Consider the following 144,179-nt stretch of genomic DNA (forward strand, 5'->3'; position numbering starts at 1 on the left):
ATCTGACCACTTTTTTATAGACCGAGTCACTGGTGCTTCCTGCTTTAATTTTTGCTTGTAAGCAGGAATCAGGAAGATAGAGTTGTGGTCGGAAGTATGTCAGGCGTGACTTCCTGACTGTTATCCAGAAACACACACAGTAAGCCAAGACAAATGCTGATCGACAGCTGACTGTGTTATATCAGTTTCACTGACAGTTTCATTCGTGTGTGTAGGGATTTTCCTTTTTTGGTTTGTCTCATCATGAACTCAACAGATTTTTCCAAAACAACAACGATACTGCTTTCCACATTGCTTCTAAATATGAATACACATGTCCACACATCTCTATTATCATATAAATATAAGAACAAAATGTTTGGCCAGTATGGCCCTAACAACCTGGTAACTTTAATATTATGAAAACATTTGGTGACAGAAAGAAAGGAAACATTACAGAAAGGAGATATTACTGCACTGTTGGAGCTGCAACACAAGCATTTCACTACTCACTCACATACATCTGATAAATATGTGTACGTGACCAATAAAATGTAGTTTGATTTGTAAAGGATATCATAAAGGCTCAATGTAGGCTACATCTCAATCCATAGAAAAATGTTTAGTAAATGTATTGAAAATGAAATACAGAAATCAAATTTGCATAAGTATTTACACCCCTGAGTCTATACTTGTAGAAGCACCTTTGGCAGCGATTACAGATTTGCTTTGTCTTGGGTTTGTTTGTATCAGCTTTACACACTGGATTTTTTTTTCTCTCATTCTTCCTTTTCTCACGCTCTGTTCTGTTCTCAAGCTCTGTTAAATTAGATGGGGAGCAGCGAAAAACAGCAATCTTCAAGTCCTTCAATCCACAGATTTTCAATGGGTTCAAGTCTGGGCTTTGGCTGGGCCACTCAAGGACTTTCACATTCTTGTTCTTTAGTCATTCCAGTATTGCTTTGGCTGTATGTTTGGGGTCATTGTTCTGTTGGAACGTGAGTCTTTGCCTCAGTCTAAAGTTGTTTGCACTCTGAAGCAGGTCATCATCAAGGATTTGCCTGTATTTGGATCCATTCATTGTTTCTCTGTCCTTGCCAGTCTCCCAGTCCATGCCGCTGAAAAGTATCCCCATAGCATGATGCTGCCAACATGCTTCACTGTAGGGATGGTGTTAGACGGGTGATGAGCTGTGCCTGGTTTTCTCAACATGGTCTCAGAGCATATCGTATTATTTTGTGCGTATATAAACCAAAACACTCCATTTACTGTGGTATGGTATCTTATTTTGTGGATGTCCATTATCCATTTTGTTTGATATGTTATGAATTACAATTCATAATACAACATGTTTCGAATTTGTTAAATGTATGACATGTCACGAATTACAATTTGTTGTTGCTAACAGCTAGGTGTCTAACGCTAACTACCTCTAGGGGTTAAGGTTAGGGGAAGGGTTAGCGAAGTAGTTCCAACGTAGCTAAACATTTGTTTCAATGTTGCTAATTAGCTAAAATGCTAACGTTTTCCGTGATGAGATTCAAACACTCAACCTTGGGGTTGCTAGAAGTTCGTGTTATACACCCACATCCACCCCGACTAATCACCCTACTATTGTTTTTGCCTTAAGAAACTTAACCATTATAGAGGAAATTATTGAATTAACTACCATGTGTTTTAATTGAACATACTATGCTGTTTTTACTTGGATATTTATCCAGTGTTATATTTTAGTATAGGCTTGTCTTGTGTGACTTAGTCATGGGTCTGGGCCTACAGATAAGAGCCGTTTGGGTGCAACTGCAGTATGTGAGATCCTGTTTAACAATCTACAGGAACTTTGATGTGTGAAAACTGTAAGGGAAATATTACGTATTTACCTGCTTTGTTGAATATTGATTGTTGAATTATATGCTTAACAATAGTAAGAGATTTTCATAACTACAAATGCTGTGCTTCTGTAAAGGGATGGTTCCCCTCTAGCTCCCTGCAGCTGGTCTGTGGGTATAGTCAAGGACATGGTGTGAGCCGAGATAGAGAGAGCCTGAGAAACAAAACAAACCCCTATTTGTTTCTAATCATCTACGCCTCTGAGAAACTAAGCCAGGGTACAGGGAAACAACACCCGGTGAACATAACCACAACATGAACCCAAGGTAGCTTATGATGCCCCGAATCTGCATGGGAGGGGTGGAACCAGCCATGACTAAGCATTTTTAGGTCTGCTATATAGGACCTCTGTTTTTTCTGTACCGTTGAGCTCTCTGCCTTACACTCAAGAGTGTGAGGTCGACCAGCTTCATTATTGCAATTCTTATTAAATAAAGATGATCGTTTGAAGAAATTACAAAGTCTCTCTCACTTGGTTAGAATGTCCTGCTAAACATTCTGGTAACACACAGACACACACACTGCCACATGAACACAGACACACACACATTATTCAGCTGTTCACATTTGTCTTGATCGACAGGTTTTCAAGTTTGTTGTTGTTGTTGATGTTAAACATGTCCTCCAGTTATATTGGCTGAGTATCTACAGTGGGGCAAAACATTATTTAGTCAGCCACCAATTGTGCAAGTTCTCCCACTTACAAAGATGAGAGAGGCCTGTAATTTTCATCATAGGTACACTTCAACTATGACAGACAAAATGAGAAAAAAAATCCAGAAAATCACATTGTAGGATTTTTAATTAATTTATTTGCAAATTATGGTGGAAAATAAGTATTTGGCCACCTACAAACAAGCAAGATTTCTGGCTCTCACAGACCTGTAACTTCTTCTTTAAGAGGCTCCTCTGTCCTCCACTCGTTACCTATATTAATGGCACCTGTTTGAACTTGTTATCAGTATAAAATACACCTGTCCACAACCTCAAACAGTCACACTCCAAACTCCACTATGGCCAAGACCAAAGAGCTGGCAAAGGACACCAGAAACAAAATTGTAGACCTGCACCAGGCTGGGAAGACTGAATCTGCAGTAGGTAAGCAGCTTGGTTTGAAGAAATCAACTGTGGGAGCAATTATTAGGAAATGGAAGACATACAAGACCACTGATAATCTCCCTTGATCTGGGGCTCCACGCAAGATCTCACCCTGTGGGGTCAAAATGATCACAAGAACGGTGAGAAAAAATCCCAGAACCACACGGGGGGACCTAGTGAATGACCTGCAGAGAGCTGGGACCAAAGTAACAAAGCCTACCATCAGTAACACACTACGCCGCCAGGGACTCAAATCCTGCAGTGCCAGACGTGTCCCCCTGCTTAAGCCAGTACATGTCCAGGTCCATCTGAAGTTTGCTAGAGAGCATTTGGATTATCCAGAAGAAGAGAAGGGAGAATCCAGAAGGGAGAATGTCATATAGTCAGATTAAACCAAAATATAACTTTTTGGTAAAAACTCAACTCGTCGTGTTAGGAGGACAAAGAATGCTGAGTTGCATCCAAAGAACACCCTACCTACTGTGAAGCATGGGGATGGAAACATCATGCTTTGGGGCCGTTTTTCTGCAAAGGGACCAGGACGACTGATCCGTGTAAAGGAAAGAATGAATGGGGCCATGTATCATGAGATTTTGAGTGAAAACCTACTTCCATCAGCAAGGGCATTGAAGATGAAACGTGGCTGGGTCTTTCAGCATGACAATGATCCCAAACACACCGCCCGGGCAACGAAGGAGTGGCTTCGTAAGAAGCATTTCAAGGTCCTGGAGTGGCCTAGCCAGTCTCCAGATCTCAACCCCATAGAAAATCTTTGGAGGGAGTTGAAAGTCCGTGTTGCCCAGCAACAGCCCCATAACATCACTGCTCTAGAGGAGATCTGCATGGAGGAATGGGCCAAAATAGCAGCAACAGTGTGTGAAAACCTTGTGAAGACTTACAGAAAACGTTTGACCTCTGTCATTGCCAACAAAGGGTATATAACAAAGTATTGAGATAAACTTTTGTTATTGATCAAAATTATTGACTAAAAATCCTACAATGTGATTTTCTGGATTTTTTTTCTCATTTTGTCTATCATAGTTGAAGTGTACCTATGATGAAAATTACAGGCCTCTCTCATCTTTTTAAGTGGGAGAACTTGCACAATTGGTGGCTGACTAAATACTTTTTTGCCCCACTGTATACCAGCCTGTTGGTCAGAAAGCCAAGCTGAGAAATGGTAGTCATCTGATTTTGCTCTGAGTACCATTGTGAAACCCTGACCCTGACTACCCTGAACCAAACCAGGCCTATGCACATACAAACCTCGCCTACCCCGTACAAATCATTGCCTTCCTGAACCAAGACAAGCCTACTCTGATGACCAACACCAGGCCGACTACCACCGCTAACCAGGACCAGAGTGTTTCTGTATGACTGAAGACACTTTGGGCGCTAACATTGAATTGCTCAGTGGAGGCTGGTGGGAGGAGATATAGGAGGATAGGCTCATTGTAATGACTGGAATGGAATAATTGGAACAGAGTCAAACGTGGTTTCCATATGTTTGATACCATTCCATCAATTCCATTCCAGCCATTACAATGAGCCCGTCCTCCTGTAGCTCCTCCCACCAGCCGCCACTGGAATTGCTCAAATTCTAAAAGCTCAGTTCAGTGCTTTCAGAGGAAGACAGGTACAGACCAGGGTCAGGGAGTGTTCAGGTAGGTGAAGACAGGTACAGACCAGGGTCAGATGTAAGGATCAGGGAGGGTTCAGGTAGAGGAAGACAGGTACAGACCAGGGTCAGGGAGGGTTCAGGGAGGGTTCAGGTAGAGGAAGACAGGTAAAGATTCATGATAATGGATAGAGTTAATATACTGGATTATAGGTTTGATGTGAGGGGGTGAGGGTAAAGGGAGGGGGTTCGGGTAAAGGGAGGGGTTGAGGGTAAGGGGATGGGGTGAGGGTAAGGGGAGGGGGTGAGGGTTAGGGGATGGAGTGAGGGTAAGGGGAGGGGGTGAGGGTAAGGGGAGGGGGTGAGGGTGAGGGTATAAGGAGGGGTTGAGGGTAAGGGGATGGGGTGAGGGTAAAGGGAGGGAGGGGGGTGAGGGTTAGGGGATGGGGTGAGGGTAAGGGGAGGGGTGAGGGTAAAGGAATGTGGTGAGGGTGAGGGTATTGGGATGATGCGAAATGGTAGGGTCAGATGTTTTTACTTCAAAATGACTGTTTCCCCTTCTGATTCGTGATGGGTTGTGACTACTGTCGTAGTTAATGACTAACTGACCCACTCCACCACTCACACCCATTGGTCACTAGTCCTTCCATACAGACAGACAGAGAGGGGTATTTGACAGGTGTGTGTTCTCAAGGTTGGAAGACATGACAGTGTTCAGGAGCAGCGTTCCGGTACAGGTAGGAAACTCTTAACAGACACAGAAAAGAAGAGGAGGAAGGGAAGCTCTGCTGAGGTACACAATAGTAGACTTGGTAGACAGAAGATGCTCTTTGGTAAAAGGGGTAAATTGGTCATCAAAAAGAAAGGAGGACCAAGGTACTCTTCATACAATTAATTACAATGTCTTTATTTGTATGGCATGTTCAATGGAAACAAAGTTTAAAAAGCATTTCGGCTGCATGGCCTTCCTCAGAGAGTACAAAGAAATGATAATACAATGTTCTCTTTTCAACATATTTTTCCAATCAGCCCTGATTTGAAGAGGGAGTGGTTACAGCATTCATTGGACAACACCCAGTAAGCAATACAATACACATTAAAAAGTGAAATACTGTAGATATGCTACCAACAAATTTAACTCAAAGCTAGAAGCATCAGAATGCCTAGAAAGGTAGTTCTAAGCTTAAATATGACTGGGCAAAGTGCCAAGAATAGGAGAGCCATCTTTTTCCATAGTACATTAGAACAGTGCAAACGTGGACAATAACGGTCCAGACATAGATGAGGGCAATAGTGCAACATGTCCACTAGATGGCAGCAAATGGACCAATCACAACCCGACAGGAAAGGGGAGAAACCCATGACATGGGTTGTTGACTCAGAGAGAGAAAGACAATAGTTGAACAGTTTTGAACAAATGAATTCCTTCCAAAATGAAGTAGAAGCAAGAGAGAAATAGAGCAAGAGAGAGAGATTATTATTGTTATTATTATTATATATATTTTTTCAGTTTCATTTTTCTGGCAAGTTCAGCTGACTAGTTCAGCCAACAGAAACGCCCTGGTCAAACAGACTTTCCAAGACAACACTAGAACTCTTCTAAGTCAAGGTAAGATTTTGGTATTACTCATTTATTGCCACTGGGGCCCACTTGTGTAACTATTAACTGACTGTTACACTGACGTTACTACATGATTGTAGCAGGTTTACTAACGAGTTAGTTCTATTAACTATGCTGACGATGTATGCCGTTATTTTAGATAATATGGTAACAAAGATGTAGGTTGTTTGTAGAGGTTTGGCGTGGAAATGTTTTTTTGCCTGGTCACATGTGTTGTACATTGAAGTCCACAAGCAAAGGGAGAGAAGGAACGCAACGTGGCAGTTATGAGAGTGAACTGTATTTACGCTGATCAGGGGTGCATTCATTCCGCCGATTCTGTTGAAACATACACACACACAATAGTTTAGTGATTTAAAACAATCCCTCGTGTATTTTCCTCTCCTACTTGTCACATGCAGCTGTGTGTCAGTCAGCTGTGTGTCAGTCCGCTGTGTGTCAGTCCGCTGTGTGTCAGTCCGCTGTGTGCCAGTCCGCTGTGTGTCAGTCCGCTGTGTGTCAGTCATCTGTGTGTCAGTCCGCTGTGTGTCAGTGAGCTGCAGGGATGGCGCACCACGAGCAGAGCAAAGCCACTTTCCCAGAACACATCCGCAAGAAACGGAACGGTGAACAGCTGAGTGCTGGGGAGATCCGAGACTTCGTACAGGGTGTCAAGGACAAGACCATCCAAGAGAGCCAGATTGGTACACACACACACACACACACACACACACACACACACACAAGCAAACACACACACACACACACACACACATGCAGACACACACACACACACACACACCATCCAGCGACGTGCAGGTAGGTCTCAGAGTCACAGTGGGTGGGATGCCAGATAAGGCAAGTTATTATAGGTCTGCAGAGAAGAAGACCCCCACACACTTTAGACTGAGTATCAATAGTCAAGCTCAGGCCAAAACCTGCACTCTACTCTACAGTTGAAATTCTGATCTGATGTGTGTATGTGTGTGTGCGCGTGTGTGTGCGTGCGTGCGTGTGTGTGTGTGTGTGTCTGCATGTGTGTGTGTGTGTGTGTGTGTTTGCTTGTGTGTGTGTGTGTGTGTATAGGAGCCATGCTGATGGCAATCTGGCTGAAGGGAATGGTAGCAGAGGAGACTCTCGCACTGACGAAGGAGATGATGATGTCAGGGGAAGTGATGTCATGGCCGGCAGAGTGGGAGGGGCTAATGGTGGATAAACACTCGACAGGTGGAGTGGGGGACAAGATCAGCCTGGTGCTGGCTCCTGCTCTGGCTGCCTGCGGCTGCAAGGTACCTGCCTGGATCCACCTGTGTGTGTGTGTGTGTGTGTGTGTGTGTGTGTGTGTGTGTGTGTGTGTGTGTGTGTGTGTGTGTGTGTCTGTGTGTGTGTGTGTGTGTGTGTGTGTGTGTGTGTGTGTGTCTGACTATCAGAAGCTGTGTCCATAGGTACCCATGATAAGTGGCAGAGGTCTGGCACACACAGGCGGCACGCTCGACAAACTGGAGTCCATCCCTGGCTTTAACGTCTATCAGTCAGTACAACAGGTACTCTCTCTCCCTCTCTCTCTCTCTCTCCCTCTCTCCCTCTCCCTCTCTCTCTCTCCCTCTCCCTCTCTCTCTCTCTCTCTCTCTCTCTCTCGCTCCCTCCCTCTCCCTCTCCCTCTCTCTCTCTCTCTCTCTCTCTCTCTCTCTCTCGCTCTCTCTCCCTCCCTCTCCCTCTCTCTCTCTCTCTCTCTCTCTCTCTCTCTCTCTCTCCCTCTCTCCCTCTCCCTCTCTCTCTCTCTTTCTCTCTCCCTCTCCCTCTCCCTCTCCCTCTCTCGCTCTCTCTCTCTTTCTTCTGTCTGTCTGTCTCTCTCTCTCATTTACAAGTTATTAACGTGTGATATTGTGGCACCATCCTCAGCTGCATCAAATCCTGGAGGAGGTTGGCTGTTGCATTGTAGGACAGACAGATAACCTGGTGCCTGCTGACAAGGTCATGTACGCTCTGAGAGACGTTACGTCTACAGTCGACAGCCTCCCACTCATCACAGGTCTGCCAACAACAACAACAGCAAACTGGACAACCTTTTAAAGTAGAGAAATGAACATGTGAATAGTGTGTGTGTTCTCTCCAGGCTCTATCATCTCTAAGAAGGGTGCTGAGTCTCTGAGTGCCTTGGTTCTGGATGTGAAGTTTGGGAATGCAGCTCTCTACAAAGACCTGGGCAGTGCCAAGTCACTGGCCCAGTCCATGGTAACCCTAACACTGACACCTGACCTTTACCCCATTCTTGTTTTAATGTCTGGAGGGCCATGTTTTCACTCCTGCCTTGTACTTGATTGATCAAGTATAAGGTTGTTGATTTAGTTAGGAACTCAACTGGTTGTCAAGTCTGGAATAGAAAGGACATAACACAAAGCAGACCCCTGACACTTACCATGACCCCTGACCCTTACCAGACCCCTGACCCTTACCTTGACCCCATTCTCTCCTGCAGGTGACAGTTGGGAACAGTTTGGGGATCCGTACCGGGGCGGTGCTTAGTCGTATGAACTGTCCTATTGGTCGCTGTGTGGGGAACACTCTGGAAGTGATGGAGTCCCTGGAGTGTCTAAAGGGGAGGGGCCCAGACGACATACTGGAGCTGGTCACAAGTCTGGGTGAGGAATACACACACACACACACAAACACACACACTCAGTGAATTGGTTCCTTTGGACCAAAACCAAGCAGACCAAGACCTAGTTAGAATGTCAGTTCTGTTCGGGCTTAGCTACAGTCTAGACACAGAAGCTGTGGACGTTCATTACCTTCAAATTCAAGTCAATATTCTGTGTGTGTGTGTGCGTGTGCGTGTGTGTGTGTGTGTGTGTGTGTGTGTGTGTGTGTGTGTGTGTGTGTGTGTGTGTGTGTAGGTGGGCTGCTGTTGTGGATGATTGGCCGTGCAGGGAGCCTGGAGGAGGGTAAAAAGGTGATCTCTACAACCCTGCAGAATGGTGCAGCCCTGGAAAAGTTCCAGAACATGATGATTGGTCAGGGAGTAGCCAGTCAGATCGCTGCATCACTCTGTTCAACCAACGCAGACTACTACAGCATCCTGAGACGGGCACACTACCAGACAGAACTGGAGACACAGGGCCATGGTAACACACACAGGCACAGATTAACAAATGCAAATGCGCGCACACACACACACACACACACACACACACACACATACACACACACACACATACACACGCACACACGCACACACGCACACACGCACACACATACACACTGCATGACTTTGTCTTCTGGTGTCTGCAGGGACAGTACTGGACATAGACGGCATGGTCATTGCTCAGGTGCTGCACAGGTTGGGGGCGGGACGTTCGAAGGCCGGAGACCCTGTCAATCACAGTGTGGGGGCGGAGCTTCTGGTGTCTTTGGGACAGAAGGTGGAGAAAGGTGAGAACTCTCTGACCCTGTGTGTGTGTGTGTGTGTGTGTTAGGGTGTGAAGGGTGTAGGGTCGGTGTCACCCTGATCTGACTCGACCTTTGCCCTCTGACCGCAGGGCAGCCATGGCTGCGTGTCCACTACGAGACTCCGGCGCTGAGTGCAGAGCAGAGACTCGGTCTACAAGGGGCGCTGACACTGGGGCCCGTCGACCAGCTACACACACAGCCACTAGTGGCAGAAATCATACTGCCATAGTGACACAAATCTACTCTATGTTAAAGCTTGATTTGGAGATGACCTGCCTTTGGGAATCTCAGTGTTTTATTTTTAAAGAATGTATAGTTCAGAACTAAAGCCTCTGTGTCCTGCTCTTCACTCTCAAAGTCCTCTCTGATTCACCCATATAAAGTCATAAGATTCTGTGGAGACTGAATAGATTTTAACCGTTTCCAGTGAACTGCTATGAATCAGAGTATTGTTATCCAGGAAAACACACATTAAGTCAAGACAGATGTTGATTTACAGCTGAGTTTCATTAGTGTGTGTGCGTGTGTCTGTCTGTTTGTCTGTCTGTGTGGTGTGTGTGTCTGTCTGTCTGTCTGTCTGTGTGGTGTGTGTGTCTGTCTGTCTGTCTGTCTGTCTGTGTGGTGTGTGTGTGTCTGTCTGTCTGTCTGTCTGTCTGTCTGTGTGGTGTGTGTGTCTGTCTGTCTGTCTGTCTGTGTGGTGTGTGTGTCTGTCTGTCTGTCTGTCTGTCTGTGTGGTGTGTGTGTGTCTGTGTGTCTGTCTGTCTGTGTGGTGTGTGTGTGTGTGTCTGTCTGTCTGTCTGTGTGGTGTGTGTGTCTGTCTGTCTGTCTGTCTGTGTGGTGTGTGTGTGTCTGTGTGTCTGTCTGTCTGTCTGTCTGTGTGGTGTGTGTGTCTGTCTGTCTGTCTGTCTGAGTGGTGTGTGTAGGGATTTTCCTTTTTGGTTTGTCTCAGCATGAACTCAACAGATTCTTCCAAAACCACAACGATAATGCTTTCCACATTGCTTCTAAATATGAATACACATGTCCACACATCTCTATTATCATATAAATATAAGAACAAAATGTTTGGCCAGTATGGCCCTAATAACCTGGTAACTTTAATATTATGAAAACATTTGGTGACAGAAAGAAAGGAAACATTACAGAAAGGAGATATTACTGCACTGTTGGAACTGGAACACAAGCATTTCACTACTCACTCACATACATCTGATAAATATGTGTACGTGACCAATACAATGTAGTTTGATTTGTAAAGGATATCATAAAGGCCCAATGTAGGCTACATATCAATCCATAGAAAAATGTTTTGCAAATGTATTGAAAATTAAATACAGAAATCAAATTTGCATAAGTATTTACACCCCTGAGTCTATACTTGTAGAAGCACCTTGGGCAGCGATTACAGATTTGCTTTGTCTTGGGTTTGTTTGTATCAGCTTTGCACATCTGGATTTGTTTTTTCTCTCATTCTTCCTTTTCTCACGCTCTGTTCTGTTCTCAAGCTCTGTTAAATAAGATGGGGAGAGGTGAAAAACAGCAATCTTCAAGTCCTTCAATCCACAGATTTTCAATGGGTTCAAGTCTGGGCTTTGGCTGGGCCACTCAAGGACTTGTTCTTTAGTCATTCCAGTATTGCTTTAGCTGTATGCTTGGGGTCATTCATTGTCATTCATTGTTCCCTCTGTCCTTGCCAGTCTCCCAGTCCATGCCGCTGAAAAACATCCCCATAGCATGATTCTGTGCCTGGTTTTCTCAACATGGTCTCAGAGCATTTCGTATTGTTTTGTGCGTATATAATCCAAAACACTCCATTTACTATGATATGTATTGTATCTTTATTTGGGGATGTCCATTATCCATTTTGTATGATATATTATGAATAACAATTCACACGATATGTTTCGAATTTGTCAAACGTATCATATGTCACGAATTACAATTTGTTGTTGCTAACAGCTAAATGGATAACGCTAACTAGCTCTAGGGGTTAAGGTTAGGGGAAGGGTTAGCTAAAAGGGTTAGCTAAACGGGTTAGGGGAAGGATTAGCTAAAAGGGTTAGGGGAAGGGTTAGCTAAAAGGGTTAGGGGAAGGGTTAGCTAAAAGGGTTAGGGGAAGGGTTAGGGGAAGGGTTAGCTAAACGGGTTAGGGGAAGGATTAGCTAAAAGTGTTAGGGGAAGGGTTAGGGGAAGGGTTAGCTAAACGGGTTAGGGGAAGGGTTGGCTAAACGGGTTAGGGGAAGGGTTAGCTAAAAGGGTTAGGGGAAGGGTTAGGGGAAGGGTTAGGGGAAGGGTTAGCTAAACGGGTTAGGGGAAGGGTTAGCTAAACGGGTTAGGGGAAGGGTTAGCTAAACGGGTTAGGGGAAAGGTTAGCAAAAAGGGTTAGGGGAAGGGTTAGCTAAACGGGTTGGGGAAGGATTAGCTAAACGGGTTAGGGGAAAGGTTAGCTAAAAGGGTTAGGGGAAGGGTTAGCTAAAAGGGTTAGGGGAAGGGTTAGCTAAACGGATTAGGGGAAGGATTAGCTAAACGGGTTAGGGGAAAGGTTAGCTAAAAGGGTTAGGGGAAGGGTTAGCTAAACAGGTTAGGGGAAGGATTAGCTAAACAGGTTAGGGGAAAGGTTAGCTAAAAGGGTTAGGGGAAGGGTTAGCTAAAAGGGTTAGGGGAAGTTTTAGGGGAAGGGTTAGCTAAAAGGGTTAGGGGAAGGGTTAGCTAAAAGGGTTAGCTAAAAGGGTTAGGGGAAGGGTTAGGGGAAGGGTTAGCTTAAAGGGTTAGGGGAAGGGTTAGCTAAAAGGGTTAGCTAAAAGGGTTAGGGGAAGGGTTAGGGGAAGGGTTAGCTAAAATGGTTAGGGGAAGGGTTAGCTAAAAGGGTTTGGGGAAGGGTTAGCTAAAAGGGTTTGGGGACGGGTTAGCTAAAAGGGTTAGGGGAAGGGTTAGGGGAAGGGTTAGCTAAAAGGGTTAGGGGAAGGGTTAGCTAAAAGGGTTAGCTAAAAGGGTTAGGGGAAGGGTTAGGGGAAGGGTTAGCTAAAATGGTTAGGGGAAGGGTTAGCTAAAAGGGTTTGGGGAAGGGTTAGCTAAAAGGGTTTGGGGAAGGGTTAGCTAAAAGGGTTAGGGGAAGGGTTAGGGGAAGGGTTAGCTAAAAGGGTTAGGGGAAAGGTTATCTAAAAGGGTTAGCTACATGGGTTAGGGGAAGGGTTAGCTACACGGGTTAGGGGAAGGGTTAGCTAAACGGGTTAGGGGAAGGGTTAGCTAACTTGATAAGTAGTTGCAACGTAGCTAAAAAGTAATTGCAAAGTTGCTAAAGTTTTCTGTGATGAGATTCAAACACGCAACCTTGGGGTTGCTAGACGTTCATGTTATATGCCCACTTATCCACCCCGACCAACCACCCTACTTTAGATTTTGCCTTAAGAAACCTGTCTTATGTAACCATTATAGAGGAAATGATTGAATTAACTACCATGTTGTTTAATTGAAGATACTATGCTGTTTTTACTTGGAAAATTATCCATTGTTATATTTTAGTATAGGCTTGTCTTGTGTGACTTAGTCATGGGTCTGGACGTACAGATAAGAGCCGTTTGGGTGCAACTGCAGTATGTGAGATCCTGTTTAACAATCTACAGGAACTTTGATGTGTGAAAACTGTAAGGGAAATATTACGTATTTACCTGCTTTGTTGAATATTGATTGTTGAATTATATGCTTAACAATAGTAAGAGATTTTCATAACTACAAATGCTGTGCTTCTGTAAAGGGATGGTTCCCCTCTAGCTCCCTGCAGCTGGTCTGTGGGTATAGTCAAGGACATGGTGTGAGCCGAGATAGAGAGAGCCTGAGAAACAAAACAAACCCCTATTGTTTCTAATACTTTTTGTTTCTGAGAATCTAAGCCAGGGTACAGGCTAACAACACCCGGTGAACATAACCACAAGATGAACCCAAGTTAGCTTATGATGCCCCAAATCTGCATGGGAGGGGTGGAACCAGCCATGACTAAGCATTTTTAGGTCTGCTATATAGGACCTTTGTTTTTTCTGTACCGTTGAGCTCTCTGCCTTACACTCAAGTGTGTGGGGTCGACCAGCTTCATTATTGCAATTCTTATTAAATAAAGATGATCGTTTGAAGAAATGACAAAGTCTCTCTCACTTGGTTAGAATGTCCTGCTAAACATTCAGGTAACACACAGACACACACACACAGACACGCACACAAACACACCGACACATGCACACACACTTGCGCACACGCGCACACACAAACAAACACAAACACACACACACACACACACACACACACACACACACACACACACACACACACACACACTACTCAGCTGTTCACATTTGTCTTGATTGACATGTTTTTCAGTTAATTTGTTGTTGTTGTTGATGTTAAACAGGTCCTTCAGTTTATAGTGACTGTGTATCTATACCAGACTGTTGGTCCGAAAGTCAAGCTGAGATACGTTAGTCAACTGATTCTCTCTGAGGACCATTGCGAACCAAACTCTGACCACCTTGATGACCCTGACTACCCTGAGCAAAACCATGGCTATCCTGAACCAAACCAGGCCTACTCACATACAAACCTTGCCGAATTGATACAAAATATTGTGCAGTAATGTCATTTTTCACTGGATAAGTCTGAAACTTTGCACACAGACTGCTGCCATCTGGTGGCCAAAATCTAAAGTACAGCTAGACTGTATTATTTTTTACCATATCCAATGTGTTATATTCTCCTACATTAATTTCACATTTCCACAAATTTCCCAGTGTTTCCTTTCAAATGGTATCATGAATATGCATATCTTTGCTTCAGGTCCTGAGCTACAGGCAGTTAGATTTGGGTATGTCAATTTAGGCAAAAATTGAAAAAAAGGGTACGATCCTTAAGAGTGCTGCCTTTAAATATTTTATTGAGTTTGATAGTGCTATCATTGTGTGATGCCTGACATTGGTGATAAGTGATTGATTGTCTGTAAATTAGGCATTCTGAATTAGATGTATTGATTCTTCACAATGGCACCCTCTTCTGGTTATCTTGAGTGACACAGGTGGGTTTTATACATTCTGTTTGTGAGATATGTTATGGGTATAGGCCTGTGAAATGCTTTGATTAAGCTCCATTATGTGTCTTTCATATTTGATGGAAAACCACATCTGTTAAGGCATTAGGGAAGACAGGTCAGATGTTAGGTTGGGACTAGGGAGGGTATGGGTAGAGGAAGACAGGTCAGATGTTAGGTTGGGACTAGGGAGGGTATGGGTAGAGGAAGACAGGTCAGATGTTAGGTACGGACTAGGGAGGGTACGGGTAGAGGAAGACAGGTCAGATGTTAGGTTGGGACTAGGGAGGGTACGGGAAGACAGGTCAGATGTTAGGTTGGGACTAGGGAGGGTACAGGTAGAGGAAGACAGGTCAGATGTTAGGTTGGGACTAGGAAGGGTATGGGTAGAGGAAGACAGGTCAGATGTTAGGTTGGGACTAGGGAGGGTACGGGAAGACAGGTCAGATGTTAGGTTGGGACTAGGGAGGGTACAGGTAGAGGAAGACAGATCAGATGTTAGGTTGGGACTAGGGAGGGTACGGGTGGAGGAAGACAGGTCAGATGTTAGGTTGGGACTAGGGAGGGTACGGGAAGACAGGTCAGATTTTAGGTTGGGACTAGGGAGGGTACAGGTAGAGGAAGACAGATCAGATGTTAGGTTGGGACTAGGGAGGGTACAGGTAGAGGAAGACAGGTCAGATGTTAGGTACGGACTAGGGAGGGTACGGGTAGAGGAAGACAGGTCAGATGTTAGGTTCGGACTAGGGAGGGTACGGGTAGAGGAAGACAGGTCAGATGTTAGGTTCGGACTAGGGAGGGTACGGGTAGAGGAAGACAGGTCAGATGTTAGGTTCGGACTAGGGAGGGTACGGGTAGAGGAAGACAGGTCAGATGTTAGGTTGGGACTAGGGAGGGTACGGGTAGAGGAAGACAGGTCAGATGTTAGGTTGGGACTAGGGAGGGTACGGGTAGAGGAAGACAGTTCAGATGTTAGGTACGGACTAGGGAGGGTACGGGTAGAGGAAGACAGGTCAGATGTTAGGTTGGGACTAGGGAGGGTACAGGTAGAGGAAGACAGATCAGATGTTAGGTACGGACTAGGGAGGGTACGGGAAGACAGGTCAGATGTTAGGTTGGGACTAGGGAGGGTACAGGTAGAGGAAGACAGGTCAGATGTTAGGTTCGGACTAGGGAGGGTACGGGTAGAGGAAGACAGGTCAGATGTTAGGTTGGGACTAGGGAGGGTACGGGTAGAGGAAGACAGGTCAGATGTTAGGTACGGACTAGGGAGGGTACGGGTAGAGGATGACAGGTACAGACCAGGGTCAGGGAGGGTTCAGGTAGAGGAAGACAGGTACAGACCAGGGTCAGGGAGGGTTCAGGTAGAGGAAGACAGGTACAGACCAGGGTCAGGGATGGTTCAGGTAGAGGAAGGCAGGTACAGACCAGGGTCAGATGAAAGGATCAGGGAGGGTTCAGGTAGAGGAAGACAGGTACAGACCAGGGTCAGGGAGGGTTCAGGTAGCGGAAGACAGGTACAGACCAGGGTCAGGGAGGGTTCAGGTAGAGGAAGGCAGGTACAGACCAGGGTCAGATGAAAGGATCAGGGAGGGTTCAGGTAGAGGAAGACAGGTACAGACCAGGGTCAGGGAGGGTTCAGGTAGAGGAAGACAGGTACAGACCAGGGTCAGATGTAAGGATCAGGGAGGGTTCAGGTAGAGGAAGACAGGTACAGACCAGGGTCAGGGAGGGTTCAGGTAGAGGAAGACAGGTAAAGATTGATGATAATGGATAGAGTAAATACACTGGATTATAGGTTTGATGTGGGGGGGGGTGAGGTAAGGGGAGGGGTGAGGGTAAGAAGAAGGGTGAGGGTATTGGGATGAGGGGATGTGGTAGGGTCAGATTTATTTAGGTCAAAATGACTGTTTCCCCTTCTGATTCGTGATGGGTTGTGACTACTGTCGTAGTTAATGACTAACTGACCCGCTTCACCACTCACACCCATTGGTCACTAGTCCTTCCATACAGACAGACAGAGAGGGGTATTTGACCAGTGTGTTCTCAAGGTTGGAAGACATGACAGTGTTCAGGAGCAGCTTTCTGGTACAGGTTGGAAACTCTGAAGTTTTGAAAACCTTGACAGACCCAAATTGAAAGCAATTGCATAAAACGACTATAGATTTGTTCTACTCCTGACTAGTTTGATAGTTATGACCCTACCATTTGTTAAACATATGATATGTCACGAATTACAATTTGTTATTGCTAACAGCTAGGTGGCTAACGCTAACTAGCTCTAGGGGTTAAGTTCAGGGGAAGGGTTAGCTAACTTTCTAACGAGTTGCAACGTAGCTAAAAAGTAGTTACAAAGTTGCTTAATTAGCTAAAATTGTCCGTGATAGGATTCAAGACATTCGTGTTATACAGCCTCCCACCCATCCACCCCACTTTTGTTTTTGTCTTAAGTAACCTGTCTTTTGTAACCATACCAACATAACATATTATACTAATTTGAGTTGTCCCAGATTTACTTTTCATTTGCATTCAGGTCAAAGAGCAACATTTTTGTCTCATCAGACCTTTTTCCAAACTTAAGGTGTGCCTTTTCTCTGGAGTGGTTTCCATCTGGCCACTCCCATAAAGCCCAGATGGGTGAAGTCCTGTAGAGACTTGTCCTTCTGGCAGGTTCTCCCATCTTAGCCAAGGAACTCTTTAGTTCTGCCAGAGTGGTCATTGGGTTCTCGTCAGTTTCCTGACCATCTTGCCCGGGCGGTCTGGGTAGTTTCATATCTTTTCAATTTCCCAATGATGGAGACCACTGTGCTCTAGGAAACTTTCAACATTCTTGATATATGGCCCATCACAATTCCATCTCAGAGATCTACAGACAGTTCCTTGGACTTGATGGTATAGTTCCTGCTCTGACATGCACTGTCAACTGGGGGACCTTATGTAGACAAGTATTGAGATGGCTCCGACAGAGATGGTCGCCTCGCTTCAGCTCCTTAGAAAACTTTGCAGTATTTTGTTTTTTTATGTATTATTTCTTACATTGTTAGCCCAGAACATCTCAAGTGTTATTACATACAGCCGGGAAGAACTATTGGATATAAAAGTGATGTCAACTTACCATCATTAACATCTGCTAACCATGTGTATGTGACCAATAAAATTTGATTTGTTTCTTTCAAAATGATGTCCGAACAATTGAATTTGCCACAGGTCAACTACAATCAGGTTGTAGTGACATCTAGGATGATCGAAGGAAATTGGGATGCACCCGAGATCAATGTGGAGCATCAGAGCAAAGGAGTGTGAATAGTTATGGAAATTAGATATTTCTAGATTTCATTTTCAATACATTTGCAAACATTTCCAAAAAACATGTTTTCACTTTGTTATTACAGGGTATTGTGTATTGTGTATTATGTATTGTGTATTGTGTATTATGTATTGTGTATTGTGTATTATGTATTGTGTATTATGTATTGTGTATTGTGTATTATGTATTGTGTATTATGTGTATTGTGTATTATGTATTGTGTATTATGTATTGTGTATTGTGTATTATGTATTGTGTATTATGTATTGTGTATTATGTATTGTGTATTATGTATTGTGTATTGTGTATTGTGTATTATGTATTGTGTATTGTGTATTATGTATTGTGTATTATGTATTATGTATTGTGTATTATGTATTGTGTATTGTGTATTATGTATTATGTATTGTGTATTGTGTATTATGTATTGTGTATTGTGTGTAGATGGTTGAGAAAATATCTATTGAATCCATTTTGAATTCAGGCTGTAACAGCATGTAGAATAAGTCAAGAGGTCTGAATGAATACTTTCTGAAGGTACTGTATATTTAAGCAATAAGGCACGAGGGGGTGTGGTATATGTGCACGGGAGGGGGGGGTGGTATATGTGCACGAGGGGGTGTGGTATATGTGCACGAGGGGGTGTGGTATATGTGCACGGGGGGGGGTGGTATATGTGCACGAGGGGGTGTGGTATATGTGCACGGGGGGGTGTGGTATATGTGCATGAGGGGGTGTGGTATATGTGCACGAGGGGGTGTGGTATATGTGCACGGGGGGGTGTGGTATATGTGCACGGGGGGGTGTGGTATATGTGCACAAGGGGTGTGGTATATGTGCACGAGGGGGACGTAGTAGTAAAAATAATTGTTTTGTCATACCCATGGTATATGGTCTGATATACCACGGCTGTCAGCCAATCAGCATTCAGGGCTCGATCCACCCCATTTATTATAGCCCTTTACTCACACTGTTGTTGTGGAGTAACAACACACACTTCATGTTAAACGAAACACTTTATTAAAAAATATCACCACATTCATCAACATCCTATTATTAGTCCCCTGGGTCCTTCACGGGGGAGATAAACTGTGCTCTACAGACAGGGACATCAGCTATTGCTGAGTAGGTGGTGAAAATTGAAACACTACTCTATTTCTAGCTTTCTCTTTCACACTCTCTCTCACACACAATCACTCAGGTGTAGGGGTCAGCACATCCGAGTTGAGGGGTCAGGGTGAGAGGTCAGTGGACTATAGAGTTAAGGGGTTCAGCGCGGATGTTCCCCAGGTCCAGCGAAGAATCTGTGTCCTCATCAATCTCCCCAATCACAGCTCTGCAAAATAGAGGAGATCAGTTGGGCCTGGGTGTACTACTGTTAGGCCTGGGTGTACTACTGTGTGTTGAAGTCTGAACCCCCCCAAAGTGGCCAGTTAAAGTGTTCATTCCCCTCACGGTTTCAGAAATGTTGTCGACACTCAGTCTCTTCACCAATCCAAGTCCTTGATGGGGTGTGAACGGGCGCAGTAAGAGGGAGAGGTCATAAGGGGTCGTTTGGGTGAAAGGGGAGAGTTCCGCCAGAGGTCGACATGATACTTACACGTTGTCTCCTCTGACGATGTATAGTCCCAGGACCACCTGCTCCACGCCCTGAGAGGAACTGAACACACGCTCATGACTCTCATCCAGAATCAGGTTGATGGTCTGGTCAAAGCCCTTCAGGGTGCCCTGAACACACACAGTCAGATCAACGGACCAATCAAAACAGTACACACAGATCAACGGTCCAATCAAGACAGTACACACAGATCAACGGTCCAATCAAAACAGTACACGCACAATCCGATCAACAGTCCAATCAAAACAGTACACACAGATCAACGGTCCAATCAAGACAGTACACGCACAGTGAAATCAACGGTCCAATCAAAACAGTACACGCACAATCAGATCAACGGTCCAATCAAAACAGTACACGCACAGTCAGATCAACGGTCCAATCAAAACAGTACACACAGATCAACAGTCCAATCAAAACAGTACACGCACAGTCAGATCAACGGTCCAATCAAAACAGCACACGCACAAAATCCAGTTTATGGTCCAGTCAAAACCATTCAGACGCACAGATCCGGAGCCAAGTACGGCAGTGAAGTAGCTAGAGACATACCACTATCATCCGTCCGTCAGATGTAACGATGGCCACTGTACCTGAAACACAGCAGCTAAGGAAAACATCTGGGACACTATTTCCAACCTGGTCTCAGGGGTAGACGTAACATAGTAAATGTAAATCCGTGACACTCATCATTTGTATAAGTTACATTTTGTATGGTATGTATTCACTTGTGGATGTCCTTCATCCATCCATGGGTGGCAGGTAGCCTAGTGGTTAGAGGCAGGTAGCCTAGTGGTTAGAGGCAGGTAGCCTAGTGGTTAGAGGCAGGTAGCCTAGTGGTTAGAGGCAGGTAGCCTAGTGGTTAGAGCGTTGGACTAGTAGCCAAAAGGTTGCAAGATCGAATCCCCGAGCTGACAAGGTTCATATCTCTCGTTCTGCCCCCAAACATTAGTTAACCCACTGTTCCTAGGCCGTCATTGAAAATAAGAATTTGTTCTTAACTGACTTGCCTAGTTAAATAAAGGTCAAATTAATATTTAAAAAAGTATGATACAATACTAATTCCAATTTGTTGTTGCTAACATTAGCTAGCTAGGCTTGGGGTTAAGGTTAGCTAACATGCAAATTAGCTAAACAAATAGTATGTAGTTGCAAAGTTTCCAACTAAAATGCTTAAGTTGTCTGTGATGAGATTCTTACAGCTTTTGTGTTGCTAGACGTTGGCGTTACACGCCCAACCACCCTGCTTTACTTTCTACTTATTGAGTAACGTTCTCTCTTATACTAAACTAATACCATACTAACCCTAACATATATACTAATTTGAGTGCCCAGGATTTACGTTTACTATATTACGTCTCTTCTCACCTCGATCAGACCCACAGCGTCAATGCGTTTTGGTGCATTCATTTCCAAAGAAATGCTGCGCTTGCCTTGCAACATTGCGTTGCAGTGGTACATACGCTGAACAAAAACGTGCTGGTCCCATGTTTTACGAGCTGAAATAAAATATCCCAGAAATGTTCCATACACACAAAAAGCTTATTTCCTTCAAATGTTGTGCACAAATGTGTTGACATCCCTGTTAGTGAGCATTTCTCTTTTGTCAAGATAATCCATCCACTTTACAGGATAGGCATATCAAGAAGCTGATTAAACTGCACGATCACTACACGGGTGCCCCTAAAAGGTCACCAAAATGTGCAATTTTGTCACAACAATGCCACAGATTTCTCAAGTTTTTAGGGAGTGTGCAATTGGCATGCTGACTGCAGGAATGTCCACCAGGGCTGTTACCAGAGAATTTAATGTTCATTTCTCTACCATAATGTCATTTTAGAGAATTTGGCAGTACTTCTAATCACAGACCATGTGTATGGCGTTGTGTCGGTGAGTGGTTTGCTGATGTCAACGTTGTGAACAGAGGGCCCCATGGTGGCGGTGGGGTTATGGTATGGGTAGGCATAAGCTACGGCCAACGAACACAACTGCATTTTATCGATGGCAATTTGAATGCATAGAGATACCGTGACAAAATCATGAGGCCCATTGGTGTGCCATTCATCTTGTTTTAGCATGATAATGCACAGCCCCATGTCACAAGGACCTGTACACAATTCCTGGAAGCTGAAAACGGCCTACATTCTCAGACATGTCACCCATTGAGCATTTTATTTGATCTTTATTTAACTAGGCAAGTCAGTTAAGCGCAAATTCTTATTTTCAGAAGGCCTGGGAACAGTGGGTTAACTGCCTTGTTCAGGGGCAGAACGACAGATTTGAACATTGTCAGTTCGGGGATTCGATCTTGCAACCTTTCTAGTCCACTAGGCTACCTGATGCCCCAATCGAGGCATATGAGACCAGGCTGCTATTTCATGAGAAGCTGCACATGCAGCAATACTGTTGAGCTTGCACGACAAATCCATAGTTAGCTTGCTATTATAAACTTGGTGGTTCAAGCCCTGGATGCTGATTGGCAGAAAGCCGTTGTATATCAGACAGTATACCACAGGTATGACAAAACATGTATTTTTACTGTTCTAATTACATTTGTAAACAGTTTATAATAGCAATAAGGCACCTCGGGGGTTTGTGGTATATGGCCAATATACCACAGCTAAGGGCTGGATTCAGGCACTCAGCTTTGAGTTGTGCTAAAGATCAGCCCATAGCCGTGGTATATTGGCCATATACCACACCTCCTCGGGCCTTATTGCTTAAATAACACATTTGGATGAACATGTACCCATGTTTGGCTTCCAAAATCATTTGTATTATATTTTATCTAACTAGCGCACAGTTACATGTCATTCTACTAAAAAGCCATATGCGATGCCATTGCTAGCAAAGCTCAATCTAGCAGGCCAAAGCACCCACGCATCAATAATCACGCGATTCATCAGCAAAAGTCCCATTCAGTGACTGTACCAGGATGACTTTAGTTCAAAGGATACGGTTGATGTAGCTCTCGAGGGCAGTCGACATGGTGACAACAAAATACTCGTTCAAATCCGCCGGGTTTATTTGGAAAACACAAAACGTAGCTCCACCGTAGATCACAAAATCGGCGTGCAGTCACAAACCGGAAACAGCATCAGACCAGACTAGATGATTGCAGACCCACTAATGATTTTGGTGTCCAGAAGATGGCGCCGAATCCACAGAAAATGAGTGTCGCGCCGTTCTTTATACCTCAGTGGTGTCGCCCTACCGATCCATGAGTTTACCAGACCGCCCTTTCTAGCGATAATAGGCTTGTTCGACCTTGGATCATAATTAATTACTGATTATTATTTGAAGATCAGTCAGTCACCATTTACCCACAATGCATCATGGATTTGATGTTCTCCAACCAAAGGGACCAGGGTTCTGGTCTTGAAGCATGGTTTCAACTGCTCCTACAGTTTTGCTTCGGTACTGCAGTTTAACTGACACCCGGCCATAGAAAGCCAATTTCCATAGACGCCCACATAGAAAAAAGTAAGATTAGAAAATTCCTAATAAGACACTTTAGTCATAACCTTTGTGCATAAAACAGCCATTTCATTATTTGAATTATTTTCCCCCAGTGCTCACAGTTGAAGACAGTTGTCCTGTTGGAGAGCATCAACGTGATGTATCATTGGTCAATTGTGACTGACTGATCTACAAATAATGAGTCGTTATTTATGATACAAGGTGATTTGTAGATCAGTTAGTCAGCGGTCACCAGCAATATCAAACAAGTCCATTAACATGTTAATATTCATCCAATGTCTGCTGTTTTGGGATGACGTCATCGCTACTCCCTTTGCACATTGAGTGCTAGTGCACATGTGATGTTGGTCTGTATAAACCGGATAAAACCTGGTCATGAAGAATGTCAGTAGATTACCTTAAACAGTCAGACATATGGATGCAGTCTCTAGCGCTCATTATACCTCAGTGTCTCCAACACTGCTTCTGTTTCTATGGCATACTGCACCTGGGCAGGCTGCTGAGACCCATACTGCACCTGGGCAGGCTGCTGAGACCCATACTGCACCTGGGCAGGCTGCTGAGACCCATACTGCACCTGGGCAGGCTGCTGAGACCCATACTGCACCTGGGCAGGCTGCTGAGACCCATACTGAACCTGGGCAGGCTGCTGAGACCCCATACTGAACCTGGGCAGGCTGCTGAGACCCACTTGGCTCACTGGAGTGACTTGGAGAATCTTTCACTCTGAAATACATTAGCATGAACGTACATGATTGGTTGTCAAAACGGCAGTTTACTGACATAAATAACATTTTCGGGATTTAAACGTTTTTATTTCTCACTTCTTTACAAATGTATATGACATTAAATAAGGTAATGTGACAGACAGGGCTGTTGTTGTTATCAAATGCACTGGACTGCTTAAAACAGCAGTGTTAAGGTCTCCTATATCTCGTGTGGTTAAAGACAACAGTCCCTGTCAGGAAGTGAGAGAGGGGACCTCCTGATATACCCATCCACACCATGTGGTACTACTAGATCTCCTCCACAAGAAGACAGAAGTCTGTGCTGTCAGTCAATAGACAAATAATGTCATCTACATGAGCAGTTCATATAAACACATCCTTCAGGCTCCAGTCGAGGGCTCTCCCCTGCGTTTAGACCAGGAGTGGTGAGTTGATATGGAACAGGTGCTGAGCTTGTAGACAGAGGATCGGCAAAGTAAACAAAACTGGGATTAAACGGGATAGGACAGGAGTATTCAGGAATGACAGCGGTCTATTCCAGGTTTCTGGGATACGGTGTAGTTCATTGGTAGTGGTTGTTCTTTGCCAGCTGAAGCCCTTCCTAACCTGGTTACAGATCTGTTAGTGCTGCCTTGCTCAACTCCTACGGCCAATCGGCATCACCATAGGAGTTGTCAAAAACACATCTGGGACCAGGCTACTGTTCTTCCTCCCATCTCCCCTCACTTTCCCGGCCAGGAGGCCCTGAGGTTGAGCAGGATGAGGACGTCGCAGGGGGCCAGGCGGTAGACCCCCAGCTCGTTGAGGGCTGACGTAGGGCTGGGCTGCTTGCCGTCCGGGGTCCCTGGTTGCTCCTCGTCTTCCTCAGCCTGCCTTAGGACGTCTCGTAGAAGAAGAGCTGAGCCCACATTCAGACACAGGATGACGCAGGCCTCCTTCACACTGAGAGAGGGAGACATGACCAATCATTTTTTACCTAGAAATTATTTGACAAGGAATTCAACCCCTGTGCAGGACATTTAATAACCCAAGGAACTACAAACAAACTGTAGGTCTCTTCTACAGATTACAGTGGACAATGTTTTCAGGTGATATTGTCAGCAGAATTGCCATTGTATGTAATGGCCCACTCACTGTTTGAAGAAGTTCTCAGGCCTCTTGCAGTAGTGTCCAAACAGAGGGAAGAGGTTCCTTGTCATGTCGAACTGGAGCTGGGCTGCACCCCCCTCGTTGAAGTGGTTATACAGAATCACCTGAGGGAGACAGGTAGCAGGTCCATACGTTAATAGAGATGTGATTACCCCACCAAAAAAACATTCTCTATTGCTTCATCCTATTTTCTCCCGTCTGTATTTTATCATTAGAATTGGTCTGTAGCCAATGTAGTTTTAATGTATTTGAGAACAGATGTGTCTAGTGATGTGGGACAATCTAATTACCTTCTTTTAAGTCACTCCAGACAGTAGTATCTGAGAAATCACTAAAAGTTCAAATATTTAATGAAGTCAACTATCTGATTAATTCCCTTTGTAGCAGGCCAGCAGTGTGACTCACATTCTGGTAGAGGAAGAGGTCCAGCCTCTCAGCCAGGTCCTGCCAGCCCGTCTGGAAGAGAGGCAGACACAGCATCTGCTGCAGCTGGAGCAGGTGGTCCCTGAGACAGAGCATCAGAGGACAGGCTAAACTGGACAGGGACATGGTGGCCTGGTCACACTGGGACGGCAGAGACAACCACCTGGGAGGAGAAGGAAACACGTTAGTGTCATTCTAGTTTTGAACATTTTGTTCACTCCAACATTGTTTTGTTCAATTGGTTATATGGTGGCTGTAGGTGATGATCTGAGCTCTACCAGATTCTTTCAAGAAATCACATTTCATTCCTACTGTCCAGGCATGTTACAGGACAAAGACATTTGTCACAAAGTGCTTACAATCAACCTGGGCCTAAACACCAAGCAAAGCAAGGTGACAGTGGGTGCCTAGTGTTTAAAACTCCAAAAATAGGACTACATCTTGAGATGAACGAGATTGAACAGAAAGAACCCTTTCTCTAAGAGAAGAGTGACCTGACCTGTCCCTGCAGTAGGGCTGAGCCTTCTTCTGTACGTCCCTCATGACAGCCTCCAGTAACCTGCCCAGCATGTCTCCTCTCAGCCTCTCCAGCAGCCCCAGGAGCCCCTCAAACAGAGACCCCTCCAGAGAGGCCAGACGGCCGGACTCAGTGACCCCCAGCGGCCCCAACAGCTCCTCCTCCCCCAGGGCCACAGCTGACTGCTGCAGCTGCAGGAAGAACTGAGGAAGAACAGAGGAGAGAGAAGAGAACATTGAACAGCCTTGAAGAAGACCTCTGGAGCAGTGCAGTAAAAGGAGGGCCCATACAGCAGAGTGAAGGTGTTCATATGTGGCTTTTACTGTCCCCTTAACTACTTCTGAACGGACAACACATGTACAGTCAGACAGATTGACAGACAGGCAGGCAGACAGCATGTGCCAGAGCAGCAGCTACTCTTCCTGGGGTCCAGCAAAATGAAGGCAGTTTATACAACTGTAATACATTACAATACATTCACAGATTTCACAACACACTGTGTTCCCTCAGGCCCCTACTCCACCATGTGTATATATAGTGTGTATGTTATCGTGAGTGTGTGTCTGTGTCTGTGTGTCTGTGCCAATGTTTGTGTTGTTTCACAGTCCCCGCTGTTCCATAAGGTGTTTTTATCTGTTTTTTAAATCTAATTTTACTGCTGCGTCAGTTACCTGATGTGAAATAGAGTTTCATGTAGTCATGGCTCTATGTGGTACTGTGGAACAGAGTTCCATGTAGTCATGGCTCTATGTAGTACTGTGGAATAGAGTTCCATGTAGTCATGGCTCTATGTAGTACTGTGGAATAGAGTTCCATGTAGTCATGGCTCTATGTGGTACTGTGGAATAGAGTTCCATGTAGTCATGGCTCTATGTAGTACTGTGGAATAGAGTTCCATGTAGTCATGGCTCTATGTAGTACTGTGGAATAGAGTTCCATGTAGTCATGGCTCTATGTAGTACTGTGGAATAGAGTTCCATGTAGTCATGGCTCTATGTAGTACTGTGGAATAGAGTTCCATGTAGTCATGGCTCTATGTGGTACTGTGGAATAGAGTTCCATGTAGTCATGGCTCTATGTGGTACTGTGGAATAGAGTTCCATGTAGTCATGACTCTATGTAGTACTGTGGAATAGAGTTCCATGTAGTCATGGCTGTATGTGGTACTGTGGAATAGAGTTCCATGTAGTCATGGCTCTATGTGGTACTGTGGAATAGAGTTCCATGTAGTCATGGCTCTATGTGGTACTGTGGAATAGAGTTCCATGTAGTCATGGCTCTATGTAGTACTGTGGAATAGAGTTCCATGTAGTCATGACTCTATGTAGTACTGTGGAATAGAGTTCCATGTAGTCATGGCTCTATGTGGTACTGTGGAATAGAGTTCCATGTAGTCATGGCTGTATGTGGTACTGTGGAATAGAGTTCCATGTAGTCATGGCTCTATGTGGTACTGTGGAATAGAGTTCCATGTAGTCATGGCTCTATGTGGTACTGTGTGCCTCCCATAGTCTGTTCTGGACTTGGGGACTGTGAAGAGACCTCTTGTAGCATGTCTTGTGGGGTATGTATGGGTGTCTGAGCTGTGTACCAGTAGTTTAGACAGACCTCTGGTGGGTGTCTGAGCTGTGTACCAGTAGTTTAGACAGACCTCTGGTGGGTGTCTGAGCTGTGTGCCAGTAGTTTAGACAGACCTCTGGTGGGTGTCTGAGCTGTGTACCAGTAGTTTAGACAGACCTCTGGTGGGTGTCTGAGCTGTGTACCAGTAGTTTAGACAGACCTCTGGTGGGTGTCTGAGCTGTGTACCAGTAGTTTAGACAGACCTCTGGTGGGTGTCTGAGCTGTGTACCAGTAGTTTAGACAGACCTCTGGTGGGTGTCTGAGCTGTGTGCCAGTAGTTTAGACAGACCTCTGGTGGGTGTCTGAGCTGTGTACCAGTAGTTTAGACAGACCTCTGGTGGGTGTCTGAGCTGTGTGCCAGTAGTTTAGACAGACCTCTGGTGGGTGTCTGAGCTGTGTGCCAGTAGTTTAGACAGACCTCTGGTGGGTGTCTGAGCTGTGTACCAGTAGTTTAGACAGACCTCTGGTGGGTGTCTGAGCTGTGTGCCAGTAGTTTAGACAGACAGCTTGGTGCATTCAACATGTCAATACCTCTCATAAATAAAAGTAGTGATGAAGTCAATCTCTCCTCCACTTTCAGCCAGGAGAGATTGACATGCATATTATTAATATTAGCTCTCTGTGTACATCCAAGGGCCAGCCGTGCTGCCCTGTTCTGAGGACCAGCCGTGCTGCCCTGTTCTGAGGACCAGCCGTGCTGCCCTGTTCTGAGGACCAGCCGTGCTGCCCTGTTCTGAGGCCCAGCCGTGCTGCCCTGTTCTGAGCCAATTGCAATTTTCCTGTCCTTTTTTGTGGCACCTGACCACATGACTGAACAGTAGTCAAGGTACGACAAAACTAGGGCCTGTAGGACCTGCCTTGTTGATAGTGTTGTTAAGAAGGTAGAAACTAGGGCCTGTAGGACCTGCCTTGTTGATAGTGTTGTTAAGAAGGTAGAAACTAGGGCCTGTAGGACCTGCCTTGTTGATAGTGTTGTTAAGAAGGTAGAAACTAGGGCCTGTAGGACCTGCCTTGTTGATAGTGTTGTTAAGAAGGTAGAAACTAGGGCCTGTAGGACCTGCCTTGTTGATAGTGTTGTTAAGAAGGTAGAAACTAGGGCCTGTAGGACCTGCCTTGTTGATAGTGCTGTTAAGAAGATAGAAACTAGGTCCTGTAGGACCTGCCTGGTTGATAGTGTTGTTAAGAAGGTAGAAACTAGGGCCTGTAGGACCTGCCTTGTTGATAATGTTGTTAAGAAGGTAGAAACTAGGGCCTGTAGGACCTGCCTTGTTGATAATGTTGTTAAGAAGGTAGAAACTAGGGCCTGTAGGACCTGCCTTGTTGATAGTGTTGTTAAGAAGGTAGAAACTAGGGCCTGTAGGACCTGCCTTGTTGATAGTGTTGTTAAGAAGGCAGAAACTATGGCCTGTAGGACCTGCCTTGTTGATAGTGTTGTTAAGAAGGGACTTCTCCCCATCTTAGCTACTTCTGCATCAATATGTTTTGTATAGCAACAGCGTGATGACTCCGAGGGGCCACATACCACGTTGTCTCCCCAGTCCCCCAGCACGGTGGAGATGTAGTTGGCAGCGTTGAGAATAGCACAGTATCTAGCGCCCAGCGGGTTACGGGACTCTTCCTTCATCACCTGGGTGAGGCGGATACGGAAGTCGTCCACCAGCTCTCTCTGTAGCGCCAGGAAACGCAGCTGGGCACGAGGGCAGGGGAGGGCACGGTAGCGGTCTGGTAGGGGGAGTATTAGAGATTGAGGGGGAGAGAGAGGATAGAGGGAGGTGGAGGGGAGAGAAAGGGAAAGCAGAGAGAGGGAGGGAGAGAAGGGGAGAGAGATAGAGTGCAGTAAGTCAGAGGCTGCCCCAACAGCAGGCTGTCCCTCTACGACAAACAGAGGGATGAACGGTGACAACCAACAAGACAGACAGAGTGAGACGAGAGAGAGAGAGAGAGAGAGAGAGAGAGGCAGAGAGAGAGAGAGAGAGAGAGAGAGAGGCAGAGAGAGGCAGAGAGAGAGAGAGGCAGAGAGAGAAAGAGAGAGAGAGGCAGAGAGAGACAGAGAGAGAGAGAGAGAGGCAGAGAGAGACAAAGAGAGATGAAGAGAGAGAGAGACAGAGAAAGAGGCAGAGAGAGAGAGAGGTAGAGAGAGAGAGAGTGATAAAGTAGTTAATAATCCTACCAGTGATGACCAGCAGTAAGGTCATGAAGGTCTCAGCGCAGTCTGGAGCCTTGAGTTCGTCCATGTCACTGATGTCTTTGTACTGGGAGCTCCAAGCCCCCTCAGCAGACAGCATGGCATCCACCTTCTCTATCGCCACTACAGAGAGACACACAGTTGGGATGAGCACACATCACACATTCACTAAATCACACATTCACTAAATCACACATTCACTAAATCACACATTCACTAAATCACACATTCACTAAATCACATACACTGACATAAACGGAGTCTAACAGAGAAGTAAAATCCCACATAAAATCAATCTCTTTAGTCAGTCTCAAATGGCTTCCTACCCCTTCACTTCACCCAAACCCTTCAATGTTTGTAGATCTGTAAGGTAGAAGCGATATGGCGGAAGCTCTGCCAGTACACTGCTTATACCTATCCAGCCCCTTCAGATCTGTGGAAATTGGAGGGTTAGGGCCAAGGGGAAAGAGTAGGGAACGATGAGAGATGCTCCATTGCTGCCTCTCTCACTCACTCTTCCTCTCCACAGTGAGCCACTTCTGCAGCACGACCTCCTCCAGCAGTACATGCAGCGCTCCGGGCAGGGTGCTGGGGTAGGAGTGGGTGGTGCGCAGCTCCCTCTCAAACTGCAGGATCTCGTCCACCAGGTGGCAGAAGAGAGCGTCGTCGTAGAGCAGCCGTGGAGCATCCAACGCTAGCTTCTCCTGGGCCAGGGTGAGTAGACCGCGACACAGCTCCACCTGGTGGGGACGTGAGGGATGACACGAGATACTTCAATAGCTATACCCATTATATTTTATTATATTAATATATATATATATGCTTATATCCTCTCATATGACTGTGGAACATCAAGAGCTGCTACGATTGACAGATAACTGCAATGGACTCAGCTTGACTTTCAGCTTTGAATCTTGGGGGGTGAACAAATACTTCAATGGCACATGAACTCAGGATTCTAGATGATCATCTAGCGGCTGATCCTCTAACCTTGGCGTTGACGTTAGCTCCATTTCTGTCCAGAATGGGCTGGATCTTCTCCTCCATGAAGTTGGAGCTGTTACCCATCCACATCAGGACTTGGGTCAGGAACCACTCAGGCTGCATGGAGACAGAGATGGAGGTTATTATTATTGTCTGTCTGTCTGTGTTTGAGACGTGCTCTGTGTGTGTGTGTGTGTGTGTCTTTGTGTGTGTGAGACATGCTCTGTGTGTGTAGTGTGTGTGTGTGTGTGAGATGCTCTGTCTGTGTGTGTGTGTGTGTGTGTGTGTGTGTGTGTGTGTGTGTGTGTGTGTGTGTGTGTGTGTGTGTGTGTGTGTGTCTGTGTCTGTCTGTGTTTGAGACGTGCTCTGTGTGTGTGTGTGTGTGTGTGTGTGTGTTGCTCTAACCTTGTTGAGTGAATTGGTCTGACGGTTTCCAGTGAAGTGGTATCGAAACCTCTTGCTCAGAGGAAGCAACATGATCTGGACAGGAAGAGACAGGGGTGTCGTCGGGGGCAACCCTACACGGGACACAGAGGTTGGCTTCTCTGATATGAGATCATCACTGAGAAACAGGTTAAAGAAACTGGCCAGGTATTCATCTCAGTACAACATCAACATCAGTCAATATCTTAGGAAGTGTGTGGGGAACATTATGTCTGTGACTGGGAATGTATGAAGTATGAAGCTAGTGTATGAAGAAGTGTGCAGAGTGGAAATAATGCACTGTCTATAACCCAGTAGTGTCTATAACCTAGTAGTGTCTATAACCTAGTAGTGTCTATAACCTAGTAGTGTCTATAACCTAGTAGTGTCTATAACCCAGTAGTGTCTATAACCTAGTAGTGTCTATAACCTAGTAGTGTCTATAACCTAGTAGTGTCTATAACCTAGTAGTGTCTATAACCCAGTCCTGTCTATATCCTAGTAGTGTCTATAACCCAGTCCTGTCTATAACCTAGTAGTGTCTATAACCCAGTAGTGTCTATAACCTAGTAGTGTCTATAACCCAGTAGTGTCTATAACCTAGTAGTGTCTATAACCTAGTAGTGTCTATAACCTAGTAGTGTCTATAACCTAGTAGTGTCTACAACCCAGTCCTGTCTATAACCTAGTAGTGTCTATAACCTAGTAGTGTCTATAACCCAGTAGTGTCTATAACCTAGTAGTGTCTATAACCTAGTAGTGTCTATAACCAAGTAGTGTCTATAACCCAGTAGTGTCTATAACCTAGTAGTGTCTATAACCCAGTAGTGTCTATAACCTAGTAGTGTCTATAACCTAGTAGTGTATATAACCTAGTAGTGTCTATAACCTAGTAGTGTCTATATCCTAGTAGTGTCTATAACCTAGTAGTGTCTATAACCTAGTAGTGTCTATAACCTAGTAGTGTCTACAACCCAGTCCTGTCTATAACCTAGTAGTGTCTATAACCTAGTAGTGTCTATAACCCAGTAGTGTCTATAACCTAGTAGTGTCTATAACCCAGTAGTGTCTACAATCTAGTAGTGTCTATAACCTAGTAGTGTCTATAACCCAGTAGTGTCTATAACCCAGTAGTGTCTACAATCTAGTAGTGTCTATAACCTAGTAGTGTCTATAACCTAGTAGTGTCTATAACCTAGTAGTGTCTATAACCTAGTAGTGTCTATAACCCAGTAGTGTCTACAATCTAGTAGTGTCTATAACCTAGTAGTGTCTATAACCCAGTAGTGTCTATAACCCAGTAGTGTCTACAATCTAGTAGTGTCTATAACCTAGTAGTGTCTATAACCTAGTAGTGTCTATAACCTAGTAGTGTCTATAACCCAGTAGTGTCTATAACCCAGTCCTGTCTATAACCCAGTCCTGTCTATAACCCAGTCCTGTCTATAACCCAGTCCTGTCTACAACCCAGTCCTGTCTACAACCCAGTCCTGTCTATAACCCAGTCCTGTCTATAACCCAGTCCTGTCTATAACCCAGTCCTGTCTATATCCTAGTAGTGTCTATAACCCAGTAGTGTCTATAACCTAGTAGTGTCTATAACCCAGTAGTGTCTATAACCCAGTCCTGTCTATATCCTAGTAGTGTCTATAACCCAGTAGTGTCTATAACCTAGTAGTGTCTATAACCTAGTAGTGTCTATAACCTAGTAGTGTCTATATCCTAGTAGTGTCTATAACCCAGTCCTGTCTATAACCTAGTAGTGTCTATAACCCAGTAGTGTCTATAACCTAGTAGTGTCTATAACCCAGTAGTGTCTATAACCTAGTAGTGTCTACAACCTAGTAGTGTCTATAACCTAGTAGTGTCTATAACCTAGTAGTGTCTACAACCCAGTCCTGTCTATAACCTAGTAGTGTCTATAACCTAGTAGTGTCTATAACCCAGTAGTGTCTATAACCTAGTAGTGTCTATAACCTAGTAGTGTCTATAACCAAGTAGTGTCTATAACCCAGTAGTGTCTATAACCTAGTAGTGTCTATAACCCAGTAGTGTCTATAACCTAGTAGTGTCTATAACCTAGTAGTGTATATAACCTAGTAGTGTCTATAACCTAGTAGTGTCTATAACCCAGTAGTGTCTATAACCTAGTAGTGTCTACAACCTAGTAGTGTCTATAACCTAGTAGTGTCTACAACCTAGTAGTGTCTATAACCCAGTAGTGTCTATAACCTAGTAGTGTCTATAATCCAGTAGTGTCTACAATCTAGTAGTGTCTATAACCTAGTAGTGTCTATAACCCAGTAGTGTCTATAACCCAGTAGTGTCTACAATCTAGTAGTGTCTATAACCTAGTAGTTTCTATAACCTAGTAGTGTCTATAACCTAGTAGTGTCTATAACCTAGTAGTGTCTATAACCCAGTAGTGTCTATAACCCAGTCCTGTCTATAACCCAGTCCTGTCTATAACCCAGTCCTGTCTATAACCCAGTCCTGTCTACAACCCAGTCCTGTCTACAACCCAGTCCTGTCTATAACCCAGTCCTGTCTATAACCCAGTCCTGTCTATAACCCAGCCCTGTCTATATCCTAGTAGTGTCTATAACCCAGTAGTGTCTATAACCTAGTAGTGTCTATAACCCAGTAGTGTCTATAACCCAGTCCTGTCTATATCCTAGTAGTGTCTATAACCCAGTAGTGTCTATAACCTAGTAGTGTCTATAACCTAGTAGTGTCTATAACCTAGTAGTGTCTATAACCTAGTAGTGTCTATAACCCAGTCCTGTCTATATCCTAGTAGTGTCTATAACCCAGTAGTGTCTATAACCTAGTAGTGTCTATAACCCAGTAGTGTCTATAACCCAGTAGTGTCTATAACCCAGTAGTGTCTATAACCTAGTAGTGTCTATAACCTAGTAGTGTCTATAACCTAGTAGTGTCTATAACCCAGTAGTGTCTATAACCCAGTAGTGTCTATAACCTAGTAGTGTCTATAACCCAGTCCTGTCTATAACCCAGTAGTGTCTATAACCCAGTCCTGTCTATAACCCAGTAGTGTCTATAACCCAGTAGTGTCTATAACCCAGTCCTGCCTATAACCCAGTCCTGTATATAACCCAGTCCTGTCTATAACCTAGTAGTGTCTATAACCCAGTCCTGTCTATAACCTAGTAGTGTCTATAACCCAGTCCTGTCTATAACCCAGTCCTGTCTATAACCTAGTAGTGTCTATAACCCAGTAGTGTCTATAACCCAGTCCTGTCTACAACCCAGTCCTGTCTACAACCCAGTCCTGTCTATAACCCAGTCCTGATTATAACCCAGTCCTGTCTATAACCCAGTCCTCTCTATAACCTAGTAGTGTCTATAACCTAGTAGTGTCTATAACCCAGTCCTGTCAATAACCCAGTCCTGTATATAACCTAGTAGTGTCTATAACCTAGTAGTGTCTATAACCTAGTAGTGTCTATAACCCAGTCCTGTCTATAATCCAGTCCTGTCTATAACCTAGTAGTGTGTATAACCTAGTAGTGTCTATAACCCAGTCCTGTCTATAACCCAGTCCTGTCTATAACCCAGTCCTGTCTATAACCCAGTAGTGTCTACAACCCAGTCCTGTCAATAACCCAGTCCTGTCTACAACCCAGTCCTGTCTACAACCCAGTCCTGTCTATAACCCAGTCCTGTCTATAACCCAGTAGTATGTATAACCTAGTAGTGTCTATAACCCAGTCCTGTCTATAACCCAGTAGTGTGTATAACCCAGTCCTGTCTATAACCTAGTAGTGTCTATAACCTAGTAGTGTCTATAACCCAGTCCTGTCTATAACCCAGTAGTGTGTATAACCTAGTAGTGTCTATAACCCAGTCCTGTCTACAACCCAGTCCTGTCTATAACCCAGTCCTGTCTACAACCTAGTCCTGTCTATAACCTAGTAGTGTCTAGAACAGCGTGTGTATAACCTAGTAGTGTCTATAACAGCGAATGTATAACAGACGATAATGCTAGTGTGTATGTCTTCAACTCTGATAACACTATATTAGGGTGAAGGATACGAGGTCTGTAGAGACAGGAGCTGGGCCACCAGAAGCTCCAGCTGGCTGTGGAGCTCCTGAGCGTTGGCAGGGGGGGAGAGAGACTGGGTGGGAGGAGAGATGAACGGCCAGTGGAGCTGGATCAGCAACTCCTCAAAATCACTGCCAGACAGAGGAGGAGGAGGAGTTAAAAATCACATTCAGGTCTGAGGTAGCTTGACTTTGGATCATCATAATAACTGTGAATCACCAAGCCCGGTCCTGGAGAGCTACCGTGTGTGTCTTACTTGTTCAGGCCCAACACAGATACACCTGGTCAACTAATCATTTAGACTGAATTAGATGGGTTAGTGCCAGGCTGGAACAAAGGCCTGCATGGCCAGTTGCTCTCCAGGACCAGGGTTTCTGACCACTGATCTAAACAGAGATCCTAATAACTATCACAGAGTTCTCCATCGCCAGTCCTTCTGCTCCGGCCCGGCCCGCTAACACAACACACTGCCTGCCCTGTCTGACCCACTCAGACACACATACCCAGCCAGTCGGTCCTTAATGATCTTGTGCCAGAAGCATAGTGTCTCTCTGAGGAAGGCCTGGAGATGAGAGCAGCCAGACTGCTTTAGGCCCACATCTAGACTGGCCATGCTGCCCACCGCCACCACTGCCTCCCATATACTGTTGGTGATCAGACACTGCTGGATGCTGTCACTGTGGGAGGAGAGAACGACAGTTAGCGGAACAACTTAACATACAGTAGGATACCATTTTGTGTGTGTGTATTCCAATCAGGATCCTATCTTTGAATAGTGTCAAATATATTGTCCAACTACAAGAAGAAGAAAATAATAATACTGTTGCTCACCTGAGTTCTTCAATGCGTGACAGACACTGCAGGTATTTCATGTGTTTCTCTGTGTTGTCCAGCTGTTCCAGGGTCCGTCCCAGGCTGTCTGCCCAGGGCTGGGCGCCCTGCAGGTGCTGTATCAGGGTGTTGGACAGGACCCTCTCCCGCTGGAGCAAACCTTCCAGAGACACACGGGACTCCTCGGCAGCAGACAGCGCTGCTGACACCCGCAGCGGCACCGAACTGGACACCGTCAGAACCTGAGAAGGTGGGTGGAGGAAGACCTGTCAGCAAGGGAAATGCACGCCCTTAAACTAGCTAGCAAAGGTTAGCTATAGATCATTACTTACATTAACTAGCAAGGGAAAGAATAATACTCGCATTATTAACGATTCTATTATTTTTCATGCAATAATTGATACAGCATTGAAAGCTGATTTGAGTGTGCAACATGAAGTTAACAACGCGCTTGCTAACTACCTGCTCCTCCAGCAACTTGTTTTCCGCTGTCAGTTTCTCCAGGAGCGCGCTAACTTTCTTCAGCGACTTCAGATCCACTCCGATTTCTTTCTCTATCAATTCGACAACGTAGTCGGGGAGTGCTCCCTCCCCCGATTCTGTTTCGGAGTCTTCATAATTTGTCGATATAGGGCTTTGTAGATCAGATTCATCACTTTGGCCGTTTTGCTGCTCTGCAGAGGGCGCCGCCATCTTTCTTCTGTGTCTCTTCCACGTCAACAGCACGCAGATGTAAACACAGCACCGAACACAGCCGTCACCGTCTATACACCACCTCTAGTGGTGGCAGTTAGTACTACGGGACCTGTCACGGGTAAACACTTGGGACATTTCCAACTACTACACAATCCACGCTTCCTTCCATCCTCCATTCATTGGTTCATGTAACCAGTGATATCATAAGTGGAGTGGTGATAGCTTTAGACAATTTACAGTTGATGTGTTATTTCAGTGATTACTAAAGGGAATTAGGAAGGATGTTTCCAAAACAAGACCCTCTTCAGTGTTTGAGTGTCATGTTGACAATCAAGACCTCACAGGAAACAACTGGACATACTGTATCTACTCAGTTATGTAGTTGTTGAACTAATCTGTTACCCAGAACGGAACAGTTACTCTCCAGCATCTTATTCTGTCCTATTCTACTGTATCTTAGTCTATGCAGCTCTGACATTGCTCGTCCAAATATTTATATATTCTTAATTCCATCCCTTTACTTTAGAATGTGTATATTGTTAGATATTACTAGTTAGATATTACTGAACTGTTGGAGCTAGAAACAAAAGCATTTCGCTACACCCGCAATAACATCTACTATACACGTGTATGTGACAAATGAAATGTGATTTGATTATATCTCAAACATGTTATAAAATTCGTACGCTCCCTTATCCTTCATTCGTACATCCGTTTCCTGTGAATGAGGAATATGCTTGAGTCTGTTCCGTTACTATCATATGCTTGAGTCTGTTCCGTTACTATCATATGCTTGAGTCTGTTCCGTTACTATCATATGCTTGAGTCTGTTCCATTGCTATCATATGCTTGAGTCTGTTCCATTACTATCATATGCTTGAGTCTGTTCCATTGCTATCATATGCTTGAGTCTGTTCCGTTACTATCATATGCTTGAGTCTGTTCCGTTACTATCATATGCTTGAGTCTGTTCCATTGCTATCATATGCTTGAGTCTGTTCCATTGCTATCATATGCTTGAGTCTGTTCCGTTACTATCATATGCTTGAGTCTGTTCCGTTACTATCATATGCTTGAGTCTGTTCCGTTACTATCATATGCTTGAGTCTGTTCCTTTACCTTCATATGCTTGAGTCTGTTCTGTTACTATCATATGCTTGAGTCTGTTCTGTTACAATCATATGCTTGAGTCTGTTCTGTTACTATCATATGCTTGAGTCTGTTCCATTACTATCATATGCTTGAGACTGTTCCGTTACTATCATATGCTTGAGTTTGTTCCGTTACTATCATATGCTTGAGTCTGTTCGGTTACTATCATATGCTTCAGTCTGTTCCGTTACAATCATATGCTTGAGTCTGTTCCATTGCTATCATATGCTTGAGTATGTTCCATTGCTATCATATGCTTGAGTCTGTTCCATTGCTATCATATGCTTGAGTCTGTTCTGTTACTATCATATGCTTGAGTCTGTTCCATTGCTATCATATGCTTGAGTCTGTTCCGTTACTATCATATGCTTGAGTCTGTTCCGTTACTATCATATGCTTGAGTCTGTTCTGTTACTATCATATGCTTGAGTCTGTTCCATTACTATCATATGCTTGAGTCTGTTCTGTTACTATCATATGCTTGAGTCTGTTCCATTACTATCATATGCTTGAGTCTGTTCCATTGCTATCATATGCTTGAGTCTGTTCCGTTACTATCATATGCTTGAGTCTGTTCTGTTACTATCATATGCTTGAGTCTGTTCCATTACTATCATATGCTTGAGTCTGTTCCATTGCTATCATATGCTTGAGTCTGTTCTGTTACTATCATATGCTTGAGTCTGTTCCGTTACTATCATATACTTCAGTCTGTTCCGTTACTATCATATGCTTGAGTCTGTTCCGTTACTATCATATGCTTGAGTCTGTTCCGTTACTATCATATGCTTGAGTCTGTTCTGTTACTATCATATGCTTGAGTCTGTTCCATTACTATCATATGCTTGAGTCTGTTCTGTTACTATCATATGCTTGAGTCTGTTCCATTACTATCATATGCTTGAGTCTGTTCTGTTACTATCATATGCTTGAGTCTGTTCCATTACTATCATATGCTTGAGTCTGTTCCGTTGCTATCATATGCTTGAGTCTGTTCTGTTACTATCATATGATTGAGTCTGTTCCGTTACTATCATATACTTCAGTCTGTTCCGTTACTATCATATGCTTGAGTCTGTTCCATTGCTATCATATGCTTGAGTCTGTTCCGTTACTGTCATATGCTTGAGTCTGTTCTGTTACTATCATATGCTTGAGTCTGTTCCATTACTATCATATGCTTGAGACTGTTCCGTTACTATCATATGCTTGAGTTTGTTCCGTTACTATCATATGCTTGAGTCTGTTCCGTTACTATCATATGCTTGAGTCTGTTCCGTTACTATCATATGCTTGAGTCTGTTCTGTTACTATCATATGCTTGAGTCTGTTCCATTACTATCATATGCTTGAGTCTGTTCCGTTACTATCATATGCTTGAGTCTGTTCCGTTACTGTCATATGCTTGAGTCTGTTCTGTTACTATCATATGCTTGAGTCTGTTCCATTACTATCATATGCTTGAGACTGTTCCGTTACAATCATATGCTTGAGTCTGTTCCATTGCTATCATATGCTTGAGTCTGTTCCGTTACTATCATATGCTTGAGTCTGTTCCGTTACTATCATATGCTTGAGTCTGTTCTGTTACTATCATATGCTTGAGTCTGTTCCATTACTATCATATGCTTGAGTCTGTTCCGTTACTATCATATGCTTGAGTCTGTTCCATTACTATCATATGCTTGAGTCTGTTCCATTGCGAACATATGCTTGAGTCTGTTCCATTGCGAACATATGCTTGAGTCTGTTCCATTGCGAACATATGCTTGAGTCTGTTCCATTACTATCATATTCTTGAGTCTGTTCCATTACTATCATATGCTTGAGTCTGTTCCATTGCGAACATATGCTTGAGTCTGTTCCATTACTATCATATTCTTGAGTCTGTTCCGTTACTATCATATGCTTGAGTCTGTTCCGTTACTATCATATTCTTGAGTCTGTTCCATTACTATCATATGCTTGAGTCTGTTCCATTGCGAACATATGCTTGAGTCTGTTCCATTACTATCATATTCTTGAGTCTGTTCCGTTACTATCATATGCTTGAGTCTGTTCCATTGCGAACATATGCTTGAGTCTGTTCCATTACTATCATATTCTTGAGTCTGTTCCGTTACTATCATATGCTTGAGTCTGTTCCGTTACTATCATATGCTTGGGTCTGTTCCGTTACTATCATATGCTTGAGTCTGTTCCATTACTATCATATTCTTGAGTCTGTTCCGTTACTATCATATGCTTGAGTCTGTTCCGTTACTATCATATGCTTGGGTCTGTTCCGTTACTATCATATGCTTGAGTCTGTTCCATTACTATCATATTCTTGAGTCTGTTCCGTTACTATCATATGCTTGAGTCTGTTTTGTTACTATCATATGCTTGGGTCTGTTCCGTTACTATCATATGCTTGAGTCTGTTCCATTACTATCATATTCTTGAGTCTGTTCCATTACTATCATATGCTTGAGTCTGTTCCGTTGCTATCATATGCTTGAGTCTGTTCTGTTACTATCATATGATTGAGTCTGTTCTGTTACTATCATATGATTGAGTCTGTTCCGTTACTATCATATACTTCAGTCTGTTCCGTTACTATCATATGCTTGAGTCTGTTCCATTGCTATCATATGTTTGAGTCTGTTCCATTACTATCTTCCTCTGTACAAAATGTGCTCCAGATGTTTTGCGGGGTTGCATTGACATTGACATTGCTTAACACTTGGCCCTTCTCTGGATTCCTAGAGACCCAATGGGGCTGCTTCTCAAATAGCACTCTATTCCCTATATAGTGCACTACTTTTTGACCAGGGCCTATAGAGCACTAGGGAATAGGGTGCCATTTTGGACGCAAGTGGTGAGGTCATAGTTGTCCAGAAATGGCTGATTATGTGATTTCATGTTCACTCAGGCCTCCTTGCTCTGGACTGGACCTCTGGAGTCTGGGTTCCTGAGGTAGATGCTTTGTTCTGCCAAGACAACAGATAGAAGAGCAGACAATAAGTGCTGTATGAGTTCTTAATTCTCTCTCTCTCTTTAATGGGGTGTTGTTGGCATGAGAAACATATGTTTACATTGCCAAAGCAAGTGAAATAAACAATAAAGAAAATGAGAAGAAACAAAAAACACCATCAACAACAAACTATTAGAAATAAACAGTAAACAACACAAAGGTTTCATAAAGATACAGACATTTCCAGAGTTATATTATCATATATGTCCAGGGTTTTAATGAGCAAATACAGTGCCTTGCGAAAGTATTTGCCCCCCTTGAACTTTGCGACCTTTTGCCACATTTCAGGCTTCAAACATAAAGATATAAAACTGTATTTTTTTGTGAAGAATCAACAACAAGTGGGACACAATCATGAAGTGGAACGACATTTATTGGATATTTCAAACTTTTTTAACAAATCAAAAATGGAAAAATTGGGCGTGCAAAATTATTCAGCCCCCTTAAGTTAATACTTTGTAGCGCCACCTTTTGCTGCGATTACAGCTGTAAGTCGCTTGGGGTATGTCTATCAGTTTTGCACATCGAGAGACCAAAAATTTTTCCCATTCCTCCTTGCAAAACAGCTCGAGCTCAGTGAGGTTGGATGGAGAGCATTTGTGAACAGCAGTTTTCAGTTCTTTCCACAGATTCTTGATTGGATTCAGGTCTGGATTTTGACTTGGCCGTTCTATTTTTGAACCATTCCATTGTAGATTTTGCTTTATGTTTTGGATCATTGTCTTGTTGGAAGACAAATCTCCGTCCCAGTCTCAGGTCTTTTGCAGACTCCATCAGGTTTTCTTCCAGAATGGTCCTGTATTTGGCTCCATCCATCTTCCCATCAATTTTAACCATCTTCCCTGTCCCTGCTGAAGAAAAGCAGGCCCAAACCATGATGCTGCCACCACCATGTTTGACAGTGGGGATGGTGTGTTCAGGGTGATGAGCTGTGTTGCTTTTATGCCAAACATAACGTTTTGCATTGTTGCCAAAAAGTTCAATTTTGGTTTCATCTGACCAGAGCACCTTCTTCCACATGTTTGGTGTGTCTCCCAGGTGGCTTGTGGCAAACTTTAAACAACACTTTTTATGGATATCTTTAAGAAATGGCTTTCTTCTTGCCACTCTTCCATAAAGGCCAGATTTGTGCAATATACGACTGATTGTTGTCCTATGGACAGAGTCTCCCACCTCAGCTGTAGATCTCTGCAGTTCATCCAGAGTGATCATGGGCCTCTTGGCTGCATCTCTGATCAGTCTTCTCCTTGTATGAGCTGAAAGTTTAGAGGGACGGCCAGGTCTTGGTAGATTTGCAGTGGTCTGATACTCCTTCCATTTCAATATTATCGCTTGCACAGTGCTTCTTGGGATGTTTAAAGCTTGGGAAATCTTTTTGTATCCAAATCCGGCTTTAAACTTCTTCACAACAGTATCTCGGACCTGCCTGGTGTGTTCCTTGTTCTTCATGATGCTCTCTGCGCTTTTAACGGACCTCTGAGACTATCACAGTGCAGGTGCATTTATACGGAGACTTGATTACACACAGGTGGATTGTATTTATCATCATTAGTCATTTAGGTCAACATTGGATCATTCAGAGATCCTCACTGAACTTCTGGAGAGAGTTTTCTGCACTGAAAGTAAAGGGGCTGAATAATTTTGCACGCCCAATTTTGTTAAAAAAGTTTGAAATATCCAATAAATGTCGTTCCACTTCATGATTGTGTCCCACTTGTTGTTGATTCTTCACAAAAAAATACAGTTTTATATCTTTATGTTTGAAGCCTGAAATGTGGCAAAAGGTCGCAAAGTTCAAGGGGGCCGAATACTTTCGCAAGGCACTGTAGTTGTAGTACGAATAGTGGGGGAAGATAAATAAACAGATCAACGTTTACAATGTTGTTTGTGCTCCACTGGTTGCCGTTTACTCAGGGCAACTGGCCACAAATCTTACTGCCTGGTTCACATCTCTCTCTAACTTCCGGGAGAGCCCATTTAAAGAAAATATAAGTCAAGTCCCTCCCTTTATGCCTGCCTAAGCTCTAACCATCAGTGATATAATGTTCATGCTAGTCCCTCCCATAACACAAAACACCATTGAGCAGCATGTCAACACACTCTCATGTTGAGAAGAAGAAGAAACAGTTAAAGGAATCGGACAATCTATTTTCTGGACATAAAGATCTTGGGCTTCAGCAAGACCAACTCTGAAGTGAACTGCTTATCCAAACTGTTGTTTTTATTATAACCAAATATAGAAATGGGAAGAATACATATCTGCGTAAAACGGACGTTCATTTTCATCTGTGTCTTGATCGGGGTAAGTTATCGTCCAGTATTTTGGCCTGTTAATATTCGAGTTGATAAATCCATTTTTTGTAGGAGCAACGTTTTTTAATACAGGCAAATGTTTTGTAATTATTGCCGGTTATTTATTTATATTTACTTCAACGCAAGTAGTGAGAGTTGCAGTTTACACGCGACGGAATAAAGAGCAGTGCCACTTTCATCATCACTAATGAGCGAGTTGTTCTATAGACTGGTATTGAAAGAAGCACTCAAATGAAATAGAAATGCATTTAATGTTGCAATTAGGCTACTGGGTTTTGATCAGTATAATCCTCGCGCTGCTAAATGTTTTAAAGTCATGAGTTATGTTTATTCTCATCTTCAAATAGGCCTACTGACCTTAGTTATCACGTTTTTGTCAGAATATTAGGATAGTCAATAACTGATATTAGATTTTTATAAACAGCTGACTAAGTAAATATTTCAGCTATTCCTTTCTTAATAATGTATAATTTCTTAGTCTATTTCTTAGTCTAGATATAATATATGTAAATACAATTTACTGTCTGCTTACAAACCATTTGTAGATGGCGTTGGTCAAATACATTATTGAAGTTATGAAGAAATGGATCCCTCAACTCCTCTGAAACAAATGACTGTATCAACCTTTACTGTGTATTATCAGTAGAATTCTCAGTATAATACCCTGTACATTGTAATGATTGTATCAACCTTTACTGTGTATTATCAGTAGAATTCTCAGAATAATACCCTGTACATTGTAATGACTGTATCAACCTTTACTGTGCATTATCAGTAGAATTCCCAGTATAATACCCTGTACATTGTAATGATTGTATCAACCTTTACTGTGCATTATCAGTAGAATTCCCAGTATAATACCCTGTACATTGTAATGACTGTATCAACCTTTACTGTGCATTATCAGTAGAATTCTCAGAATAATACCCTGTACATTGTAATGGCTGTATCAACCTTTACTGTGCATTATCAGTAGAATTCCCAGTATAATACCCTGTACATTGTAATGATTGTATCTACCTTTACTGTGCATTATCAGTAGAATTCCCAGTATAATACCCTGTACATTGTAATGATTGTATCAACCTTTACTGTGCATTATCAGTAGAATTCTCAGTATAATACCCTGTACATTGTAATGATTGTATCAACCTTTACTGTGCATTATCAGTAGAATTCTCAGAATAATACCCTGTACATTGTAATGATTGTATCAACCTTTACTGTGCATTATCTGTAGAATTCTCAGTATAATACCCTGTACATTGTAATGATTGTATCAACCTTTACTGTGCATTATCAGTAGAATTCTCAGAATAATACCCTGTACATTGTAATGATTGTATCAACCTTTACTGTGCATTATCAGTAGAATTCCCAGTATAATACCCTGTACATTGTAATGACTGTATCAACCTTTACTGTGCATTATCAGTAGAATTCCCAGTATAATACCCTGTACATTGTAATGACTGTATCAACCTTTACTGTGCATTATCAGTAGAATTCTCAGTATAATACCCTGTACATTGTAATGATTGTATCATGTGTTGTATTCTCTTCAGATCATCAGCACCCTCTTGCTGGCCATCACATTATTTGGACATGGGCACTTCCACCAATCAGAAGAAGTAATTGTTATTTTTATAGCTCCTATTACATTTACTAATTATATCATATCGATTTCATTATAATAATGCTGTGTCCATCTAGCTTGGTCCCAGATCTGTTTGTGCTGTCTTTCCAACTCCTACAGTGTTTAGCATGACAACAACCATTGGAGTTGGCTATACAGATCTGAGACCAGGCTAGAATCCATCAGCATCATTGTAATATTATGATTATAAACCCACAGTTGCCATATCATTAGTCTGGCTTGTCTTCCTATTCACAGATAGAGATTCTGCCAGGTATAGTAGTTCTGTATGTCCTAGAAGCAGCAACCCTGGTCCTGTCAATCTTTGGGGTCTATGGCGCTCGCAAGGAGAAGAAATGGACTGTGGTTCTGGTAAGCCTGCCGAGACCTGTTCCAAAGTGTTAGCCTGATCCCAGATCTGTTGGTTTGTCTTGGATAATTATCATAAGTGTTGGCTATATAGCACAAACAGATCTGGGATCTGGCTACCGGCTTGACTTCTCTGCTGCAAACTGTTCCTTTCTGATAGGTAATGGCATGCCATACAACTCAACTGAAACCAGTCAACACTTTCCCCATGACATGTTTCCCAAAAAGCGTGATAAGTTTGAATGAACCTTAAGTATTGATTTTGCTTGACAACCCCTGTATGTGTGTGTAGTTTTCTGTAGGTATGTCACTGGCCAGCCTATACCTGTTTGTGGAGTGCGTGAATGGATATCAAAGCAAACACGAGGTACAGTAGTCTATATATATATATATATATATATATATATATATATATATATATATATATATATATACAGTGCCTTGCGAAAGTATTCGGCCCCCTTGAACTTTGCGACCTTTTGCCACATTTCAGGCTTCAAACATAAAGATATAAAACTGTATTTTTTTGTGAAGAATCAACAACAAGTGGGACACAATCATGAAGTGGAACGACATTTATTGGATATTTCAAACTTTTTTTAACAAATGAAAAACTGAAAAATTGGGCGTGCAAAATTATTCAGCCCCTTTACTTTCAGTGCAGCAAACTCTCTCCAGAAGTTCAGTGAGGATCTCTGAATGATCCAATGTTGACCTAAATGACTAATGATGATAAATACAATCCACCTGTGTGTAATCAAGTCTCCGTATAAATGCACCTGCACTGTGATAGTCTCAGAGGTCCGTTAAAAGCGCAGAGAGCATCATGAAGAACAAGGAACACACCAGGCAGGTCCGAGATACTGTTGTGAAGAAGTTTAAAGCCGGATTTGGATACAAAAAGATTTCCCAAGCTTTAAACATCCCAAGGAGCACTGTGCAAGCGATAATATTGAAATGTAAGGAGTATCAGACCACTGCAAATCTACCAAGACCTGGCCGTCCCTCTAAACTTTCAGCTCATACAAGGAGAAGACTGATCAGAGATGCAGCCAAGAGGCCCATGATCACTCTGGATGAACTGCAGAGATCTACAGCTGAGGTGGGAGACTCTGTCCATAGGACAACAATCAGTCGTATATTGCACAAATCTGGCCTTTATGGAAGAGTGGCAAGAAGAAAGCCATTTCTTAAAGATATCCATAAAAAGTGTTGTTTAAAGTTTGCCACAAGCCACCTGGGAGACACACCAAACGTGTGGAAGAAGGTGCTCTGGTCAGATGAAACCAAAATGGAACTTTTTGGCAACAATGCAAAACGTTATGTTTGGCGTAAAAGCAACACAGCTGAACACACCATCCCCACTGTCAAACATGGTGGTGGCAGCATCATGGTTTGGGCCTGCTTTTCTTCAGCAGGGACAGGGAAGATGGTTAAAATTGATGGGAAGATGGATGGAGCCAAATACAGGACCATTCTGGAAGAAAACCTGATGGAGTCTGCAAAAGACCTGAGACTGGGACGGAGATTTGTCTTCCAACAAGACAATGATCCAAAACATAAAGCAAAATCTACAATGGAATGGTTCAAAAATAAACATATCCAGGTGTTAGAATGGCCAAGTCAAAGTCCAGACCTGAATCCAATCGAGAATCTGTGGAAAGAACTGAAAACTGCTGTTCACAAATGCTCTCCATCCAACCTCACTGAGCTCGAGCTGTTTTGCAAGGAGGAATGGGAAAAAATTTCAGTCTCTCGATGTGCAAAACTGATAGAGACATACCCCAAGCAACTTACAGCTGTAATCGCAGCAAAAGGTGGCGCTACAAAGTATTAACTTAAGGGGGCTGAATAATTTTGCACGCCCAATTTTTCCATTTTTGATTTGTTAAAAAAGTTCGAAATATCCAATAAATGTCATTCCACTTCATGATTGAGTCCCACTTGTTGATTCTTCACAAAAAAATACAGTTTTATATCTTATGTTTGAAGCCTGAAATGTGGCAAAAAGTCGCAAAGTTCAAGGGGGCCGAATACTTTCGGAAGGCACTGTATATATATATATACACAGGTAACTGTCAAAATAAAGCAAACACGAGCTACAGTAGTCTATATATATATATACATATATACACACACACAAGTAACTCTCAAAATAAAGGAAACACGATGTACAGTAGTCTATATATATATACATACATACACAGGTAACTGTCAAAATAAAGGAAACACGAGGTACAGTAGTCTATATATATATATATATATATATATATATATATATATATATATATACACAGGTAACTGTCAAAATAAAGGAAACACGAGGTACAGTAGTCTATATATATATATATATATATATATATATATATATATATATATATATATATATATATACACAGGTAACTGTCAAAATAAAGGAAACACTTACATAAACTGTCTTAATAGGGTGTGAAATTGTGTCACTTCTCTTGCGTTCTGTGCAAGCAGAGTCAGGGTATATGCAGCAGTTTGGGCTGCCTGGATCGTTGTGAACTGTGTGAAGACCATTTCTTACTAACAAAGACCGTAATTAATTTGCCAGAATTTTACATAATTATGACATAACATTGAAGGTTGTGCAATGTAACAGCAATATTTAGACTTATGGATGCCACCCGTTAGATAAAATATGGAACGGTTCCGTATTTCACTGAAAGAATAAACGTTTTGTTTTCTAAATTATAATTTCCGGATTTTACCATTAATTACCTAAGGCTCGTATTTCTGTGTGTTTCTTATATTATAATTAAGTCTATGATTTTATATTTGATAGAGCAGTTTGACTGAGCGGTGGTAGGCAGCAGCAGGCTCCTAAGCATTCATTCAAATAGCACTTTCCTGCGTTTGCCAGCAGCTCTTCGCTGTGCTTCAAGCATTGAGCTGTTTATGACTTCAAGCCTATCAACTCCCGAGATCAGGCTGGCAATACTATAGTGCCTATTAGAACATCCAATAGTCAAAGGTTAATGAAATACAAATGGTATAGAGGGAAATAGTCCTATAATTCCTATAATAACTGCAACCTAAAACTTCTTACCTGGGAATATTGAAGACTCATGTTAAAAGGAACCACCAGCTTTCATATGCTCTCATGTTCTGAGCAAGGAACTTAAACGTTAGCTTTCTTACATGGCACATATTGCACTTTTACTTTCTTCTCCAACACTTTGTTTTTGCATTATTTAAACCAAATTGAACATGTTTCATTATCTATTCGAGACTAAATTGATTTTACTTATGTATTATGTTAAGTTAAAATAAAAGTGTTCATTCAGTATTGTTGTAATTGTCATTATTACAAATATATATATATAAAAATCGTCCGATTAATCGGTATTGGCTTTTTTTGGTCCTCCAATTATCGGTATCGGTGTTGAAAAATCATAATCAGTCAACCTGTAGTTCTTTCAGGGCCTTCGAGATATCTGCTTGGGGGGATATACATGGCTGTGACTTTCATTCAACCTTGAGGCAATGTTTATTTGCTGTTCTGGTAAAAATATATTTGAGAAGTTATTGTATGATGGTGCAATGCATCTGATTCTTGACAATTCAATGTACTGTATCTGTCCTTTTCAAAATTCAGAGCTGATTATAGGTTTCAGCTGTGACTATAACACTGAATGTTAACTTGATTCATTTCAAGATGGAGGAGTTAACCAGAGAGGAACATCTAGCGATGATGCCTCTGAGTGGAGCGAATCAAACTGATTTAGAAGGGCTATACAACATGCAGACTAACGTAAGTCACCTTCATTTAATGCTTCTTATGGTCTCTGCTTGTGCCGATTCAAAGTCCCAGGGTGCCAATTCAATGTCCCAGGGTGCCAATTCAATGTCCCAGGGTGCCGATTCAATGTCCCAGGGTGCCAATTCAATGTCCCAGAGTGCCAATTCACAGTCCCAGAGTGCCAATTCAATGTCCCAGAGTGCCAATTCACAGTCCCAGAGTGCCAATTCACAGTCCCAGAGTGCCAATTCAATGCCCCAGAGTGCCAATTCACAGTCCCAGAGTGCCAATTCACAGTCCCAGGGTGCCAATTCACAGTCCCAGGGTGCCAATTCACAGTCCCAGGGTGCCAATTCACAGTCCCAGAGTGCCAATTCACAGTCCCAGAGTGCCAATTCAAAGTCCCAGGGTGCCAATTCACAGTCCCAGAGTGCCAATTCAAAGTCCCAGGGTGCCAAGTCACAGTCCCAGAGTGCCAATTTAAAGTCCCAGAGTGCCAATTCACAGTCCCAGAGTGCCAATTCACAGTCCCAGGGTGCCAATTCAAAGTCCCAGGGTGCCAATTCAAAGTCCCAGAGTGCTGTTTCAATGTGTGTGTGTCTTTAGGACCAGTTTTCCATATTATGTAAATCAAGGCCTGGACTAAAAACACTTTCATTGGAGATTTCTCCATGGAGGGTTCTTTCAGGACTAGGCCTTAACTATACCTGGTAAATCATGTTTTTAAAATGTCTGTTGTTCTGTTTCCTTCACTTTCAGTTAAAATGCTGTGGGCTCGTACAAGGCTACCAAGACTGGGGCACAGACATCCCCCTCTCCTGTCTCTGTTCTGATGAGGACTCAACAGACTTTAAATGTGTGAGTCTGTGTTAAATAAGTTAACTTGTTGCTGTTGTTATGTGTATGATGAGGAGGATGGGTTTCAATGTGTCCGTCTGTTAAATAAATTATCACTCAAATATGAAAGTGGAAATCTCTTGTCTTTCGGTAAGAGCAATACATTTTTTATTTAAAAAAATAATACAAAACAGATGATGAGGACAGTGACAAGACAACCATAAATAAACTGAGGAAGATGTACATGACAATACTCTAAAAGACCAACAAATACCATAGAACACATTTGGACCAGACACATAATGGCTGCCATGCTGTAGCCTAGTAAGAAATCATGCAGCTAAAGTAGAGCACTGTTTTAAACCATCTCACATTCTATTTCAGGTTGCTCCTGGTAACAATACAAGATTTGTTATTCACTATCCCAACAGTGATATGTCTGAGGATGATGACCACAAGGGATTAATGGATGAACACATGCTGGTATATGAAAAGGTAAAATCATGTCATTCCACTACACCAGGGATGGGCAACTGGCGGCCATTGTGAAGGCCGTCAGATCAACTAGGCCATGTCAGATAATATCTTTTAGATGGCTAAATTTGTTTACCGGTCAGCTATCTAAACCTGTTATCGTGGTCGAATTACCGCCCATGAGGTCCCCAATGATGTTGTTAGTCAGTCTCACTCTCATGTCATATTAAAAACTGCATACATTTCTCACCACCCCATGGCAAAATGTGTAGAATTGCAGCAAACTTGCTTTAAAACGGCAAGATTTTCTCTACACCCCATGTCAAAATGTGTAGAATTGCACGAAATGAACTCTAAAATTAAAAAAATGTTCTCTCTGCTGTCAAGAAGGTGCAACTAAAAAGTTAATTTTTTAATTTTGCGCAAAATGTCTTGCAGTGCTCAGTGATACAATAAACAGCTATATGTTCAAGATCTGATATAGTACAGAGTGGATACTCTTGTTTTTTACAAACTCTTTATTTTTCATTTTCAGCCATGTCTTCCCATCTTAATCTCTTTCATGGGCTATGCAATCAGCCTGATGATAGGAACATTAGTAGCACTTAACGCATTATGGGTATGTATTTCAGATCGATGTCCGTACTATTTCACCATTTCAGGGTTGGGGTCCATTCAGTTTTTTAAATTCAATAAATAGAAAGTCAATTCCCAAATTGAAAATTGTCTGTCGTTTTTCATATGTATTTTTCAATTCAGGAAGTGAATTTCAAGTACCTGAATTGAAAACTTTAGTAGTATTTGTTTATTATAATTATTACCGATGTGGCAGCTAAAAGCTGAATTGCAGTACACAGTACATACAAGTAAACAAGAACAATTAAAACATCTGAAAGTCAGGATGCTAACTGAAGGATGGATGAATCGACCCCAACACTGTACCATAGTGATTTTTACCGTACCTTTTGAGTGTAGGCCTATTAGATTGAACCATCATCTATCACACCCCAACACTGTACCATAGTGATTTTCACCGTACCTTTTGAGTGTAGGCCTATTAGATTGAACCATCATCTATCACACCCCAACACTGTACCATAGTGATTTTCACCGTACCTTTTGAGTGTAGGCCTATTAGATTGAACCATCATCTATCACACCCCAACACTGTACCATAGTGATTTTCACCGTACCTTTTGAGTGTAGGCCTATTAGACTGAACCATCATCTATCACACTCAGCATCTGGTCACCTGCTCCGTCAATCCTGACTGAACCGTTACTGTGTGTCTGGTCCTCAGGATGTTGGAGTTGTCCTGGCCATCACAATACTCTGCCAGATGAGAAGAAAGGTTGATGTGCCACCTGTGATCTTCACCTCTCAACCACCTGAATACAGGGAGCTGTGTGACACAGCAGAGAGTGTCTGACATGAAATGGTCCTCTTATGAAGGAGACTCAATGCACTAGTCTGAGTGCCAGTCTGTTTGTGCCATCATGACAACTCCTGTCACTCATTTGTGTCAAGCCAAACAAGACAGTGTTGACTTGGCAATGACAGACTGCCACGATGGTCTTTATTTAACTAGGCAAGTCAGTTACGAACAACCTCTTATTTACAATGACGGCCTACCGGGGAACAGTGGGTTAAACTGCCTTGTTCAGGGGCAGAACGACCGTTGGCATTGGCAAGACCACAAACAGGTCTGGGATCAGGTTAGCAATGCACTCATATTTTGTACATACTCATAACACACTTGAAAGGACAACTCAGGACATTATTAGACATTAGACATCTCTACTGTGTTGTCCAAAGTATTACTGTTCAACTGTTTAACCATTTAACCATTGTAGTGCCTCAGTGTTGGTTACAATGTCTTGAATAAAGGGACAAGCATCTTTTAACATTATGGTCCTTTTATTCGACAACCATTTCTTCCAATGACCTTTGTCCTCTCCCCATCCTTATTTTATTTTCTGCCTTTGTCTTTTCCTCCTGCTCTCTACTCTCATCCTCCTCTTTCTTCCTCTTTTCCACTTGCTCTCTCCTCTCATTCTCCTCTCTCTTCCTCTTTTCAGTCTACTTGGCCCTATCAGATTCTACACCCATTAAAACCTCACCACTATTCCACTACTTGGCCCTATCAGATGCAACACCCATTAAAACCTCCCCACTATTCCAATACTTGGCCCTATCAGATCCAACACCCATTAAAACCTCCCCACTATTCCACTACTTGGCCCTATCAGATCCTATACCCATTAAAACCTCCCCACTATTCCACTACTTGGCCCTATCAGATCCTACACCCATTAAAACCTCCCCACTATTCCACTACTTGGCCCTATCAGATCCTATACCCATTACAACCTCATCACTATTCCACTACTTGGCCCTATCAGATCCTACACCCATTAAAACCTCCCCACTATTCCACTACTTGGCCCTATCAGATCCTACACCCATTAAAACCTCACCACTATTCCACTACTTGGCCCTATCAGATCCTACACCCATTAAAACCTCACCACTATTCCACTACTTGGCCCTATCAGATCCTATACCCATTAAAACCTCATCACTATTCCACTACTTGGCCCTATCAGATCCTACACCCATTAAAACCTCCCCACTATTCCACTACTTGGCCCTATCAGATCCTACACCCATTAAAACCTCACCACTATTCCACTACTTGGCCCTATCAGATCCTACACCCATTAAAACCTCCCCACTATTCCACTACTTGGCCCTATCAGATCCTACACCCATTAAAACCTCACCACTATTCCACTACTTGGCCCTATCAGATCCTACACCCATTAAAACCTCACCACTATTCCACTACTTGGCCCTATCAGATCCTGCACTAGGCCTCTTTTCCACGTAAATAGCATGCATACGTAAACACAGCACCAGACCAATGTTTATCTATTATATTGACTAGATAGTGACCACTCTAACAATGGAAATACATCTCCTCAATGATCAAAGGCAGGCGAGATCAGGTTGTAACATTCTAGCCATACACAACTATGAGATTTTTCTCAAAGTTGCCAGAATGTAACCTGCATCCACTTATATCAGTACATTTGTAACAGCCTAAACATCACGGAACTATTAGATCAAATAAGCCTCACATATTTGACCCTTCGCTAAGTTCCGCCTCACTTGGTTACTTTTGCAACCTCAGACATTTTCCCTGGAAGCCCAAATCCCCATTCAGCCACGGTGGAAATCCCCTCACAACGATCTCAAAGTGTGTTTCTAATACACAATGAAACACTGACTTCCCCTTGCTAACCAGGAAACTCTTGGGTATGTTGTTGTGGACTGTTATTATCATTGCTTCACTGGAACCTGGTCAAAGCTTCTGTCCTCCTCTGGGTACATTGACTTCAACACAAAACCTAGGAGGCTCATGGTTCTCACTCCTCTCCGTAGACTTACACAGTAATTATGAAAACTAATGGAATGGCATCCAACACATGGAAACCATGTATTTCATGTATTTGATACCATTCCACCTATTCCACTCCAGCCATTACCACAAACCCGTCCTCCCCAATTAAGGTGCCACCAACCTCCTCTGATTGTAAAATACCTACACCACGTAGACTTCATCATTACATCCTTTTCCTAAGAATGGGGAATATGTTTGGGTATGTTATGTTACTATACTTATTTCAGCATTATTTAATCCCCTATTTTTGGCACTAAACTGTCTCCATATATACAGTACTCTACCGGGGACATTCAGACAAGTCTCTTGAGGCCTGTGGGCATCCTAGAGCAAAATAACCAACATGTACGTGTTCATGAGAGTCTCACTTTTCCACAAATAGTGTGTAGTGTGTAGCCCAAACTGTTCGGACACTACAGAACGAAGTTGGCAGATCGGATTCTACCAACTGCAGACGAGTCTCAAGACGCTTGTGGGGGTTATAGAGCAAAACGGAGAACATTATTATTAAAACAAATTGTACATGTGCATTCAGAAAGTAGTACGACCCCTTGACTTTTTACACACTTTGTTCTGTTACAGCCTTATTCTAAAGTGGACTAAATATAATTTGCTTCCATTCAATCTACATACAATAACCCATAATGGCAAAGCGAAAACAGGTTTTTCAACATTTTTGCAGTTGACAGTGCATATCAGAGCAAAAAACCAAGCCGTGAGGTCTAAGGAATTGTCCGTAGAGCTCCGAGACAGGATTGTGTCGAGGCACAGATCTGGGGAAGGGTACCAAAAAATGGTTGCAGCATTGAAGGTCCCTAAGAACACAGTGGCCTCCATCTTTCTTAAGTGGAAGAAGTTTGGGACCACCAAGACTTTTCCTAGAGCTGGTCGCCTGGCCACACTGAGCAATCGGGGGACAAGGGCCTTGGTCACTCAGGACAGAGCTCCAGAGTTCCTCTGTATACCTTCCAGAAGGAAAACCATCTCTGCAGCACTCCACCAATCAGGCCTTTATGTTAGAGTGGCCAGACAGGAGCCACTCCTCAGTAAAAGGCACATGACAGCCCGCTTGGAGTTTGCCAAAAGGCACCTAAAGGACTCATTGACCATGAGAAACAAGTTCTCTGGTCTGACAAAACCAAGATTGAACCCTTTGACCTGAATACCAAGGGTCACATTTGGAGGAAACCTGGCACCATCCCTACGGTGAAGCATGGTGGTGGCAGCATCATTCTGTGGGGATGTTTTTCAACGGCAGGGAATTGGAGATTAGTCAGGAGCGAGGGAAAGATGAACGGAGCAAAGTACAGAGAGATTGTTGATGAAAATCTGCTCCAGAGCACTAAGGACCTCAGCCTGGGGCAAAGGTTCACCTTCCACCAGGACAATGGATATCCTTGTCTCATCGCGCAGTAGCGACTCCTGTGGCGGGCCGGGCGCAGTGCGTGCTAACCAGGTCGCCAGGTGCACAGTGTTTCCTCCGACACATTGGTGCGGCTGGCTTCCGGGTTGGATGCGCGCTGTGTTAAGAAGCAGTGTGGCTTGGTTGGGTTGTGTATGGTGGACGCATGGCTTTCAACCTTCGTCTCTCCCGAGCCCGTAGGGAAGTTGTAGCAATGAGACAAGATAGTAACTACAATTGGATACCACAAAATTGGGGAGTAAAGGGGGTAAAAAATATATGTTTTATTTAAATCAACAACATTAAAAAAATGGCAGCAAGCTTTACACCACTCCAGCCGACGCGTGGTGATCTTAGGCTTGGGTGTGGCTGCTCGGCCATGGAAACCCATTTCATGAAGCTCCGACGACCAGTTCTTGTGCTGACGTTGCTTCCAGAGGAAGTCTGGAACTCGGAGTGAGTGTTGCAACCGAGGACAGATGATTTGTACAGGTTACCCGCTTCAGCACTCGATGGTTCCAATCTGTGAGCTTGTGTGGCCCACCACTTTACGGCAGAGACGTTGTTGCTCCTAGACGCTAATAACAGCACTTACAGTTGACCAGAGGAGCTCTAGCAGAGCACACATTTGACGAACTGACTTGTTGGAAAGTCGGCATCCCATAACGGTGCCACGTAGAAAGTCACTGAGCTCTTCAGTAAGAACATTCTACTGCCAATGTTTGTCTATGGAGATTCCATGGCTGTGTGCTCATACACCTATCAGCAAAGGGTGTGGCTGAAATAGCTGAATCCACTAATTTGACGGGGTGTCCACATAATTTTGTATTTATAGGTTAGCTCTGAGAGCTGTCTAGTTGTAAAGACATGTTGGTTTTGAAAGGCTGACTCTAAACACTGACTGGCTCTGGAAGCTGGTTGGCTGTGGAGCTTGGTTGGACTGGAGGCTCCATTGCTCTGCGGTCAATTTTCAACAAGGGTTGCTTTTGTATGCGTTGACAAACATGGGCTCTTGGGCATGCCCATGACCGACACCTATGGGAGAGTGAGCGTCGCCATTCCTGCCATGCTCTATGGCAGGTGAGGAAACCTCTGTTATAGCCAAGGGCACTGGGACAGCTTTAAGAGCTGCAACATGTTGGTTACTGTTACACTCTGTGCAGCATGCTGGCTTGTTGAAGCGCAGCATCTAAAGCAAATTGAGTTGTCCTTTAGACAACGTTTACATTCTTCCAGAGGCTTTTGTCTGAATCCTCTACAGCTCTTGAGATGGTGTGGTACTTGTGGATAGGGCACCCTGTGTCTGCGTCCTCAACTGGATGTTGCTGGTAGGCAGGTTTACCAGCCTCTGTTTAGTGTGCTGAGATGGGATTACTTACTTGGAGTCCCTCTGGTCTTGTCATGGATGTACTTGAGGTTGAAAGGGTAAAGCTGGGGTCGTTCCTCACGTTTGTCTCATTGAGGATGAAAAAGGACAAGTGAAAGGGGGAGAAAGGCCACACGGTGTCGCTGTTTGCAACTCAGTCTGTGACACCCATTTCTCTTGAAGACTGGAGGGTAGCTTCTCTACAATGGGAATGATTCCACGTGCTGTATTTTCAGTTGTATTTATACTTTTTAACAATCCCCATTAGTTCCTGTCAAGGCAGTAGCTTCTCTTCCTGGGGTTTATTATGGATCCCTATTAGTTCCTGCTAAGGCAGCAACTACCCTTCCTGGGGTATATTATGGATCACTATTGGTTCCTGCCAAGGAATCAGCTACTCTTCCTGGGGTTTATTATGGATCCCTATTGGTTCCTCCCAAGGCAGCAGCTACTCTTTCTGGGGTTTATTACGGATCCCCCTTAGTTCCTGCTAAGGCAGTCAGCCCTCCAAAACCAACAAGTCTTTAAACCAGACAGCTCTCAGAGCTGAACTATATGTACAAAAGTATTTGTATTCGGCTATGTCAGTCACACACATTGCTGACAGGTGTATAAAATTAGGCACACAGCTATGCAATCTCCATAGACAAACATTGACAGTAGAAAGGCCTTACTGAAGAGTTTAGAGACTTTCAACGTGGCACAATCATAGGATGCCACCTTTCCAACAAGTCAGATCATCAAATATTGAAACAATCTTGAAGCATAGATTCTGATTGGTCAGACCAACATTGAACAGTCCTTACCACGGGTACTTCCTGTTTAAATTTCTGCCTATAGGATGGGAGGAGCAAAATGGAGGCATGATCTGATTTTCTGAAAGGAGGGTGGGGGAGGGCCTTGTAGCCATCCCAGAAGGGGGAGAAACAATGGTCCAGAGTTCTCGATGCCCGAGTAGCACAGGAGATGTGTTGATAGAACATCGGTAGCATACTCCTCAGATGTATGTTATTAAAGTCCCCAGCTACAATAAATGCAGCCTCCGGATATGCGGTTTCCAGTTTGTGTAGTCCAGTGTATTACTTTGTGCCCCTTCAGAGTTTTGGGTGCATGACGCCCCTGCTAGGGAGAAGGTTTTTGTAAAGTTACCCGTAATGTTACCCTAATGTTTGAGTGTCCAGTTTTCCGTTGGTTAGGGGGACCTTCTATCTGTATGTTAGGTTCTAAGTTCTGGTGCAAATCCAGTCAGACACCAAAGGAAGCTCAGACTAGATTTATTCCACCCAAAACTGGATGCTGCTACTGCAAGCACACATAGAATTCACTCAAGCATATATATATATATATATATATATATATATATATATATATATATACCTTTCAATTAGGAGTCACCTCCTTGTATGTCTGGAATACAATCAGTCTCTGTTGTTGGGCAGGAACTGAGTCAGGTCCCCCTATTGGTGTAATCGTGGCCCAGCCTGAGTGCAGGACCTTTGTGGGCAGGGAGGTGTGTGTGAGAGAGAAAAGGCTATAGTTGAAGGGTTGATGGGATGTGCCACTCTAGCCTCCCTCGTAGAAGTTTCTTCTCTTCAACTTTGTCCTCACTTCGATGTGGAAGTCTCTTCCGGCCCTAGTTCCACCGAAACTCGCATGATCTTACCAGGAACTGAGACTCGCCTGTGGTTCTTTACCTACTTCCTTAGAAATATTAATATGCAGAAATAACATATCTGGCCATACAGAGACATTCTGGACTTCCCTTTGTCTCTCCAGCTCCAACATCCTAACCAATAACAAATTATTACTACTAATAAGCACTTTTTGTGATTATAAACAGACTCATTATGCATCTAAAACTGGCTCAAGTCAAATAGTTTCCAATAATCCTCCTTCTGGAACGTTCCACACCACCTATAAAGCATAATGACTTGAGCAGACTGAATATTTCTGGGATCTTTTATTTCAGCTCATGAAACATGTGATCAACACTTTACATGTTGCGTTTATATTTTAAAAATAATAATAATTCAGTGGACAATATTTATGTTTAATGGACGTGGCAAGAACATCCATGTGTCCAGTGTTGTAAGGGTTAGGAGAATATTCCATCAACGTCCCAACAAACATACACAGAACATGGCTGCTATGTTCTCAGAAAACAAGATTAAGTAAAGGAGAGCCGTACGCTCTATTAGCTCAGATGCAAAAATATTTATGTCCAACATAAGATATTCATGTTCTAGACACGTTTCAAGAACATTTCTGTGTATCAGTTGTCAGGACGTCGCCTGATGGAACAAAACAAATGGAAATGGTTTCATTACACGTCAAGACTTGTGTTGTCATGCCAATCAAGGCCCTGATTGGTGAACCACTGATCCATTCATAGCTATTTTTTTTGTTGGCAAGGGATACTCACACAGAATGCTTTTAACATAACATAATCAAATGAGATATTTTACTACATTGTGCATGTTAGTTTATACAATAATTATTATTCTACAGTTCTCACCTGTGATTTGAACTCATAACCTCTTGTTTCACGGTATGTCTAGCTTCCTGCTACACTACCATGTCTATATCATGTACTGATTCATCTGACCATTATCATCATTGATTTGATTGACTTATTTCATCCATTTAAGGGCTTTCAGAACAGTTGTCTGATGTTGGTGGTGCATGTTAACCTGTTTTAATTGATACTCTTGAATCCCTTTTTCTTGAGTGTACTTTTAACAGAGGTATCAAGTTGTTTCAGATCTACAACAAGTGCCTGGTGAGTAGGGGGTAGGGTTTGTTTCTGGACAGGACAGGGCCTAACTATAGTGGCCCAATGAGCACATGTCCTAGCGATATCCCTTATTGGGACAGTGGGGAAGGTGTTTGTCATTGGTCTTTGGTCTTGTGTTCAAGACCCACTTAACAAAAATATGTTAATGTCATTATTTTGGCATCAGTTACAACAGACCTATCTGATCCAATTTAAAATTAGTTTGTCATCAAACGATAGGAATATGTACGTTTTCCTCTTGAGCACGAATTATAATTGCCCACATTTCTACTAACTCATAAATGGTCAGTATTTATTCATTCTACATAGCTGAGCATCTCAAAAATAACTCCATGGTCATTTTGAAATCTACACCACATATATAATGCACAACAAACGTGCCATTGACAAACTCATTTTGAATTAGATCAGATAAGTGTTTAACTGCTGCCAAATAATGACATTAACATATATTGGTACTAATGTGAGTGTAGGGTGACTCCCCTAGAGAGTATTGAACCCAGGACAACAGCACCAATACCAAACCCTAACCACTGTCCAATAACAGCTATCACTAGGGCATGTGCTTATTGGGCCAGTATAGTTAGGCTCTGTCCAATAGAAACCCTACCTCCTCCTCCCTAGGAGGATATGAAAGAACTGTAAGGTGATATGCAGAGCCGTTTGCACACTCTTGCCTGCATCTAGCTGATCTAAGATGTAATCATTAGTCCAACAGTTGCAAATGTGAGTTTCTATTGGACAAATTCAGGTATGTTTATTTCTGTTTCATTCCGTTTGCTTCCGTTTAAGGTTTTTCTTTTAACAGAATCGGAGGAATGAACACACACCTGATCACACGCAAACACAATTCACTTTCATAGCAGACACATAAAAACAGCCTGAACACTTTGCTCGTTGTATATAGAATTCCTTCTTGCAATTACCAACTCGCTCTCATCCTCTCACCTTTTCCATTCGCTTGTGGACTTTAGTGCACAACACATCAGCTGTCTGTAACCAGGAGAAAAAACCTTTACAAGCCAAACCTTCATATCATGACCGCTAACCACTACACACAGCCTACAGTGGCAAACATTCATTAAACCAAGAGCTTATCTTGACTTGAATGAGTTCCAGAGTTGGATAGCCATAGCCAACTAAGTAACATAGCATCCTTCTCTGTTTGAGCCAGGCATTTGAATAGGCTAAACTAGCTAGCTGCATTCCCTAGCTAAGTGAAAGTGAAGAAAAGAATACAACCAAACATAGCTATCTCTCTCTCTCTCTTTCTCTCTCTGTCTTGCTTCTCCTTAATTTTGGAAGAAATGAATTTGTTCAACTATTGTCTTTTTCTCTCATTGAGTCATCTACTCACCACATGTTATGCACTGCAGTGCTAGCTAGCTGTAGCTTATTCTTCCAGTACTATATTCATTCTCTGATCTTCTAATTGGGTGGACAACGTCAGTTCATCTTGCAAGGGCTCTGACGTTGTCACAATTTCTGTGTAAGTCTATGGAAGCGGTTAAGAACCATGAGTTCTCTAGGTTTTGTATTAAAGTCAATGTACCCAGAGGAGGATAGAAGCTAGCTGTCCTCTAGCTTCACCATGGTGCTACCCTACAGACTGCTGCTGAGGCTACTGTAGACCTTTAGTGCAAAACAGTGTGTTTTAATCATTTATTTGCTGACCTGAATATATATCGTATAGTTTTATAAAAAAATATAACTTTTTAAATGTTTCCCTATTTGTATTTTTCAGAAATGCACTGAGGCGGATGGTCCTCCCCTTCCTCCTCTGAGGAGCCTCCACTGATGAATACAACTCTAATCTGCTGTCGACATCAGGATACAAATTCAGACCACTATTAGCTCCAAAAGGGGTTACAGCTTGGACTGCGTGCGGACAGTGAATTCAGAGCTATTCGGTGGCTAGCTACACTACAAACATAATTTTACCAGGTTCCAGTGAAGCAATGATAATAACAGTCCACAACAACATACCCAAGAGTTTCCTGGTTAGCAAGGGGAAGTCAGTGTTTCATTTCATTGTGTATTAGAAACACACTTTGAGATCGTTGTGAGGGGATTTCCACTGTGTCTGAATGGGGATTTGGGCTTCCAGGGAAAATGTTGTTCGATGTTGCAAAAGTAACTAAGTGAGGCGGAACTTAGCGAAGGGTCAAATATGTGAGGCTTATTTGATCTAATAGTTCCGTAATGTTTAGGCTGTTACAAATGTACTGATATAAGTGGATGCAGGTTACATTCTGGCAACTTTGAGAAAAATCACATAGTTGTGTATCTGCCCTCACATTGGCTAGAATGTTACAACCTGATCTCGCCTGCCTTCGATCATTAAGGAGATGTATTTCCATTGTTAGAGCGGTCACTATCTAGTCAATATAATAGATAAACATTGGTCTGGTGCTGTGTTTACGTATGCATGCTATTAACGTGGAAAAGAGGCCCGGTGCAGGATCTGATAGGGCCAAGTAGTGGAATAGTGGGGAGGTTTTAGTGGGTGTAGGATCTGATAGGGCCAAGTAGTGGAATAGTGGGGAGGTTTTAATGGGTGCAGGATCTGATAGGGCCAAGTAGTGGAATAGTGATGAGGTTTTAATTTGTGTTGAATCTGATAGGGCCAAGTAGTGGAATAGTGGGGAGGTTTTAATGGGTGTAGGATCTGATAGGGCCAAGTAGTGGAATAGTGGGGAGGTTTTAATGGGTGTAGGATCTGATAGGGCCAAGTAGTGGAATAGTGGGGAGGTTTTAATGGGTATAGGATCTGATAGGGCCAAGTAGTGGAATAGTGGGGAGGTTTTAATGGGTATAGGATCTGATAGTGCCAAGTAGTGGAATAGTGGGGAGGTTTTAATGGGTGTAGGATCTGATAGGGCCAAGTAGTGGAATAGTGGGGAGGTTTTAGTGGGTGTAGGATCAGATAGAGTCAAGTAGTGGAATAGTGGGGAGGTTTTAATGGGTGTAGGATCTGATAGGGCCAAGTAGTGGAATAGTGGGGAGGTTTTAATGGGTGTAAGATCTGATAGGGCCAAGTAGTGGAATAGTGGTGAGGTTTTAATGGGTGTAAGATCTGATAGGGCCAAATAGTGGAATAGTGGGGAGGTTTTAATGGGTGTTGCATCTGATAGGGCCAAGTAGTGGAATAGTGGGGAGGTTTTAATGGGTGCAGAATCTGATAGGGCCAAGTAGTGGAATAGTGGTGAGGTTTTAATGGGTGTAGGCTCTGATAGGGCCAAGTAGGGTGAAAAGAGGAAGAGAGAGGAGAATGAGAGGAGAGAGCAAGTGGAAAAGAGGAGGAGAGCAGAGAGGAAGAGAGAGGAGGATGAGAGGAGAGAGCAGGAGGAAAAGAGGAAGGCAGAAAATAAAATAAGGATGGGGAGAGGACAAAAGTCATTGGAAGAAATGGTTGTCGAATAAAGAAGGACCATAATGTTAAAAGATGCTTGTCCCTTTATTCAAGACACTGTAACCAACACTGAGGCACTTCAACGGTTAAATGGTTACCAATTATTTACAACAGAAAAACAAACCACATGTTTTACAGAACCTTTGACAGCCAATAAGAAGACTCTTGCTGGCAGTCAGATGGATAATCAGTTGAACAGTAATACTTTGGACAACACAGTAGAGATGTCTAATGTCTAATAATGTCCCGAGTTGTCCTTTCATGTGTGTTATGAGTATGTACATAATATGAGTGCATTGCTAACCTGATCCCAGATCTGTTTGTGGTCTTGCCAATGCCAACGGTCGTTCTGCCCCTGAACAAGGCAGTTTAACCCACTATTCCCCGGTAGGCCGTCATTGTAAATAAGAATTTGTTCCTAACTGACTTGCCAAGCTAAATAAAGGCCATCGTGCCAGTCTGTCATTGCCAAGTCAACTCTTTGTCACCCATTGTCATGTTTGGCTTGACACAAATGAGTGACAGGAGTTGTCATGATGGCACAAACAGACTGGCACTCAGACTAGTGCATTGAGTCTCCTTCATAAGAGGACTATTTCATGTCAGACACTCTCTGCTGTGTCACACAGCTCTCTGTATCGAGGTGGTTGAGAGGTGAAGATCACAGGTGGCACATCAACCTTTCTTCTCATCTGGCAGAGTATTGTGATGGCCAGGGCAACTCCAACATCCTGAGGACCAGACACACAGTAACGGTTCAGTCAGGATTGACGGAGCAGGTGACCAGACGCTGAGTGTGATAGATGATGGTTCAATCTAATAGGCCTACACTCAAAAGGTACGGTGAAAATCACTATGGTACAGTGTTGGGGTGTGATAGAAAAATGACATATTTACCTGATTTGTTAATTATTAATAGTTTGCAATTCATGTTTAATAGATAGAAGGATATTTCTGTCCTGTTAGTGTCTATGTTTTTTTGGTCTCCACTCTAATTCCCTGCAGCTAATCTGGTCATCAGAGATGATTTGAGCTGACAAATTAGTTAAAGACTGCATTACATAGTAAACATGTGATGGGTGTAACCAAGAGAGGAGTTTAGAACAATTCCTCATTGTCTCTAAATCATTCTTCCATCTGGGAAACTAAGCCAGGGTGGGGTTAAGACAACAACCCAAGTGCAGATAACGACAGGATGAAGCCAGTGGTTTATGATGCTCCTTGGTCTGCATGAGGGGGGGGTTGAATCAACCATGACTGAGCATTGTTAGTGTCAGCTATATACAGTACTCTGCATTTGTGTAAAGGTTAGGTTACTGGGTCCAACACTCAAGGGGGGGGAGAGGGGTCAACCATCCTCAATGTTGCAATAATTAATCAATATTAAATAAAGATGATTGTTTGAAGAAATGACCAAGTCTGTCTCAGTACTGAACTTCCATGACAGGGGTCAAATCATCCATCCTTCAGTTAGCATCCTGACTTTCAGATGTTTTAATTGTTCTTGTTTACTTGTATGTACTGTGTACTGCAATTCAGCTTTTAGCTGCCACATCGGTAATAATTATAATGAACAAATACTACTAAAGTTTTCAATTCGGGTAGTCAATTGAATTTCATTTCCTGAATTGAAAAATCCACTAAGGACAATTTTTGGGGAATTGAATTTCAATTGATTTGATTGAAAAAACTGAATGGACCCCAACCCTGAAATGGTTAAATAGTACAGACATAGATATGAAATACATACCCATAATGCGTTAAGTGCTGCTAATGTTCCTATCATCAGGCTGATTGCATAGCCCATGAAAGGGATCAGGATGGGAAGACATGGCTGAAAATTACAAATTTAGAGTTTATCATTTTGTGAGAAAAACAAGAGTACATGTGTCCGTATTAAATCAGAACAAATATCACTTTATTGTATCAAAGAGTACTGTAAATCATCTTTGTATATCAAACTAGAATTATGGCATTGTAATCGTGTAGTGGAATGACATGATTTTACCTCTTTATATACCAGCATGTGTTCATCCATTAATCCCTTGTGGTCATCATCAGACATATCACTGTTCGGATAGTGAATAACAAATCTTGTATTGTTACCACGAGCAACCTGAAATAGAATGTGACATGGGCTCGTAAAAATATATCAATTGATCTTACCGAAAGACATAACAGATTTATTTAACACAGACTGACACACTGAATCCTCCTCAGCATACACATAACAACAACAACAACAACAACAACAACAACATCAACAACAGCATCAAGTTAACTTATTTAACACAGACTGACACACTGAATCCTCCTCAGCATACACACAACAACATCAACAACAGCATCAAGTTAACTTATTTAACACAGCAGACTCACACATTTAAAGTCTGTTGAGTCCTCATCAGAACAGAGACAGGAGAGGGGGATGTCTGTGCCCCAGTCTTGGTAGCCTTGTACGAGCCCACAGCATTTTAACTGAAAGTGAAGGAAACAGAACAACAGACACTTTAAAAACACTTAATTGATTTCCAGAACTATAAGGCCTTGAAGCCTACTCCATGGAGACATCTCCAATGAAAGTAATTTTAGTCCAGGACTAGGTTTACATCATCTGTGTCCGGAAAACACATTGCAGACACTTTGTATCCAAAACAACCCCAACCCCACAGCCCTAAGGACTCACCCATGGAAAAACACACCTAATTACAAAGGTGGAAGCATACACCCTGTCCTGGATTGGCCGAGACCCTAAGAAGTACTCAATGAAGGTGACTTACGTTAGCTTGAAAGTAGTACATCTGTTCTATATCGTTTTGTTTGGCTCCACTGAGAGGCATCATGGCTAGGTCTTCCTTTCTGCTTAACTCCTCCATCTTGAAATGAATGAGGTTTACATTGACTGTTACATTCACAGCTAAAACCTATACAGTAATCATCTACGACTTTGATGGGAACAGACTGAATTATCAAGAGTCAGATATATTCCACCATCATGCTTTATACTATAACATTTATGTTACATTTAACTCTAATATATTTTCACCGGAACAGCAAACAAACATTGGCTCAAGGTTGAATTCAAAGGGTAGGTAAGATACATAGAAGCTGTAGACTGTACCTCGTGTTTGGCTTGATATCCTTTCACACAATTCACAAACAGGTATAGGCTGGCCAGTGACATACCTACAGAAAACTACACACACATATTGGGGTTTGTCAAGCAAAATCAATACTTAAAGGTTCATTCAAATCAAAAATCACTTCAAACCATATCACACTTTCTGGGAAACATGTTAGAAACAGGTCATGAGGAAAATGGTTGATTGGTTTCAGTTGAGTTCTAAGGCATGCCATGACTTGTCAGAAAGGAACCGTTTTGCACGTCGGTAGACACTAACCTGGTCCCAGATCTGTTTGTGTTCTATAGCCAACCCCTATGGTCATTGTCCAAGATCACACCAACAGATCTGGGACCAGGGCATCTACCACTTAAGGGTACAGGTCTTGGCAAGCTTACCAGAATCACAGCCCACTTCTTCTCCTTGCGAGCTCCATAGACCCCAAAGATTGAAAGGGCCAGGGTTGCTGCGTCTAGGACATACAGAACTGCTATCCCTGGCAGCATCTTGTCTATCTGTGAGTAGGAAGACAAGTCAAATTCATGAAATGGCAATTCTGGGTTTATAATCATAATATTACAATGATACTGATGGATTCTAGCCTGGTCTCAGATCTGTTTATGCTGTATAACCAACTCCTATGGTTGTTGTCATGCTAAACACTGTAGGAGTTAGAAAGACAGCACAAACAGATCTGGGACCAGGCTAGATGGACACAGAATTAGTATAACTAAATGTGTATGACATAATAAGGAAATGTAATAGGAGCTATAAAAATAACAATTACTTCTTCTGATTGGTGGAAGTGCCCATGTCCAAATAACGTGATGGCCAGCAAGAGGGTGCTGATGATCTGAAGAGAATACAACACATGATACAATCATTACAATGTACAGGGTATTATACTGAGAATTCTACTGATAATGCACAGTAAAGGTTGATACAGTCATTACAATGTACAGGGTATTATACTGGGAATTCTACTGATAATGCACAGTAAAGGTTGATACAATCATTACAATGTACAGGGTATTATACTGGGAATTCTACTGATAATACACAGTAAAGGTTGATACAATCATTACAATGTACAGGGTATTATACTGAGAATTCTACTGATAATGCACAGTAAAGGTTGATACAATCATTACAATGTACAGGGTATTATACTGAGAATTCTACTGATAATACACAGTAAAGGTTGATACAATCATTACAATGTACAGGGTATTATACTGAGAATTCTACTGATAATGCACAGTAAAGGTTGATACAATCATTACAATGTACAGGGTATTATACTGGGAATTCTACTGATAATACACAGTAAAGGTTGATACAATCATTACAATGTACAGGGTATTATACTGAGAATTATACTGATAATGCACAGTAAAGGTTGATACAATCATTACAATGTACAGGGTATTATACTGGGAATTCTACTGATAATGCACAGTAAAGGTTGATACAATCATTACAATGTACAGGGTATTATACTGGGAATTCTACTGATAATGCACAGTAAAGGTTGATACAATCATTACAATGTACAGGGTATTATACTGGGAATTCTACTGATAATGCACAGTAAAGGTTGATACAATCATTACAATGTACAGGGTATTATACTGGGAATTCTACTGATAATACACAGTAAAGGTTGATACAATCATTACAATGTACAGGGTATTATACTGAGAATTCTACTGATAATGCACAGTAAAGGTTGATACAATCATTACAATGTACAGGGTATTATACTGAGAATTCTACTGATAATACACAGTAAAGGTTGATACAATCATTACAATGTACAGGGTATTATACTGAGAATTCTACTGATAATGCACAGTAAAGGTTGATACAATCATTACAATGTACAGGGTATTATACTGGGAATTCTACTGATAATACACAGTAAAGGTTGATACAATCATTACAATGTACAGGGTATTATACTGAGAATTCTACTGATAATGCACAGTAAAGGTTGATACAATCATTACAATGTACAGGGTATTATACTGGGAATTCTACTGATAATGCACAGTAAAGGTTGATACAATCATTACAATGTACAGGGTATTATACTGGGAATTCTACTGATAATGCACAGTGAAGGTTGATACAATCATTACAATGTACAGGGTATTATACTGGGAATTCTACTGATAATGCACAGTAAAGGTTGATACAATCATTACAATGTACAGGGTATTATACTGGGAATTCTACTGATAATACACAGTAAAGGTTGATACAATCATTACAATGTACAGGGTATTATACTGAGAATTCTACTGATAATGCACAGTAAAGGTTGATACAATCATTACAATGTACAGGGTATTATACTGAGAATTCTACTGATAATACACAGTAAAGGTTGATACAATCATTACAATGTACAGGGTATTATACTGAGAATTCTACTGATAATGCACAGTAAAGGTTGATACAATCATTACAATGTACAGGGTATTATACTGGGAATTCTACTGATAATACACAGTAAAGGTTGATACAATCATTACAATGTACAGGGTATTATACTGAGAATTCTACTGATAATGCACAGTAAAGGTTGATACAATCATTACAATGTACAGGGTATTATACTGGGAATTCTACTGATAATGCACAGTAAAGGTTGATACAATCATTACAATGTACAGGGTATTATACTGGGAATTCTACTGATAATGCACAGTAAAGGTTGATACAATCATTACAATGTACAGGGTATTATACTGGGAATTCTACTGATAATGCACAGTAAAGGTTGATACAATCATTACAATGTACAGGGTATTATACTGGGAATTCTACTGATAATACACAGTAAAGGTTGATACAATCATTACAATGTACAGGGTATTATACTGAGAATTCTACTGATAATGCACAGTAAAGGTTGATACAATCATTACAATGTACAGGGTATTATACTGAGAATTCTACTGATAATACACAGTAAAGGTTGATACAATCATTACAATGTACAGGGTATTATACTGAGAATTCTACTGATAATGCACAGTAAAGGTTGATACAATCATTACAATGTACAGGGTATTATACTGGGAATTCTACTGATAATACACAGTAAAGGTTGATACAATCATTACAATGTACAGGGTATTATACTGAGAATTCTACTGATAATGCACAGTAAAGGTTGATACAATCATTACAATGTACAGGGTATTATACTGGGAATTCTACTGATAATGCACAGTAAAGGTTGATACAATCATTACAATGTACAGGGTATTATACTGGGAATTCTACTGATAATGCACAGTAAAGGTTGATACAATCATTACAATGTACAGGGTATTATACTGGGAATTCTACTGATAATGCACAGTAAAGGTTGATACAGTCATTACAATGTACAGGGTATTATACTGGGAATTCTACTGATAATGCACAGTAAAGGTTATACAGTCATTACAATGTACAGGGTATTATACTGAGAATTCTACTGATAATGCACAGTAAAGGTTGATACAGTCATTACAATGTACAGGGTATTATACTGAGAATTCTACTGATAATGCACAGTAAAGGTTGATACAGTCATTACAATGTACAGGGTATTATTCTGAGAATTCTACTGATAATGCACAGTAAATGTTGATACAATCATTACAATGTACAGGGTATTATACTGAGAATTCTACTGATAATGCACAGTAAAGGTTGATACAATCATTACAATGTACAGGGTATTATACTGGGAATTCTACTGATAATGCACAGTAAAGGTTGATACAATCAGTACAATGTACAGGGTATTATACTGGGAATTCAACTGATAATGCACAGTAAAGGTTGATACAATCATTACAATGTACAGGGTATTATACTGGGAATTCTACTGATAATGCACAGTAAAGGTTGATACAGTCATTACAATGTACAGGGTATTATTCTGAGAATTCTACTGATAATGCACAGTAAAGGTTGATACAGTCATTACAATGTACAGGGTATTATACTGAGAATTCTACTGATAATGCACAGTAAAGGTTGATACAGTCATTACAATGTACAGGGTATTATTCTGAGAATTCTACTGATAATGCACAGTAAAGGTTGATACAGTCATTACAATGTACAGGGTATTATACTGGGAATTCTACTGATAATGCACAGTAAATGTAGTTACAATCTTTACAATGTACAGGGTATTATACTGGGAATTCTACTGATAATACACAGTAAATGTAGATACAATCATTACAATGTACAGGGTATTATTCTGAGAATTCTACTCATGCTTCATCATGAGTCATGAGGGATGGAATTATTTACAGGGTTTGTGAGCAGAGGGTTAATGAGTTTACAATATATTTCATATGTATCATTTATAAATAGCCTATAAATGATGACATGAATAGCTGAAATGTTAATTTAGTTGGCTGTTTACTAATCAAATATACTTACAAACCCTTTGTGGTATGCCGTGTGTCTGAGTTAATAAACATGACATAACTTTATAACATACTGCAGTTTAAGTAGAATATGCTGAGACAATAAATAAATATGTTGAACACATCCCCCACAAGCCACACCTAAAAAAACGGATTCCAGTGAAAGTTTAAACATGACAGCTGATATCAAAGGGTAACTACGTAGGCTACAACATCTATTTTGTTTTACTTCTTTGTTCAGTACTACACTAGAGGAGAACAATCGGCCAATATATTTTAATGTAAGCAGCACCGCTCATTGCTTGGGCACCCCACCGCGCGCATAACAACAACAAGCGCTGCAATAAATGTAGGAAGGAAAGTAATATAACTAAACTTGTCTACACGGTCATAAAGTGGCCGATAAAAAAAAAACGAATTCATCAACTCGAATGAAATAAGGCCAATAGACTGGAAGATTACTTACCCCTATCAAGACACACACACAAATGAACGCCCGTTTTACCCAGATATTAATTCTTCCCATTTTAATATTTGGTTATGATACAAACAACAGCTTAGATAAATTGTTCACTTCAGAGAGGGGCTAAATTAAATCCAGAAAATGGATCGTCCGATTTCTTTAACCGGTTTTTCTTCTCAGCGTGAGTTTGTTGACATTGCATAACGACTCAAACTGAATTATTCCGCTGCTCTATGTTCGCTACATACTTCGGAGAATAAACGAAGGTCCATGGGTGTGGCGTGTCGTTTTGACGGAGCAAGGACTTTGATGTTGACATACTGCTGAATGGTGTTTGGTTACATGGGGGGGACTAGCCCACATGAACGCAACCTCCCATGTTATGTTGGACAGTGCACGATGGCTAGAGAGCAGGCAGGCTAAAAGGAACTATATGGTCAATCTGCTGTCTGCGTTGGCCTTGCAGCATTTATGGTGATAGGGCCTCTACTTCTTACGCTTTGCGGAGCAGCGCAGAACTGTTAACGTTTTGATCCCTGCGCGACAGAAATGAAGCGCCCCGCACTCTTGGCCTCACACGCCAGCAGTGAACATTGCAGGAAAACATAACGCTGTGCTGCATTTCTCAACGCTTTCTTTCATGTGCTGTGGTCTCCTGACGTCAAATAATCAACACTTCTTCATATTGATTCAATGGATTGTGGTCAGTTAACCAATGGAATATGGTGTCAATATTATAAAAAAATAAATATATATTAGCAAATACAAATTACAAGTGCTATAAACTATGATGATTTTCCATGAAGAAACGTTCAGTTTCTGCAAGCGTTCGAGGCCAAGGCTTAATTTCGGTAGCGCAGGAATCAACCCTCCGAGACTTGTCAAGGATCAAATCAAATCAAAGTTTATTTGTCACGTGCGTCGAATACAACAGGTGAAATGCCTTACAGTGAAATGCTTACTTACCGGCTCTAACCAATAGTGCAAAAAAGGTACGTAATAGGTAAGTCAAGAAATAAAACAACAGTAAAAAGACAAGCTATACACAATAGTCTGGGTAGCCATTTGATTACCTGTTCAGGAGTCTTATGGCTTGGGGGTAAAAACTGTTGAGAAGCCTTTTTTGTCCTAGACTTGGCACTCCGGTACCGCTTGCCATGCGGTAGTAGAGAGAACAGTATATGACTGGGGTGGCTGGGGTCTTTGACAATTTTTATGGCCTTCCTCTGACACCGCCTGGTGTAAAGGTCCTGAATGGCAGGCAGCTTTGCCCCAGTGATGTACTGGGCCGTACGCACTACCCTCTGTAGTGCCTTGCGGTCAGAGGCCGAGCAATTGCCGTACCAGGCAGTGATGCTCTCGATGTTGCAGCTGTAGAACCTTTTGAGGATCTCAGGACCCCTGCCAAATCTTTTTAGTTTCCTGAGGGGGAAGAGGCTTTGTCGTGTCCTCTTCACGACTGTCTTGGTGTGTTTGGACCATTGTAGTTTGTTGTTGATGTGGAACATTATCTTCACACAAGATCAAGAAGACTGATTTGACGTGTATCAGATTGCATAGTAAATCTCAAATGATCAGAACAGGAGTTAAGAAGAGCATGGAATGCCTGGAGCTGTTTTGCATCACCCTTCCATAGAACAAAAATATCATTAATATACCGTTTCCACATAATGATGTGAGGCAAGAAAACATTTTTGAGAGGATTGAAAATAGTGTTTCTCCATGTAACCCACATACAAATTAGCATAGTTAGGAGCCATTGGGGATCACATAGCAGTACCCTTCGTCTGAATAAAGAAATCATTTAGAAACATGAAATAGTTATGTGTGAGTACTATTTCAGACAATGTTATAATGCATGCACTGGAAGGTAGTTCATTAGGGTCACGTTGCAGAAGAAAATGTTCCATAGCTTCAATACCGCCCTCGTGTGGAAGATTTGTGTATAACGACTCAACATCAAAAGTAACACAAGGTATTTCTGAGTTTCTTGCACGCCCAATTTTTCAGTTTTTGATTTGTTAAAAAAGTTTGAAATATCCAATAAATGTCGTTCCACTTCATGATTGTGTCCCACTTGTTGTTGATTCTTCACAAAAAAATACAGTTTTATATCTTTATGTTTGAAGCCTGAAATGTGGCAAAAGGTTGCAAAGTTCAAGGGGGCCGAAGACTTTCGCAAGGCACTGTATATCTAACTATCTCCCACATTTCAGGTTGGCAACACAAGGAACCCAAACATGAGCTTCCATATACCTCACTATCTCCCACATTTCAGGTTGGCAACACAAGGAACCCAAACATGAGCAAAAAACGGTACTATTAAAACAGAAAGTATTACCCCTTTTTCACAGCAACTCTTTCCCTTTTTCTTGACAGAAAACTAAGACCAACAAGTAGCCTGCCTCTGACTTCATCAGAACGTTTCCATACTGGTATATAACTTCATCAATATAACACCAACCAACCTCTTTTGACCTTGGGGGGGTTTATTTATTGAATGCATTATACTGCCATTTTACTATGATAACGCATCATAAATAAATATGGTACCATATGGTATTTCCAAATATTACACAATCCATGCTTCCTTCCCTCCTCCGTAACTTGGCTTGGAGTAACCACTGATATCATAAGATTTACAGCAGATGTGTTATTTCAGTGATTAATAAAATGGAATGAGCAAGCAACCCTGAACCATAAGTGAGAGCACCAGCTGTTCAGGACGACTGCGTGATCACGCTCTCCGTAGCCAATGTGAGTAAGACCTTTAAACAGGTTAACATCAACAAGGCCCCAGGACCAGGATGCGTACTCGGAGCATGCACTGACCAGCTGGCAAGTGTCTTCATTGACATTTTTTATCTCTTACCCAGTCTGTAATACCTACATGTTACAAGCAGACCACCGTAGTCCCTGTGCCCAAGGACGCCAAGGTAACCTGCCTAAATTACGATCGCCCCATAACAGTCACATCTGTAGCCATGAAAAGCTTTGAAAGGCTGGTCATGAATCACATCAACACCATCATCCCAGACACCCTGGACCCACTCCAATTTGCCTACCGCCCCAATAGATCCACAGATGACGTAATCTCTATTGCACTCCATACTGCCCTTTCCCACTTGGACAAAAGGAACACCTACGTGAGAATGCTGTTCATTGACTACAGTTCAGCATTCAACACCATAGTGCCCTCCAAGCTCATCACTAAGCTAAGGATCCAGGGACTGAAAACACTACCTCTGCAACTGGATCCTGGTGAACACCTCTCTCTGCAACTGGATCCTGGTGAACACCTCTCTCTGCAACTGGATCTTGGTGAACACCTCTCTCTGCAACTGGATCTTGGTGAACACCTCTCTCTGCAACTGGATCCTGGTGAACACCTCTCTCTGCAACTGGATCCTGGTGAACACCTCTCTCTGCAACTGGATCTTGGTCTTCCCAACGGGACGTCCCCAGGTGGTGAGGGTAGGCAACAACACATCCGCCACGTTGACCGTAGTGCATACGACGACCTAAGGGGAGAAGTGCAAAATGGTCAAGGAGGGGGTGATCAGGACAGTCTAGGATACTGTTAGCTCTCCTCACCACATGCTTTCTGAATGTCACCGAGAGCTGTGCCTGTTGCACCCTGATGACCTGGCTGGCCACCTTAACCACACTGTCCAACCTAAACAGTGTCATCACAGTCTTGATGACATTAAAAAGAGTTCATCGTTCTCAACAACATAAAAGCCGCTGCTGTCCCTTTATACAGATGGCATCTGTGTCCTCCTTAAACGTCAACTTGTTGTCCAGCAGTGTTCCCAGGTACTTGTAGGTACTGACCAGCTCAATGTACTTTCCCATGACCACAGTGGGTGTGGGGTTCTGTGGCTGCCTTCTAAAGTCAATGTCTTTAGTTTGGGAGACATTCTGTTGGAGGAAGCAGTTTTCAAACCATGACAGGAAGTCATCTACCAGAGGCCCTTTCTCAGACTCTCCATCCTGTAGGAGACTGACGATGACAGAGTCATCTACCAGAGGCCCTTTCTCAGACTCTCCATCCTGTAGGAGACTGACGACGACAGAGTCATCTACCAGAGGCCCTTTCTCAGACTCTCCATCCTGTAGGAGACTGACGACGACAGAGTCATCTACCAGAGGCCCTTTCTCAGACTCTCCATCCTGTAGGAGACTGACGACGACAGAGTCATCTACCAGAGGCCCTTTCTCAGACTCTCCATCCTGTAGGAGACTGACGACGACAGAGTCATCTACCAGAGGCCCTTTCTCAGACTCTCCATCCTGTAGGAGACTGACGACGACAGAGTCATCTACCAGAGGCCCTTTCTCAGACTCTCCATCCTGTAGGAGACTGACGACGACAGAGTCATCTACCAGAGGCCCTTTCTCAGACTCTCCATCCTGTAGGAGACTGACGACGACAGAGTCATCTACCAGAGGCCCTTTCTCAGACTCTCCATCCTGTAGGAGACTGACGACGACAGAGTCATCTACCAGAGGCCCTTTCTCAGACTCTCCATCCTGTAGGAGACTGACGACGACAGAGTCATCTACCAGAGGCCCTTTCTCAGACTCTCCATCCTGTAGGAGACTGACGACGACAGAGTCATCTACCAGAGGCCCTTTCTCAGACTCTCCATCCTGTAGGAGACTGACGACGACAGAGTCATCTACCAGAGGCCCTTTCTCAGACTCTCCATCCTGTAGGAGACTGACGACGACAGAGTCATCTACCAGAGGCCCTTTCTCAGGCTCTCCATCCTGTAGGAGACTGACGACGACAGAGTCATCTACCAGAGGCCCTTTCTCAGACTCTCCATCCTGTAGGAGACTGACGACGACAGAGTCATCTACCAGAGGCCCTTTCTCAGACTCTCCATCCTGTAGGAGACTGACGACGACAGAGTCATCTACCAGAGGCCCTTTCTCAGACTCTCCATCCTGTAGGAGACTGACGACGACAGAGTCATCTACCAGAGGCCCTTTCTCAGACTCTCCATCCTGTAGGAGACTGACGACGACAGAGTCATCTACCAGAGGCCCTTTCTCAGACTCTCCATCCTGTAGGAGACTGACGACGACAGAGTCATCTACCAGAGGCCCTTTCTCAGACTCTCCATCCTGTTGGAGACTGACGACGACAGAGTCATCTACCAGAGGCCCTTTCTCAGACTCTCCATCCTGTAGGAGACTGACGACGACAGAGTCATCTACCAGAGGCCCTTTCTCAGACTCTCCATCCTGTAGGAGACTGACGACGACAGAGTCATCTACCAGAGGCCCTTTCTCAGACTCTCCATCCTGTAGGAGACTGACGACGACAGAGTCATCTACCAGAGGCCCTTTCTCAGACTCTCCATCCTGTAGGAGACTGACGACGACAGAGTCATCTACCAGAGGCCCTTTCTCAGACTCTCCATCCTGTAGGAGACTGACGACTAGCAAAGGTTAGCTAGCTGGATAGATCATTTTTTATTACTTACATTAAATTATCTGCTGTCAAGGGCAGAATAATATTCTCATAATTAGCTATTCTATTATTTTAATTCAATAACTGATACAGCACTTAAAGCTTATTTGAGTGTGCAAAGTTAACTAGCTAGCTTGGTACTTAACTACCTGCTCCTTCAGCAACAATTTTTTCCCACGGTCAGTTTATCCAGGAGCGCTTTCTTCAACGACTTCAGATCCACTCCGATTTCTTTCTCTATCAAGTCGACAACGTAGTCGGGGAGTGCTCCATCACCCAATCCTGTTTCGGAGTCTTCATCATTTGTCGAGATAGGGCTTTGTAGATCAGATTCATCACTTTGGCCGTTTTGCTGCTCTGCAGAGGGCGCCGCCATCTTTCTGCTGTGTCTCTTCAACGTCAACAGCACGCAGATGTAAACACAACACCGAACACAGCCGTCACCGTCTAAACACCCCCTCTAGTGGTGACAGTTAGTATTACGGGGCCTGTCACGGGTAAACACTTGGGACATTTCCAACTATAACACAATCCACGCTTCCTTCGCTCCTCCATTCATTGGCTTCGAGTAACCAGTGATATCATGGGCCGCCTTAGGCAGTGGTGATAGCTTCAGACAATTTACCGTTGATGTGTTATTTCAGTGATTACTAAAGGGAATTGGGAAGGATGTTTTCAAAACAAGACCCTCTTCAGTGTTGAGTGTCATGTTGACAATCAAGACCTCACAGGAAACAACTGGACATACTGTATGTGCTCAGTTACGTAGTTGTTGAACTAATCTGTAACCCAGGAAGGAACAGTTACTCTCCAGTTACTCTACAGCATTTCAAACCCACCTATCCTCGTTGGTTGGCCCTCGCTTCATACTCGTCGCCAAACCCACTGGCTACAGGTTATCTACTAGTCTCTGCTAGGTAAAGCCACGCCTTATCTCAGCTCACAGGTCACCATAGCAGCACCCACTCGTAGCACTCGCTCCAGCAAGTATGTCTCACTGGTCACCCCAAAAGCCAATTCCTCCTTTGGTCGTCTTTCCTTCCAGTTCTCTGCTGCCAATGACTGGAACGAACTGCAAAAATCTCTGAAGCTGGAGACTCATATCTCCCTCACCTGCTTTAATCACCAGCTGTCAGAGGAGCTCACAGATCACTGCACCGGTACATAGCCCATCTGTAAACAGCCCATCCAACGACCTCCTCCCCATACTGTATTTATCTTGCTCCTTTGCACCCCAGTATCTCTACTTGCACATTCATCTTCTGCACATCTACCATTCCAGTGTTTAATTGCTATATTGTAATTACTTCACCACCATGGCCTATTTATTGCCTTAACTCCCTTATCTTACCTCACCTCATTTGCACTGACTGTATATATACTTTTTGTTTTCTTTTGTTCTACTGTATTGTTGACTATGTTTTGTTTATTCCATGTGTAACTCTGTGTTGTTGTATGTGTCAAATTTCTATGCTTTATCTTGGCCAGGTCGCAGTTGCAAATGAGAACTTGTTCTCAACTAACCTACCTGGTTAAATGAAGGTGAAATGAAATAAATAAAAAATCAAATCTTTAATTTGTACATCCTTTTCCGGTGAATGGGGAATATTCTTGAGTCTGTTCCATTACTATCATATGCTTGAGTCTGTTTCATTGCTATCATATGCTTGAATCTGTTTCATTGCTATCATATGCTTGAGTCTATTCCATTGCTATCATATGCTTGAGTCTGTTCCATTGCTATCATATGCTTGAGTCTGTTCCATTGCTATCATATGCTTGAGTCTGTTCCATTACTATCATATGCTTGAGTCTGTTCCATTGCTATCATATGCTTGAGTCTGTTCCATTGCTATCATATGCTTGAGTCTGTTCCATTGCTATCATATGTTTGAGTCTGTTTCATTGCTATCATATGCTTGAATCTGTTTCATTGCTATCATATGCTTGAGTCTATTCCATTGCTATCATATGCTTGAGTCTGTTCCATTGCTATCATATGCTTGAGTCTGTTCCATTGCTATCATATGCTTGAATCTGTTTCATTGCTATCATATGCTTGGGTCTGTTCCGTTACTATCATATGCTTGAGTCTGTTCCGTTACTGTCATATGCTTGAGTCTGTTCCGTTACTATCATATGCTTGAGTCTGTTCCATTACTATCTTCCTCTGTACAAAATGTGCTCCAGATGTTTTGCGGGGTTGCATTGACATTGACATTGCTTAACACTTGGCCCTTCTCTGGATTCCTAGAGACCCAATGGGGCTGCTTCTCAAAAAGCACTCTATTCCCTATATAGTGCACTACTTTTTGACCAGGGCCTATAGAGCACTAGGGAATAGGGTGCCATTTTGGTCGCAAGTGGTGAGGTCATAGTTGTCCAGAAATGGCTGATTATGTGATTTCATGTTCACTCAGGCCTCCTTGCTCTGGACTGGACCTCTGGATTCACACAGTAGATGCTTTGTTCTGCCAAGACAACCGATAGGAGGGCAGACAATAAACAGATCAATATTTACAATGTTGTTTGTGCTCCACTGGGCACAAATCTTACTGCCTGGTTCCACATCTCTCTCTAACTTCCGGGAGAGCCCATTTAAAGAAAATACAAGTCAAGTTCATGGGGCGTTGCGTTCATGCGGGCTAGTCCCTCCCATAACACAAAACACCATTCAGCAGCATGTCAACACACTCTCATGTTGAGAAGAAGAAGAAACAGTTAAAGGAATCGGACAATCTATTTTCTGGACATAAAGATCTTGGGCTTCAGCAAGACCAACTCTGAAGTGAACTGCTTATTATAACCAAATATAGAAATGGGAAGAATACATATCTGCGTAAAACGGACGTTCATTTTCGTCAGTGTCTTGATCTGTGTAAGTGATCGTATTCGAGTAGATAAACCCGTTTTTTTTATAGCAGCATGTCGCCAATTATGACTGTCTTTAATAATATGTTTTTTAATACAACATTATTTGTTTACATTATTGCTGGTTATTTTTGTAACTTCAACGCAAGCAGTGAGAGTTGCAGTTTACACGGGACGGAATAAAGAGTGGTGCCGCTTTCATCAACAATAATGAGCCGATTGTTTTATAGTGCGGTATCAAGACAAGCACTAAAATTAAACTGAAATGTTGTATTTAATGTTGCAATTGGGCTGCTGGGCTTTAATCTTTCACCGGAACACGTTTTTTAGCTTTGGTTTGTGGGTGTGTTCAGCTTATTTATTTATTTTTCGGCCTTTTAATTTGGCCCCTACTTGTTTATTAACTGCTAATCCTCGCGCTGCTAAATGTTTTAAAGTTATTAGTTATGTTTATTCTCATCTTCAAATAGGCCTACTGACCTTAGTTATCACGTTTTTGTCAGAATATTAGGATAGTCAATAACTGATATTAGATTTTTATAACCAGCCGACTAAGTAAATATTTCAGCTATTCATTTCTTAATCATGTATAATTTCTTAGTCTATTTATAAATGAGGTATAATATATGTAAATACAATTTACTGTCTGCTTACAAACCATTTGTAGATGGCGTTGGTCAAATGCATTATTGAAGTTATGAAGAAATGGATCCCTCAACTCCTCTGAAACAAATGACTGTATCAACCTTTACTGTGCATTATCAGTAGAATTCCCAGTATAATACCCTGTACATTGTAATGATTGTATCAACCTTTACTGTGCATTATCAGTAGAATTCTCAGTATAATACCCTGTACATTGTAATGACTGTATCAACCTTTACTGTGCATTATCAGTAGAATTCTCAGTATAATACCCTGTACATTGTAATGATTGTATCAACCTTTACTGTGCATTATCAGTAGAATTCCCAGTATAATACCCTGTACATTGTAATGATTGTATCAACCTTTACTGTGCATTATCAGTAGAATTCCCAGTATAATACCCTGTACATTGTAATGATTGTATCAACCTTTACTGTGCATTATCAGTAGAATTCTCAGAATAATACCCTGTACATTGTAATGATTGTATCAACCTTTACTGTGCATTATCAGTAGAATTCTCAGTATAATACCCTGTACATTGTAATGATTGTATCAACCTTTACTGTGCATTATCAGTAGAATTCTCAGAATAATACCCTGTACATTGTAATGATTGTATCAACCTTTACTGTGCATTATCAGTAGAATTCTCAGAATAATACCCTGTACATTGTAATGATTGTATCAACCTTTACTGTGCATTATCAGTAGAATTCTCAGAATAATACCCTGTACATTGTAATGACTGTATCAACCTTTACTGTGCATTATCAGTAGAATTCCCAGTATAATACCCTGTACATTGTAATGATTGTATCAACCTTTACTGTGCATTATCAGTAGAATTCTCAGAATAATACCCTGTACATTGTAATGATTGTATCAACCTTTACTGTGCATTATCAGTAGAATTCTCAGAATAATACCCTGTACATTGTAATGACTGTATCAACCTTTACTGTGCATTATCAGTAGAATTCTCAGTATAATACCCTGTACATTGTAATGATTGTATCAACCTTTACTGTGCATTATCAGTAGAATTCTCAGAATAATACCCTGTACATTGTAATGATTGTATCAACCTTTACTGTGCATTATCAGTAGAATTCCCAGTATAATATCCTGTACATTGTAATGATTGTATCAACCTTTACTGTGCATTATCAGTAGAATTCTCAGAATAATACCCTGTACATTGTAATGATTGTATCAACCTTTACTGTGCATTATCAGTAGAATTCTCAGAATAATACCCTGTACATTGTAATGATTGTATCAACCTTTACTGTGCATTATCAGTAGAATTCTCAGAATAATACCCTGTACATTGTAATGACTGTATCAACCTTTACTGTGCATTATCAGTAGAATTCCCAGTATAATACCCTGTACATTGTAATGATTGTATCAACCTTTACTGTGCATTATCAGTAGAATTCCCAGTATAATACCCTGTACATTGTAATGATTGTATCAACCTTTACTGTGTATTATCAGTAGAATTCCCAGTATAATACCCTGTACATTGTAATGATTGTATCAACCTTTACTGTGCATTATCAGTAGAATTCCCAGTATAATACCCTGTACATTGTAATGATTGTATCAACCTTTACTGTGTATTATCAGTAGAATTCCCAGTATAATACCCTGTACATTGTAATGATTGTATCATGTGTTGTATTCTCTTCAGATCATCAGCACCCTCTTGCTGGCCATCACATTATTTGGACATGGGTACTTCCACCAATCAGAAGAAGTAATTCTGTTTTTTTTTTATAGCTCCTATTACATTTACTAATTATATCATATTGATTTCATTATAATAATGCTGTGTCCATCTAGCTTGGTCCCAGATCTGTTTGTGCTGTCTTTCCAACTCCTACAGTGTTTAGCATGACAACAACCATTGGAGTTGGCTATACAGATCTGAGACCAGGCTAGAATCCAGCAGTATCATTGTAATATTATGATTATAAACCCACAGTTGCCATATCATTAGTCTGGCTTGTCTTCCTATGCACAGATAGAGGATATTCTGCCTGGGATAGTAGTTATGTATGTCCTAGAAGCAGCAACCCTGGTCCTGTCAATCTTTGGGGTCTATGGCGCTCGGAAGGAGAAGAAATGGGCTCTGGTTCTGGTAAGCCTGCCGAGACCTGTCTCAAAGTGTTAGCCTGATCCCAGATCTGTTTGTTTGTCTTGGATAATTATCATAAGAGTTCGTTAGACAGCACAAACAGATCTGGGATCTGGCTACCGGCTTGACTTCTCTGCTGCAAACTGTTCCTTTCTGATAGGTAATGGCATGCCATACAACTCAACTGAAACCAGTCAACACTTTCCCCATGACATGTTTCCCAAAAAGCGTGATAAGTTTGAATGAACCTTTAGTATTGATTTTGCTTGACAACTCCAATATGTGTGTGTAGTTTTCTGTAGGTATGTCACTGGCCAGCCTATACCTGTTTGTGGAGTGCGTGAACGCATATCATTCCAAACACGAGGTACAGTAGTCTATATATATATATATATACACACACACAGGTAACTGTCAAAATAAAGGAAACACTTACATAAAGTGTCTTAATAAGGCGTTGGGGCACCACGAGCCAGAACAGCTTCAATGCACCTTGGCATAGATTCTACAAGTGTCTAGAAGTCTATTGGAGTGATGCGAGACCATTCTTTCACAAGAAATTCCATAATTTGGTGTTTTGTTGATGGAAAACGCTGTCTCAGGAGCTGCTTCAGAATCTCACGTAAGTGTTCATTTGGGTTGAGATCTGGTGACTGAGACAGCAATGGCCTATTTATTTATTTATTTATTTTATTTCACCTTTATTCAACCAGGTAGGCTAGTTGAGAACACCTTTATTCAACCAGGTAGGCTAGTTGAGAACAAGTTCTCGTTTGCAACTGCGACCTGACCAAGATAAAGCATAGCAGTGTGAACAGACAACACAGAGTTACACATGGAGTAAACAATTAACAAGTCAATAACACAGTAGAAAAAAAAGAGAGTCTATATACATTGTGTGCAAAAGGCATGAGGAGGTAGGCGAATAATTGCAATTTAGCAGATTAACACTGGAGTGATAAATGATCAGATGGTCATGTACATGTAGAGATATTGGTGTGCAAAAGAGCAGAAAAGTAAATAAATAAAAACAGTATGGGGATGAGGTAGATAAAATTGGGTGGGCTATTTACCGATAGACTATGTACAGCTGCAGTGATCGGTTAGCTGCTCAGATAGCAGATGTTTGAAGTTGGTGAGGGAGATAAAAGTCTCCAACTTCAGCGATTTTTGCAATTCGTTCCAGTCACAGGCAGCAGAGAACTGGAACGAAAGGCGGCCAAATGAGGTGTTGGCTTTAGGGATGATCAGTGAGATACACTTGCTGGAGCCCGTGCTACGGGTGGGTGTTGCCATCGTGACCAGTGAGCTGAGATAAGGCGGAGCTTTACCTAGCATGGACTTGTAGATGACCTGGAGCCAGTGGGTCTGGCGACGAATATGTAGCGAGGGCCAGCCGACTAGAGCATACAGGTCGCAGTGGTGGGTGGTATAAGGTGCTTTAGTAACAAAACGGATGGCATTGTGATAAACTGCATCCAGTTTGCTGAGAAGAGTGTTGGAAGCTATTTTGTAGATGACATCGCCGAAGTCGAGGATCGGTAGGATAGTCCGTTTTACTAGGGTAAGTTTGGCGGCGTGAGTGAAGGAGGCTTTCTTGCAGAATAGAAAGCCGACTCTAGATTTGATTTTAGATTGGAGATGTTTGATATGAGTTTGGAAGGAGAGTTTACAGTCTAGCCAGACACCTAGGTACTTATAGATGTCCACATATTCAAGGTCGGAACCATCCAGGGTGGTGATGCTAGTCGGGCCTGCAGGTGCAGGCAGCGAACGGTTGAAAAGCATGCATTTGGTTTTACTAGCGTTTAAGAGCAGTTGGAGGCCACGGAAGGAGTGTTGTATGCCATTGAAGCTCGTTTGGAGGTTAGATAGCACAGTGTCCAAGGACGGGCCGGAAGTATACAGAATGGTGTCGTCTGCGTAGAGGTGGATCAGGGAATCGCCCGCAGCAAGAGCAACATCATTGATATATACAGAGAAAAGAGTCGGCCCGAGAATTTAACCCTGTGGCACCCCCATAGAGAATGCCAGAGGACCGGACAGCATGCCCTCCGATTTGACACACTGAACTCTGTCTGCAAAGTAGTTGGTGAACCAGGCAAGGCAGTCATCAGAAAAACCGAGGCTACTGAGTCTGCCAATAAGAATATGGTGATTGACAGAGTCGAAAGCCTTGGCAAGGTCGATGAAGGCGGCTGCACAGTACTGTCTTTTATCGATGGCGGTTATGATATCGTTTAGTACCTTGAGCGTGGCTGAGGTGCACCCGTGACCGGCTCGGAAACCAGATTGCACAGCGGAGAAGGTACGGTGGGATTCGAGATGGTCAGTGACCTGTTTGTTGACTTGGCTTTCGAAGACCTTAGATAGGCAGGGCAGGATGGATATAGGTCTGTAACAGTTTGGGTCCAGGGCGTCTCCCCCTTTGAAGAGGGGGATGACTGCGGCAGCTTTCCATTCCTTGGGGATCTCAGACGATATGAAAGAGAGGTTGAACAGGCTGGTAATAGGGGTTGCGACAATGGCGACGGATAGTTTCAGAAATAGAGGGTCCAGATTGTCTAGCCCAGCTGATTTGTACGGGTCCAGGTTTTGCAGCTCTTTCAGAACATCTGCTATCTGGATTTGGGTAAAGGAGAACCTGGAGAGGCTTGGGCGAGTAGCTGCTGGGGGGGGGGGGGGGGGGGGGGGGGGGCGGAGCTGTTGGCCAAGGTTGTAGTAGCCAGGAGGAAGGCATGGCCAGCCGTTGAGAAATGCTTGTTGAAGTTTTCGATAATCATGGATTTATCGGTGGTGACCGTGTTACCTAGCCTCAGTGCAGTGGGCAGCTGGGAGGAGGTGCTCTTGTTCTCCATGGACTTCACAGTGTCCCAGAACTTTTTGGCGTTGGAGCTACAGGATGCAAATTTCTGCCTGAAGAAGCTGGCCTTAGCTTTCCTGACTGACAGCGTGTATTGGTTCCTGACTTCCCTGAACAGTTGCATATCAAGGGGACTATTCGATGCTATTGCAGTCCGCCACAGGATGTTTTTGTGCTGGTCGAGGGCAGTCAGGTCTGGAGTGAACCAAGGGCTATATCTGTTCTTAGTTCTGCATTTTTTGAACGGAGCATGCTTATCTAAAATGGTGAGGAAGTTACTTTTAAAGAATGACCAGGCATCCTCAACTGACGGGATGAGGTCAATGTCCTTCCAGGATACCCGGGCCAGGTCGATTAGAAAGGCCTGCTCACAGAAGTGTTTTAGGGAGCGTTTGACAGTGATGAGGGGTGGTCGTTTGACTGTGGCTCCGTAGCGGATACAGGCAATGAGGCAGTGATCGCTGAGATCCTGGTTGAAGACAGCGGAGGTGTATTTGGAGGGCCAGTTGGTCAGGATGACGTCTATGAGGGTGCCCTTGTTTACAGATTTAGGGTTGTACCTGGTGGGTTCCTTGATGATTTGTGTGAGATTGAGGGCATCTAGCTTAGATTGTAGGACTGCCGGGGTGTTAAGCATATCCCAGTTTAGGTCACCTAACAGAACAAACTCTGAAGCTAGATGGGGGGGCGATCAATTCACAAATGATGTCCAGGGCACAGCTGGGAGCTGAGGGGGGTCGGTAGCAGGCGGCAACAGTGAGAGACTTATTTCTGGAGAGAGTATTTTTTTAAATTAGTAGTTCGAACTGTTTGGGTATGGACCTGGAAAGTATGACATTACTTTGCAGGCTATCTCTGCAGTAGACTGCAACTCCTCCCCCCTTGGCAGTTCTATCTTGACGAAAAATGTTATAGTTGGGTATGGAAATCTTTTTGGTGGCCTTCCTGAGCCAGGATTCAGACACGGCAAGGACATCAGGGTTAGCAGAGTGTGCTAAAGCAGTGAGTAAAACAAACTTAGGGAGGAGGCTTCTGATGTTGACATGCATGAAACCAAGGCTTTTTCGATCACAGAAGTCAACAAATGAGGGTGCCTGGGGACATGCAGGGCCTGGGTTTACCTCCACATCACCCGCGGAACAGAGGAGGAGTAGTATGAGGGTGCGGCTAAAGGCTATCAAAACTAGTCGCCTAGAGCGTTGGGGACAAAGAATAAAAGGAGCAGACTTCTGGGCATGGTAGAATATATTCAGGGCATAATGCGCAGACAGGGGTATGGTGGGGTGCGGGGTACAGCGGAGGTAAGCCCAGGCAGTAATGATGATAAGAGAGGTTGTATCTCTGGACATGCTGGTTGTAATGGGTGAGGTCACCGCATGTGTCGGAGGTGGGACAAAGGAGGTATCAGGGGTATGAAGAGCGGAACTAGGGGCTCCATTGTAAACTATGGTTTTACATCGATCGTTTTCATGCTCATCAAACCATTCAGTGAACACTCATACCCTTTGGATGGCAGCATATCATCCTTTTTTAACCTTTATTTAACTAGGCAAGTCAGTTAAGAACACATTCTTATTTACAATGACGGCCTACTTGTAAAGCCCCCTTGGTCAAACCCTCCCCTAACCCAGACAACGCTGGGCCAATGGGACTCCCGATCACGGCCGGTTATGATACAGCCCGGGATCGAACCCGGGTCTGTAGTGATCCCCCTAGCACTGCGATGCAGTTCCTTAGACCGCTGCACCACTCGGGAGCCCTAGCCATGGGGAAGTAGCCATGGTAGCCAAAATCATTTTCATACTGTACATGACCCAAAGCATGATGGGATATTAATTGCTTAATTAACTCAGGAACCACACCTGTGTGGAAGCACCTGCTTTTAATATACTCCATGTCCCTCATTTACTCAGGGGTTTCCATTAGTTTTGGCAGTTACCTGTTTATATCTTCATTTTCTAATTCAACCTTGAGACAATGTTTGTTTGCTGTTCTGGTGAAAAGATATTTGAGAAGTTATTGTATGATGGTGCAATGCATCTGATTCTTGATAATTCAATGTACTGTATCTGTCCAGTTCAAATTTCCAAGCTGATTATAGGTTTCAGCTGTGACTATAACACTCAATGTAAACTTGATTCATTTCAAGATGGAGGAGTTAACCAGAGAGGAACATCTAGCGATGATGCCTCTGAGTGGAGCGAAACAAACTGATATAGAAACGATATACAACATACAGACTAACGTAAGTCACCTTCATTTAATGCTTCTTATTGTCTCTGCTTGTGCCGATTCAAATTCCCAGGGTGACAATTCAATGTATGTGTGTCTTTAGGGACAGTTTTCCATATTATGTAAACCAAGGCCTGGACTAAAAACACTTTCATTGGAGATTTCTCCATGGAGGTTTCTCCAGGCCTTAACTATATATGGTAATTGTTTGCCTAATTGCCTAATTGTTTTTAAAATGCCTGTTGTTCTGTTTCCTTCACTTTCAGTTAAAATGCTGTGGGCTCGTACAAGGCTACCAAGACTGGGGCACAGACATCCCCCTCTCCTGTCTCTGTTCTGATGAGGACTCAACAGACTTTAAATGTGTGAGTCTGCTGTGTTAAACAAGTTAACTTGTTGTTGTTGTTGGTGATGTTGTTGTGTGTATGCTGAGGAGGATCTGATTCAGTGTGTCAGTCTGTGTTAAATAAATATGTATTTTGGTAAGAGCAATACATTTTTTATTCTATTATCTTTTTAAAATGTGTTTTTAAAACCAAAATAAAAAAAGAGACGATAAGGACGGTGACAAGACGACCATAAATAAACTGAGGAAGATGTACATGACAATACTCTAAAAGACCAACAAATACCATAGAACACATTTGGACCAGACACATAATGGATGCCAAGCTGCAGCCTAGTAAGAAATCATGCAGCTAAAGTAGAGCACTGTTTTAAACCATCTCACATTCTATTTCAGGTTGCTCCTGGTAACAATACAAGATTTGTTATTCACTATCCCAACAGTGATATGTCTGAGGATGATGACCACAAGGGATTAATGGATGAACACATGCTGGTATATAAAGAGGTAAAATCATGTCATTCCACTACACCAGGGATGGGCAACTGGCGGCCATTTTGAAGGCCCTCCAAATATTAGGCCATGTCAGTTAATATTTTTTAGATTGCTAAATCTGTTTACCGGTCAGCTATCTAAACCTGTTATCATGGTCGAATTACCGCCCATGAGGTCCCCAATGATGTTGTGAGTCAGTCTCACTATGATGTCATATTAAAAACGGCATACATTTCTCACCACCCGATGGCAAAATGTGTAGAATTGCAGGAAATTATCTGTAAAAGAGCTCATTTTCCTCTGCCCCATGGCAAAATGTGTAGAATTACACCATTTTTTAATGTATCTGCTGTCAAGAGGGTGCAACTAAACTGTTTTGCTCGTAATTTTGCTCAGTGTTTTGCTGGCAGCTGTGTTTCCACTAGAATGTCAATTCTAGTTGGATCCATAGAGATGACTTGTACAGTACTCATTGATACAATAAACAGATGTTTGTTTAAGTTCTGATATAATACTGAGCTGTATACTCTTGTTTTTCACACAAAATGACAAACTCTTAATTGTTCATTTTCAGCCATGTCTTCCCATCCTGATCTCTGCCGAGAGCTATGCAATCAGCCTGGGAATAGGAACATTAGTAGCACTGACAGCATTATGGGTATGCATTTCTAATATATTTCTGTACTATTTAACTAGGGCCGAGCCTTGCCATTCTGCCTCCATAGGCAAGACCAAAAAATACCAACCCCGCAAAACTAGAATAGTCCCGTAAGCAAAATGCCGTCTAAAAGACAGATGAATGAAAGTTGAAGATGTGTATTTTACACATGTTGAAGATGTGTATTTTACACATGTTGAAATCATGCACATTGTTGGTTCTGAATGAAAGTTGAGAATAAGTCATTTATAGAAATCTATGTTTGGGCCAAATCAAGGCTGGTCCAGACCGGACAGAATCTGAACCAAACATGATTGGTTCAGATTTGGTCCGGACCAAAACAAGTGTCTGGATGTGGAAATCAAGGCCGGTCCTGAACTGCTGCAAATAAAGTTGTATAAAAGGTGTCACCTGAAGCCTACAGTTTGGCCTGAAATTGAATTTTATGAATGCCCATCTACAGTGCATTCGGAAAGTATTCAGACCCCTAATCTTTTTCCCCAAAAAATTACGTTACAGCATTATTCTAAAATGGATCTGGTCCATTCAAGGTCCCCAAGGACACAATGGCGTCCATCATTCTTAAATGGAAGAAGTGTGGAACCACCAAGACTCTTCCTAGAACCGCCCAGCCAAACTGAGTAATTGGGGGAGAAGGGCTTAGGTCAGGGAAGTGACCAAGAACACAATGGTCACTCTGACAGACCTCTAAAGTTCCTCTGTGGAAATGGGAAAACCTTCCAGAAGGATAACCATCTGCAGCACTTCACCAATCAGGCCTTTATGATAGAGTGGCCAGACTTCCGTTTGGAGTTTGCCAAAAGGCATCTAAAGGACTCTTACCTTGAGAAACAAGATTATCTGGTCTGATGAAATCAAGATTGAACTCTATGGCCTGAATGCCAAGCATCACGTCTGGAGGAAACCTGGCATCATCCCTACTGTGAAGCATGGCAGTGGCAGCATCATGCTGTGGGGATGTTTTTCAGTCCAGGGACTGAGAGACTAGTCAGCATCGAGGGAAAGATGAACGGAGCAAAGTGCACAGGGATCCTTGATGAAAATCTGCTCCAGAGCCCTCAGGATCTCAGACTGGGGCGAAGGTTCAGCTTCCAACAGGACAACGAGCCTAAGCACATAGCCAAGACAACGTAGGAGTGGCTTTGGGACAAGTCTCTGAATGTCCTCGAGGGGCCCAGTGAGAGCCCAGACTTGAACCCGATCTAACATCTCTGGAGAGACCTGAAAATAGCTGTGCAGCGCTATCCAACCTGACAGAGCTTGAGAGGATCTGCAGAGAAGAATGGGAGAAACTCCCCAAATATTGTAGTGTTATATCCAAGAAGACTTGAGACTGTAATTACTGCCAAAGGTGCTTCAACAAAGTACTGAGTAAAGGGTCTGGATACCTATGGAAATGTGTTAATTCAGTTTTTTATTTTTAATAAATTAGGAACATTTTCCCCAAAAAATGTTGCTTTGTCATTATGGGATATTGTGTGTAGATTGATGAAGGAAAAAAAACAATTTAATAATTTTTTTGAATAAGGCTGTAACATAACATTTTGAAAAAGTCCAAGGGTGTGAATACTCTCTGAATGCATCGTATGTGGTAAGCCTACCGTTTTGTAAAACACATAAAAACGACATCCGAACAGGACCAAAAAAAGACATCTAAAATATGTCGTCTCGGGCTTACTGGGGTGTGGGGTGTAGCTTACCATGTCGCCCGCAATGGAATCGTATGAATGCCCATCCATGTGGTAGGCCCACCTTTGGAAAACATTGGCTTTATTAGTCCTGATTCCTGTGACTAATCAATTTGGCAATTTAAGCCCTGAATATCAGCTACCCAACTTTATCAGGAGTTCTCAGGAGCCCATTGTCAATATTTTAGTTTTCACTGTGATCAGCTTGTCAAAACTGGACAGATACAAACCTGAAACCACTGATCTTGACAACGGGATGAAACTCCTGGACAACAGCTGTGATTATTCATTTCACTTTGACCTGTCCTGGTTTTAGCATATGTTGTTTGTTATAATGACAGCAAATGTTCTATTTGATTGACCTCCGTTTAGGTTAGGCTTTTTGATTGACCTCCGTTTTAGGTCAGGCTATTTGATTGACCTCCGTTTAGGTTAGGCTATTTGATTGACCTCCGTTTAGGTTAGGCTATTTGATTGACCTCCGTTTTAGGTCAGGCTATTTGATTGACCTCCGTTTAGGTCAGGCTATTTGATTGGAAAAAGCTGCATGATGTAAAAAGTATGTCTCATTACATTTTATCTCCAGCCTGTAGGCTACAGAAAAGGTATTTCTTACATATCCTAAATCTACTACATTATTTATGTTAGATAATTTTTTGCCGGTATGTTGGTTGAGTGATCAGAGATGCGTCTCTCCAACTGCACCCTGGGGGATGGACAAGCAGATCATTTAGCACCTTTGACAATGTGGGGTCTGCTTATCAAAGGGTGACATCAGCGCTCACATAAAAAGCCCATATGCCACTGGTTGAGAGATTGTTTTGGGGCAGAATTATGTGAGGTTCTATGTGTTGTTGTTGGTAGGTCTTAGCAGTTTAGCTCAGAAAATGCCGCCCTCGTCAATCAGTGGGCCGGCCGTGTATTTAACTTTTCCAGGGTTGCAGTCAATTCAGTTTTTTTCAATTCAGTCAATTGAAATTCAATGCACAAATTGAAAATTGTCCATAGTTTTTTATGTGGATTTTTCAATTCAGGAAGTGAATTTCAAACTTAATTGAACCAAACGCTGTTCCATACTCTTTTTTTTAGCATAGGTTTTGAGTGTAGGCCTATTAGACTGAACCATCATCTCTTACACTCAGCATCTGGTCACCTGCTCCGTCAATCCTGACTGAACCGTTACTGTGTGTCTGGTCCTTAGGATGTTGGAGTTATCCTGGCCATCACAATACTCTGCCAGATGAGAAGAAAGGTTGATGTGCCACCTGTGATCTTCACCTTTCAACCACCTCAATACAGAGAGCTGTGTGACACAGCAGAGAGTGTCTGACATGAAATGGTCCTCTTATGAAGGATACTCAATGCACTAGCCTGAGTGCCAGTCTGTTTGTGCCATCATGACAACTCCGGTCACTCATTTGTGTCAAGCCAAACATGACAATGGGTGACAAAGAGTTGGCTTGGCAATGACAGCAATGGAGTTGTCATTGGCCAGACCACAAACATATCTGGGATCAGGCTAGCAATGCATCCATATTTTGTACATACTCATAACACACATGAAAGGACAACTCAGGACATTATTAGACATTAGACATCTCTACTGTGTTGTCCAAAGTATTACTGTTCAACTGATTCACCATTTAACCATTGTAGTGCCTCAGTGTTGGTTACAGTGTCTTGAATAAAGGGACAAGCATCTTTTAACATTATGTTCCTTTTATTCGACAACCAACATCTCTTAAAAATATTCCTCTTTTCCTCCTGTTCTCTCCTCTCATCCTCCTCTCTTCCTCTTTTCATCCTGTTCTCTCCTCTCATCCTCCTCTCTTCCTCTTTTCATCCTGTTCTCTCCTCTCATCCTCCTCTCTTCCTCTTTTCCTCCTGTTCTCTCCTCTCATCCTCCTCTCTTCCTCTTTTCATCCTGTTCTCTCCTCTCATCCTCCTCTCTTCCTCTTTTCATCCTGTGCTCTCCTCTCATCCTTCTCTCTCTTCCTCTTTTCATCCTGTGCTCTCCTCTCATCCTTCTCTCTCTTCCTCTTTTCATCCTGTTCTCTCCTCTCATCCTTCTCTCTCCTCTTTTCATCCTGTTCTCTCCTCTCATCCTTCTCTCTCCTCTTTTCATCCTGTTCTCTCCTCTCATCCTCCTCTCTCTTCCTCTTTTCCTCCTGTTCTCTCCTCTCATCCTCCTCTCTCTTCCTCTTTTCCTCCTGTTCTCTCCTCTCATCCTCATCTCTCTTCTCTTTTCCTCCTGTTCTCTCCTCTCATCCTCATCTCTCTTCCTCTTTTCCTCCTGTTCTCTCCTCTCATCCTCCTCTCTCTTCCTCTTTTCCTCCTGTTCTCTCCTCTCATCCTCCTCTCTCTTCCTCTTTTCCTCCTGTTCTCTCCTCTCATCCTCCTCTCTCTTCCTCTTTTCCTCCTGTTCTCTCCTCTCATCCTCCTCTCTCTTCCTCTTTTCCTCCTGTTCTCTCCTCTCATCCTCCTCTCTCTTCCTCTTTTCCTCCTGTTCTCTCCTCTCATCCTCCTCTCTCTTCCTCTTTTCCTCCTGTTCTCTCCTCTCATCCTCCTCTCTCTTCCTCTTTTCCTCCTGTTCTCTCCTCTCATCCTCCTCTCTCTTCCTCTTTTCCTCCTGTTCTCTCCTCTCATCCTTCTCTCTCTTCCTCTTTTCATCCTGTTCTCTCCTCTCATCCTTCTCTCTCCTCTTTTCATCCTGTTCTCTCCTCTCATCCTTCTCTCTCCTCTTTTCATCCTGTTCTCTCCTCTCATCCTCCCCTCTTTTCCTCTTTTCCTCCTGTTCTCTCCTCTCATCCTCCTCTCTTCCTCTCTTCTTTCCCTGTTTCACCCTCTTCTCCTCCTGTTTTCTCCTCTTCTGGTTCTGCCTTCTCTGTCTTTGTCTCTGCTTCCTTTCTCTTCCTCTCCCCCTTCTCATGTTTCTTCAACTTGTCTTTCTCTTTCTTCCCACTCAACACAGTCTGAAACAGGGGGAAAAGTTGATTAAAACAATGAAGACGTAATGAAGGACTCTAAACTGTATGAGATTAGACCAGTGGTTGTACCACTTTAGCTATCATTCCACTCCTTGCCACTCCTTGTCATGCTAAACATTTGGCATGTGACACGGAGTACAAGGGGTGGAATGTTCACTCAACAGACTGGCACCCAGGCTACTGTAGTACATACTCATAATATCATTTTACGTTCATTCAATAAACTACTTTGTTCTATTTGCCTGTGTGGCAGAAGTTTCCTTGGCAACGTTCTGCGATGCTGTGGTTCCATTGTCATGGCTCCCCAAATGTCCTGCATTTTACTGTAAAATCACAGGAGGGCAGTAGATATTAACTCATCAAGTTAGTTAGATGCACACATCCTAGAGAGAGGGGCCTAGCCTGTTCCCAGATCTGTTTGTGTTATCATGTGTTTGGCATGACAAGCAGAGGCATGATGGCACAAACAGACTGGTTCCCAGGCTAAGAAGGGCCCCTGATACTTCTACAGATACTTCTATCAGTAGCATTTCATCTGTCTACAAACCCTAACTCTAACCTTAACCCTAATCCTTATTTTAAACCTTTCCCTAACCGTAACTTTAGCAAGCAGTTGCTATGAACAGATAGTTTGTTTGTTATCCCCTGTTTTTCACAGCAGGAAAACCATTTAAATTATGATGTGGATCATAATTAATGGACATTTTTTGTAGGGGTTGGTACATTTTTCATCAGGGCAAATCAAGTCTGACATTTTTTAAGTGGAAATTACAAACTTTAGAATACTTTTTTAAACCTTGAATACACTACAAGTCTGCATTTTCTGATGTGCAGGAAAATTCTCATCAACAACAGGATGATCAAATTAAGATCCGTCATCTGTTTGAGGATCTGAAGAGCATCTACAGATGGACTATCCAATAACCTAGATTAAGAAGAGTCTTTACTACTGGTGCATGGTTGTGTTTCCATTGCTTTTCATGTCCTGCAAGTCAATGATGGTATTAAGCACGTCAATAGTCTCTCTCAGATGCATGTTCTCTTCCTTAATTGCATTTCTCTCAGTGCTCCACCCCCTCTTTCCTCCTCTCCCTCCTGTCCCACTCTCTGCTCCTCCAGGTCCATTACCCACTCTTCTCTCTTCTTGTTCTTCTCCTCCATCTTCTCCAGTTCTCTCCCTCCCTCTAGATCCAGGAGTTTGCTGAGTGACTCGATCTCCCCCTGCGCTGCCTTGCTCTCCTCTTTTATCCACTCTCTGTCCTCTATCTCTTTCTTTTACAATTCATTTATCATCTTTCTCACGCTCCTAAACCTCACCATTGCCCCCAACATACTTTCCTGACGGTCCTCCAGCTATAGCTGGTCCTCCAGCGTATCTCTCTCTGTAGCTGTTCCACTCTAACCAAAGCTTCTTCTGGTTAACTCTGTTATCCTCTAAATCTATCACCTCCTTTTCCTTCTCCTGGTTATCTCTGTTATCCTCTAAATCTATCACCTCATTTTCCTTCTCCTGGTTATCTCTGTTATCCTCTAAATCTATCACCTCATTTTCCTTCTCCTGGTTATCTCTGTTATCCTCTAAATCTATCACCTCATTTTCCTTCTCCTGGTTATCTCTGTTATCCTCTAAATATATCACCTCATTTTCCTTCTCCTGGTTATCTCTCTGTGCATGTTTTTTCTCTCTCCTTCTCCAGCTCCAGCTCTACCTCCTCCTTCTCAGCTCTCTCCATCTCCACATGCACTGTTTCTCTCTCTCTTCCTTCCCTTCTGCCCTCTCCATCTCCACATGCACTGTGTCTCTCTCCTTCTCCAGCTCTACCTCCTCCTCCTTCTCAGCTCTCTCCATCTCCACATGCACTGTGTCTCTCTCCTTCTCCAGCTCTACCTCCTCCTTTTTCTCAGCTCTCTCCATCTCCACATGCACTGTTTCTCTCTCTCTTCCTTCCCTTCTGCCCTCTCCATCTCCACATGCACTGTTTCTCTCTCCTTCTCCAGCTCTACCTCCTCCTCCTTCTCAGCTCTCTCCATCGCCACTGTGCACTGTTTCTCTCTCTCTTCCTTCCCTTCTGCTCTCTCCATCTCCACATGCACTGTTTCTCTCTCTCTTCCTTCCCTTCTGCCCTCTCCATCTCCACATGCACTGTTTCTCTCTCTCTTCCTTCCCTTCTGCTCTCTCCATCTCCACATGCACTGTTTCTCTCTCTCTTCCTTCCCTTCTGCCCTCTCCATCTCCACATGCACTGTTTCTCTCTCTCTTCCTTCCCTTCTGCTCTCTCCATCTCCACATGCACCTTTTCTCTCTATCCTTCTCCAGCTCTACCTCCTCCTTCTTCTCAGCTCTCTCCATCTCCACATGCACTGTTTCTCTCTCTCTTCCTTCCCTTCTGCTCTCTCCATCTCCACATGCACTGTTTCTCTCTCTCTTCCTTCCCTTCTGCTCTCTCCATCTCCACATGCACCTTTTCTCTCTATCCTTCTCCAGCTCTACCTCCTCCTTCTTCTCAGCTCTCTCCATCTCCACATGCACTGTTTCTCTCTCTTCCTTCCCTTCTGCTCTCTCCATCTCCACATGCACCTTTTCTCTCTATCCTTCTCCAGCTCTACCTCCTCCTTCTCTTCTCTTGTCCTCTTCAACTCTGCCTCTAACAACCTTCTCTCTCCATCTTAATTAGATGCCCTTCCAACTCCCCATCTTGCTTCAGATGTACCTTCTTCTCTATGTCTCTCCGTCTCTCAGACTGCCTTATCTCTGCACTCCATTCTTCCTTTTTTCTTCCTGATTCTCTGTCTCTTTCTGTATCACAGATCTTATTGGATCACACTCCCTCGCTGCTTGTCTTGCCTGGTCTACTGCAAGCTCCAGCCTTTCTTTCTCATCCAGTTCCCCTCTATTTATTCTCCTCTTTATCCATCTGTTCCCTCTTCTTCTGAAAGTCATTTTCTTCTACTTTTAAGTTTTCTTTCATTTTATTTTGATGTTTTCTTTTCCCCCGAAACTCTTTCCTTTTCTCCCCCTGGAGATCAACACTCGTCATCTCGTACTCTCTGTCACTGTCCCCAAGACTCTGCAAAGGTGGCCAAGCCATTGCTCCACCAATCCACAAGCCGGAGTTATGTTGTGGTGGAGAATGTTTTGATTGAGGTGTTCTGGAAGATGCTAGTCATTGAATAGAATGTTTAATTCAAAACAACTGCTTTACAGTTCTGAGTTCCAACATTGAATAGAATGTGAGGCAGAGTTTCCATAAATACTGAAAGTTGTTTTTCTCACAGTTAAAGACAATAATGATAACATGATTTATAATACATCAAAACGGTCTTTCTGTTTTAGCATCTATTTTGGTATCTATTTAATTTGGAAAGTGTTTAAACAAAATATTTTTAACAAATTGTATCCAGGTTTTGAGAGCAATGGCAATGAGAACTGAAACACTACATTTCCCACAATACCACAGGTGGGAGCTCACGTGACGATTAGCAGGTAGGGCGGGATTAAATTGGTAGAAAGAGACGGAAAAACCTAATGAGGGCGGGAAGGCAACAGGTGGATGGAGGAAGAGAAAGTAACATCCACTAACAAAGACAATCTGGAGGAGAAAAAGGCAGCTCTTTTGACAGTGTAAAGGAGACTCAATCTGTTTCTTATTCTGTGTGGAGGAGTAGTGTAGTGTTCAGTGCACTCTGTTGCCGTTGGAAATGAACTGGGGCAACACCTGAGAGGAGGCTGGTCGGGAGCAGAAAGGGAATGCTTTCGTTCTGGAGAATTGAGCCGCTGTTATCCTCACCTGGTGGATGTACGGGGCGGAGAGAGGCCTGATTGGAGGGAACATTCTGGGCTCCGTTCTCAGCTCTGAAGTGGTTATATGGCCAGAAGGAAATCCTGTATCACACCTGATCAACTAAAGAATGCTATTTTCCACACTTGTGCTGTGACCTACTACAGTACTGAAGCTACTGTATATGGAAGAGCCTTCTCTGGCCAGGGAGGATTTAGGAGTCACGAAGCGACAGGTACAAGTCAACAAGAGACCCTAGGTCATCTGGGATTATAACCTTGCAACAACCATCACGGGATAGCATTGTAAGGCAGACATCACTCACTTGCTTATAACACAGTTATAACATAGTCATAGCATTGTGACGTGACACTAAGTCAGTGTCTTGGTGTGGCTCCCAGGCCCAGACAGCCCACTCCTCTTCACGATGCAACAGCCAACTGGAGGAGTGGAGCAGCAGGACGAATCCTTTGATTTCCTGTTCAAGATCATCCTGATTGGAGATTCTAACGTGGGCAAGACCTGCGTGGTCCAGAGCTTCAAGTCAGGACAGTTCTCAGAGAGGCAACAGAACACCATAGGAGTGGACTTCACCGTGCGGACAGTGGACATCGAGGGCAAGAAAATTAAGGTAAGGAAGTCAGCCTCAAACCTTTAGGAGAAATGGTGCTTTTATAGAACTTAAAGGGTTCAATGAAAGTCAGCCTAAACCTAACCCTAACCCTACAGTCACTGTCACTCCAGCAAGCTGTTGCATAGCAACAGAGCTGCAGTTGGTAGTGTGTTGATAGTTTGAACATCTACAACACATCTTCTGTTGTTGACTATACACAGAACGTATAACTGAAATGTCAAAGTGTTGCTGTCTGAATACTTCAGTTTGGAAGCCATTGGGGTGGTTGGTGTAAAACACAGCTGTTGTCTTGTGATACTGTCAAGAAGGCTTTGCAGGCCTTAATTAAGTTGACGCTTAACACAAGTTGGACCGGCATTTCATGAGGGACTCGCCTTTCTGGTTCTCCTACAACACATCAGTCATTCCTCTTTCTCTTCCCTGACCAAAAACGTCCGTATTTATTTTTAAACTTCAATGAGAAAAGTGAGAGTAAGCCTTAAGTACCTATTGAGGTCAAACTACTGTATGCTTGAATAGGAAACATCTATGAGGGGCTGGCTACACTCTTATCATTTTGTTTGCTATCTAGATTCTAGAACCTTAAAGGCTTTTTGGTTGCAGATAGAATGCTTTGTGTTCCATGTAGAACCCTCTCTACAGATGGTTCTACCTGGAGCCAAAAACGGTTCTAACTGGAATCAAAAAGGGTTCTCCTATGGGTCAGCCCAAGAACTCTTTTGGAACCCTTTTTTCTAAGAGTGTAGGTTTAAATACTTTAGAGATACTTTAGGTTGAAATGATTTTGTAGCTGGAGGGCCCCTCCCTCCCTACTCTACCAACACATGCTAACTGTATTGTTCCCCAAACCTGCCAGACGAGAGAGGCGATAGGAAGGTATTTATGGTGCGGCCTCTTCCTCTTACCAACCACTCTTAGAAAAAAGGGTCACAAAAGTATTCTTCCACTGTCCCCGTAGGAGAACCCTTTTTGGTTCCATGTAGAACCCTCTGTGGAAAGAACCAAATAGGGTTCTATGGGGACAGCCAAATAACCATTTTCAGTGGTAGATAGCACCATTTTGTTTAAGAGGTATAGTAACATTATTACTAGAGGGGCCTACTGTGTGTCATATACCTCCTTCATTCTAGAATGGGTTCTATTTCATTCTGTGTTACTGACCGTATCCTCAACCAACTGACCTTTGACACAGGAAGGAAGGAAGAGCAGGCAAGTGGATGGCTTCAGAATGTATCTTAGTCTGGGGCTCTGTCCCAGAGCGCACCCTATTCCTTATCTAGTGCACTACTTTTGACCAGGGCCCATGTCTCTGGTTGAAAGTAGTGCACTATATAGGGAATAGGGTGTCATTTGGTTTATGGCCACTGTGTGAATAGGGCTTTGTTGCCTCAACTGACCGCACATCAGAACGAATGCAAATCATGCATGATGACAACACTAGACCATTGTTGCTATCCCTGTACCACACACATAACTCCACGTGACAACTGTAACCACACAAAGAGACAGAGATCAATGCAAACAGCATTTATTCAGTCTGCTTGTACTATTTACTGACAGGAACATGGATATTATTTAACTGTAAAGAGTTGTATTTACTGACAGGAACATGGATATTATTTAACTGTAAAGAGTTGTATTTACTGACAGGAACATGGATATTATTTAACTGTAAAGAGTTGTATTTACTGACAGGAACATGGATATTATTTAACTGTAAAGAGTTGTATTTACTGACAGGAACATGGATATTATTTAACTGTAAAGAGTTGTATTTACTGACAGGAACATGGATGTTATTTAACTGTAAAGAGTTGTATTTACTGACAGGAACATGGATATTATTTAACTGTAAAGAGTTGTATTTACTGACAGGAACATGGATATTATTTAACTGTAAAGAGTTGTATTTACTGACAGGAACATGGATATTATTTAACTGTAAAGAGTTGTATTTACTGACAGGAACATGGATATTATTTAACTGTAAAGAGTTGTATTTACTGACAGGAACATGGATATTATTTAACTGTAAAGAGTTGTATTTACTGACAGGAACATGGATATTATTTAACTGTAAAGAGTTGTATTTACTGACAGGAACATGGATATTATTTAACTGTAAAGAGTTATATTTACTGACAGGAACATGGATATTATTTAACTGTAAAGAGTTATATTTACTGACAGGAACATGGATGTTATTTAACTGTAAAGAGTTATATTTACTGACAGGAACATGGATATTATTTAACTGTAAAGAGTTATATTTACTGACAGGAACATGGATATTATTTAACTGTAAAGAGTTGTATTTACTGACAGGAACATGGATGTTATTTAACTGTAAAGAGTTGTATTTACTGACAGGAACATGGATATTATTTAACTGTAAAGAGTTGTATTTACTGACAGGAACATGGATATTATTTAACTGTAAAGAGTTGTATTTACTGACAGGAACATGGATATTATTTAACTGTAAAGAGTTGTATTTACTGACAGGAACATGGATATTATTTAACTGTAAAGAGTTGTATTTACTGACAGGAACATGGATATTATTTAACTGTAAAGAGTTGTATTTACTGACAGGAACATGGATATTATTTAACTGTAAAGAGTTGTATTTACTGACAGGAACATGGATGTTATTTAACTGTAAAGAGTTGTATTTACTGACAGGAACATGGATGTTATTTAACTGTAAAGAGTTGTATTTACTGACAGGAACATGGATATTATTTAACTGTAAAGAGTTGTATTTACTGACAGGAACATGGATGTTATTTAACTGTAAAGAGTTGTATTTACTGACAGGAACATGGATATTATTTAACTGTAAAGAGTTGTATTTACTGACAGGAACATGGATATTATTTAACTGTAAAGAGTTGTATTTACTGACAGGAACATGGATATTATTTAACTGTAAAGAGTTGTATTTACTGACAGGAACATGGATATTATTTAACTGTAAAGAGTTGTATTTACTGACAGGAACATGGATATTATTTAACTGTAAAGAGTTGTATTTACTGACAGGAACATGGATATTATTTAACTGTAAAGAGTTGTATTTACTGACAGGAACATGGATGTTATTTAACTGTAAAGAGTTGTATTTACTGACAGGAACATGGATATTATTCTGCTGTAAAGAGTTGTATTTACTGACAGGAACATGGATATTATTTAACTGTAAAGAGTTGTATTTACTGACAGGAACATGGATGTTATTTAACTGTAAAGAGTTGTATTTACTGACAGGAACATGGATGTTATTTAACTGTAAAGAGTTGTATTTACTGACAGGAACATGGATGTTATTTAACTGTAAAGAGTTGTATTTACTGACAGGAACATGGATATTATTCTGCTGTAAAGAGTTGTATTTACTGACAGGAACATGGATGTTATTTAACTGTAAAGAGTTGTATTTACTGACAGGAACATGGATGTTATTTAACTGTAAAGAGTTGTATTTACTGACAGGAACATGGATATTATTTAACTGTAAAGAGTTGTATTTACTGACAGGAACATGGATATTATTTAACTGTAAAGAGTTGTATTTACTGACAGGAACATGGATGTTATTTAACTGTAAAGAGTTGTATTTACTGACAGGAACATGGATATTATTTAACTGTAAAGAGTTGTATTTACTGACAGGAACATGGATGTTATTTAACTGTAAAGAGTTGTATTTACTGACAGGAACATGGATGTTATTTAACTGTAAAGAGTTCTATTTAGTTTCTTTATCACTTTGCATGACAACGGCAGTGCCCTTGCTCCAGGCAGTGTTTTTGCTCCAGGCAGTGTTTTTGCTCCAGGCAGTGCCCTTGCTCCAGGCAGTGCCCTTGCTCCAGGCAGTGCCCTTGCTCCAGGCAGTGTTTTTGCTCCAGGCAGTGTTTTTGCTCCAGGCAGTGTTTTTGCTCCAGGCAGTGCCCTTGCTCCAGGCAGTGCCCTTGCTCCAGGCAGTGCTCTTACGCCAGTGCTCTTGCTCCAGGCAGTGCCCTTGCTCCAGGCAGTGCTCTTACGCCAGTGCTCTTGCTCCAGGCAGTGCTCTTGCTCCAGGCAGTGCTCTTGCTCCAGGCAGTGTTTTTGCTCCAGGCAGTGCTCTTGCTCCAGGCAGTGCTCTTACGCCAGTGCTCTTGCTCCAGGCAGTGCCCTTGCTCCACACAGTGTTTTTGCTCCAGGCAGTGCTCTTGCTCCAGGCAGTGCTCTTACGCCAGTGCTCTTGCTCCAGGCAGTGCTCTTGCTCCAGGCATAAATGGAGTTGCAGGGTGTTTTGCTTCCCTCCCTATAGAGGTGTGTCATTGTTAAACACAGGAACCCGTGGAAATCCCCTGTACATCACTGCACACATACTGTATATAAGCCATCCCTCCCAAAGCCAGTGGAAATCCCCTGTACATCACTGCACACATACTGTATATAAGCTATCCCTCCCAAAGCCAGTGGAAATCCCCTGTACATCACTGCACACATACTGTATATAAGCTATCCCTCCCAAAGCCAGTGGAAATCCCCTGTACATCACTGCACACATGCTGTATATAAGCTATCCCTCCCAAAGCCAGTGGAAATCCCTGTGCATCACTGCACACATACTGTATATAAGCTATCCCTCCCAAAGCCAGTGTCAGAGACATGTTTACTGCATTAGAACTACAACACGTACGAATCAAAACCGATCATCCCTACAGTAGCTTTTGGAATCATATAAACAACATGTTCTCCTGTGCTTGTGTACATGTTGTGTGGATGATTAGGAGAAAGAGGGATGAAAGGATGTAATGGGGGGTTTTAGAGGAAGACAAAGATAAAGTCTGTGAGGACAGTGATAAAGAAACCAATGCAGGGAAGACCAGGTGAGCATGGGAGTTTAGGAACTCTGGTGCCAGGTGTGTCAGGTTGCTATGGCAGTTGTTGCTATGCTAACATGAAGAGAGGAGCAGATCAGGCGGAGGCTGAAGGAGATACCTGAGACACACAGTGGCATATTGCAGCCTTTTTTAACATTCACAGTACATCATCATTTTGTTAAGGTGTCATTTCAGTAGTGCTGCCTTCACACAGAGTTTTGTATTGTTCCCTCCAGGAGTATATTAGACTGTGGGATCATTGTTTTGTATCGTTCCCTCCAGGAGAATATTAGACTGTGAGATCATTGTGTTGTATTGTTCCCTCCAGGAGAATATTAGACTGTGAGATCATTGTGTTGTATCGTTCCCTCCAGGAGTATATTAGACTGTGGGATCATTGTTTTGTATCGTTCCCTCCAGGAGAATATTAGACTGTGGGATCATTGTTTTGTATCGTTCCCTCCAGGAGAATATTAGACTGTGAGATCATTGTGTTGTATCGTTCCCTCCAGGAGAATATTAGACTGTGGGATCATTGTGTTGTATCGTTCCCTCCAGGAGAATATTAGACTGTGGGATCATTGTGTTGTATCGTTCCCTCCAGGAGAATATTAGACTGTGAGATCATTGTGTTGTATCGTTCCCTCCAGGAGAATATTAGACTGTGGGATCATTGTGTTGTATCGTTCCCTCCAGGAGAATATTAGACTGTGGGATCATTGTTTTGTATCGTTCCCTCCAGGAGTATATTAGACTGTGGGATCATTGTTTTGTATCGTTCCCTCCAGGAGTATATTAGACTGTGAGATCATTGTGTTTGTATCGTTCCCTCCAGGAGTATATTAGACTGTGGGATCATTGTGTTGTATCGTTCCCTCCAGGAGAATATTAGACTGTGGGATCATTGTTTTGTATCGTTCCCTCCAGGAGTATATTAGACTGTGGGATCATTGTTTTGTATCGTTCCCTCCAGGAGTATATTAGACTGTGAGATCATTGTGTTTGTATCGTTCCCTCCAGGAGTATATTAGACTGTGAGATCATTGTGTTTGTGTTGTTCCCTCCAGGAGTATATTAGACTGTGGGATCATTGTGTTTTGTGTTGTTCCCTCCAGGAGTATATTAGACTGTGGGATCATTGTGTTTTGTATCGTTCCCTCCAGGAGTATATTAGACTGTGGGATCATTGTGTTGTATCGTTCCCTCCAGGAGAATATTAGACTGTGGGATCATTGTGTTGTATCGTTCCCTCCAGGAGAATATTAGACTGTGGGATCATTGTTTTGTATCGTTCCCTCCAGGAGTATATTAGACTGTGGGATCATTGTTTTGTATCGTTCCCTCCAGGAGTATATTAGACTGTGAGATCATTGTTTTGTATCGTTCCCTCCAGGAGTATATTAGACTGTGAGATCATTGTGTTTGTGTTGTTCCCTCCAGGAGTATATTAGACTGTGGGATCATTGTGTTTTGTATCGTTCCCTCCAGGAGTATATTAGACTGTGGGATCATTGTGTTGTATCGTTCCCTCCAGGAGTATATTAGACTGTGAGATCATTGTGTTTGTGTTGTTCCCTCCAGGAGAATATTAGACTGTGAGATCATTGTGTTTGTATTGTTCCCTCCAGGAGAATATTAGACTGTGAGATCATTGTGTTGTATTGTTCCCTCCAGGAGAATATTAGACTGTGAGATCATTGTGTTTTTGTTGTTCCCTCCAGGAGTATATTAGACTGTGAGATCATTGTTTTGTATCGTTCCCTCCAGGAGTATATTAGACTGTGAGATCATTGTGTTTGTGTGTGAGATATTTCTCTAATTCCGTGTGTGTCTGTGTAAAACAGATGCAGGTATGGGACACGGCTGGACAGGAGCGTTTCCGGACCATCACCCAGAGTTACTACCGCAGCGCCCACGGCGCCATGATCGCCTATGACATCACACGCCACGGAACCTTTGACTCCGTGTCCAATTGGATCAGGGAGGTGGAGCTGTACGGCGCGGCCAATGTAGTGCTCTGTCTCATTGGTGAGTGGGAGCAAAAACATTTGCTAACACTATGTGGCATGGGCCATTGTTTTGAATTGAAATGTTTGTTCTATCCTTTGTATTTCTATAATTGAGATGTAAAGATTTGAAACAAAAAAAATCTGGGCCTCTCTCAGAAAAGAGGTACAAACCTTTAAAATACTTTAACCCCTGACCCCTTCCTGTTCAAATAAAGGTCAAATCAATGTGTTTTTGACAAATCAGTTCTAAAAACAAAACTTGAAACACCTATTTCTCTCCTTCCCAGGTAACAAGTCTGACCTGGAGTCTGAGCGTCAGGTGTTGTTCCAGGAAGCATGCTGTATGGCTGAGGAGAGAGGCATCCTGGCAGCATTAGAGACCTCAGCTAAGGAGGCCCAGAATGTGGACGATGCCTTCATGATGATGGCCCGCGAGCTGCTGGCGCGCAACGGCACTGCCGTCCGGCAACAGGCCCCTAGCAACAATGACTCGCCCCGCGTCCTGCTCCGAGCCAACTCACGACCAATCAACGGGCCAGCGGTGATCACAGACAGGAAGACGTGTTGCTGACATAGAGAGGAGGAAGGACAACAGAGGGAGTCTAAGAATGGATACCTGCGTGTGCCACTGTGTTACCTGGAAGAGGACAGAATAAGGCAGGGATCATCAACTAGATTCAGCCGCGGGACGATCTTTTCTGGAACGGATGGTTGAGGGGCCGGAACACAATTACAATTCATTTGTAAACCACAAATTGACCGCAAGATGCCCAAACAGATATAGTTTGACAAACATAATCATTTCAAACCTTGTTCACATTTGTATACGTTCACACTTCTCTCCATTATGCGTGGGAATACTTGGGAACAGATTTCTTAAATTAAAATCACTTGGAGCTGATTTCCTGGTGTTTCAACAATCTTTAATGTCCAACAATAACAATTCCACAAAGAAATATATATATAATAAATAAAACCCACCCGCGGGCCGCCACCTGGGAAACCCTGGAATAGGGGAAGCTGAGACTGTTACAGGCAGAACACACACTCCTTTTGTGTGTGTGACTTTAGGTACTATTGACCTATGTAGTGGTGTAGCGCAGTTTCTCAACCCCCTGACCCCCCCCCCCCCCACAAGGTACGAGCAATTTAATTTAAAAAATGCTAAGTAGCTTTTTTTATAGCTGATCTCATGCTCTTTTCCATATTCTGCTGAGAGAACATGTTGCTGTTTTGGTTCTCAGGGATTCTTGAAAGATGGGACAATCTCAACTTTTTCCCACGAATGTTGGTCTTAATATTAACAAAATGTGAAATATAGTTTTTGATCGACCAAAGTATCAGCTATCACACCATGTAAATGAATAACTTCCTAATGACATTTTTAATAAATCATCAAATGCAACTAACTGGATTTCTGTCAACTCCCGTCAGACACCATAAAATTGGGGGGACTGTAGCGGTGGATCTATGACACTGTGACCTTGTGAGTGTCCCAGGGGGGAGTGGACTGGAGCGGTGGATCTGTGACCTTGTGAGTGTCCCGGGGGGGGGGGGGGGGGTGGACTGGAGCAGTGGATGAAACACTACAGTACTGTTCCACCTGCTGCCATCCATGTTGTTGCTGAAAGCCTACAGAGCCTGAACAGAGCCTGGACAGAGCCTGGACAGAGCCTGAACAGAGCCTGAACAGAGCCTGAACAGAGCCTGAACAGAGCCTGAACAGAGCCTGCACAGAGCCTGAACAGAGCCTGAACAGAGCCTGAACAGAGCCTGCACAGAGCCTGAACAGAGCCTGAACAGAGCCTGAACAGAGCCTGGACAGAGCCTGAACAGAGCCTGCACAGAGCCTGCACAGAGCCTGAACAGAGCCTGAACAGAGCCTGAACAGAGCCTGAACAGAGCCTGCACAGAGCCTGAACAGAGCCTGAACAGAGCCTGAACAGAGCCTGAACAGAGCCTGCACAGAGCCTGAACAGAGCCTGAACAGTGCCTGAACAGAGCCTGAACAGAGCCTGAACAGAGCCTGAACAGAGCCTGCACATTGCCTGTAGTGTGACTCCCACCAACCTACTCACACAGAGCAAGCTATGTTGTTGTATTAGAAAACATGTGCTCATCAGTGATGTTCTACTGACGTCTCGAGAGACATTTTAATTTGTGATGATTTATGTACAATGTTGCCTAATATGTGACAGTCAATGGTCACACTAACGTTATACTATTGTTATAGACATTCAATTAGATTTTAATTTGAGGCCCTGTGGCAGAAAGTGATAAGGGAAGCTAGTGGGTCTGGGAAGGTGTGATGTCGTTGATGTTTGTATGATGTATTTTGTATCTTTTGTATTGTTTCTCAAAGATCAAATAAAATCAACAACAACAAAAAATAAAATAGATTGTAAAATATGCCTTTGGGCCTTTGGAAAGGGGTTGAGGTTCAGTTTGAACTAAGTGTTGCACTACGGGCTCTTCAAGTTGGGCCTTTGGAAAGGGGTTGAGGTTCAGTTTGAACTAAGTGTTGCACTACGGGCTCTTCAAGTTGGGCCTTTGGAAAGGGGTTGAGGTTCAGTTTGAACTAAGTGTTGCACTACGGCCTCTTCAAGTTGGGCCTTTGGAAAGGGGTTGAGGTTCAGTTTGAACTAAGTGTTGCACTACGGGCTCTTCAAGTTGGGCCTTTGGAAAGGGGTTGAGGTTCAGTTTGAACTAAGTGTTGCACTACGGCCTCTTCAAGTTGGGCCTTTGGAAAGGGGTTGAGGTTCAGTTTGAACTAAGTGTTGCACTACGGCCTCTTCAAGTTGGGCCTTTGGAAAGGTGTTGAGGTTCAGTTTGAACTAAGTGTTGCACTACGGCCTCTTCAAGTTGGGCCTTTGGAAAGGTGTTGAGGTTCAGTTTGAACTAAGTGTTGCACTACGGCCTCTTCAAGTTGGGCCTTTGGAAAGGGGTTGAGGTTCAGTTTGAACTAAGTGTTGCACTACGGCCTCTTCAAGTTGGGCCTTTGGAAAAGTACCATACCTGTGTGTCAGTAAGGAGAATACGGACATGTGTACACTTTGGTAAAAGACACCGAAAAACGTTGTAACTCTCTGGCTACCACTAGAGGGGGTAGTAGACCTACATTCACTTATCCACTTCGGAGCATCAGAAGAAGAGAACGAAGCAGCTCCATTATTATGAGTCAAGTGAAGCATCATTGACAACAGCCACAGTATTTCTGCCTGGATACTGTAACTCCTAGACTTGCTATGACCTAACATCACAGGGCCTCTTGTTGCTAAAAAAGTATAGACTCATTTATCCAAATACGGAAATTGTGTTGAAATGTGTATGGCCTGCCAAACTATCCAGCTTTTATGGCATAATACTTCTACTCTCGACAAAGAACTCGGCAGCATCTGGACGAAATGTGAGTTTGGAGAATGCACATAGCTTGGCAGTTAGTACCAGGAGAGAGCCTTTGATTCTGCAGCAGGTATGACAGTTAGTACCAGGAGAGAGCCTTTGATTCTGCAGCAGGTATGACAGTTAGTACCAGGAGAGAGCCTTTGATTCTGCAGCAGGTATGACAGTTAGTACCAGGAGAGAGCCTTTGATTCTGCAGCAGGTATGACAGTTAGTACCAGGAGAGAGCCTTTGATTCTGCAGCAGGTATGACAGTTAGTACCAGGAGAGAGCCTTTGATTCTGCAGCAGGTATGACAGTTAGTACCAGGAGAGAGCCTTTGATTCTGCAGCAGGTATGACAGTTAGTACCAGGAGAGAGCCTTTGATTCTGCAGCAGGTATGACAGTTAGTACCAGGAGAGAGCCTTTGATTCTGCAGCAGGTATGACAGTTAGTACCAGGAGAGAGCCTTTGATTCTGCAGCAGGTATGACAGTTAGTACCAGGAGAGAGCATTTGATTCTGCAGCAGGTATGACAGTTAGTACCAGGAGAGAGCCTTTGATTCTGCAGCAGGTATGACAGTTAGTACCAGGAGAGAGCCTTTGATTCTGCAGCAGGTATGACAGTTAGTACCAGGAGAGAGCCTTTGATTCTGCAGCAGGTATGACAGTTAGTACCAGGAGAGAGCCTTTGATTCTGCAGCAGGTATGACAGTTAGTACCAGGAGAGAGCCTTTGATTCTGCAGCAGGTATGACAGTTAGTACCAGGAGAGAGCCTTTGATTCTGCAGCAGGTATGACAGTTAGTACCAGGAGAGAGCCTTTGATTCTGCAGCAGGTATGACAGTTAGTACCAGGAGAGAGCCTTTGATTCTGCAGCAGGTATGACAGTTAGTACCAGGAGAGAGCCTTTGATTCTGCAGCAGGTATGACAGTTAGTACCAGGAGAGAGCCTTTGATTCTGCAGCAGGTATGACAGTACCAGGAGAGAGCCTTTGATTCTGCAGCAGGTATGACAGTTAGTACCAGGAGAGAGCCTTTGATTCTGCAGCAGGTATGACAGTTAGTACCAGGAGAGAGCCTTTGATTCTGCAGCAGGTATGACAGTTAGTACCAGGAGAGAGCCTTTGATTCTGCAGCAGGTATGACAGTACCAGGAGAGAGCCTTTGATTCTGCAGCAGGTATGACAGTTAGTACCAGGAGAGATCCTTTGATTCTGCAGCAGGTATGACAGTTAGTACCAGGAGAGAGCCTTTGATTCTGCAGCAGGTATGACAGTTAGTACCAGGAGAGAGCCTTTGATTCTGCAGCAGGTATGACAGTTAGTACCAGGAGAGAGCCTTTGATTCTGCAGCAGGTATGACAGTTAGTACCAGGAGAGATCCTTTGATTCTGCAGCAGGTATGACAGTTAGTACCAGGAGAGAGCCTTTGATTCTGCAGCAGGTATGACAGCTAGTACCAGGAGAGAGCCTTTGATTCTGCAGCAGGTATGACAGTTAGTACCAGGAGAGAGCCTTTGATTCTGCAGCAGGTATGACAGTTAGTACCAGGAGAGAGCCTTTGATTCTGCAGCAGGTATGACAGTTAGTACCAGGAGAGAGCCTTTGATTCTGCAACAGGTATGACAGTTAGTACCAGGAGAGATCCTTTGATTCTGCAGCAGGTATGACAGTTAGTACCAGGAGAGAGCTACTGGTACTAACTGCTTTCAGCCTTACCAATGTTTACTGCAATGTCCCTTGGTGGGATGAATAAAGTACTACTAACTACAACTACTACCATTACTACTGCTTTCAGTGTTGTTATTATTATAACAGTAATCAAAAGCACCATGACCATGACAGGCGTTCATGCATGCAGTTTTTTACAATGGCTCTTTTTTTTAAATGGAGTTTTGTGAGGCACCAACTGAAACAGATATGGTTTAAATGGAGTTTTGTGAGGCACCAACTGAAACAGAAATGGTTTAAATGGAGTTTTGTGAGGCACCAACTGAAACAGATATGGTTTAAATGGAGTTTTGTGAGGCACCAACTGAAACAGAAATGGTTTAAATGGAGTTTTGTGAGGCACCAACTGAAACAGATATGGTTTAAATGGAGATTTGTGAGGCACCAACTGAAACAGATATGGTTTAAATGGAGTTTTGTGAGGCACCAACTGAAACCGATATGGTTTAAATGGAGTTTTGTGAGGCACCAACTGAAACAGATATGGTTTAAATTGAGTTTTGTGAGGCACCAACTGAAACAGATATGATTTAAATGGAGTTTTGTGAGGCACCAACTGAAACAGATATGGTTTAAATGGAGTTTTGTGAGGCACCAACTGAAACAGAAATGGTTTAAATGGAGTTTTATGAGGCACCAACTGAAACAGATATGGTTTAAATGGAGTTTTGTGAGGCACCAACTGAAACAGATATGGTTTAAATGGAGTTTTGTGAGGCACCAACTGAAACAGAAATGGTTTAAATGGAGTTTTATGAGGCACCAACTGAAACAGATATGGTTTAAATGGAGTTTTGTGAGGCACCAACTGAAACCGATATGGTTTAAATGGAGTTTTGTGAGGCACCAACTGAAACAAATATGATTTAAATGGAGTTTTGTGAGGCACCAACTGAAACAGATATGGTTTAAATGGAGTTTTGTGAGGCACCAACTGAAACAGAAATGGTTTAAATGGAGTTTTGTGAGGCACCAACTGAAACAGATATGGTTTAAATGGAGTTTTGTGAGGCACCAACTGAAACAGATATGGTTTAAATTGAGTTTTGTGAGGCACCGACTGAAATAGAAATGGTTTAAATGGAGTTTTGTGAGGCACCAACTGAAACAGATATGGTTTAAATGGAGTTTTGTGAGGCACCAACTGAAACAGAAATGGTTTAAATGGAGTTTTGTGAGGCACCAACTGAAACAGATATGGTTTAAATGGAGTTTTGTGAGGCACCAACTGAAACAGAAATGGTTTAAATGGAGTTTTGTGAGGCACCGACTGAAACAGAAATGGTTTAAATGGAGTTTTGTGAGGCACCAACTGAAACAGAAATGGTTTAAATTGAGTTTTGTGAGGCACCAACTGAAACAGATATGGTTTAAATTGAGTTTTGTGAGGCACCAACTGAAACAGATATGGTTTAAATGGAGTTTTGTGAGACACCAACTGAAACAGAAATGGTTTAAATGGAGTTTTGTGAGGCACCAACTGAAACAGAAATGGTTTAAATGGAGTTTTGTGAGGCACCAACTGAAACAGATATTGTTTAAATTGAGTTTTGTGAGGCACCAACTGAAACAGAAATGGTTTAAATGGATGGTTTTCAGATGTGTTGAAAAGCACACAACTGAACCCAGGTATGTGAACCCCTGTGACCTGTAATGAGCAACACAACTGAACCCAGGTATGTGAACCCCTGTGACCTGTAATGAGCAACACAACTGAACCCAGGTATGTGAACCCCTGTGACCTGTAATGAGCAACACAACTGAACCCAGGTATGTGAACCCCTGTGACCTGTAATGAGCAACACAACTGAACCCAGGTCGGTGAACCCCTGTGACCTGTAATGAGCAACACAACTGAACCCAGGTATGTGAACCCCTGTGACCTGTAATGAGCAACACAACTGAACCCAGGTCGGTGAACCCCTGTGACCTGTAATGAGCAACACAACTGAACCCAGGTATGTGAACCCCTGTGACCTGTAATGAGCAACACAACTGAACCCAGGTCGGTGAACCCCTGTGACCTGTAATGAGCAACACAACTGAACCCAGGTCGGTGAACCCCTGTGACCTGTAATGAGCAACACAACTGAACCCAGGTATGTGAACCCCTGTGACCTGTAATGAGCAACACAACTGAACCCAGGTATGTGAACCCCTGTGACCTGTAATGAGCAACACATCCAGGGACACCCTATGAATGTCCAGCAGTATTAAGCCTAAAGCTATTCCAGCGTTCCTTTTCCCAGCTCCACATAACAGGGGATTTACTGTTATCTGATGCCTTGGTTGGTTCCCGTATGGATTTCATGGACTTCTGTTCAAGCATTAGGGGGCCTAGTGAAGTAACAAAAGAACTACTGAGAACGGAACGACATCGAAACAAACAATCTAACAAACTAAACAGACATCACATTTCTGGCAACACTCAACCCTCTGGAGTGGGGAAATCTCTTCTGAAACATCTGTAGCTAAACTGTCCTGTCCATTCAGTGAGAATAAGGCTGGAGGAAGAGTGTTTTGTTAGGTGGATGGAATGTCCACCATGTTGAGTCAGTCAGGCAATAACAACTTTTAGCACTGACACAGTTAATGGTAGAAGACTGAGAGGTGTGTGAATGGAGTTGACAGATAGACCACAGGGGGATATTTGATGGACAGGGGGCAAAGGAGAGAGGAGAGAGAGAGAGAGAGAGAGAGAGAGAGAGAGAACACTAGAGAGAGAGAGAGAGAGAGAGAGAACACTAGAGAGAGAGAGAGCTAGAGAGAAACAAACAAAGAAACAGAGAGAACACTAGTGAGAGAGAGAGCGAGAGAGAAACAAACAAAGAAACAGAGAGAACACTAGTGAGAGAGAGAGCGAGAGAGAAACAAACAGAAACAGAGAGAACACTAGTGAGAGAGAGAGAGCGAGAGAGAAACAAACAAAGAAACAGAGAGAACACTAGAGAGAGAGAGAGCGAGAGAGAAACAAACAAAGAAACAGAGAGAACACTAGTGAGAGAGAGAGCGAGAGAGAAACAAACAGAAACAGAGAGAACACTAGTGAGAGAGAGAGCGAGAGAGAGAGAAACAAAGAAACAGAGAGAACACTAGAGAGAGAGAGAGAGCGAGAGAGAAACAAACAAAGAAACAGAGAGAACACTAGAGAGAGAGAGAAACAAACAAAGAAACAGAGAGAACACTAGTGAGAGAGAGAGAAAGAAAGAAAGATCACTACAGATAGAAGGAAAAGCTTTCAGTGGGGTGATGTGTGTAGAATAATTGTCCCATTGCTGGATACCATGTTTGCTGAAGACGGATGGAAGCAATTACCACAGTCTGTTTGCCAGAAGCCCAGGAACCAGAGTCTGGATCCCTACAGAGAGGCTCTATCCCTACAGAGAGGCTCTATCCCTACAGAGAGGCTCTATTCCTACAGAGAGGCTCTATCCCTACAGAGAGGATCTATCCCTACAGAGAGGCTCTATCCCTACAGAGAGGCTCTATCCCTACAGAGAGGCTCTATCCCTACAGAGAGGCTCTATCCCTGCAGAGAGGATCTATCCCTACAGAGAGGCTCTATTCCTACAGAGAGGCTCTATCCCTACAGAGAGGCTCTATCCCTGCAGAGAGGATCTATCCCTACAGAGAGGCTCTATCCCTACAGAGAGGCTATATCCCTACAGAGAGGCTATATCCCTACAGAGAGGCTCTATCCCTACAGAGAGGCTCTATCCCTACAGAGAGGCTCTATCCCTACAGAGAGGATGACGAAGCAGAAAAAAAGGCTGACGTTTACATGGATATATAAGAAAGCAGTCCTCCTCCGGGGGCCCCAGTGTTACCTCTGGTTTCATCCCAGCCACAGTCATGTCAAAGCAGCCACTTCCTCCAGGACGCTCCCCGTGGGTGTGGAGCTTCCAAGACATAGGCCATTTCCTCTCTAGCTACACACACAACTGCTAAACCTATAGAAGAGCCACGCTTCACATCTAATAGATGAGTGTACCAAACCTCGAAGAGGAATGTCACTTTATATTCCTATGAGAAGTTCTATTAGGACATTTCTGACCAAAAGTATGTGGACACCTGCTCGTCAAACCTCATTCCAAAATCAAGGGCATTAATATTGAGTTGTTCCCCACTTTTGCTGTTATAACAGCCCCCACTCTTCTGGGAAGGTTTCCACTAGATGTTGGAACATTGCTGCGGGGACTTGCTTCCATTCAGCCACAAAAGCATTAGTGAAGTCGGGCACTGATGTTGGGCAATTAGGCCTGGTTCGGAAGTCGGCGTACCAAATTATCCCAAAGGTGTTCGATGGGGTTGAGGTCAGGGCTCTGTGCAGGTCAGTCAAGTTCTTTCACACCGATCTCAACAAAAAAATTATGTATTAACCTCGCTTTGTGCACAGGGGCATTGTCATGCTGAAACAGGAAAGATCCTTCCCCAAACTGTTGCCACAATGTTGGAAGCACAGAACTGTCTAGAATGTCATTGTATGCTGTAGAGTTAAGATTTCACTTCACTGGAACTAAGGGGCCTAGCCCAATTCCTCCTCCACCAAACTTTACAGTTGGCACTATGCATTGGGGCAGGTAGCATTCTCCTGGCATCCACCAAACGCAGATTTGTCTGTCGAACTGCCAGATGCTCAGCGATGAAAACCCATTTCATGAAGCTCCCGACAAACAGTTCTAGTGCTGACGTTGCTTCCAGAGGCAGTTTGGAACTTGGTACTGAGTGCTGCAACCGAGTACAGATGATTTTTAAGCACTACGCTTGTGTGGCCTACCACTCCGTGGCTGAACCATTGTTGCTCCTAGACGTTTCCACTTCACAATAACAGCACTAACGGTTAACGGGGCAGCTCTAGCAGGGCAGAAATTTGACGAACTGACTTGTTGGAAGGGTGGCATCCTATGACTGTGCCAGGTTGAAAGTCACTGAGCTCTTCAGTAAGGCCATTCTACTGCCAATGTTTGTCTATGGAGATTGCATGTCTGTGTGCTGGATTTTATACACCTGTGGTTGAAACAGCAAAATCCACTCATTTGTCCACATACTGCTGTATATACAGTGGCTCTGATGTTAATGATGTAGTTACTATGTGTATTTTGGTGCTAATCACACTGTCACTCTACAAATATAGACTGTGATTAAATATGATGTGGAGGGGTACACTCATGGGTTTAAAAGACCAATAATATTGAGACTGTAGATGGTAAAAATACTTTTAAAATAATAATAATAAGACAAAGTGGCCTGTTTTTGTTTTATTTTCAACCAGTGAGACGTTAGTCGTATGAATGGCTGAAAAGCAGTTAGTGCTTTTTCCTTATAATAACGGCATCTTGAATAGTTTAATTCTGTTTTAATGTGAGCATTCACAACATATTTCACCATGTTTTCCTCCCACTTTGGTCAGAAACACACCGGAACACACTGTTTATATATATATAGGAGCTTTTTTCTGAGATACCCTGTGATTATTCGAAAACCAAAATTACAGCTTCTGAACACACAGATCTTGGAAGGACATGTTGCGGAATAGCCCAGCCCAGAACTCAAACTATGGCAACAGACCCACAGACAACAATGACACTCAATGGAAACATCCAGAGCTCTCATCACCGAATCAAGAGAGGTGTTTACTAGCAGCCCAACAGGAGAGCTCTAGAGAAACAAGCTGGCCCTCCCTTGAGCTGGTACAGTATGTGTCTGTTTGAGACTTTACAGTGAAATGGTCTGCTGAGACTTTACAGTGACATGGTCTGCTGAGACTTTACAGAGACATGGTCTGCTAAGACTTTACAGAGACATGGTCTGCTGAGACTTTACAGTGACATGGTCTGCTGAGACTTTACAGAGACATGGTCTGCTAAGACTTTACAGAGACATGGTCTGCTGAGACTTTACAGAGACATGGTCTGCTGAGACTTTACAGTGACATGGTCTGCTGAGACTTTACAGAGACATGGTCTGCTAAGACTTTACAGTGACATGGTCTGCTGAGACTTTACAGAGACATGGTCTGCTGAGACTTTACAGAGACATGGTCTGCTAAGACTTTACAGAGACATGGTCTGCTGAGACTTTACAGAGACATGGTCTGCTAAGACTTTACAGAGACATGGTCTGCTGAGACTTTACAGAGACATGGTCTGCTGAGACTTTACAGAGACATGGTCTGCTAAGACTTTACAGAGACATGGTCTGCTGAGACTTTACAGAGACATGGTCTGCTGAGACTTTACAGTGACATGGTCTGCTGAGACTTTACAGAGACATGGTCTGCCTAGACTTTACAGAGACATGGTCTGCTGAGACTTTACAGTGACACGGTCTGCTGAGACTTTACAGAGACATGGTCTGCTGAGACTTTACAGAGACATGGTCTGCTGAGACTTTACAGAGACATGGTCTGCTGAGACTTTACAGAGACATGGTCTGCTGAGACTTTACAGTGACACGGTCTGCTGAGACTTTACAGAGACATGGTCTGCTGAGACTTTACAGTGACATGGTCTGCTGAGACTTTACAGAGACATGGTCTGCTAAGACTTTACAGAGACATGGTCTGCTGAGACTTTACAGAGACATGGTCTGCTGAGACTTTACAGAGACATGGTCTGCTGAGACTTTACAGAGACATGGTCTGCTGAGACTTTACAGTGACATGGTCTGCTGAGACTTTACAGAGACATGGTCTGCCTAGACTTTACAGAGACACGGTCTGCTGAGACTTTACAGAGACACGGTCTGCTGAGACTTTACAGAGACATGGTCTGCTGAGACTTTACAGAGACATGGTCTGCTGAGACTTTACAGAGACACGGTCTGCTGAGACTTTACAGTGACACGGTCTGCTGAGACTTTACAGAGACACGGTCTGCCTAGACTTTACAGAGACACGGTCTGCTGAGACTCTACAGTGACATGGTCTGCTGAGACTTTACAGTGACATGGTCTGCTGAGACTTTACAGAGACACGGTCTGCTGAGACTTTACAGAGACACGGTCTGCCTAGACTTTACAGAGACACGGTCTGCTGATACTTTACAGAGACATGGTCTGCTGAGACTTTACAGAGACACGGTCTGCTGAGACTTTACAGAGACACGGTCTGCTGAGAAAAACAACTGTGTGTCAGTGTGTGTGAAGGTATTTCCTTCCCAGCTGAAAGCAGGTATTGTGTTGTGGACAGAGCTTGTATACAGCTTGGTTGTAGTTATTCTCTGCTTCTCTGGTCTCTGCTAGGTTAGGATACGATCCCAGAGAACCCATCATGGTTCCCAGTTCAGCTCAGGCCAGCTCCAGTTGTAAATACCCAGGACCCCCACCCAGGGGCAAAGCTCTGTCTGCTCTGTACTGAATCACAGACCCCCACACAGGGGCAAAGCTCTGTCTGCTCTGTTCTGAATCACAGACCCCCACACAGGGGCAAAGCTCTGTCTGCTCTGTTCTGAATCACAGACCCCCACACAGGGGCAAAGCTCTGTCTGCTCTGTTCTGAATCACAGACCCCCACACAGGGGCAAAGCTCTGTCTGCTCTGTTCTGAATCACAGACCCCCACACAGGGGCAAAGCTCTGTCTGCTCTGTTCTGAATCACAGACCCCCACTGTCCAATCAGACTTCGGCGGGTGCGTCCTAAATGGCCCCCTATCCCCTATGTAGTGCACTACTTTTGACCAGGGCACACAGCAAATAGACTCTCCCATAGGGCTCTGGTCAAAAGTAGTGCACTATGTAGGGAATAGGGTGCCATTTGGGATCGCCCAGTGTCTCAGCCTAACCCCCCCGTCGGCTCTTAAACCTCAAGATACCATGCTTTTGAATCTTAAAAGCTCTTCTCAGTAAAATACGTTATGAATGTCACTGGGGCTCACTGTTAACACAGTCAGTGAGGCTGCTGCCATATGAACTGCTGCTGGAGTGTTTAATGGGGCTAGTCTACTACTGATTACTTGTGCAGACAACATGCAGCTTGAATGGCAATACAGGGGATTCAGTGCCTCTAAGGAGACATTGAAGGGGGACGGTGGAGAGGAGCTGCACAGTCAGCAAGGTGGAAGTAATGGAGCAGATGGAGCATGAGACAACCCACTGCGGTCACCTATGGGCTGTTCTATTGACCTTTGACCCCAGCCAGCTGTGTGAAACTAGACTTCTCCGGACAGACACCAAAGTCTGAAATTGCAATGTTATGTAACACATTCTGGATGTAACTTTTGGTGATGCGTATGTGTTTGTACATGGGTATGTGAGCCTGTGGAACAGACAGAGAGTTTAAAGGTCAAACATGCTCTAGCTTATTGAAAGTCAGAGGGAGCGATTTGTGGATACAGGGCCTGCAGGGATATGAATGTAGATTATGTCAGTAACGACAACAGAAGATGGAGTCGTGCCTATTGTTCTGTACTGATCTCATGCATCAGGTGTTAGACTGAAGAAGCATAACGGAGCATCACAGTGGGCTGGTAGTAGAGAAGCCTCCCACATCCAGGATCTGGAGACAGCAGAGACTCTGGATAGTTGATACCTCAGAACCTGCAGCTCTGTTTCCTCCATTCACCAAGCAGACCTATCAAAGACAGGCTCCAGCATCCAGCCAGGGAAGGGCAGAGGAGTCTGGCCAGGGAAGAGCAGGGGATCTGTCCAGGGGAGAGCAGGGAGTCTGGTCAGGGGAGAGCAGGGAGTCTGGTCAGGGGAGAGCAGGGGGTCTATCCAGGGGAGAGCAGGGGGTCTATCCAGGGGAGAGCAGGGAGTCTGGTCAGGGGAGAGCAGGGGGTCTATCCAGGGGAGAGCAGGGGGTCGGGCCAGGGGAGAGCAGGGAGTCTGGTCAGGGGAGAGCAAGGGGTCTGTCCAGGGGAGAGCAGGGGATCTGGCCAGGGGAGAGCAGGGAATCTGGTCAGGGGAGAGCAGGGAGTCTGGCCAGGGGAGAGCAGGGAGTCTGGCCAGGAGAGAGCAGGGAGTCTGGCCTAGTGTTGGAGGGATATCCCAGATGAATTAGCACTATGGGGAAGTAATCAGAGAGTGACAGACGGGAACACTGACAGATGAGATCATATGATGGAATAGACTGTGATAGTAGGAGTTGTTGGGTTGTCTCTGGTTTGACTGGAAAAGCTGAGGGAGGGAAAGCAGTGGAGAGAAGCCCAAAGAGGGAGAGAGGAAGAGAGAGAGAGAGAGAGAGAGAGGGAGAGAGAAAGAGAGGGAGAGAGGAACCACAGCTGAAGTGTGTGGGTGCCATCTCTCTGTTTTCTGTCTCTCTCTGTTTCTGTCATGTACTGTCATGTTGTCCTGTCTCTGTCCTTTCCCTTCACCCTGTCTCCCTCTGCTGGTCGTGTTAGGTTACCTTTTCTCCCCCGCTTTCCCCCAGCTGTCCCTTGTCTCCTCTAACTACCCATTCACCCCGTTCCCCACCTGTTCCCTTTTTTCCCTCTGATTAGGTCCCTATATCTCTCTCTGTTTCTGCTCCTGTCCTTGTCGGATTCTTGTTTGTTTGTGTCATTCATGCCTGAACCAGACTATCGTCATGTTTGCTGTAACCTTGTCCTGTCCTGTCGGAATCTGCCGGTCCATCTGAGCCTACCTATGCTTGGTAATTAAAGAAGCTCTGTTTAAGTTGATTCGCTTTTGGGTCCTCATTCACGCACCGTAACAGAAGAATCCGACCAAGAATGGACCCAGCGACTTCGGATCCTCTCCACTCAGCCGTCGAGATCCAGGGAGCGATGCTAGGCAGACACAAGCAGGAATTGTCTGCTGCTCGACATGCCGTTGAGACCCTGGCCACCCAAGTCTCCAACCTCACAGAACAGGTTCACCATCTCCGCCTCGATCCACCGGCCACTTCCAGGGCTTTCGAATCTCCGGAGCCCAGAATCAATAACCCGCCGTGTTACTCTGGGGAGCCCACTGAATGCCGCTCGTTCCTCACCCAGTGTGATATTGTGTTTTCTCTCCAGCCCAACACTTACTCCAGGAGCACTGCTCGTGTCGCCTACGTCATATCTCTCCTTATTGGACGGGCTCGTGAGTGGGGCACGGCAATCTGGGAGGCAAGGGCTGAGTGTACTAACCAGTATCAAGACTTTAAGGAGGAGATGATACGGGTTTTTGATCGATCTGTTTTTGGGGAGGAGGCTTCCAGGGCCCTGTCTTCCCTATGTCAAGGCAATCGATCCATAACAGACTACTCTATTGAGTTTCGCACTCTTGCTGTCTCCAGTGGCTGGAACGAGCCGGCCTTGCTCGCTCGTCTTCTGGAGGGTTTCCGCGCAGAGGTAAAGGATGAGATTCTCTCCCGGGAGGTTCCTTCCAGCGTGGATTCCTTGATTGAACTCGCTATTCGCATTGAGCGACGGGTTGATCTTCGTCACCGAGCTCGTGGAAAGGAGCTCGCGCTCTCCGTCGCCTCCCTCTCCGCATCACTACCATCTTCCTCTGCCGGCTCGGGTGCTGAGCCCATGCAGCTGGGAGGTATCCGCATCTCGACTGAGGAGAGGGAACGGAGAATCACCAACCGCCTCTGTCTCTATTGCGGTTCCGCTGGTCATTTTGTCACTTCATGTCCAGTAAAAGGCCAGAGCTCGTCAGTAAGCGGAGGGCTACTGGTGAGCGCTACTACTCCTGTCTCTCCTTCAAGATCCTGCACTACCTTGTCGGTCCATCTACGCTGGACCGGTTCGTCAGCTTCCTGCAGTGCCTTAATAGACTCTGGGGCGGAGGGCTGTTTTATGGACGAGACCTGGGCTCGGGAACATGACATTCCTCTCAGACAGTTAAAGGAGCCCACGGCCTTGTTCGCCCTGGATGGTAGTCCTCTCCCCAGGATTCAGCGTGAGACGCTACCTTTAACCCTCACTGTTTCTGGTAATCATAGTGAAACCATTTCTTTTTTAATTTTTCGTTCACCTTTTACACCTGTTGTTTTGGGCCATCCCTGGCTAGTTTGTCATAATCCTTCCATTAATTGGTCTAGTAATTCTATCCTCTCCTGGAACGTCTCTTGTCATGTGAAATGTTTAATGTCTGCTATCCCTCCTGTTTCCTCTGTCTCTTCTTCACAGGAGGAGCCTGGTGATTTGACAGGGGTGCCGGAGGAATATCACGATCTGCGCACGGTGTTCAGTCGGTCCAGGGCCACCTCTCTTCCTCCACACCGGTCGTATGATTGTAGTATTGATCTCCTTCCGGGAACCACCCCCCCCCCGGGGTAGACTATACTCTCTGTCGGCTCCCGAACGTAAGGCTCTCGAAGATTATTTGTCTGTAGCTCTTGACGCCGGTACCATAGTCCCCTCCTCCTCTCCCGCCGGAGCGGGGTTTTTTTTTGTCAAGAAGAAGGACGGGTCTCTGCGCCCCTGCATAGATTATCGAGGGCTGAATGACATAACAGTGAAGAATCGTTATCCGCTTCCTCTTATGTCTTCAGCCTTCGAGATCCTGCAGGGAGCCAGGTTTTTCACTAAGTTGGACCTTCGTAACGCTTACCATCTCGTGCGCATCAGGGAGGGGGACGAGTGGAAGACGGCGTTTAACACTCCGTTAGGGCACTTTGAATACCGGGTTCTTCCTTTCGGCCTCGCTAACGCTCCAGCTGTCTTTCAGGCATTAGTCAATGATGTCCTGAGAGACATGCTGAACATCTTTGTTTTCGTTTACCTTGACGATATCCTGATTTTTTCACCGTCACTCCAGATTCATGTTCAGCACGTTCGACGTGTCCTCCAGCGCCTTTTAGAGAATTGTCTTTTTGTGAAGGCTGAGAAGTGCACTTTTCATGCCTCCTCCGTCACATTTCTCGGTTCTGTTATTTCCGCTGAAGGCATTAAGATGGATCCCGCTAAGGTCCAAGCTGTCATTGATTGGCCCGTCCCTAAGTCACGCGTCGAGCTGCAGCGCTTTCTCGGCTTCGCGAACTTCTATCGTCGTTTCATCCGTAATTTCGGTCAGGTGGCAGCTCCTCTCACAGCCCTTACTTCTGTCAAGACGTGCTTTAAGTGGTCCGTTTCCGCCCAGGGAGCTTTTGATCTCCTCAAGAATCGTTTTACATCCGCTCCTATCCTTGTTACACCTGACGTCTCTAGACAGTTCGTTGTCGAGGTTGACGCGTCAGAGGTGGGAGTGGGAGCCATCCTTTCTCAGCGCTCCCTCTCTGACGACAAGGTCCACCCATGCGCGTATTTTTCTCATCGCCTGTCGCCGTCGGAACGTAACTATGATGTGGGTAACCGCGAACTGCTCGCCATCCGGTTAGCCCTAGGCGAATGGCGACAGTGGTTGGAGGGGGCGACCGTTCCTTTTGTCGTTTGGACTGACCATAGGAACCTTGAGTACATCCGTTCTGCCAAACGACTTAATGCGCGTCAGGCGCGTTGGGCGCTGTTTTTCGCTCGTTTCGAGTTCGTGATTTCTTATCGTCCGGGCTCTAAGAACACCAAGCCTGATGCTTTGTCTCGTCTCTTCAGTTCTTCAGTAGCCTCCACTGACCCCGAGGGGATTCTCCCTGAGGGGCGTGTTGTCGGGTTGACTGTCTGGGGAATTGAGAGGCAGGTAAAGCAAGCACTCACTCAAACTCCGTCGCCGCGCGCTTGTCCTAGGAACCTTCTTTTCGTTCCCGTTCCTACTCGTCTGGCCGTTCTTCAGTGGGCTCACTCTGCCAAGTTAGCCGGCCACCCTGGCGTTCGGGGTACGCTTGCTTCCATTCGCCAGCGTTTCTGGTGGCCCACCCGGGAGCATGACACGCGTCGTTTCGTGGCTGCTTGTTCGGTCTGCGCGCAGACTAAGTCCGGTAACTCTCCTCCTGCCGGCCGTCTCAGGCCGCTTCCTATTCCCTCTCGACCGTGGTCTCACATCGCCTTAGATTTTGTCACCGGACTGCCTTCGTCAGCGGGGAAGACTGTTATTCTTACGGTTGTCGATAGGTTCTCTAAGGCGGCTCATTTCATTCCCCTTGCTAAGCTTCCTTCTGCTAAAGAGACGGCACAAATCATCATCGAGAATGTTTTCAGAATTCATGGCCTTCCGTCAGACGTCGTTTCGGACAGAGGTCCGCAATTCACGTCTCAATTTTGGAGGGAGTTTTGCCGTTTGATTGGGGCTTCCGTCAGTCTCTCTTCCGGCTTTCACCCCCAGTCTAACGGTCAAGCAGAACGGGCCAATCAGACTATTGGTCGCATCTTACGCAGTCTTTCTTTTCGCAACCCTGCGTCTTGGTCAGAACAGCTCCCCTGGGCAGAATACGCCCACAACTCGCTTCCTTCGTCTGCGACCGGGCTATCTCCTTTTCAGAGTAGCCTCGGGTACCAGCCTCCGTTGTTCTCATCTCAGTTCGCCGAGTCCAGCGTCCCCTCCGCTCAGGCTTTTGTCCAACGTTGCGAGCGCACCTGGAAGAGGGTCAGGTCTGCACTTTGCCGTTATAGGGCGCAGACTGTGAGAGCTGCTAATAAGCGTAGAACTAAGAGCCCTAGATATTGTCGCGGTCAGAGAGTTTGGCTCTCCACTCAGAACCTTCCCCTTAAGACGGCTTCTCGCAAGTTGACCCCGCGGTTCATTGGTCCATTCCGTATCTCTCAGGTCATTAATCCTGTCGCAGTGCGACTTCTTCTTCCGCGATATCTTCGTCGCGTCCACCCGGTCTTCCATGTCTCCTGTGTTAAGCCCGTTCTTCGCGCCCCCGCTCGTCTTCCCCCCCCCCCCCCATCCTTGTCGAGGGCGCACCTATCTACAGGGTCCGTAAAATCTTGGACATGCGTCCTCGGGGCCGTGGTCATCAGTACCTAGTTGACTGGGAGGGGTACGGTCCTGAGGAGAGGAGTTGGGTTCCCTCTCGGGACGTGCTGGACCGTGCGCTGATTGATGATTTCCTCCGTTGCCGCCAGGTTTCCTCCTCGAGTGCGCCAGGAGGCGCTCGGTGAGTGGGGGGGTACTGTCATGTACTGTCATGTTGTCCTGTCTCTGTCCTTTCCCTTCACCCTGTCTCCCTCTGCTGGTCGTGTTAGGTTACCTTTTCTCCCCCGCTTTCCCCCAGCTGTCCCTTGTCTCCTCTAACTACCCATTCACCCCGTTCCCCACCTGTTCCCTTTTTTCCCTCTGATTAGGTCCCTATATCTCTCTCTGTTTCTGCTCCTGTCCTTGTCGGATTCTTGTTTGTTTGTGTCATTCATGCCTGAACCAGACTATCGTCATGTTTGCTGTAACCTTGTCCTGTCCTGTCGGAATCTGCCGGTCCATCTGAGCCTACCTATGCTTGGTAATTAAAGAAGCTCTGTTTAAGTTGATTCGCTTTTGGGTCCTCATTCACGCACCGTAACAGTTTCTGTCTGTTTTCTGTCTCTGTTTTTTCTGTCTCTGTCTCTCTGTCTCTCTTTCTGTCTCTCTCTGTCTCTATGTCTCTCTTTTTTCTCCCTCTCTCTCTCTTTCTCTCTCTGTCTATCTCTTACTCACACAAACACACATGCACAAACGTGACAAACATGGTGGGACAGAGATATCAAGTGTCTTTCTGGGTGTCCATGTTTGGTGTAGTGTGGAAAATCCAACATGAAGCACAGTATACCTGTATTATGTGTCTGAAGTCTATACTCCCATATGATAACACTGTGTTAGTCATGTACATCATGTTGTTTGATTCCTATAACAGATGTTAGTCATAAACATCATGTAGTTTGATTCCTACAACACATGCAACTCGGCCTCCCGAGTGGCGCAGAGGTCTAAGGCACTGCATCGCAGTGTTGTGGCGTCACTACAGCCTGGGGTTCGATCATTACCGGCCGTGACCGGGAGTCCCATAGGGTGGCACACAATCGGCCCGTCGTCGTCCGGCTTAGGGGAGGGTTTACTTGGCTTATCGCGCTCTAGCGACTCCTTGTGGCGGGCCGGGCTCCTGCAGGCTGACTTCGGTCGTCAGTTGAACGGTGTTTCCTCCGACACATTGGTGCAGCTGGCTTCCGGGTTAAGCAGTGGGTGTTATGAAGTGTGGTTTGGCGGGTCATGTTTCGGGGGACGCATGACTCGACCTTCGCCTCTCCCGAGCCCGTTGGGGAGTTGCAGCAATGCGACAAGATTGTAATCACGAAAAATAAAACAGATGCTTAAGTCATTTATATTATTTTTCTACTTCTACATGAGGTCATAATTAGTATTGTTAGCCATTGTGCGATCTGAGAGAGAAACTGCAGAAACAATCGTGAATAGTTTTACTGTCTGTGTTCTAACCTGACTTATTGAACTAAGAGTGAGACTGTCCTCATTATTGTCTCCACCCCCTCCAGGTGTCGCTTGTTTTCCCCAGTGTATTTATCCCTGTGTTTCCTGTTTCTCTGAGCCAGTGTATTTATCCCTGTGTTTCCTGTCTCTCTGTGCCAGTGTATTTATCCCTGTGTTTCCTGTTTCTCTGAGCCAGTGTATTTATCCCTGTGTTTCCTGTCTCTCTGTGCCAGGGTATTTATCCCTGTGTTTCCTGTTTCTCTGAGCCAGTGTATTTATTCCTGTGTTTCCTGTCTCTCTGAGCCAGTGTATTTATCCCTGTGTTTCCTGTCTCTCTGTGCCAGTGTATTTATCCCTGTGTTTCCTGTTTCTCTGTGCCAGTGTATTTATCCCTGTGTTTCCTGTCTCTCTGAGCCAGTGTATTTATCCCTGTGTTTCCTGTTTCTCTGTGCCAATGTATTTATCCCTGTGTTTCCTGTCTCTCTGGGCCAGTTTGTCTTGCATGTCCAAGCCTACCAGCAGTTTTTCCTGTTTTCCTGCTTTGTCTTTTCTCCTTTTTCTAGTCCTCCCTGTTTTGACCCTTGCCTGTCTGGACTCTGTACCCGCCTGCCTGACCATTGTGCCTGCCCTGACCTCGAGCCTGCCTGGACTCTGTACCCGCCTGCCTGCCCATTGTGCCTGCCCTGACCTCGAGCCTGTCTGGACTGACCATTGTGCCTGCCCTGATCTCGAGCCTGCCTGGACTCTGTACCCGCCTGCCTGACCATTGTGCCTGCCCTGACCTCTAGCCTGCCTGGACTCTGTATCCACCTACCTGACCATTGTGCCTGCCCTGACCTCGAGCCTGTCTGGACTCTGTACCCGCCTGCCTGACCATTGTGCCTGCCCTGACCTAGAGCCTGCCTGACCATTGTGCCTGCCCTGACCTCGAGCCTGCCTGGACTCTGTACCCGCCTGCCTGCCCATTGTGCCTGCCCTGACCTCGAGCCTGCCTGGACTCTGTACCCACCTGCCTGACCATTGTGCCTGCCCTGACCTTGAGCCTGCCTGGACTTTGTACCCGCCTGCCTGACCATTGTGCCTGCCCTGACCTCGAGCCTGTCTGGATTCTGTACCTGCCTGCCTGACCATTGTGCCTGCCCTGACCTCGAGCCTGCCTGACCATTCTGCCTGCCCTGACCTCGAGCCTGCCTGGACTCTGATCTGGTTATGACCTCGAGTCTGCCTGGACTCTGATCTGGCCTTTTTCCTGTCCTCGACCAATCTCTTGCCTGTCCTCGACCATTCTCTTGCCGACCCCTTTGGATTTATTAAACATCTTCAACTCCAACCATCTGCCTCCTGTGTCTGCATCTGGGTCTCGCCTAGTGTCATAATAGACTGTTTAATTTAAACCGTTTTGTGGAAGCTTTTAAAATGGTTAAGTGGATGTGAGATTTGGATTTTACCAGATGTTTTCTGATGACAAAACCAACAAAAACTTGTATAAAAGTTTGCTTCTTTATTGTCTAGGTCTCCTGTTAAAAACAGGAGGAGAGAAGTGGTTGGAAACTCCAAACGTTCATGCTTAGTAACACTTAGCCTTCCAAGGACTTTTGTTTGTGCCTTCACCTCAGATTTTAATTGGATGGTTTTCATGCACAGCCCAGGCGGGACCTGTAAAACGCTTTCATTCATTTACAGCTGCGAAAGTCAACATTATAATGTAAATCTGGTGCCCCCCTCAGAGTTCAGGATCAATTAACTGGCAGAGATATGTGTCTGGAAATAATTGTGAAAACCCACACAGCTTAATAAAAATGTACCAACAGAAGGTATAATATCAATACTGTACCATTCTACCATTCTGCTGTACTCTGGGGGGGACACTACCATTCTGCTGTACTCTGGGGGGGACACTACCATTCTGCTGTACTCTGAGGGGGACACTATCATTCTGCTGTACTCTGAGAGGGACACTGTCATTCTGCTGTACTCTGAGTGGGACACTACCATTCTGCTGTACTCTGAGAGGGACACTGCCATTCTTCTGTACTCTGAGCAGGACACGACCATTCTGCTGTACTCTGAGGGGGACACTACCATTCTGCTGTACTCTTAGGGGGACACTGCCATTATTCTGTACTCCGAGGGGGACACTACCATTCTGGTGTACTCTGAGAGGGACATTACCATTCTGCTGTACTCCGAGGGGGGACTACCATTTTGCTGTACTCTGAGGGGGACACTGCCATTCTGCTGTACTCTGAAAGGGACACTACCATTCTGCTGTACTCCGATGGGGGACTACCCTTTTGCTGTACTCTGAGAGGGACACTACCATTCTGCTGTACTCTGAGGGGGACACTACCATTCTGCTGTACTCCGAAGAGGGGCTACCATTTTGCTGTACTCCGAAGAGGGGCTACCATTTTGCTTTCCCACATGTGTCAGTCCAAAACACAACCACTGGAGATCTTGGGCTGCCATGCTGGCTCAATCTGGAACAAGTATTACCACCTGTACTTTGGGGGCTTTGTAGCCTGTAAGATGAATAGCACAGTAAAATGGAAAGGACAGTTGGACTAAATGAAACAGCGCTCATGCAGTCACTTTGAGATCAGTTCCTACAGTTAAGAGTCTTGACGCTACAGTGTTAAAGTTTAAGGTTTAACAGCCACTCTGTTTCTAATTGGTCTCCTGACGGGGTCCTGCTGTTAGTGATTCTGTCTGTGTTACACACAGGCTCAAATGGTACGCTACTGCATAACATAGACCCCTGTGGGCCCTGGTCAAAAGCAGTGCACTATGTTTGGAATTGGGTGTAGTTTAGGACGCAGACAGACTAAGTGATATAGAGAAGCAGAGTCTGGGTGCCAGTCTGTTGCTGCTGTCTTGCCAACTCCTTATGTTTGGCTTGACAACGACAGCAACTGAGTTGGAAAGAGCACAAACAGGTCAGGATAAAAAGGAGTACCATGTTGGTGGGGCACAGAACAGCAATTTGTCTGCAATTCCTCTGTGTGTCTGTGTCATGTTGGCCCACCCATGTCCTGGGGTATCTCAATAGTAACATGTTGGCCCACCCATGTCCTGGGGTATCTCAGTAGTAACATGTTGGCCCACCCATGTCCTGGGGTATCTCAGTAGTAACATGTTGGCCCACCCATGTCCTGGGGTATCTCAATAGTAACATGTAGGCCCACCCATGTTCTGGGGTATCTCAGTAGTAACATGTTGGCCCACTCATGTCCTGGGGTATCTCAGTAGTAACATGTTGGCCCACCCATGTCCTGGGGTATCTCAGTAGTAACATGTTGGCCCCCCATTCATTCTAGTGTCTAACCCCACTATAATGAGTGCAGCCACATTGGTGCAGTAGATATGTACAACAGATATCAACTAGAGGTCAGAACCATGTCCACCTTCTTCTGACAGATATTTGATCCAGTCTAGGGACATTGATGAGAATACATCTGCTCTGACAGATATTTGATCCAGTCTAGGGACATGGATGAGAATACATCTGCTCTGACAGGTATTTGATCCAGTCTAGGGACATGGATGAGAATACATCTGTTCTGACAGATATTTGATCCAGTCTAGGGACATGGATGAGAATACATCTGTTCTGACTGCACACAAGCCATAGATGAGGTACACCCACAGCACAGTACATAACCATTACGGCCCAGTTTTCACAGATACAGTGTCAGGCACTGTGTTGTTCTGTCTACCAGATAGAATAATTTGTATATTTAAGATAATGACTAAAGTATTCCACCCTGAAACCATATAATTGTATGAAATGTGTTAGAGTCAAAATCCAATAATGTGTGTGACCAGACTTTTTTAAGACTAGGCCATTGTGTTACTATTTCGCAGTATGAGCAGGGTATAGCTGAGACATTCAAGGACAACTGAACTGTCGACTTGTGATAACGGTGAAACTAATAACTGGAAAGAGGCCTCCCCACCCTAGGGAGGAGAGCAACTGAGCAACGGCTTGCAGAAGATTATGAAACATGTTGCAGAAGGGTGATAAACAATGTATGTGAACTTTAGAAAAATATAGCCCACCTAAAGAGAGGTGGAGTTTCTACTGATGTGAGTTCATTTGTGTGTGTGTGCTATAAAAATATTATGTTCTCATTTTGAAGTCAGAGCGCTCTCTGAATAAAGTATTGATCTATTGCAGACTGGGACTTTGTCTAATTCTTCATTAACCAGAGCCTTACAACCTCTGGGAATTGGTCAAAGCTTGAGTGATAGTTGAGTTCAACCACTGAGATAGCCAAATTCAGTGCAGCTCATTGGTGCAGCTCATCGGTGCAGCTAATTGGTGCAGCTCATAGGAACACCGGAGCAGGTCATCGGTGCAGCTCATAGGAACATCGGTGCAGCTCATAGGAACATCGGTGCAGCTCATAGGAACATTGGTGCAGCTCATCGGTGCAGCTCATAGGAACATCGGTGCAGCTCATCGGTGCAGCTCATCGGTGTAGCTCATTGGAACATCGGTGCAGCTCATAGGAACATCGGTGCAGCTCATCGGTGCAGCTCATCGGTGTAGCTCATTGGAACATCGGTGCAGCTCATAGGAACATCGGTGCAGCTCATAGGAACATCGGTGCAGCTCATAGGAACATCGGTGCAGCTCATAGGAACATTGGTGCAGCTCATAGGAACATCGGTGCAGCTCATAGGAACATCGGTGCAGCTCATAGGAACATTGGTGCAGCTCATCGGTACAGCTCATAGGAACATCGGTGCAGCACATCGATGCAGCTCATTGCTGCAGCTCATCGGTACAGCTCATCGCTGCAGCTCATCGGTACAGCTCATCGGTACAGCTCATCGCTGCAGCTCATCGGTACAGCTCATCGCTGCAGTTCATCGGTACAGCTCATCGGTGCAGCTCATCGCTGCAGCTCATCGGTACAGCTCATCGCTGCAGCTCATCGGTGCAGCTCATCGGTGCAGCTCATCGCTGCAGCTCATCGGTACAGCTCATCGCTGCAGCTCATCGGTACAGCTCATCGCTGCAGCTCATCGGTACAGCTCATCGCTGCAGCTCATCGGTACAGCTCATCGCTGCAGCTCATCGGTACAGCTCATCGCTGCAGCTCATCGGTACAGCTCATCGCTGCAGCTCATCGGTACAGCTCATCGCTGCAGCTCACACACAAGTGGAGGTGAAGCGGAATGAATCTATGGCCAATAAAATATTGTGGGGTTTTTCTCACTGACCTCAAGGCCCCTTTTCTTTTGTAAATCACTGGAGATTTAGTTCTGTAATCAACCTGCTTTCCATGTCACCTTTCTCAACATTACTGAGACGTTTTTAGGGCTTAATGCTCCATTTAAAGAAAACAGACGCTGAATGTAGTTAGAAAGCCTGGTATTTGAGAAGAAGTGAATGAGATACATTCATATATTATTCTCACTGAGTTTAGGACCTCTGAAAGAGAGGAGATATGATGACCCAAATACCTCACGGTCATTGACCATACCTCTCCCCCGTCTCTCCCTATCCCTCCATTCTCCCCCAACAACACATTTGTCCCCCACCCTGCTCTTCCCCCCTCTCTTCCTCCTCTCTCCCCCACCCTGCTCTTCCCCCCTCTCTTCCTCCTCTCTCCCCCACCCTGCTCTTCCCCCCTCTCTTCCTCCTCTCTCCCCCACCCTGCTCTTCCCTCCTCTCTTCCTCCTCTCAACAGAAGATTACATTCCGGTGGGGAGCAGCAGAGTGAAGAGGTCTGGATTGGGGTGTAGGGATGTAAGTCTGAGAGCCTGGTGAGTCAGTCAATCATATTTCAGAACAGACAAAGAACCACACCACTGGCGCCACACCAGTACAGAGCAGAGAGGCTAGAGAGGGGAGGGTTACCCACAGACAGGCACACACACACACACACACACACACACACACACACACACACACACACACACACACACACACACACACACACACACACACACACACACACACACACACACACACACACACACAGACAGAGTACCCTGTCCGCACCACAGAGGAACCGCTGGTCTGTACTGGAGAACAGATGTCAGAGTGAATGGTTTATGCTCCATGGTGAACTGCCTGGAGTCACACAGCAATCCTTTTCCATTCTTCAGTCTGTGTTTACATACAACATGTACCATCCTTCACACATCTAACAGACATCCAACAGCATGAAACAAAGAGAGAGGATGAATGGGTGTTAGATTAGAACCTCCATGTTTTTGTGGAGATTCATAACTATCCTGGGGTTTGTTATTAGCTTTATCAGAGAGAGAGGGGGGGAAGAGAGAGAGAGGACAGAGAGAGAGAGACAGAGAGAGACAGAGAGAGAGAGAGACAGAGAGACAGAGAGAGGGGGGAGAGAGAGAGGACAGAGAGAGAGAGAGAGAGAGAGAGAGAGAGAGAGAGAGAGAGAGACAGAGAGACAGAGAGAGAGAGGGGGGGGATAATTAGAGAGAGAGAGAGAGAGAGATAGAGGGGTGGCAGACTGTCTGTGTGTTCTTTAGAGGTGTTTTGAACAATGGGACAAGATATTTATTTATGGAGTGAGGACACCAAGGTGCTCATGGGATGAGACAGATGTTCTAAAAATAATAATTAAGATGACACATAATCCTTCTAACACTCTGATACCTGTGATCCCATTCCTCTTGTCTCTTGTCTTGCCTGGTTCTCTGCCAAAGAGGGAAAGGGAAAGGGGGAGACCTGGTCAGTTGCACAACTGAATGGTTTCAATTCAAATGTGTCTTCCGGATTTAACCCAACCCCTCTGAATCAGACTGTCAGGCTGGGTAACAGAAGGGGTTCGAGCCCTGTGAGTCTTAAATAGCTCATGATAATCTCTCCTGTTGACTGGTGACGAGAAAGAGACAGGTGTGTTGTATCTCCATGACGACCCGGGCCCACACAGACACAGCCACTCACTGACAGACACAGCCACTCACTGACAGACACACAGACAGCCCTGTGAATGACAGGGAATAACACAGGGATAACTAGCCTTCTGGTCCAGGCTGTGGAGAGAAGGAAATGGAATGTATTCCGTATGGGGGGCTGGAAAGAAGGAATTCATTAGTTCCAGAATCTTCTAGGGGAGAGTGGGGTATGATGAGCCAAAGGGGTAAGTTGAGGAGGCACCCTTGTTTCTAGGAAACCATAGACAAAATGTCTAATTTGACCAAATATTTAGGAAATATATATATATATATATTTTTGGTTGTATTTTAACCCCTTTTTCGTGATATCCAATTTCGATCTGGTCTTATCGCTGCAACTCCCCAACGGGCTCAGGAGAGTCATGAGGTCAAGTCATGAGTCCTCCGCCAGACCGAGATTCTTAACACCCGCCCGCTTAACCCGGAAGCCAGTCGTTACACCGTTCAACCGATGACTGAAGTCAGCCTGCAGGCGCCCGGCCCGCCACAAGGAGTCAGCCTGCAGGCGCCCGGCCCGCCACAAGGAGTCAGCCTGCAGGCGCCCGGCCCGCCACAAGGAGTCAGCCTGCAGGCGCCCGGCCCGCCACAAGGAGTCAGCCTGCAGGCGCCCTGCCCGCCACAAGGAGTCAGCCTGCAGGCGCCCGGCCCGCCACAAGGAGTCAGCCTGCAGGCGCCCGGCCCGCAACAAGGAGTCGCTAGAGTGCGATGAGCCAAGTAAAGCCCCCCTGACCAAACCCTCATCTAACCCGGACGACGCTGGGCCAATTGTGCACCGCCCTATGGGACTCCAGGTCACGGCTGGTTGTGACACAGCCTGGGATTGAACCCGGGTCTGTAGTGACGCCTCAAGTGTGGGCTAATATAGTAAAAATGTTATCCTTGGGGTAAGTTGTGTCAATGGTTGAGCCAATGGCAAGTGGAGCAAGTGTTGTCTTCCCAGGCGTAATGCAAGGCATTATCTCTAGGATATGAGGTAAAAACAAGGCCTGGCCTGTGTTAAAAGTGTCAAAAAAAGTACAATGTGTTTGTTAGGTGTTAAGCCTGTGTTGAAAGATGCTTAAAAGAGGCCTCCCGTGTGGCGCAGTGGTCTAAAGCACTGCTAGAGGCATCACTACAGATCTGGGTTTGATCCTGGGGTGTGTCGTGACCGGGAGACCCATGAGGCACTGCACAATTGGGTTAGGGGAGGGTTTGGTCTGCCTGGATGTCCTTGTCCTATCGCTCTCTAGCAGCTTCTTGTGCCGGTTACATGCACGCTGACTTCGGTCGCCGGCTGTACAGTGTTTCCCCCGAAACACTGTGTTTGGGAAATAAAGGTAACAATATTCCATTCAGTTGTGCTGGGTAATGTCAGATAAAGAGTGTCACGCCCTGGCCTTAGTTATCTTTGTTTTCTTTATTATTTTGGTTAGGCCAGGGTGTGACATGGGGGATTTATGTGTTTTGTCTTGTCTAGGGGTTTTGTATGTTTATGGGGTTGTGTTCTTTTAGGTGTCTAGGTAAGTCTATGGTTGCCTGGATTAGTTCTCAATCAGAGGCAGGTGTTTATCGTTGTCTCTGATTGGGAGCTATATTTAGGCAGCCATATTTCTTTGGGTATTTCGTGTTTTCTGCACCAGTTAGGACTGTTTCGGTTTTCACGTTTATTGTTTTGTAGTTTGTTCATGTTAAGTGTCTCTTATTAAAGCACCATGAACTTCAACCACGCTGCGTTTTGGTCCACCTCTCCTTCCCAGGAAGAAAGTCGTGACAAAGAGGTCCTTTTGCATCCCTTTGAGATGTTCAGTAGAAGTTGAGCATCAACGTTGAATTTTAAAAGGCTGTTATATTAAAATGACTAAATTAGATTTTTATTATGAATAAAGACTTGCTAAAGTGCCCAAATTCTTGATATTGACATGTCGCTCTGTGACTTCTAGGAAGATTTTAACCCATTTAAACCCCACATTTCTCCAAGTTCTCATCATCATTGTAAAGCTCTAGTTATTTTGTTGCTTTGACAAAGTCATTTTGGGGTGACAGGTTTGGGCTAATATCAAATCAAATCAAATTGTATTTGTCACATACACATGGTTAGCAGATGTTAATGTGAGTGTAGCGAAATGCTTGTGCCTCTAGTTCCGACAATGCAGTAATAACCAACGACTAATCTAACCTAACAATTCCAAATCTACTACCTTATAGACACAAGTGTAAAGGGATGAAGAATATGTACATAAGGATATATGAATGAGTGATGGTACAGAACGGCATAGGCAAGATGCAGTAGATGGTATCGAGTACAGTATATACATTTGAGATGAGTAATGTAGGGTATGTAAACAAAGTGCCATAGTTTAAAGTGGCTAGTGATACATGTATTACATAAAGATGCAGTAGATGATATAGAGTACAGTGGTTAGAGCATTGGGCCAGTAACCGAAAGGTTGCTAGATCAAATCCCCGAGCTGACAAGATAAAAATCTGTGTTTCTGCCCCTGACCAGGTCACTTGACCCACTGTTCCTAAGCTGTCATTGTAAATAAGAATTTGTTCTTAACTGACTTGCATGGTTTAATAATTCTGAAGATTATGATTCATCTAATGAAATGTCTGTCTCCCTGTTTTGTGAACTGAGCTTGTCGAGCATAACACGTTATAGATAGACAGGCTAGAAATGTTTGTACAATAAACAAGTCATGTGAAGCTTGCATTCAATTGCCCCTTCCTGTTGTACACAACAAGCTTCAATTCCCCCTGTCACAAGGGGATTTATGGCTGATTTAAGAAGAAATCATCAACCCTGTTACGGTCAACCCTGTTACGGTCAACCCTGTTACGGTCAACCCTGTTAAGGTCAACCCTGTTACGGTCAACCCTGTTAAGGTCAACCCTGTTATGGTCAGCCCTGTTAAGGTCAACCCTGTTATGGTCAGCCCTGTGAAGGTCAACCCTGTTATGGTCAGCCCTGTTAAGGTCAACCCTGTTACGGTCAACCTTGTTACGGTCAACCCTGTTAAGGTCAACCCTGTTACGGTCAACCCTGTTACGGTCAACCCTGTTAAGGTCAACCCTGTTACGGTCAACGTTGTTACGGTCAACCCTGTTACGGTCAACCCAGTTAAGGTCAACCCTGTTACGGTCAACCCTGTTAAGGTCAACCCTGTTACGGTCAACCCTGTTACGGTTAACCCTGTTAAGGTCAACCCTGTTAAGGTCAACCCTGTTACGGTCAACGTTGTTAAGGTCAACCCTGTTACGGTCAACCCTGTTACGGTCAACCCAGTTAAGGTCAACCTTGTTACGGTCAACCCTGTTACGGTCAACCCTGTTAAGGTCAACCCTGTTACGGTCAACCCTGTTACGGTCAACCCTGTTAAGGTCAACCCTGTTAAGGTCAACCCTGTTACGGTCAACGTTGATAAGGTCAACCCTGTTACGGTCAACCCTGTTACGGTCAACCCAGTTAAGGTCAACCCTGTTACGGTCAACCCTGTTAAGGTCAACCCAGTTAAGGTCAACCCTGTTACGGTCAACCCTGTTACGGTCAACCCTGTTAAGGTCAACCCTGTTACGGTCAACCCTGTTACGGTCAACCCTGTTAAGGTCAACCCTGTTACTTTATTTGGCACTTAATTAATAGGCAGTTACTATAGTATTTTTTTATTTAACCTCTTGAGATGGGAGAATGTGTTTTTTAATTAAGTTGCTCTTTATGAAAAAATATTAAAATCAGGTGAAATAAAACTTTTTTTTTTATGAAGTTACACTGTACCTTAAGGTACTCATTTGATGGAACGACCCAGCTCTCAGCCACTGATAGGCCGTGAGGCTAATGGAGTGTGTGAGGCTAAATATTAAGGGTTTAGTTTTTGTTTTCATTCAGGAAGAAGGGAAGATCCATTTCACTTTTCATCTCAAGTGCTAGTCATGAGTGGTGCCAAACTAGCAGATGTATAAACACTACCACGACTTAATATTGTAGTATTATTCAGCACACACACGCCTGTGATACTGTAACAACATTATCCTAGGGAATTAATACAACTTGAAGGAGTGTGTACTGGACTGTTGGAATGTCCCAAAGAGGAAGGTTGTGTGTGTGTGTGTGTGTGTGTGTGTGTGTGTGTGTGTGTGTGTGTGTGTGTGTGTGTGTGTGTGTGTGTGTGTGTGTGTGTGTGTGTGTGTGTGTGTGTGTGTGTGTGTGTGTGTGTGTGTGTGTGAGTGTTTATGTGTGTGTGTGTGTGTGTGTGTGTGTGAGTGTTTATGTGTGTGTGTGTGTGTGTGTTTCCATGATTCTGGGTGTGCTGTATACACTGAGCCACACAGTTAGAGTTAAACAATGCTTCTGTTTGATTTACAGTGACAGCACAAATACCACAAATCTCTCACACTGATCCCTCTACTTTGAGCTTTCCTTTTCCTCCCTCTCTCTCTCTGTGAGTAGAGTGGTTGTCTTTTTCCATGGCTGTGCAAAGAAAGCTCTCAGTGAAGTGTGGAGGAACGGCTACAATCACATCCTACACTCTTTCACGGTGTCTCTTGAGTGTCTTGCTGAGTGTGACTGTCTGTGAGTGTGACTGTGAGTGAGTGTGTGTGTGTGTGTGTGTGTGTGTGTGTGTGTGTGCGTGTGTGACTGCACAGAGTCATAAATAGCTGAAAACCTTAATAAAGCCACTGTACAACGTGGCACGGTGCTACAACACTGTAATTCACCACAGACTTATTTGCTCTGATTTTTATTGAGCATTTATTTTTAAATAAGAGCTAAAACTCCATAAAATATCCAATTAAAGAAACAAATAGTAAAAACTTAATTGACTTGTAACATCAGGGTCATGGCAACATTGAAAACGAATCATCAGGGAGTGAGGTCACCCTCCAATGATAGACAAGGGGGAGGTGTTGACTGTGAGGTCATTCACCAATGATAGACAAGGGGGAGGTGTTGACTGTGAGGTCATTCACCAATGATAGACAAGGGGGAGGTGTTGACTGTGAGGTCATTCACCAATGATAGACAAGGGGGAGGTGTTGACTGTGAGGTCATTCACCAATGATAGACAAGGGGGAGGTGTTGACTGTGAGGTCATTCACCAATGATAGACAAGGGGGAGGTGTTGACTGTGAGGTCATTCACCAATGATAGACAAGGGGGAGGTGTTGACTGTGAGGTCATTCACCAATGATAGACAAGGGGGAGGTGTTGACTGTGAGGTCATTCACCAATGATAAACAAGGGGGAGGTGTTGACTGTGAGGTCATTCACCAATGATAGACAAGGGGGAGGTGTTGACTGTGAGGTCATTCACCAATGATAGACAAGGGGGAGGTGTTGACAGTTGGTCTTTTATGCTTTTGACATTAAAGTGAATTAATAGGTTTAGATTGTTGACATTTGAGCTCAGCTTTTAATTCAACAGAGGTATGTCATTCAAAGATTAAATCTGGCATATTTTATCAATGGAAAGATAACTAATAAAGTACATCTGAAGTGGTCCATAACATCTGTCTGTTTCAATCACGTTGAACGGTAGCAGATCTATCCACAGGTGACTTCACTGTTTTCATGTTTTCAGGACATAAGAACAAACCATGCCTCTGAGGAGGGCAAAGACTTTCCCCCAGGAGCCTGTAGAACTGCAGTGCCCGCACAGACACAGACACTATAACATACACACACAGGGCCATGCCTCTGAGGAGGAAAAATACTTCCTCCCAGGAGCCTGTAGAACTGCAGTGCCCGCACAGACATAGACACTATAACATACACACACAGGACCATGCCATCTCAACACCAGAGAAACTAAGCAGCCATGTTGTTATCAAATTCAGGCAGACTGGGGCACATTAAGAGAGAGAGCGTTATTTGAAAGCCGGTAATGGGAACCAGATTGCTCCTTTAATTAGCGCGTCTCAGTGTGACACTATGCCTCATTATCCTGCTGCCTACAGCTACAACATGTGGAAACAAGCCCAGCCATAGGAAGTGATGTTGGAGGAACAGGTCTAGACGGACGGACATGGGTGTCGAGAGGACCACGGGGGTCTAGGCTGGGCTGTGGAAGGAGAAGAATCAATAGCACCACTCACACAGTTCTCAACTTGTCACAGAAGGAGACAGAGACGTTTTAAACAGGTTTTTGCCAGGACTAGGGAAAGATTTCCTCATCATGAAGAAAACTATCAGACTCCTACTGCTCCTTGCACGGCCAGTCAACAGATTGTCATAACTTGTTGTAATGGGATATACTATGCCGTTGTTATGACAACGTTATGGCTTGATGATGATGGTTGTTTACAATTACCTACTGCTGTAGGATACAGCCGATAAAGTAGGAGTGTGTCTTTGTTTAAGCATGGCCCCATCTCATTGCCTTGGTGCATTTACACAAAGCTCATTTAGGACAATATTGTCATCCTGACCCGTAGTACGAGACAGGGGAGGAAGTTAGCCTAGCGGTTAAGAGCGTTGGGCTAGTAACCAGAATCAGTATGACAGTAACAATCCCCGAGCTGGCAAGGTGGATAAATCTACCATTCTGTTCCCTGGGCGCAGATGGCGTGGATATCCATCAAGGCAGCCCCCCTCTCTGATTCAGAGGGGTTTTGTTAAATGAGGAAGACCCATTTCAGTTGAATGCATTGAGGTGTACAACGGACTAGGTCTCCCCATTCTCTCCTACAAGGAGGTTAAAACATGTAACATGCACATCCAAAACATCCACCTCTCTCCACCAGTCAATGGTTTGGAATGTAGTGAAATAGAGGTCGAGGTAAAGGGTCTCTCATGTCACACTGCTTCATCAACATCCTGGAGAGCACCACTCAAATCCCACACAGCTGTGTCAACACCACGGAGTAGAATACACATTCAGAAAGAGATACCTAAAATGAATCATTAATGCAAGGCAGTAATATTTTCACACACTGTGTCGTCGTTGTATGGCTGTTTCGGGTCTGGCACATTCATGTCTCGCCGCCGTGATAACAAACGTGATTGTCTTGTAACTGCATTGAGATGGTCTAAGGAACAGCATCGTTGTGTTAACTGTGTCACTACAGATCCGGGAGACCCATGAGGCGGCGCACAATTGGCCCTGTCTCTACAACCTCCTGTCTCTAAAACCTCCTGTCTGGAAAACCTCCTGTGTCATTCCACATTAGTGCCTGCTGGTCTATCTGAAGAAACCAGAAGGTTTATGTCAAGTGTAGTTGTGCTCAGCCTTGGTCCTGAGGGCATCTTAAACAAGTAAAAACAAGTTATGGGTATTAATAATAACAGCACCAGGAAGAGGCCCTGGTGGTTGTGAGTTAAATTAAAAACATTCTGTCTCTTGTGGGGCAAGATTTTCCTCACATGCATTATGACATCATCACCCTGTCCCGTTGATGGCAGAGGGTTGTCTTGGTGATAGATTCCAGCCAAAAGGTTCTGCAGCTATGAGAATTTGTGAGCAGAGTGGAACAGACAGAGTAGAATGGAACAGCCGTGGAATTTCTGAATTCTCCCTGGAAACAGTCTAACCTGTAACTGATTCCAGGCCTGTCTGAACGGCCATCTGACCTCAGAGGAAGAGACAGCTGTGATAGGTCTATGCCCTCCAGGAGGGCCCAAATACCATTTGAATGCGTATCCTAAACCACAGCAATATACACAAGGAGGGGGGCAATGATGTGAAGGAAACTGCAGCTAGAGACTTCAGCCAGGGAAAAGGAGGGAGATAAATTACATGGACTAACTTTCTTTGGGTTCTTGTGTTTCTGCTCTGTTAGCAGTTTTGGATGTGATTTGCTTTGTAATGTCATTTTCTGTTTCCTTTGATTTATTTATCTACTGTTCTCATGTATTATACTGTAGTGTTACCAACAATATGTTACCATTTACTATACTGTAGTGTTTCCAACAATATGTTACCATTTACTATACTGTAGTGTTACCAACAATATGTTACCATTTACTATACTGTAGTGTTACCAACAATATGTTACCATTTACTATACTGTAGTGTTACTAACAAATATGTTACCATTTACTATACTGTAGTGTTACCAACAATATGTTACCATTTACTATACTGTAGTGTTACCAACAATATGTTACCATTTACTATACTGTAGTGTTACCAACAATATGTTACCATTTACTATACTGTAGTGTTACCAACAATATGTTACCATTTACTATACTGTAGTGTTTCCAACAATATGTTACCATTTACTATACTGTAGTGTTACCAACAATATGTTAACATTTACTATACTGTAGTGTTACCAACAATATGTTAACATTTACTATACTGTAGTGTTACCAACAATATGTTACCATTTACTATACTGTAGTGTTTCCAACAATATGTTACCATTTACTATACTGTAGTGTTTCCAACAATATGTTAACATTTACTATACTGTAGTGTTTCCAACAATATGTTACCATTTACTATACTGTAGTGTTTCCAACAATATGTTAACATTTACTATACTGTAGTGTTTCCAACAATATGTTACCATTTACTATACTGTAGTGTTTCCAACAATATGTTAACATTTACTATACTGTAGTGTTTCCAACAATATGTTACCATTTACTATACTGTAGTGTTACCAACAATATGTTGCCATTTACTATACTGTAGTGTTTCCAACAATATGTTACCATTTACTATACTGTAGTGTTTCCAACAATATGTTAACATTTACTATACTGTAGTGTTTCCAACAATATGTTACCATTTACTATACTGTAGTGTTTCCAACAATATGTTAACATTTACTATACTGTAGTGTTTCCAACAATATGTTACCATTTACTATACTGTAGTGTTTCCAACAATATGTTAACATTTACTATACTGTAGTGTTTCCAACAATATGTTACCATTTACTATACTGTAGTGTTTCCAACAATATGTTACCATTTACTATACTGTAGTGTTACCAACAATATGTTACCATTTACTATACTGTAGTGTCACCAACAATATGTTGCCATTTACTATACTGTAGTGTCACCAACAATATGTTACCATTTACTATACTGTAGTGTTTCCAACAATATGTTACCATTTACTATACTGTAGTGTTTCCAACAATATGTTATAATTTACTATACTGTAGTCTCACCAACAATGTGGTATAATTTACTATACTGTAGTGTTACCAACAATATGCTACCATTTACTATACTGTAGTGTTACCAACAATATGCTACCATTTACTATACTGTTGTGTCACAAACAATATGTTACCATTTACTATACTGTAGTGTTACCAACAATATGCTACCATTTACTATACTGTAGTGTTTCCAACAATATGTTACCATTTACTATACTGTTGTGTCACCAACAATATGTTACCATTTACTATACTGTAGTGTTACCAACAATATGGTATCCTTTACTATACTGTAGTGTGACCAACAATATGTTACCATTTACTATACTGTAGTGTTAACAACAATATGCTACCATTTACTATACTGTAGTGTGACCAACAATATGTTACCATTTACTATACTGTAGTGTTACCAACAATATGGTATCCTTTACTATACTGTAGTGTTACCAACAATATGCTACCATTTACTATACTGTAGTGTCATAAACAATATGTTACCATTTACTATACTGTAGTGTTACCAACAATATGTTATCATTTACTATACTGTAGTGTTACCAACAATATGGTATCATTTACTATACTGTAGTGTTAACAACAATATGTTACCATTTACTATACTGTAGTGTCATAAACAATATGTTACCATTTACTATACTGTAGTGTTAACAACAATATGGTATCATTTACTTGTGTCACGACTCCCACCGAAGGTGGCTCCTCTTTCTGTTCAGGTGGCGCTCGGCGGTCGTCGTTACCGGTCTACTAGATGCCACCAATCCCCTTTTCCTTTTCTGTTGTTTTTGTCTTATTGGTTACACCTGTTTCTTGTTAGGGTTTTGGTTAGGGCTATTTAAGCCGGTTATGCTTTTGTGTGGGCTTGTTTCTCTGTTCGTTTTGTGGATGTGCTATTTTCTTATTTTCTCCGGACTGTTTGGGTCCTGTTTTTGGGTTCGGTCATTGTATGCGCCCGGTGTTTTGGCGTGACCTTTTCTGTCACAGGAATAAATACGGTTGTCCTAAACCCTCTGCTCTCTGCGCCTGACTCCGCACCCACTACTCCTAGAAGTCTCTCTGCACCTGACTCCAAACCCACTACTCCTAGAAGTCTCTCTGCGCCTGACTCCGCACCCACTACTCCTAGAAGTCTCTCTGCGCCTGACTCCGCACCCACTACTCCTAGAAGTCTCTCTGCGCCTGACTCCGCACCCACTACTCCTAGAAGTCTCTCTGCGCCTGACTCCGCACCCACTACTCCTAGAAGTCGTAACAACTTGATTGTAGTGTCCTCAACAATGAGCAGATTTCCAAATCAGCAATGTGTACCACATGCTCGGCACGTCATGCAGTGGCAGTCAACAACCCTTCTATAGTGGTTAGAGTGTTGGGCCAGGAACCAAAAGGTTGCTGGATCAAATCCCCGAGCTGACAAGGTAAAAATCTGCCGTTCTGCCCCTTGCAAGGCAGTTAACCCTCTGTTCCCCGGGCAACAAAGACCTGGATGTCGTTTACGGCAGCCCCCCCGCACCTCTCTGATTGTATCCGAAGCATCTTTCTCTCTTGCCTGAGGTCCATATGAAAGCATTACAGACAACACATTGGTCCAATAAGACGTTATAATTGATAAATACACATACACACACAATCAGTCCTGAATGCCAACATTAAGACATAACAACATGATGGTCCAATAAGACGTTATAATTGATAAATACACATACACACACAATCAGTCCTGAATGCCAACATTAAGACATAACAACATGAACACATACAGAAACTATATGCTAAATCAAGTCTTCCACATTCATGGTCAGTGCATTAATTAAAAGATGCCCCACAATAAATAACCCACTGTTCTGAATGGTGGGCACTCCAAAAAAACAATACTTCCTTTGAACAACATGAGATAAGCGAGGGACACTTCTGGCAATGCTATACTGGCTAGCACAGGAGGCTGGTGATTGGAATGGTATCAAATGTGTTTATTGTGTTCAACGTCATTCCATAAATTCCGATCCAGCCATTACTATGAACCCGTCCTCCCCAATGAAGGTGCCACCAGCCGCCTGTGCAGGCTATAGTTGCCGCCATCAACACTGCAGACCTCTGGGGAAAAAGAGCAAGGCAACATCTGTTATTTCACTGGCCCACACATATGTCTGAAGAACTCTTTTGGGACACATTTGTTTGAAGAGTGTATGGCTCTTGTCAAAGGTAGTGCACTATAAAGGGGGTAGGGTTCCACTTGGGACATAAGCCAAATGACGTTGATTGACTACTACTGACTCTGGGAACGTCGTCTTCTTATTATAGGAGACACATGCTATAACATGTCTTTGCTGTCATCTGTCTGTGTAAAGGGAGGGAGGAATAGACAGACGTGTGTTGAGGCAAGTGAAATAACAGATGCTGCCTTACGCTTTTTCCCAGAGGTCTGCGGTGCTGATGAAGGTGACTCGAGCCAGCACAGGCGGCTGGTGGCACCTTGATCGTTTCATAAATGTATCTCCTCAGGATGTGTCTGATGTAGTGGTGGAAGGTTGTCAAGGTTGTGCTGAACTCATCTTCAAGGGAGAAATGTATCCGCCCAAGCAAGCTTCCATGATTACATCACTCCTCTGGACCTCCTCTTGAGATAAGAGAGAAATTACATTCTTAATTAAAGGTTTCATGCCTGCCTCAAACCAGTAGTATCCTGTTGTAGTGGCAGAGTCGGCTGTCGTTGTATTAATTGTCTGTTTCATAGTCATATAACAGATGGTCATATAACAGGAAGTTGGTCTGAGTTGATTGTGTCCCCATGTCAGTCCGGTCTTTTCCAACATTACAGAAGCAGTGTATTTCCAATCCGCTGTATGTGGAAGGAAGCCATGTGGAAAAGCCTGAGAAACTGGGAGGAAAGCTAACACAAAAAACATGTTTTGGCAAAAAAATACAGTCTAATATCCATGTACTAAAAAAAAAGCATCATATCTCAAACAATGGACTGTTTAAGTGTTCAGGTAGGGACATCTTTTTCTTAGGGAAAGCTGTGGAACCTGTGAGATGTGACATACTGAGAATTTAAACGCAATTTAAACGCATCTCTTATAGGTCGAGATTTTAAACGATCAAATCTATGTAAATTCCACTCAAGCAAAAAACAACAACCGAGGATTGTAAAACTCAAGATAAACCGTTAGGTTCTTATCTTGATCTTCTTAAATCAATGTCAAGACACCTAAAAATAAAACCTCTGACTCTGCTGACTTTATAAAGGAGAAATCTACTTACTGTGACTGAGATATGTGCTTGTTCCACCTAGCTATCTTAAGATG

At 43.5% G+C, this 144,179-nt stretch overlaps 7 protein-coding genes across 10 annotated transcripts; 4 read left to right on the top strand and 3 right to left on the bottom strand.

The window, feature by feature from the left end:
- Positions 1–5,913: 5,913 nt before the first annotated feature.
- LOC118938844 (thymidine phosphorylase) lies at positions 5,914–10,992 on the top strand. The gene is made up of 10 exons (XM_036945258.2): positions 5,914–6,194; positions 6,608–6,889; positions 7,272–7,474; positions 7,631–7,729; positions 8,088–8,217; positions 8,302–8,420; positions 8,665–8,827; positions 9,083–9,310; positions 9,477–9,617; positions 9,725–10,992. The coding sequence occupies exons 2-10, from the start codon at positions 6,751–6,753 to the stop codon at positions 9,862–9,864; spliced, it is 1,362 nt and encodes a 453-aa protein (XP_036801153.1). The 5' UTR covers positions 5,914–6,194; positions 6,608–6,750; the 3' UTR covers positions 9,865–10,992.
- An 8,018-nt stretch (positions 10,993–19,010) lies between these two features.
- LOC110499807 (U6 snRNA-associated Sm-like protein LSm8) lies at positions 19,011–22,853 on the bottom strand. The gene is made up of 4 exons (XM_036945261.2): positions 22,589–22,853; positions 20,184–20,224; positions 19,614–19,741; positions 19,011–19,349 (listed from the first exon to the last, which is right to left on the bottom strand). The coding sequence occupies exons 1-4, from the start codon at positions 22,617–22,619 to the stop codon at positions 19,259–19,261; spliced, it is 291 nt and encodes a 96-aa protein (XP_036801156.1). The 5' UTR covers positions 22,620–22,853; the 3' UTR covers positions 19,011–19,258.
- A 1,051-nt stretch (positions 22,854–23,904) lies between these two features.
- On the bottom strand, positions 23,905–36,813 carry LOC149970071 (RAD50-interacting protein 1-like). The gene is made up of 13 exons (XM_090228656.1): positions 36,500–36,813; positions 36,038–36,279; positions 35,710–35,883; positions 35,197–35,337; positions 31,123–31,279; positions 30,724–30,834; positions 30,248–30,473; positions 29,719–29,856; positions 29,071–29,270; positions 25,911–26,131; positions 25,394–25,574; positions 24,974–25,092; positions 23,905–24,781 (listed from the first exon to the last, which is right to left on the bottom strand). Exons 1-13 carry the CDS (start codon positions 36,728–36,730, stop codon positions 24,562–24,564), a joined length of 2,361 nt encoding a protein of 786 aa, XP_090084782.1. The 5' UTR covers positions 36,731–36,813; the 3' UTR covers positions 23,905–24,561.
- On the top strand, positions 36,106–52,203 carry LOC110490623 (tetraspanin-8). Of its 3 annotated transcripts, none has more exons than XM_090228657.1 (9): positions 36,106–36,287; positions 44,780–44,845; positions 45,109–45,222; positions 45,512–45,586; positions 48,905–49,000; positions 49,748–49,846; positions 50,210–50,320; positions 50,835–50,918; positions 51,600–52,203. In XM_090228657.1, the coding sequence occupies exons 4-9, from the start codon at positions 45,524–45,526 to the stop codon at positions 51,726–51,728; spliced, it is 582 nt and encodes a 193-aa protein (XP_090084783.1). In that variant the 5' UTR covers positions 36,106–36,287; positions 44,780–44,845; positions 45,109–45,222; positions 45,512–45,523; the 3' UTR covers positions 51,729–52,203. The 3 variants fall into 3 exon arrangements, with proteins under 3 accessions (XP_090084783.1, XP_036801159.2, XP_036801158.2); XM_036945263.2 differs by lacking the exon at positions 36,106–36,287 and adding an exon at positions 42,941–43,203; XM_036945264.2 differs by lacking the exons at positions 36,106–36,287; positions 45,512–45,586 and adding an exon at positions 42,921–43,203.
- Positions 52,204–62,762: 10,559 nt separating this feature from the next.
- Positions 62,763–71,196, bottom strand: LOC110499797 (tetraspanin-8). Its single transcript, XM_090228658.1, has 9 exons — positions 70,767–71,196; positions 66,646–66,711; positions 66,257–66,373; positions 65,858–65,932; positions 65,517–65,612; positions 65,116–65,214; positions 64,745–64,852; positions 64,487–64,570; positions 62,763–63,467 (listed from the first exon to the last, which is right to left on the bottom strand). Exons 1-9 carry the CDS (start codon positions 70,824–70,826, stop codon positions 63,339–63,341), a joined length of 834 nt encoding a protein of 277 aa, XP_090084784.1. The 5' UTR covers positions 70,827–71,196; the 3' UTR covers positions 62,763–63,338.
- Positions 71,197–78,905: 7,709 nt separating this feature from the next.
- Positions 78,906–91,920, top strand: LOC149970072 (tetraspanin-8-like). Of its 2 annotated transcripts, none has more exons than XM_090228659.1 (9): positions 78,906–79,123; positions 81,464–81,529; positions 81,797–81,913; positions 82,203–82,277; positions 86,923–87,018; positions 87,272–87,370; positions 87,748–87,858; positions 88,421–88,504; positions 91,415–91,920. In XM_090228659.1, the coding sequence occupies exons 1-9, from the start codon at positions 79,064–79,066 to the stop codon at positions 91,541–91,543; spliced, it is 837 nt and encodes a 278-aa protein (XP_090084785.1). In that variant the 5' UTR covers positions 78,906–79,063; the 3' UTR covers positions 91,544–91,920. The 2 variants fall into 2 exon arrangements, with proteins under 2 accessions (XP_090084785.1, XP_090084786.1); XM_090228660.1 differs by having other exon boundaries at positions 78,924–79,123; positions 91,308–91,436.
- Positions 91,921–96,725: 4,805 nt separating this feature from the next.
- On the top strand, positions 96,726–106,891 carry LOC110516399 (ras-related protein Rab-19-like). Its single transcript, XM_036945270.2, has 3 exons — positions 96,726–97,610; positions 104,332–104,515; positions 104,784–106,891. The coding sequence occupies exons 1-3, from the start codon at positions 97,407–97,409 to the stop codon at positions 105,065–105,067; spliced, it is 672 nt and encodes a 223-aa protein (XP_036801165.2). The 5' UTR covers positions 96,726–97,406; the 3' UTR covers positions 105,068–106,891.
- The last annotated feature ends 37,288 nt before the right edge of the window (positions 106,892–144,179 follow it).

The sequence above is a fragment of the Oncorhynchus mykiss genome, unplaced genomic scaffold (genome assembly GCF_057628025.1).
Source record: "Oncorhynchus mykiss isolate SJ-2025 unplaced genomic scaffold, ASM5762802v1 scaffold96, whole genome shotgun sequence".
NCBI lineage: Eukaryota > Metazoa > Chordata > Actinopteri > Salmoniformes > Salmonidae > Oncorhynchus > Oncorhynchus mykiss.

Coding starts and splice junctions, on each gene's coding strand:
- LOC118938844 (XM_036945258.2), top strand. CDS start 6,751: ATGGCGCACCACGAGCAGAGCAAAGCCACTTTCCCAGAACACATCCGC. Junction 8,421..8,664: donor AGTCACTGGCCCAGTCCATG/GTAACCCTAACA, acceptor TCTCTCCTGCAG/GTGACAGTTGGGAACAGTTT. Junction 8,828..9,082: donor GGAGCTGGTCACAAGTCTGG/GTGAGGAATACA, acceptor GTGTGTGTGTAG/GTGGGCTGCTGTTGTGGATG.
- LOC110499807 (XM_036945261.2), bottom strand. CDS start 22,619: ATGTCGACTGCCCTCGAGAGCTACATCAACC. Junction 19,742..20,183: donor CTGACGGACGGATGATAGTG/GTATGTCTCTAG, acceptor GTGTGTGTTCAG/GGCACCCTGAAGGGCTTTGA. Junction 19,350..19,613: donor ATCGTCAGAGGAGACAACGT/GTAAGTATCATG, acceptor TCTATTTTGCAG/AGCTGTGATTGGGGAGATTG.
- LOC149970071 (XM_090228656.1), bottom strand. CDS start 36,730: ATGGCGGCGCCCTCTGCAGAGCAGCAAAACGGCCAAAGTGATGAATCT. Junction 30,474..30,723: donor GAGCTAACGTCAACGCCAAG/GTTAGAGGATCA, acceptor CGTCCCCACCAG/GTGGAGCTGTGTCGCGGTCT. Junction 29,271..29,718: donor CTTACTGCTGGTCATCACTG/GTAGGATTATTA, acceptor TCCCCCTACCAG/ACCGCTACCGTGCCCTCCCC.
- LOC110490623 (XM_036945263.2), top strand. CDS start 43,144: ATGGGAAGAATACATATCTGCGTAAAACGGACGTTCATTTTCATCTGT. Junction 43,204..44,779: donor TCATCTGTGTCTTGATCGGG/GTAAGTTATCGT, acceptor TATTCTCTTCAG/ATCATCAGCACCCTCTTGCT. Junction 44,846..45,108: donor ACTTCCACCAATCAGAAGAA/GTAATTGTTATT, acceptor TCCTATTCACAG/ATAGAGATTCTGCCAGGTAT.
- LOC110499797 (XM_090228658.1), bottom strand. CDS start 70,826: ATGGGAAGAATTAATATCTGGGTAAAACGGGCGTTCATTTGTGTGTGT. Junction 66,374..66,645: donor ACTTCCACCAATCAGAAGAA/GTAATTGTTATT, acceptor TCCTACTCACAG/ATAGACAAGATGCTGCCAGG. Junction 65,613..65,857: donor GATATCAAGCCAAACACGAG/GTACAGTCTACA, acceptor ATTCATTTCAAG/ATGGAGGAGTTAAGCAGAAA.
- LOC149970072 (XM_090228659.1), top strand. CDS start 79,064: ATGGGAAGAATACATATCTGCGTAAAACGGACGTTCATTTTCGTCAGT. Junction 81,914..82,202: donor AGAAATGGGCTCTGGTTCTG/GTAAGCCTGCCG, acceptor ATGTGTGTGTAG/TTTTCTGTAGGTATGTCACT. Junction 87,859..88,420: donor ACATGCTGGTATATAAAGAG/GTAAAATCATGT, acceptor GTTCATTTTCAG/CCATGTCTTCCCATCCTGAT.
- LOC110516399 (XM_036945270.2), top strand. CDS start 97,407: ATGCAACAGCCAACTGGAGGAGTGGAGCAGCAGGACGAATCCTTTGAT. Junction 97,611..104,331: donor TCGAGGGCAAGAAAATTAAG/GTAAGGAAGTCA, acceptor TGTGTAAAACAG/ATGCAGGTATGGGACACGGC. Junction 104,516..104,783: donor TGTAGTGCTCTGTCTCATTG/GTGAGTGGGAGC, acceptor TCTCCTTCCCAG/GTAACAAGTCTGACCTGGAG.